The 128,726-nt window shown below is 33.3% G+C and overlaps 10 protein-coding genes and 1 pseudogene across 15 annotated transcripts; 5 read left to right on the top strand and 6 right to left on the bottom strand.

Annotated features, from left to right (window-relative positions):
• Window positions 1–20,255: 20,255 nt before the first annotated feature.
• Window positions 20,256–23,714, bottom strand: LOC129305882 (uncharacterized). Its single transcript, XM_054946054.1, has 7 exons — window positions 23,564–23,714; window positions 23,436–23,476; window positions 22,793–22,850; window positions 22,108–22,201; window positions 21,246–21,330; window positions 21,102–21,167; window positions 20,256–20,602 (listed from the first exon to the last, which is right to left on the bottom strand). Exons 1-7 carry the CDS (start codon window positions 23,655–23,657, stop codon window positions 20,489–20,491), a joined length of 552 nt encoding a protein of 183 aa, XP_054802029.1. The 5' UTR covers window positions 23,658–23,714; the 3' UTR covers window positions 20,256–20,488.
• A 1,960-nt stretch (window positions 23,715–25,674) lies between these two features.
• LOC129305880 (uncharacterized) lies at window positions 25,675–30,796 on the bottom strand. Its single transcript, XM_054946053.1, has 9 exons — window positions 30,450–30,796; window positions 29,968–30,083; window positions 29,248–29,301; window positions 29,134–29,158; window positions 28,838–28,960; window positions 27,024–27,190; window positions 26,775–26,844; window positions 26,185–26,283; window positions 25,675–25,943 (listed from the first exon to the last, which is right to left on the bottom strand). The coding sequence occupies exons 1-9, from the start codon at window positions 30,648–30,650 to the stop codon at window positions 25,863–25,865; spliced, it is 936 nt and encodes a 311-aa protein (XP_054802028.1). The 5' UTR covers window positions 30,651–30,796; the 3' UTR covers window positions 25,675–25,862.
• A 485-nt stretch (window positions 30,797–31,281) lies between these two features.
• Window positions 31,282–34,349, bottom strand: LOC129304860 (mitochondrial import receptor subunit TOM20-like). The gene is made up of 6 exons (XM_054944689.1): window positions 34,190–34,349; window positions 33,763–33,841; window positions 33,357–33,526; window positions 33,211–33,258; window positions 32,519–32,608; window positions 31,282–31,599 (listed from the first exon to the last, which is right to left on the bottom strand). Exons 1-6 carry the CDS (start codon window positions 34,286–34,288, stop codon window positions 31,468–31,470), a joined length of 618 nt encoding a protein of 205 aa, XP_054800664.1. The 5' UTR covers window positions 34,289–34,349; the 3' UTR covers window positions 31,282–31,467.
• A 7,541-nt stretch (window positions 34,350–41,890) lies between these two features.
• On the bottom strand, window positions 41,891–44,524 carry LOC129305558 (cation/H(+) antiporter 15-like). The gene is made up of 3 exons (XM_054945556.1): window positions 44,294–44,524; window positions 43,195–44,214; window positions 41,891–43,108 (listed from the first exon to the last, which is right to left on the bottom strand). The coding sequence occupies exons 1-3, from the start codon at window positions 44,522–44,524 to the stop codon at window positions 41,891–41,893; spliced, it is 2,469 nt and encodes an 822-aa protein (XP_054801531.1).
• Window positions 44,525–47,533: 3,009 nt separating this feature from the next.
• Window positions 47,534–49,571, top strand: LOC129307384 (B2 protein-like; the record flags this gene model as incomplete). Its single annotated transcript, XM_054948323.1, has 3 exons — window positions 47,534–48,011; window positions 48,808–48,891; window positions 48,971–49,571. Coding segments are annotated over 2 exons (501 nt in total), but the record flags the coding sequence as incomplete, so codon positions are not given.
• Window positions 49,572–50,436: 865 nt separating this feature from the next.
• Window positions 50,437–54,899, top strand: LOC129306695 (plastoglobule-localized metallopeptidase 48, chloroplastic). 3 transcript variants are annotated; one of them, XM_054947403.1, is made up of 9 exons: window positions 50,446–50,795; window positions 51,022–51,079; window positions 51,786–51,853; window positions 52,456–52,635; window positions 52,943–53,039; window positions 53,518–53,627; window positions 53,718–53,851; window positions 53,939–54,127; window positions 54,361–54,568. In XM_054947403.1, exons 1-8 carry the CDS (start codon window positions 50,574–50,576, stop codon window positions 54,072–54,074), a joined length of 1,005 nt encoding a protein of 334 aa, XP_054803378.1. In that variant the 5' UTR covers window positions 50,446–50,573; the 3' UTR covers window positions 54,075–54,127; window positions 54,361–54,568. The 3 variants fall into 3 exon arrangements, with proteins under 3 accessions (XP_054803379.1, XP_054803378.1, XP_054803376.1); XM_054947401.1 differs by lacking the exon at window positions 54,361–54,568 and adding an exon at window positions 54,636–54,899 and having other exon boundaries at window positions 50,453–50,795; XM_054947404.1 differs by lacking the exon at window positions 54,361–54,568 and having other exon boundaries at window positions 50,437–50,795; window positions 53,716–53,851; window positions 53,939–54,078.
• A 23,887-nt stretch (window positions 54,900–78,786) lies between these two features.
• Window positions 78,787–83,275, top strand: LOC129304796 (sulfite oxidase-like). 2 transcript variants are annotated; one of them, XM_054944593.1, is made up of 12 exons: window positions 78,787–78,945; window positions 79,477–79,592; window positions 79,689–79,751; window positions 79,913–79,949; window positions 80,129–80,210; window positions 80,513–80,631; window positions 80,779–80,874; window positions 81,480–81,590; window positions 81,676–81,777; window positions 81,959–82,006; window positions 82,324–82,539; window positions 82,934–83,275. In XM_054944593.1, exons 1-12 carry the CDS (start codon window positions 78,871–78,873, stop codon window positions 83,048–83,050), a joined length of 1,182 nt encoding a protein of 393 aa, XP_054800568.1. In that variant the 5' UTR covers window positions 78,787–78,870; the 3' UTR covers window positions 83,051–83,275. The 2 variants fall into 2 exon arrangements, with proteins under 2 accessions (XP_054800568.1, XP_054800569.1); XM_054944594.1 differs by lacking the exon at window positions 81,959–82,006.
• A 5,930-nt stretch (window positions 83,276–89,205) lies between these two features.
• On the top strand, window positions 89,206–90,906 carry LOC129306077 (cytochrome P450 94B3-like). Its single transcript, XM_054946417.1, has one exon. It carries the CDS (start codon window positions 89,290–89,292, stop codon window positions 90,823–90,825), a length of 1,536 nt encoding a protein of 511 aa, XP_054802392.1. The 5' UTR covers window positions 89,206–89,289; the 3' UTR covers window positions 90,826–90,906.
• A 401-nt stretch (window positions 90,907–91,307) lies between these two features.
• On the bottom strand, window positions 91,308–94,212 carry LOC129306076 (SWI/SNF complex component SNF12 homolog). The gene is made up of 3 exons (XM_054946416.1): window positions 93,930–94,212; window positions 92,159–93,843; window positions 91,308–91,777 (listed from the first exon to the last, which is right to left on the bottom strand). Exons 2-3 carry the CDS (start codon window positions 93,715–93,717, stop codon window positions 91,705–91,707), a joined length of 1,632 nt encoding a protein of 543 aa, XP_054802391.1. The 5' UTR covers window positions 93,718–93,843; window positions 93,930–94,212; the 3' UTR covers window positions 91,308–91,704.
• Window positions 94,213–95,707: 1,495 nt separating this feature from the next.
• LOC129305557 (60S ribosomal protein L17-2-like) lies at window positions 95,708–102,624 on the top strand (annotated as a pseudogene).
• An 840-nt stretch (window positions 102,625–103,464) lies between these two features.
• On the bottom strand, window positions 103,465–106,149 carry LOC129306101 (F-box/kelch-repeat protein At3g27150-like). Of its 3 annotated transcripts, none has more exons than XM_054946460.1 (2): window positions 106,024–106,149; window positions 103,465–105,033 (listed from the first exon to the last, which is right to left on the bottom strand). In XM_054946460.1, exon 2 carries the CDS (start codon window positions 104,903–104,905, stop codon window positions 103,787–103,789), a length of 1,119 nt encoding a protein of 372 aa, XP_054802435.1. In that variant the 5' UTR covers window positions 104,906–105,033; window positions 106,024–106,149; the 3' UTR covers window positions 103,465–103,786. The 3 variants fall into 3 exon arrangements, with proteins under 3 accessions (XP_054802435.1, XP_054802434.1, XP_054802436.1); XM_054946459.1 differs by lacking the exon at window positions 106,024–106,149 and adding an exon at window positions 105,307–105,855; XM_054946461.1 differs by lacking the exon at window positions 106,024–106,149 and adding an exon at window positions 105,679–105,855.
• Window positions 106,150–128,726: the final 22,577 nt, after the last annotated feature.

Raw genomic sequence — 128,726 nt, 5'->3', positions numbered from 1 at the left:
TTTTTCGTATTGTCCTATATGTAGCGAGGAGGTTAAGCTACCGTCAATAATATTAATTATGCACAAGTATTACATGACAAATGATAAAATCATACTTTGTGAAAACAAAAAAAATACAATGCAAAGTAGGCCAAGGAAAATCCATAAGTCTTTAGACCAAAACATCAAACACTTTCATATAAATAACATTTAAAGTTTTGTTAGTGAACTGACTACCTTCATCAAGAAGAATCAGTATTTTTAAATGCTCAATGAGAAACAGAACTGTACAATTGGTTGTATGAAAAAAGGGCGACACAAGTTTTTAACCAACATGGCATAGGTTCCAATTCTGCCTTTCGTTAATGGTCATGTAAAAGGCTAACACAATGGAAAACTATTAGATGCGTAAAATTACATAATCCCATAGATCGGTTTATCAATGTCATTTCACAGCTAAAACACCCACTTTGAATATTATTCACAATTCGAGAGGCGTGCCATTGAAATTGAATTTAGAAAATATAGAGAGAGAATGTTACCAAGTAAGTTCATATTTCCTTGCAAGGGAAACGGGACAATATGTATCTATTTTGAATATGAGTATTCTAGCAATATTTAATTAATATATTAATATTTTAAATGTTTTATTTTTTTGAGCAAAAATGTTTTATTTATTTAGGAAAAATTAATCATGATTAAAGTGTCCTTTTATCATCTAACTTCATATAAAATTTTAATTTGATCTCTTAATTTTATAAAGTATTTTTTTAATCATTTAACTCTAACGATATTAGTTTTATATATATTTTTATATCAATTATTATTATTTACAAATCCAAGTGGAATCGGTTCAGGAATCATGGGAAAGTTGGTTCCAAGATTTGGTAATCCTTCCATGGCCACCTAATTTTTTTTTTAAATTTTTATTAATAAAATATAAAAATTATATATTTTCAACCCCCAAATAGATTTGATATTAAAAAAGGGAAAATTATTGCTAGGACCTAGAGAAAATAATATTTATTATAAAATATTATAAAAATTGAAATTAGGCTGAAGGAATAAGATAAATGTAATTGACAATTATAATCTTAATATAAAGCCTGTTAATAATATCTTCAAATTATTACAATAAAAAAACTGAAAACTTGTTAATAATAGGTTACAAAAAAATTATTTTAAAAATAAAATTGTGGGGATTTCAATCTCACACAAATAAAAACAAAAATATAGTATTAAATTTAATTAAATCAATATATTTAAAAAAATTACTTTTTACATAATTAATTGAATATAATTTTAAAGTCATTAATTTTAGAAAAATTTAAATAAATATAATTTAAAATATATTTGTTTTTAAATAATTATTACAATCATTGTCAAATTCATTGTTGATCATATATAATAAACCAACCTGCAAATAGGAGATAACACATCGAAGGTTGCGGAACTTGTATATTCAAGCTTGAATTGATTCGGTAACCATGTGATGATGATATTTAACTCATCTTGTACTTTTTTTTTGGGCCAACAACTCACCTTGTATTCAGAATTGGAATCTTCAAAGAACAATAAATTTTTCACTTGTTTTGGTTTCTAATATTATTTGTTTATTTATCATTGCCTATATCGTAATTGTCAAATTTAATTTCAGATGTGATTAGAGAAAATATAAGACATTTGATTAAGGGAAATTTTTTATTTTAAAATTTATATTTTGGTATTTGGTCCTTCTCAATAATTACTATTTTTAAGATCCTTTCTAATAAATATTATTTTCTCTAGGTCCTTAGCAATAATTTTCTCTAAAATATTTAACTTTACCTAAACTTTAATTTAATAATAATTTATTTAAAAGTTAAGAAATTATGGTTGGAATGATTTTTTAGAAAAAAGTTGCTTCTTTTTTAAACAAATAAACTATTAAAATTCTTGATATGAATTGTTTTTTTTTACTTTAATATAATTTGATCTCGCTCACACAAAGGTTGTGTAACAATTAAGTGTCATTATCATGTTGATATATTTAATTTTTTATATACAGATTATTAATTGAAAGAATTAAATAATAGATTATGAAATCAAGCAACAACTCTTCTTAAATTGAGCACAACTTTAATTTTTAAGGATGCATTTAAATTATTATATTCAATGCTAAGAACATGTGAAATCTTGTTGATAAATTTTACTTTTCTGATTTTGCTAATAAAAAAAAGATTTGATCAGGATATAACTTATAATATTATGAGCTTGATGTGCTCAAAAAAATCTAATTTTCATAACTTGACTGTTAGGAGTGAATTATGTCAAAAGTTTATAGAAGTTGAAAAGTCTAATTTTTATCCCTTCATTGATAGATTGTTATGGCTTGTGCTAATTTCTTTCGGTGTTAATGGCAACCATTGAAGGGGGCGTTTTCGATTATAAAAATTATAAAAACAAGGTTTGGCAACAAGATAAAAGATAATTTTTTTCACTAATTAAATAATATTTAATATTAAAAATGAAATAACTGAAAAGTTTATCGCAGATAGATAGTTAATTATTTTTATTATGTCATGAATCAACGAGAAAAATATAAGAAAAATGAAAGTACAAGTTTACTTTGGTTATATATTTGTAATGTGGGAATATATGTATGTATGTGTAAAATCTTTTCTGCAATTATCTATATGTATACTTTGTAATCCGCTCCCTAAAAATCCTAGCCCCACTCTTGCTTTCAGGTTCAAAATCTTTCAATGCCCCACTCTTTGATGATTTGGATTCGAAATATGGGAATTGTTTTTATTTTTGGTTCCTCATATTTGGATTATAGAAATTTTTCTTGTGGCTCTTGCTTTTCCAAATGTGATTGTGCGTGCTGTTGGTTTTTGGAAACATTTGTCGGGTGAAGAAGAGGTTGGGAAATGAGGAAGAGGACATTTTTGCTATTTTACCATTAGAATTACAGGAACAAAATAAACAAATTCATATTTTTATTTTAACAACCATCCATTTTATGTTAGTTTTTTTTTATAAATAAATTTCTTGTCATATCCTTAAATGTAATTCTCTCCTTTTTAAAACACATTCAATTTTATTAGAAGTATTTGTATTATATGTGTGGGTTGTTTTGTTTTGGAAAAACAATAGCCTCTCCTCCTCTCTATATCAGGGGCAGAACAGCATTTTTTTTTGGGGGTTAAAAAAAAAACACTCCTTGCATTTAAAAATATAGGCATTTTTAGGAATGTGGTGTTTTAAAATATAAAATATTTTTAATATTTTAAGATATAGTTAATGTGTTTTTTTAAAAATACTTTTAATAAATACATTATTTTAATTTATTTTTAAATGAAACATTCTATTAAATAAAGGTAAATATAAAAATATGATATTAGATTGAACACATATAACTACTTTAATTGAAGTTGAAATTTGATTAAAAATAATTTATATTTTCAAATTGTGGGAGTATAATTTTTTAAGAAACTAACAATATCTATTATTTGATTTAGCACGTTAGTAGTAAATAAATAAAATATCAAGTAATATGCTAATAGCTTAATATTAAATTATGTGTGAAAAATGTAAGGGGAGCTATTGGAAAAATCACAATCTAACAATCAAAGGCCTCTAGAGACAATTAATTACACTGCAAGATTAAGGGATTTTGATATTATTTTATAAGATTAAAGTACCTACCTTTGTTGTGAAAAAGCAAAAATATCTGTCATTTATATATCATGTACTCTTTTAACAATAACTCCCCATTTTTTTTTAAAAGGCTTATTCACATTTTAATAACAACAATTTCCTTCTCACAACTTTAAAAAATTAATTTGGTGGTGGAGAGGAATAAGTATTATGATTTAGTTAACAAGTTCCCATTTGAGAAAAACAAGTCTCATTTTTATTATAATAATAGCCAATTCTATTATTAACAACTCCAAAAAATTAACTTGATTGTGGAGAACAACAAGTGTTGTGATTCAATGAACAAGTCTCCATTCGAGAAAAAAAAAATCTCATTTTCATTTTAACAACAAGCAATCTTTGACAAGAAAATCCTTTTAAAATATATAAATAATAATTTGATATCTTAAAATACCATAATTTCACTGAAGTCTCTAGAAAATTTTCTATCATTAATTAATTTATATGAATGATTAAATTACCTTCGTTAAAAATAAAAGATTCACAAATTTTGTTAAAATAATTATAACTTTTCTTCTTATATTCATAACAATACAATAATAAATTAAGAATTTAACATGTAAAGTTATAATTTGTTATTGTATTGTTGCGAATATAAGAAAGAAAGATGTGATTATATAAATAAAACTTGTGAATCATTTTATTTTTAACAAGGGCAATTTGATTATTCATATAAATTCATTAATGACAGAAAAAATTTTTAGGACTTCAGTAAAATTATAGCATTTTGAGAGAGTAAATTATTATTTTTATAATTCAAAGAAATTTTATTGTTATTTTTCAAATATTAATTTGGTAGAATCTGGTAAATAAGTTTTCATTTGAAAAAAAAATAAGTCTAATTTTTATTTTAATAATAATCAATTTCCTCGTCATAACAAAAATGCATCAGAGACAGTTTTACCTTTTTACAACAAATTTTAATTACATTTAAGTCCTTTAGTTCTACAAAGTAATATCATAATCTTTTAATCTTGTATTGTAATTAATTGTTTATAGGGGTCTTTGGTTGTGATTTTTCCAAAAAATAATATGGTGGCATGGGAGATTAAAACTTACTTTCTCTGTTAAAAAATATAAGTATTTTTTAAGAAGTTGAATATTTAAAAATATAAAAAAAATTGGTTCTTCAAGATATAATTATTATCTTTTTTTTTTCTAAAAGTGTCCCTTTTTGAATAAATCACTATATTTCTTAGGGTTAAACACTCTATTAAATAAAGATAAATATAAAAAGATATAGTTAATTTAAATATTAGTAATTACTTTATTGGGATGAGATTCAGTTAAAAATATCTTATATTTTTAAATGAAGGGAGTATTATATTTGTTCAAAAGTAAAAAAAAAAACTTCTCATAAATGGTAACATGGAGTACATATAAAAGGATTTAGGAATTGGCCCCGTCCACCATACGCCTAGGTCCGTCCCTACTCTTTATGTTTCTTTCTTTAGTCTACTCCCATTAAAATTAAAGAATTTTGAAACTCAATTTATCTAATTTTTTTTATGTAAAAAGAAAATCAAAGAATTCAAATAGGCTATAGTATCAATTCTTTTCTCTGCCAAGTGATGAGTATGTCCGTATAGTCACATAGCATATATTTTCATTAAATCACATGATCATATCTTTAGTCAAGGAATGCACAAGTGAATTCATGACTTAACAATCTGCAAAGATTAATTCTCATCATTCATGGTACAAGCTATAAACCAAACGATACCTTAAAAGGGCATATATTAATTTGAAATTGATGTCAGTTAAATATTTTTAGGACTTGGGCTCTGTTTGATAAAATCAAGAAGAAAAAAGTTATTATAATGATGTGATGTAAAATAAGAAAGAGAAGGGGGAAAGAGAGAGAAGAGAAGGAAAAAGAAAGGGAGGAGTTTAAAATAAAAAAAAAGCTACTCTTATTATTTAATACTCAAAACTGAATACAAATAAAAACACTTAACTTTATTTATAGAGTCTTAAAATAATAAAATAATTAATTTAAATTTAAATCTCAAATCTTAAAGATATTTATATAAACAATAATGATAAAATAAATAATAAATTTTGATTTTAATGAATAAAAAATATCCTTCTTTGAATATTATTAATGGATAACTTAATATCTTAAATTAAACACTAATTATATATTATTCTATATTACACCAATTCTCTTCTACTTAAAGAACTTGGCTCTTGATGAGTTAAAATTGAGGCGCAAATTCAATAAGAGAAGGGCAAGATAAATTTTAGCCAAATACTTGAATTTGGAAACCCTTTTCAGTGGGTGAGATATTGAAAAAATAAGCTCTGACAAGAGCAAGCAATTTAATGTGGGTGAGTACGTGGGAATCCCTTCTAAAAAGTTAGGTAGCCCAAAAAAAAATGCTCTAATAGGAATGAGCAATTTGACCATGTGGAACCTCAACAAAACCTTTCCAACATACAAGGCATAGTTGAATTTCAGGATTTGACCATTAAGTAGCGAAACGACCTTAGGAGATATAGCCTATAAACGAGGAATAGTTGTAGCATAATAAGGTTGATCCATGCTAGGAACAATTTGAGAAGAAGCCACTTGTATTAGTGTATAGTTTGTAACATCCTAATTTTTAAATTTTAATTAATTGTATATATTATGGTTTTATTGGGGAAAATAAGTAAGGATCTTAATTATTTTGAAGCCGATTAGAATGATAAAATGTTGGGTGATATTTGAGGATTACGTGAGGAATAAATTGTAATTGAGGTTATTTGAGGTCAATTTATGTTGGTCCAGAAAAGAACTTAGAAAGCAATGGAAGCAAGGCTGGACAAAATTGAACAATAGATTATATTCATAATCTCACCAATCAAGTTATTATGTTGTCTAATCAGATTCAAATGCTAATGAGGGTGCAAGAGGACGGCAATGAATTGCAGTGGGCCATTAAAGAATGCTCAATGAAGTTGCAACAGCAAGGGACTTTAGAAGACTACAATAGTGCCTTTAATTTCATTTCTTGCAAGTTGCAACTTACCCAAGAATATTTGATGGAAGCATATATTTGAGGCTTGCAGGAAGATTATGTTGGTCTAGTATGTCTCTTTAAACTAAGAACGATGTAAAAAACAAGGACTTAATTTGGCATGGATGCAGGAGATTACGTTGAAAAGGCAAGCTGAGAAGAGGGCATCTGTCAAGAATAGTGTGAATGTAGGTACTAGAGCCAGTACTCAGCCTTTACACTTTAAATTTGATGTGGGTCAAATGGCTTAAGAAGAAGAACTTTCTATCATAGATGGTGAGCCCAGGAATGAAAGGCAAGACAACGTACCAATGGATAGTGGGTTATATGTGGAGCAAGTTATACTGAAGGGGATAAAAAGTACCACTCGAACGAGTGAATCTCCCCGGGCATTAAAAGTAAGCATGAAGATGTAGGGGAAAATTATAGTTAGAAAAGGACAACCCTGTTTACATGCTTGCCACTGTTACCCTCTCTATTAGACTCATTGCAGGGTTCTTTCTTGTCATCACCCCCTATTTTTATTTCGGTGCATTGACCCTGTTTGCTTGCCAACATCACAATTCGTTGGTTCTTTATCATTGCCATTGTTGCATATGGTTTTTCCAACTCCTTCTATCTTAGCTTCTTCTTCATTACTTTTTCCTATCTCTTCTTCACCTCTAGGTTTTGTCTTTCAGCCATCGTTTATTTCTACTTCATCATCCTTGTTTCTATTTGATGTTATTTCTTAGGTTTGTGAGGTCTCATAAGTCGAGATGTGTAGCCATATTGCAGTGAAGAAGTGCGGATGGGTTATGTGGCAACATGAGACAATTTTCGAACAAAAATCTTTTTCTTTTGGCTTTAAATGGCTAGGTGTTCATGTTGAAAAGTCAAAATTAAAACTGCTATGCAGATGGCAAGCTACGGCATTTTTGGAACAAGAGTTTATTTCATGTGATTTCTTGTGGTAGGGTTGTACTATTTAAGCTAAAAAGTTAAGCAAACAATTGGTATAGAGGTTAAAAATTAAAAAGGACAAGGTAATAGCAACAGGTCACAATTTGATTTAGAAAAAGTTATGAACATAATCACATATATAGGCTTGGTTACTTTGGCTCCCTTCAGGAAACTAAATGGCATGGTGGTGGGCCCAAAAATGGCTGGTATTAGGTCAATAAATTGTTGGGCTAACATTACAAATTAATCTTGGTATAAAGCATGCCTATGGTGTGTTTTTTTTAGTGGGCTTTGTTCATTTAGTTACTCCCTGCCCATTTATTTGTTCTCCTATGGTATAGAGGAAGATTAATCAACATGCTTTTGGGCTGAAGTATGACTCTGGTTGTCTCCATTTATTCCAGCATCACCAATGAACAATAGCGTGAACAATGAATAGTGTCAACTAGCAGCAATTTCTAGAAGTGCAATGCCTACATATTTTCCTATCGTTGCTATTCATGACCATTGGGGGCAAGGGTCTCTTGGGAGGGGATTTTGTTATGTGATTGTAATTGTGACTTGGTTAATTATTAGGAACTAGTTGTTAGGTTAGTTATAAAAGAGAGAGCCATATTAAAGGCCTGTAAATACTTATGATCTCATTGTAAATCCCATACTGAAGTTATCAATACAATTTGCATATTATTCAATGAATCCTCATCTCTCTATTTCTCTTTCTCTCAATCTCTTTGAATCTCTCTATTCTTCTCTCCAATTTCTCCTATTATTTATCTATTTTCTCTTTCATACAGAATTACAATTCTGTATATAAATTGATCTGGTCACAATAGGGCTTTGTTTCCAATTTCAAATTCAGAGTAAAAGTATAAAAATAGTGTTCTCTTTTGACAAGAGAGCATATATTGTGTATATGAGATAAAGGATGCCTGGATTCGAACTAGTGGCTTGACTTGTGAAAACAAAACACTTTCACCACCTAGCTACAGGGCATGAGATCGGATATTAGATTCTACATACAATAGGTAATTTCATGTATCATTACTAAAAGGCCTAAACTTCAGGGGGCTTGTTGAAATTGGGCTTCTTGGATGATCCCACATCAATCTTGAACTGCAGAAGATGGTAAATGATTTTTTCTTTTCTCTGGTTAAAAGAAGAAGGAATGAAAAGCTGATGTCCCAAGATCATGAATGACAACTAAGATGATCATCTCACTCACTTTTCTCTCCTTGATTAACAAGCAAATGCAGCACATGATTTTCTCACAGAGGGAATAAACAAATTCTTCAATTTGGATGCATAACAAGGCAGACAGATCTTATAATGCTGCCAAATAACGTCATGGATTCACAATACAACCAACTTACCGACTCCCATCTCCAAAAATATCTCTGCTATATTGCAGTGGTCATAGCAACGGACCAAGATTAGCTGGAAAAAAAGGGCAAAAAAATAATTTATACAAATTTGCATGGCTGCTATTAATTTCAGCCCCATTGGTAAGTACCTGTGTGTGTGTGTGATGGTGATGGATTTGATGCTTCAACTAATCTGGTTTAATATCAATGCGTGGCCTTAATATATTCACATCTTCTAAACTCCTTTTTAACCATGTTTTGCCTGATCTTGAGTGTGGACAGGATACAATACAACGTTGAGATTTTAAGAGTAGATAGCAACTTCGTGTCCTTATTTCATTCTCTGAAGCTCTTGTAGTTTGGCTTATTTTTATTATTTCAGAATTTACGTGATGCCTTTCTTGTTTTGCAAGGACCCACTCATTGCCATATGATCTTTTAAACGTTGAAATCACATAGGTGCTGTGTTTTCTTTATAAGAGTTGATCTACCTTCAGTGCTCGCTTGTTATGGTTGAAATAAAATTAGTGGCACGATTGTGATCATATTAAAAGTTATGTATTCATGTATGTTATGAATGGAGAGCAATTGTCTGAAAATGGAGGGAGGAGAGATAGATAAAAATAATTAAAAAATGTCATATCTTAACTCAAAATTTTAAAGCTCAAGTTTATAGTCTCTATTGTAACTAGGGCCAGTCCCACTGACTGCCTGAGAATGGGAGAAGAGAAGAGATAAGCAAGAACAGTGAAAGAACACCACATTTTAATTTAAAACTTTAAGATTTAAAATCCTTCCTCTTTATTATATATTAATTATTAAACTTAATTTTATTAAACTTAATTTTATTCGATATAAAACTTCTCACACTTGAACAATCTAACAATATAAACATTATATTTTTTAAATTCAATTACAGTGTTACTGAATTAATCTGGCTCGTATACGGCACGCGCAAGCATATACATCCTTATCACCCATGCCTCAACAGAAAGCTCTCTTTGCTGGGTCCATAATTGTTAGTTGAAGGTCAACTTTCGTGACTTTGGATAACCCCACAGGGCATTTGATTTTAGAATGCACAAAAAGATGGCCTTTTTGGAGTAGTACCACTGTACTCAATCTTGGTCCCAATAAATAAACATTATCGTAAAACCTGGTTAGGAATGTAAAGCCACGTCGAGAATCGGCAAGTTTACTTTTGTCTTGTGTTTGGTTTACATTTGCGGCTGAAGCCTCTCACGTCTAAACGCTGACTGCAAGACATGACATTCCATTTCATCGCTATGGGTTTTCTGTGTAAATTATATTTTATAAATTATTTACAAGTCAAGCTAAAAGAGGCAAAGCAGTCCCTGTAAATGGAGTCTAGTTTAGCCCCATTTTAATTTAAAAAGCAGTCACAGATATTAAATCGTAGATGAATTGCTTATTTTTACAATATTTATATTTATAGAAGAATAAGCACGTGAATTTTTTTTTTAAAAAAGAACCTATACACTAGAAGTGCTTTGTTTCAAATCATGTGAATCTTTTCTATATCATTTATTAATAATTCTTATTAAATTCACTTGTTTTGATTTAATTGAATAAAAGCATATTAAATATATCATCCTAATTATCTAAATCTTCTTAAAAAAATCTAATATCATGTAGTAATAAAATGAAAATTTTAATATTTGGATATTTGGAAAAAGAATTAGTAGAAATAATTAAAGAAGATAGAAGTGAAAAAAAAAACCTCTAATGAAAAAAAAAAGAGAAAAAGCAAGGATTGTTTTGTTGGCTCAAAAAAGGATTTTTTTTTTTTTTAAAACGCAAGTCAAACTGAAATCAGCGGCAGTTCGTTCTTATGTTAATTTTATGGTCTTCATACATTATAATTTTTAAATTCAATAATAACTTTACTGAATTATTATAAAAAAATTAGGATAAATTGGCCAATTAGTTGAAAAAAATATCTTGTTTCAAAAAATATGAACCAAATTTTTAAAAATTTGAGAGTATGGCCAATTTATATTGATATATAAGAAGTTTATTATTAAAATTTAGAAATATATAAAATATTCATTATTGATATACAATGATATATTATTGATAAATATAATAAATCAGCCATAATATAAAATATAATAAATATTTGGTTTATTATTTAATTTGATCTTATAATATGAATTATTTTTGTAAAAATTACAAAAAAATTATAGCATTCCACTGGTCTCCTGAGCACTTGAGTTTTTATTTTATTTATAATTATAATTTTTTGGTACATTTATAATTATAATTTATTATAATATGCTCACATACCAGGGTGTGCCGTGCAAGCACTAACACATGACCCATGACCGGATGGGTAAAGAGGGCCTAGCATCGAGTGGGCTCAAAATATTAAGCCCACAATTAACACAGATCCCAGCTTGGAGATATCTTTTTGGAAAAGTTACAGAGGAGCTTCGGATAAAACAAATTAATTGCTAATATATCCTCAAAAAATCATGTTATTACCAATAGATCTCTAGGGATTTGGAAGTAATTTTAAAAAAGTGTAAAATTACTCAAATTCGGTTTGGCCACATTCAACGTCCTTCTTTAACTGGCTTGATCATGGACATTGGTCATCGGGCCACCACAAGACGGTCAACAAGTCATCATATATTGATCAAACCAGTTCCTGATGGCCATCTTTTATTAAATATTTCAGCAATATTTTGTTAAATATTAGTATTTTAAATGTTGTATTTATTTGTTGATCATCTTTAACAATATAGTTATCACAATGTAACATTTACTTCCTCCAACCCTGTTTAAAAGATAGAGAAAGAAAATTTTTTTAGAAAGAATGACATGTAGGTTCCAAAGAGATTTGTTAATTCAAATTAAGTCCTAAAGTACCAAACTCCCAAAATTTACAAGTTCGGTTATTAATTTTGCAATTCCGTTATAATGAATTTGTAATTTATTTTTAAATTTTTAATATGGTTGAAAAATTAGCAAATTTGTTTTTTTAGTTAAAATTTAAAACATAAGTTATGAATTCATTACAATTAAATTACAAAATTAAGAGTCAAACTTTCAAATTTCTATAATTTGGTGTCTTAGGACTTAATTTAAATTAATTGATCCTTGAAACCTATCTATTATTCTCCCAAAAATGTAATTCTATTTATATATAAATACTATACATAACGTGCTTTAAATTTAATGAGAAAATATATGGTAAGCAGTAAATATAATGAAAGTGTATGATAGGGTATTGAGTGAAGATATTTGAATGAAGCTATTTTCCCCTTTGTTTTTATTGAAAATTGAGAGACTTCAGGTCATGATTTATGCTAGCGTTTACAAATTACACCTATAATGGTCAATTGGTCATGAAATAGAGTACATGCACATGTTACTCATACAAGAGAGAGATTTGAAATTTGCGGGCATTAGATGCTCTATAATTCTCACACATCTTACACTCACTTAAACAAGCCATTAATTGATAATGTTTTAAGGCATATCAGATGGCACTAGAACCTTTTTCAAGCTAATAATTGCCTTGAAACTTGATAATTTTTGTTTTATATTCTTGTTACAGGTTCTTCAAGTAGGGTGGCAAGGATAGAAGGCCTGGTTTTAAGGAGATAGAACATGTGGATGCACTTTTTACAATACTCAAATACACACTTGCCTTTAGTGTTTTTGACTTTGTGCCGTGCTTGAGGGCGCTCGACTTGGATAGGCATCATAGACTATTGAAGAATGCTATGAGGATAGTAAATAAGTATCACAATCCTCGTTGAAGCAAGAATCAAGCAATGGAATGATAGCACTAAGACTAAAACTGAGGATTGGCTTGATGTTTATGATCTCTCTCGAGGATGATGACAATAACCGACTATTAACTCATTAGGAAATCAAAGCGCAAGTTATAGTTAATAATCTTACCTATATATACTTAGAACCCTCCAGATTCTTTTAAAGTGATGCATTGAAATGTTTTAATTATTAAATTTAACAATGGAAGGATGCATGCTGTCATAGTATATTGACATTAAATATTTGAATACAAATGAGATGGAAACATAACATCACAAATAATTTAATTATTAAATAAAATACAAGTGAAAAATAGTTAATAATAATTTTATTCTTATATATATTGTTGTAAATTACTCTCTAGCTTATTTTTGTACTGAACAGGTGTCACCACATGATTGTATACTTTTCTCTATATATAGTATTATATAGTGCTCTAGAAAAATTGTGTAGTAAGCCACATTTTGTTCCACACAGTGTTTCTTGGCATCAGAGCAATAACATGGCCAAACTTGTGACCTAATTGACATGGTTCACTGTTAGGAGTAGTTGATAAGCGTCCTTCATATCCATGTCATCCTTTACCTCTACCTCATCAACCACATCCTCTTTTGCCATGCCAAGCAAAACGGTTTTTCTGCACATTTTGTCTCATGGAGAGATTAGCAAAAGCAAATGGAAGGTTTTGATGAGAAGTGGAGTTAAGTTGTTCCAATCTAGCCTCATAAGTCAAGAGTTTAAACTGTAAATCTATCTAGGTCATGTCCTCTTTTTCAAACATATAAACCATAATGGGTGTATATTTAGAGTCAAGACCATCCAATATTTGGGTAATTAAATAATTGAGTGGAATAGGAACACCAACGAGGGTGAGGTTATCTGAGATGACCTTTATTTTGTTCAAATACTCTTTCATTTTTAAAGACATTTTACAAGTGTGCTACAATTCACTTTTCAAGAGAGTCACTTAGGAATGAGTGTTTACTCCAATTAAATCTTTTACTCCCTTCCATAGTGTTGCTACTAAACGAAACTGAGTCATTTGGGAGGCAACTTCTACAATCATCATACTGAAGAGCCATCCCAAAAGAATTTGGTCCGTTGCTCGCTACTCTTTGAAGGTTGGGTTAGGGAAAATATTTTCTGCAGCATCCAAAACATATTCTAAGGGTGGTGCATTGGTGCTTAAAAGATGTCCTTTTAAGCGATGTCCTCGGATGATCAGAAGAATCAATGACTACTATGTGAGGTAATTAGTTCTGTCCAACTTCATAAAACTTACCTGGTTTAAGGAGCTGAGAAGCAGAATGTGTTTAGTGGCCATAAGAGGGGTTGTGGTGGAGGAGCTATTGGGTCCAATGAAGGAAGAAGGAGAATCGGTGAAAAAAGGTTGAGAAGAGACTATGAGAGGTGCAAAATAGGAATAGAGAAAAGGAAAGGAGATGTGTGAAGGAGAAATTTAAGAAATAGGGGGCAACAAAATGAATGAATAAGCGATGGTGGAGGAAAGGAAAGTAGAAAGAGAGGAAAGAGTGAATGGGTTTAGAGATGATAAACTATAAAGACATAGGGTGGTAGGTGGGATATATGAAAAAGGAACATGTGAAGTTGAAGAAGAAGACAAAGGACTAGGAATATTAGAATCTTGGAATGTGTTGGAGGTAGGACCAAAGAGGAAGATAAGATAGTGGAAATGGGAGGATTAGTTTTAAGGACTGAAGCAGCAAAAATTAAGGTTAAGGTGTGTTGGTGCTTCACCGAAAGAGACCCCAGATGTTGTCATTACTGACGATAAGGCTTTGATGCCAAAATTACAAAACAAAAAGGAAAATACTATATTGACATTTTTTATCTAACTCAGATTTACTTCTAGCAAAAAAAAAAAGAGCAATGGCAAAGTCTTTTGGAGAAAGTTCATGTTGGGTAGGTGATACTTCATTGTTAATTCGGTAAAAGCCACCTTGTACTGGTATGCCTTGCAATAATATCCTATTCGATCCCTTATCCTTCACAAAACATTGTTGTGAGTGAATCTCCATAAAAACTTCAGCATTATCATTAGTGAGTTTATAAGCAATAATCAATTTCTTAGTAATTTTGGGCATAACCAAAACATTATTCAGTTTCAAAGATCTAGAAGAATCATCACAAGATAAAATTGAATGGCTAGATTTGACAATAGGTAGAGATTCTCCATCACCAACAGTAAGATGTTTAATACCTAAAGTGTTTCCACTAGTTTTAACATTTGCACAATCATCGGTTACATGATGGGTTACTCTACAGTCAAGATACCATACTGGATCACTAATAAAAGCAAGAGTTGTAGCATAAAGCAAAGGAAGAAGCAGATAGAGGACCCATGTAATTCTTGTTGTAGCGTTGGTAGCACAAATAGTTGCCCAAGCATCGACATATAGTTGAAATGGGTCTTACTCTTCTTGCCCAAGCATAAATGCCATTATGCTACTAATGGGAAGCTTTCTCTACAACCATCTATCTAATTAATTGGTTGCCTACCCCAGTTCTCAATAATCAATCTCCTTTTTAGAAATTATACAATAAGGTCCTTGCATATACAGCTCTCAAAATATTTAGATGTACTTGTTGTCCTTGCTTGAAACCATACAATCAGAATAAATTTCAATTTCACAATGTTAAATGTGATTTTCTAGGTTATAGTAGGTTCATAAGGGCTATAAATGCCTTAGTTCTATTAGGAAAGTTTATATTTCAAGGCATTTTGTTTTTAATGAAGCTGATTTTCCTTTTGTTAATGGATTTATGAATTTAAAGTAGCCCCAATAAGAGGAAGGTATTCAACCTTTTAAAAGTTTACCATTTCAAATGTGGGGTTCGAATGAAGATAACACTGTAAGTTTTGCTACTGTTGCTATTTTACCACAAATGACAACAGTATCTGATAATTCCATCTCTCCAACTAAAAATAGTACACGTGTAGCATTTGTTGGTAAATCCTCAACCTGTTCTTCAGAACAACTCTTCATCTGCTGGTGCATATGATTCTGAGCTTGATGAAAATGCTCCATCTCTTAATGTCTCATCTCCTACTGTCATCGATCCAAGTCTGCCTTTGTTTACTTCCAATCTAACTGCATTAGTTGACCATTTATAGATTGTTTTTACAGCCTCTTTAGATGTTGTTCAACCTCCCACTAATATCCATCCGATGCAAACTTGTAGCAAGAGAGGTATTTTTAAACCTAAAACCCCTAATGTGGGTTTAACTCATGGAAATTCTTCTCAAGTAGACTCTAGTGCAGAACCATATATTGTTACGAAGACATTAAAATTACCACAATAGAAGCAGGCTATATTGAAAAAGTTTCAAGCCCTTTAAATAAACTCCATATGAATACTAGTATTGAGGACTTCAAATCAGAATGTAGTTAGAAATAAATGGATTTTTAGGTCTAAATTTCATGCTGATGGTTCACTTGTAAAATGAAAATCCAGACTTGTAGTTAAGGGTTTTCAACAAATTGAAGGTATTGATTTTTGTGAAACTTTCAATCATGTCATTAAAGCTTTCACAATTAGAGTAATTCTTGCTTTGGCTATCTCTTTCAATTGGAACATTAAGCAACTGGATATAAATAATGTGTTCTTGAATAGTGTTTAACTGAACCTGTTTATATGGAGCAACCTGAGGGCTTTATTGATGTTTCAAAACCTGATTATGTTTGTAAACTCTCCAAGGCATTGTATGGTTTGAAATAGGCATCTCAAGCATGGTTTAAGGTACTTAAAAATACACTTCTTAATTGGGGTTTCATAAACTGCAAGAGTGATACCTCTTTGTTTATCTACTTAGATAAAACCCAAATTCTTCTAATTCTGATTTATATGGATGACATTTTAGTGATTGGAAGCAACTCCTACAGCCTTACTCTATTTGCACAAAGGCTTTATAAAATTTTCTCTTTTAAGGACTTAGGATCCATTCATTACTTTTTGGGTATACAAGCCTATAGGGACAAAACTGGCTTGTATTTAAGCCAAGCCAAGTATGCTGGAGATATTTTAAAATGTACATGACCTCTGCATCTCCTTGTAAAACACCAATGGCAACCCATAAGTCATTATCTGTACATGCAGGGGAGCCCTTGTTAGATCCATCTATATATCAAAGTGCTATGGGAGCCTTGCAATATTTGTGCAACACACGTCCAGATATCAGTTTTAGTGTTGGTAAATTGAGTCAATATCTTTCAACTCCAACATCTAAACATTGAAAGGTTGTAAAACGTGTCTTGAGGTACCTTAGAGGAACAATGCATTATGGAATTCATATTAAACCATCTTATATACTTGACTTAATTGCTTACTCAGATGCTGATTGAGCCTCATGCCCTGATGATAGACAATTTATTGAGGGTTATTGTGTTTTTTTGGGAGATTCTTTAGTTTCATGGTCATCTAAGAAACAAAAGGTTGTAGCCTGTTCTAGCACCGAGTCTAAGTACCATTCCCTGGCCAATATTGTTGCAGAACTGTGTTGGATTAGATCATTGTTATATGAATTAAGCTTTAAGATAAAAAAAATATTCCCATAATTGGTGTGATAATACAAGTGCCTGCTTTACTAGCTTCTAACCCTATGCATCATACAAGAACTAAGCACATGGAGATTGACACTTTATTCGTGACCAAGTTATTTCTAAGATGCCGTCTGTTCAATATGTGCCTTTAGAACTGCAAATAGCTAATTGTTTTACTAAGCCCTTGCATTATGCAAGATTCTGGTACTTAAGAGATAAATATGGTGTTACAGTCTCTTTAATAAGAAAATATGACTTGAATCAATTTCAAACTGCCTCTACTAAGAAGAAGAAGCAGGAGGTTCAAAGTAATAAAGGGAGTTAATGATAATTTTATTCTTATATATATTATTGTAAATTACTCTCTAGCTTATTTTTATACAGGATAGGTGTCACCATATAATTGTATACTTTTCTCTATATATGGTATTACATAGTGCTCTAGACAAATTATCTAGTGAGCCACATATTTTATTCTATACAGTGTTTCTAAAATTCGCCGATCAATTTTTAAAAAGTGATCATTAAAACCAAAATTTTATTTATTTTTTAGTAACTTATGTTTACAATAGAGGACAATCCATTAAATGCTAGAAAATGGGCACTTGCAGAAATGATAAAGCAGCTAGAGATTCTTGAAAAGGCCCCCCAAGAGCTGGACCAAGTAGTAGGCAAAGAGAGGCTTGTTTAAGAATATGATATCCCAAAACTCAACTACATCAAAGCTTGCTTAAGAAAAGCATTTTGCCTTTACCCTATTGTATATTTCAATGTCCCACATGCCTATGTGAGGATAGGTCTAATGTGTTCTTGACTAACATAAATTTAAGGCTCATAACCTTCACTACAAGAAAGCGCAAGTGTCCAAGAGTAGTGTTAGGGACTCAAGAACAAGGGGAGAGGAGAGGCGAGCAAGAGCAATGAAAGAACGCCATATCGTAACTCAAAATCTCAAGGCTCAAGTTTATAGGTAATTTTTTTTATTATATATTAGTCAGTGTTCTTAGAACTAGGAACCAGCCAGGTGGCCGGTCTAAAAATGTTAGGAAACTAGGGGAAGAGAGAACTGCCTTCAAACCATCTAAACCGAATATGAATCGGGAAAACTGGTGGTCCAGATGGTTCCCTTTTATTTTTTTTTCTTTTCCCTAATTTCATATAAAATGATGTCATTTTTTATTTTTTATTCATTCTATCAAAACAAAAACAAAAAACTCACCCAAATGGCATCAAAAACGTCAATTGCTCGACTCTTGTGATAGATCCCAAACCCTAAGCCCTCATCTTGTTCAAACATATCCCTCAATCTCATCACGCTCGTTCTCTGGCCTTTTCCTTAATCTCATCAACATCATCTCAGTTGTAGTCATGACTCTCTTCTGCTCCGAGTTTCTTCCACTCATCTTCCTCAATTTCCTTTAGTCGTCAACTCTTCATCCTAATCGTGCAATTGCTTGTCCTTAGTCACAGTGGCATTGTCTCAATCTGAAGAAGAAGGAGAAGGAGAAGGAGTTTAACCTTATGAATGAATGAATGAAATCGTGCATGAGTATGGCTGCCACGATTCATCTTCACTTCATAGTATTTGTTAGTATTTTGAATTTTGATTTCCATTTATTGTGCCCTAATTTTTGGCCTACCATTATAGATCTATTAAATCAATTTGCAAACCATAACGGATAATCCTTATAAATAAGAAAATATAATTAGTGGTACATTCCTTTTCTAATAATACTTTGTTATTTATTTATTTAATTATTTAATAAGATATATTAGTAATAAGTTTCCTTGAGTTTATCATTTTATCTATAATTTTGGTATATAATATCTTAAGTATATTAATTTAATTACAAAATGGTCCGACCCCAGTCTAACCCTGGTCCAACCTTTGAACCGTGAACTAGTATCTCAATCAATTTAATAGCCGGTCCAATTCTAATAACATTGATATTAGTTACTAAGTCTAATTTTATTCTCACATCGTCTTATGTCTACTCATACTCGGACAACTTAACAATCTTTCACTTGAGTGTGAATCACAAGCTCCCCATATCAAAGACACCCTAAACATCAAATCCCTATTTTTTAGAGCCAGCCTAGTTTTCGGGCTTCAAACGGTGTGGTGTATACAAGTCCCTATTAAAATCAGAGCCAGTCCCATTTTGGGCTTCAAAAGTGTGCACAATAATGGACTTACAAGTTCTAGGCAAAACTTGACTCTTTTACCATGCTTGCTAGGTTGATCCATGGCTTCACTTGGAGTACTCCTCCTGCTCAACCACTTTAACTAGTTGAATCTGAGAGCGATCCCTTTATCGTTCAGCCACTTGTGGTTGTTGCAAAGCCAAGGTTGCCAAATGCCCCTTGGACTGATGAAGTCAAGAACCTTCTTTGTCAATAAGGACCGTGTATGAGTAGAGTGTGGGTAATAAAGGTTTGGCTCGTTGGGTCTCCTTGTTTAGGTTTTTCTCCCTTTTTTGAGACTCTTCTTTAATCTTCTTTTTTTTGCAAAAAAAAAAAAAAGCCACCTTTGTAACTAGTCTCCCTCCCTCTTCATTCATTGTAAAATGTAAAATATATAATGTGAATTGTAATTGTGAATTCAGTGGAGAACTGGGGATAACGTTTTAAACTGTGATTTGTAAAGTTAATAATTTGACAATTTATTTATGTGAATTGTGAATCATGAAATTGGCATAGCTTTCATGGTATAAAACCACGGAAAACTCTCGAGAACCGGAGGTTAAGACTGTGGAAGGTGGGGGAGAGAACAATGCAAAGAACTATAAAAGGTACAAGAGAAGGGAATGGGTTGTCGTCTACATAGACATGATGAAGTTCCTTCGGTCTCAGCCAGGAAGATCTCACAATATGTGGCTGTTAAGAAGTATGGGCAAAGGACGTGGTAATTGCTTCTTAAGGTGAAGCAAACTGTTAATTTATACGCATAGTTCATGCTTGGTGAATTCAAGGAAATCGAATAAAGAAACATGAACAATCTAAAGGAGATACAAGGTAACAGTGAAGTAATTTGGTTAAGGGTGTGAACTCGACATTTGTCATTTGTTAGCCGCACCTTACATAAATCTCCCAAAAGAATTCGAGGAAGGAACAATAACAAGGCATGGTTTTACATCTATCTTGGCGTAAATAGAGATGACTTCCTCTGAACATTCATCTCTTGGATCTGCTCAGTCGACAAAATGGATGACTCACTTTCATAATTGGCATTTTCCATCTGCTGGTGTATCTGCAAATAATTCAACCATTCTAAGAAGAAATTTATATGGACATTTGGTCGGTGAGAAGCAAGATGCTGAACTATTGGTGCAAACAAAAGAAAAATGAAAAAGTAGACATAATTATAAGAATCTGACCAGTTATAAAGCAAAAACTGGATCGATCAACTAACAAGGAGATTTATGATTTAACGAAAAAAGTGAGCCTAGTAATAGCTGAGTACCTTATTTAAGAAACTTATAGCGATAACGTGTTAATATAAGATTTCTACTCAGCTACTTATTATGCCAATAATCGAATTTTAATCTAAAAAGAATTTATTCACCATTCTAAACAGTGCTTGTAAGCCACTTAGGATATAGGTAGAACCAACAACTGAGGTAATAATTAACTAATAAAATTAGTAAATTAATGAGTTTGAAGTATTGATTCATTACCACAGCTGACTTTTCTCATGGATGGTATGGTTGAAAAAAACCCTCAACTACTTCAGAAACTGTAGTGATTACCTTCTCAAGAATGGCTGACTGATCATCCAAGGGAAACTTGCGCATGTACTTCAGCATCTCCAGTTGCTACAAGTTCGTTATCTTAATGTCAATACTGTACCCAATTACTAAAACATTTTTCCGGAGATTAGCAATAATATGTACCTTTTCCTGTAACTTCTGCTGGCTGAGCATTCTTTCTGAAAATTCATCTGGCCTGAGCTCTGCTTCATCACAGGCTATCTCTTCTCTGCCATTTCAGTGTATAAAAACATCTTACCATGAAGAATTACCAATCTTTTTCACTTCAGCAATTAAAGACTTACAAACTGGAGTTCTATCAGAAACGTTATTTGTTGGGTAAGGGATGAAAAAAAAAATGGCCTAGGTTTGTTCTTTTTTTCCTTTTTATATTAAGAGGTTTTGAACTTTAAACCTTTACCCACATATTCCACCCAAATCACCTAAGCTATCCTAGGTGGCAGAAATCAGTAGAGCATGCCTACGGATTTTCTATGGCAAATATCACAGAAAGATAGCAGAGAGAAAGGAGGGAGAAGAAGGAAGAAGAGAGAGATAATGAGAGAATTAGAGAGGGATCAAGTTGGGAGAGAAAACTGATAATATAACCAACATGACTTTAACAGGTCCAGAAACAAACACACACCCAGGGAGAGGTATATCTAAGGACACCATAACCAAAAAAAAAAAAAGATAAAATAAAGAAGTTTAAAAATAAACTCCATAACATACAATTTCCTGGGTATCAATTCTCCTTGATTATGCCTAAAATTTTTTTTTTCAAAAGTTCATTTATCTTAATATTCTCCTCATATTCTCCATTATTAGGGCAGACCACTTATTCAACTCTTACAAAGGTCATTACAAATCAAACTAGACAAGGCATAGGCTCAGAACCGTCATTGTCAAGCTGTCTGAATGCCTAGTTCTAATATTAATTTGGGCGAGAGGTAGCAAGACATAAAACAAAGTGGATATTGCATATAGATAGAGAAGAAAAACTTACTTTGCAATGAACTTATAAAATTGAATCACCAAATCCAGGTCATTGTCATATAGAGTGCTCACTTTACCCAGGCATGAAATACCAAAATGCGGATCTGTTGTCAAAAAATGGCACAGCAAAACTTCAACTCAAGTTGCATCGTGCAGAATAAAGCCTCAGAGCTTGATGGAATTGTAAAAGATATATATATATATATATATACACAATCTCTTGCTATCCGGGGTCTAGTTTTAGAAGAAAAATAAATAAATAAATAGTCTTTGATTGATTTGGTCACAATATGGCTCTATTTCCAATTTCTAACTGAGAATAAAATTATAAAAACACTGTTCTCTTTAGATGAGATAATAGATTCTGCATACAATTAGCTAATTTCATGTATCACTAATAAAAGGCCTTAACTTCACATCAATCTTGAACTGCAGAAGAATGGTAAATGATTTGTCCCCCTTCTAATTAAAAGAAGAAGGAATGAAAAGCTGACATTCCAAGATAAAAAATGACAACTAAGATGATAATCTCACTCACTTTTCTCTCCTTCATTAACAAGCAAATTTCCCATCAAAATGCAGCATCACATGATTTCCTCACAGAGGGAATAAACAAATTCTTCAATTTGGGATGCATAACAAGGCATACAGATATTAAAATGCTGCCAAGTAACATCATAAATTCACAATACTACCAACTCCCATCTCCAAAAATATCTCTTCCTGTATTGCAGTGGTCACAGCAACGGCTTCCTGTCCATTCGGCATTGATTCCAGAAAATGAGTGAAAATGCAACATACATTATCTGGTCTGATAATGTTAATCGCATGAATTTGAAAAAGCAAAAGAGGCAGAATGTTAGACAGAAATTACACTCAGCCCAGAATTGTGTATATGTGAGTGAAGTCCCAACAAAAACAAAATGCTAACTAGAACTAACAGGATAAGCAACCATGTAGCACAATGGCCATATCAGACCCTTGCTCACAGCTTGTCATCAGTAAAAAAAATACAGAAGCCGAGTGGCAAAAGAAATGCATATGAACGTTCTAGATACCCCAGTTGAGTCACGAGTCTATCATCTAGGAGGAAACAAGTCCAGGCCCCCAAAATTCAAGGTAAGTAACAAAGCCATGAGTCGAAATAACTATCTAATTTCTTCTGGATAAACCCAATTTCAAGCACTATCATATAATATTTCTCTTTCGGGTTAATATGACGAATCACGAAACTCCCATTATTGGTAACTGAGATAGAAGATAAGCTGCTCAATTTAAAGCGAACAAATGGGCATAAGAACGAAAACGGGAAAAAGAATTATCCCATGAGAAATTCACCTGTTTATCCTGTACAGCGTCTGCTATCCTTTTCTTCACCTCTGCAAACACAACCATAACCAGAGAAGCATTACAAGGATGAAAATAGGAGGATAATTACAGAGAATGAGAAATCGGAGATGAGGTACCAGGTTGGGAAGTAAGGAAACAGAAGCGATCGAAAAGATGGAGAAGCTGTTCTTTTGATAGCATTCCAGTACCACGGACCTGAGGAGATGCCATGAATGAAAATGACAAATCCTTCTATCGAGATGCTCTTCTCAGTGGAAATTGGTCTCTCTGTATCAGTTGTCACTCATTTAAAAAAAAATAAAAAATCCTGGAATTCAATATTTAACCACTTTTTTAATTGTAGAGGCTTTCTTTATATAATTTTATCTAAATCATAATTCAATATTTAAATTTTAACTTAATATAATTTAATTCTTAAACTATATTTGATATAATAAAAGAGTTTTTAAAGACATTAAAATCAGAATTGAATTAAATTATAAAAGTGTATTTAATATGACAATATAATCTTGATATAATTTTAATAAATATTTGTATTAAAAATAAAAAAAGACCAAAGTAACAGTTTTCTCAAAAATTAAAATAGTGCTGGTGAGGGTGATAGTGAGGGAGAAAAAAATGGACTCCATGAACAATGACTTAATTCCATGGAGTTGATGATGAGATCAAATTCTAGGACTTTTGATAGAATCAAGATTTTAAAGAATTGTGATTATTTCATACCAAACACACTGAATTCCTTATATGATTCCATTTCCAACCTTAGGATTCCCAAATACCAAACACGGCCTTATAGCTTTTACTTTCATGTAATTCAATCTTAAATTTTAACTTATTATAATTTAATTCTTATAGTTTTAATTATTTAAAAAATCAATCTCTATATTTTAAAAAATAAAATAATAAAATTAGCATTATTTTAAAAGATACAGATTACTATTTTAAAGATAAAATTACAAATTTAATTACTAACTATTTTTTCAAATACTATTAAATGATTTATATTATAAAATAATATAAAATAAATTGGAAACTATTAAAAATGGAGCATGTAAGTCTCCCTAAATTTTGAATGAATGCACGTTAGTTTTCTATCAGGGCCCACTAAATTTTGACAAGTTGCACTCCCTCCACTCCAAACTCACCTTCGCTTGCGCATTCTCCTCTGCCACCTCAGCCATCTTCAACCTCATTATTGGCACTTGCACCCCTTGTTTGACTTCCTCCTTCGTACCTCTCCTTTGAACCCTTCTAAAATTTTAGCTTCCATCTTTTTGGTTTAGGAAACACTCAAGGCTTGCTCTAAGTAGTTGTTCTCTGATCCGATGTAGACAAATCCATCGTTAATGGAGCAAAGTGGAACCAATTCTGATTCAGCAACGTGGGAATTGGCTCGGCAATTGGATTTCACGGCCATCGGTGGAGATTTAATGAATGTGGAATTGCCAAGGGCGCCTGAATCTCAAACACACTTGGAACTACAGCAGACGCAGAGGCCATTGCCACAATCACAATCGTTGCAATCGCAGGCATACTTGCCAACACAGCTAAGGTTACCCTTATGGTTGCAAGGGTAGCAACCACTGTCATCTTTAGGCGCCCAACAAGAAGCACTACAATCTCAATTCTCAAGTCACTCAACAATCAGCAAAGGAATTTACACTATCAAGTGCACAAATTGTACTGAGGAAACCTTATCATGTTGAGCATAAATTTCAAAAGTCCGGCTATTTGCTAATACTGGCACACCCAGTTCATCTCAAGCTTTTATCTGAAACAAAAAGCAATTGCATTGTTCTTCACGATTTCAAGTACAGAAGAATCGAAGTAACAATAGTCACGTTTTTTTTTTTTTTTTAAAAAAAACTTTCTAGGGAAAAAAAGATCTGAATCCACGTGGAGTACGAGGTGGGGAAGGCGAATAAGTGTAATATCTAAACCTCTTCACCTTCACCCCAAACATAGCCTCAACTTGTCGTTTCAGACAGGTCCTTTATTTATTTATTTTTGGATTAAAAGGTCAAATAATAGAAGAGCGAGTACAAACCAAGGTACGTGCGCATTCGAACAATCATACAAAGACTCAGATAAGAACATCAGCGATTGGACCTTTATCGAAGGCAAACTCTCGTCATAAAATTGGAAGCTGGAATGATAAACTCACGTATAAACCTTGCAAGTAGAAGACACATTCTATCTTGAAAGAAAAAGCTTGGTTCGCGCAAAATGAGCTTCAACACTTGACTTTTATATGCATATACTATTGAACTACTTCAGATGATATGAAACTTGTTTTGTCCATGTCACATACATTTCCATCTCTTCCTGTTTTCTCGAAGGAATTTAAGATGTGAAGTTGAAATTTACAGGGAGGATTGGGGCAAAACTGAACAAGAGTTTTTCGACAGTGGAACTTCAAATGGCAGAAGGTATGAGGTCGTCTTCACCTTCACTTTTCTGATCATCTTGCAACTCCATCCAAGGTAAAACAGGGCCCTGAAAATAATAATATATTTCTCAAATATCAAAGTATTGAGTATGGCATACTTCCCAATGTCGTGTAAAATAACAAAGCAAATACTTCCTGTGTTTGATTATCAACTCTACCTTCAACTTATATGAGATTAATATATTAAGATTGGAATTAAAAACTATGAGCATCCAAGATATCCTAGAAGACTTCATCAAGTTTCCATGGCCTGATTCACTAATTAGCCGCCAAATGAATGTACATTACCTTTCCTTGTCGTATGACTGTTGGAGGAACTTTTGTCATGTCAACCACAGTGGATGGTTCAGCAACTCTCACACCACCATCAACAACAAAATCAAGACCCTAAACAACCAGAAACTGATGTGTTAAAGTGCAGTATTGTTTTACCTTTTCTACTTATTTGATTCTCTCTCTATTGAAAGAGTACAAGAATAAAGGGGGCATAGACGTAACAGTAGCAAAGAGCCAGTTTCTAATGGCCTTTTGTTCTGCTGTAATCTTTTTGTAAATATTTTGTGATTTTGTACAAGTTACGCATTCTCATTGAAAAACGGCCAGTTTCTTATGGCAGAATCAAGGAGACCAAAATAGTAGTTAATGAAATATATTTTTAAGAATGCCTGAACTGATAATTTTCATGCACGCACATCCGCTTCATCAGAAGTTAAATTAAAGCAAATGCAGTGTACTGTAAACATGACGTGGCCTATGTCTAACAAATATTTGAAAAAGCCTATAATAATATTCAAAATTGCTACGAAAAAAAAAAGAAAAACAAGAAACAAGAAACAAGAAAAGGAACACATCACATTAGAAACTAGAAACTGACATACCTCGGGTCCATATGTATCAGCTATCATAACAGGATCAACCATCCACTCGTCCTCATTTCGGAACTTGATGCTGAAAAAGGGATTAAAATCCAGAGTAAGAGTTAAAATGTGGAAGCATCAGCTGTCACAATCGGTTTGCTGATAAGAATTGGTTTAGACAACTACATGCCTGTTTTCCAGCAAACAATTTCTGTTTACCCGGGAAAAAGAGAGGGGAAGAGGTGATTTAGATAAATCAATTAAACAAACCTTGTACATATTAAGGGCGCATCCATCTTCTCCAGTATCGCTTGACAAATTGCATCATCAGGCATACGGACACCCACATTTTTTCTTGATGCATATTTGGCAGCAGTAGTACCATACCTTGTGCATTGTTTAGGTAATTCTTTACTTGCTATTAAGATGAAAGTGTACTGTGACTCAAAAATAACTGATGTTAACAAAGATAAGCTGAAAATACTAAATTGGTGGCATAACAAATAAAAAATGAAATGTTGCCACCCACAAAGAGATGAGGAGATGCTTAAAAAATGAAACATAAACGTGTGACAATAAATCGATGCCTTGATATATATGCTTCTGTTACAAACTGAAAATAAATTAACATCAATCAAGAAACATCCTTTTACCTAAAATCTACATTGTAATAGGATGTAACTGAAATGAAAGCTCATTTATCATCTTTGTGCTAGATATTGATGGAAGGAGAATAACATTACCTTTCATTTCAATTAGTGCTGCAAAACAATACTTGCCTGTTCCAATATGTTTTTCTTATATCAATATCCTTTAAAGCTTGCTGTTATAGAGCATAATGGTATAGTCCAATTCATATAGACTACCCCACCAAGTGGGAAAAAGCTTGTTGTTGCTGTTGCTGTATCCTTTAAAATGATTTCCCAAAATACACCCAATCCCACTTATTGAAGCTTAAAGCATACAACAACAACAATAAGTTTTATCTCATTAGGTGGGATCGGCTATATGGATTATACGACGCTATTGGTCTCTATCATTTACTAAACTTTTAGAAATATTATAAATTAAGAAGTCTTAATCAACAACTTCCAGAAGTGTCTCTTTGGCCTTCCTCTACCCCTATTAACAGGGTTCAAAGTTATCAGTTCCACTCTTCTCACAGGTACCTCCCGTAATTTTTTTTATACATGTCCAAATCCTCTCAAATGATTTTTTACTATTTTTTCTTTAATAGGTGCAACACTCACTTTTCCCCGTACGCGAACATTTTGAATTTTATCTTTACGTGTATGTCCACACATTCATCTCAACATTCTCATCTATGCTACTCCAACTTCATGTTTTTGGCGTCCCGTTAAAACCCAACATTCACTCCCATACAATATTGCTAGTCTTATAGCAATTCTATAAAACTTCTCTTTAGGTTTATTAGGTATTTTACAATCGCAAACAACTTCTTTAACCTTTCTTTAGTTAAACCACCCAACAGGTATTCTAAGTGCAATATTTCTATCAATTTTCCCATTATATTGAATAATCGCTTCCAAATATCTAAACTTTTTTACTTGAGATATAATCTGATCATCTAATTTCATTTCCATACATAATAGCTAAAATGAATATACATGATAGCTGTTGACAAGGTATTCAGCTTGTCTAAATCAACATGGAAATACATGCTTTCTACATCTCAACTCAAGTTTGGAGAACCAACTTGATTACAACAAGTAAAAAGGCATTTTATGCTCACTAACGGCATTACCAACACACTAAAAAAATAGCCGATTAAACCTTTCAATTTTCCTTCTCTCATCACTTCCATAAATTCATTACTTTTTTGTCCCTTTGTGTTTATCAGCGGGATTTAACCCTTGTGAAGCAAAATAGTTCAACGCAGAACTTTTGCATCAGAAACCAAACCAATTAATTGAAAAACTCAGACAAAAGGTGGTTCTAAAGAAATCCTTGCTTTCTAGATCATAAATATATCCATGTGGTCAACATGGGATACATGATACCAACAGCTAACAGCCTTTTTTGTCTAAATAGAAATCATAGAAATATCCGAAGAGCATACTCACTGGACCAGGTAAGTAAGGCTTAATAGCTTTGAATATATTTATATGACCTTGACCATCTCCACGTGGAAATCCAATAGTATACTTGTCTATGTCTCGAAGTGAGTGGCATAAGATGCTAAGAGGCTGCATTTATAAAAGCACCATAAATATTACAAATAAGAAGCTAAATCACAGCATACATGTGTAATAAGAAGCCTGGTGTAGGGCTAAGTTCTTGACATACACCATAATGTCAAAAGTTCAGCAATTTAAGCCCACTTAACAAGATTGAATACTAATAAAGTTACATTCCTCACCTTTGAAGCTTCTATCTTCTTGATTCTGCAATGAAAAACTAGATCCTTTGTAAATGAGATGAACAAAGAATTATTTTGGGGCAAAAAGTCCATGTATTAACAAAAATCACCTACCTACGGAGACGCTCAATGGCTGAATGGCTTCTCAAGTCACATACTATAGCATACCTACATAGAGAAAAGAATTTTAAGCAGTCATACCACTATCTTTTATTTTTCTTTGGAGAGAGGGGGGAACCTAAGGCTTCCAAAACAAATGAGATTGGGCCTACGGGCAAGCAAATTGTGTATTGATACTCACAAATTTGTTTACATTATATTTATACATGAAAAATGTGAAAAGTGAAAGCTGATAATTTAACATCCTTAAACATTTTCAATCTTGAGAACCGAAATCTGCTATGTAGATCACATATATAGATAATTGGCTTAACCAAGCAGTGTCTCGTACTTCCCAAGAGAAGTGTATGATCAAAAATTATAATAGAAACAATTCCTGGTACAAACCAGATGAAATAGAAAGAAGATATAGAAATAAGAAACACAAGCAGAAATCTTTTAATTGCATTCAGACTCTCTGCTCAGATTGCTCCAGTAGCTCAGAAGAGAATCTGAACGCTTTGAGCAGACATATCCAAAATCAATACTTTTCTTAGAGGGTAATTACAAGGCTTGTAGGATGAGGAACATTGGACACGAAATGCAAGACTGCATCAACACAATTATAAAAAGAGTTTGAGAAAGAGAACAAACCATACAAGCCTGGACGAGAATTGCTACATAAAATTTAGAAGGTCAAAAGCACAGGGGCCTGAATAAGATAAGAAACCTAACAGTGTATCCGTGGGAATGACTCCAACAGCTCCTTCTTTTAAGAGATTGACCACAGAATCTAACTTCCAGCTGTCAGAACCAGACATATCCGCCTCAACGTAAAGCAAACCATCCTCCTGGCATTACCAAAACGGTGCCAGATAAGGTCAACTGTATTGAAAAGTGGATGATATAATACAAAAGAGAAGAGTTGGTGCATGCCAGTAAACGGAGATTGCACCTACTCATAATAGCAATCACGCAGAAAAATACAGAAATATGAAAAGGGACGAATATTTGCATTCCCAGCAGAGAAATGTCATAACCCAAAACAATATTGTTCGCCTCCATCATAAACGGAAAACAGAAATTGCTCATGGCTTCATCCAATCAGGAAGAAATAAATAGGTACCAACCCGACAGCATAACATAAGAATAAAATGGAGGGAAGATGAAGGCAGGGTAGTAATAGACGAGTAACAAGTAAAAAGTGATGAAAAGACCTTGGTAAAGCGAGGAGCTGTATACTTGAGACGCTTAGGACTCCGCTTAACAGCCATAGATAGAACTGAGAATTTGCGGGTTTTGGGTAGGCGAACGGGGAAATGGGTCGGAAGCAATATATCGGTGGCCATTGTATAAGGGTGACAGAATGTGCGAAGAATCAGGGAGTCACAACCGCATAGCTTTTGTCCGGAAAGCATTTGCAAATTATTATTGTTCAGAAAACCTGTAAAATTGAGAAATTTCGAGACGCAGCGGGACTTTTGCTCCCATTATTAGCAGGGGCTGGAGACTACGAAGCAACCATAAACGGCTTTCGGAAACATCGGGTATGAGCTAAGAGCGATGAATTGTCCAATCATCTTTTAACGACATCGTTTCGCCAGGCTCGGCCGCTAATTACACTGGGCTTGATCGACCCGGATTATTTTTAAACGTTTTCCCATTTGTAACAGAAGATCTCATAATTTTTAATACCACATTAGACTGGGTCAATTCATGGGAGCTGGCTCCTTAAACAGCACATAGGAAACACTTCAAAATGGAGAAAAGCTCAAATTAAGCTCATTGAATCACCATCGTCGATCGCTATCAGAAATCACTAATCATCACTAATAGCGCTTAAAACACGAGCACGCAAAACCATAATATAGCAACGTCTGATACTTCGAATGAAGTAAGAACGCTTAAATTAGGACCTTATTTTCTTTCAAAATAAAATTCATTCTAACTTGATAGATGATGGCAGACGCGGTGCTTCTGGTATTTCTTATAGTTTTATTTCAATGACGACAGTGAAGGATGCCGCACTCTCAGCTTTGACATAATGAATTGTCAACCCAATCAACTTAAAGAAAAGATTTCTTATGTCAACAAATACAAGGTTACAGAGCGATATGCATCACTGCTGTCAAAATTTTAAGTAATACGTTGTGATTCTCAATAATCATCAAGACATCAGCTGCTGGCACTAAAGTTTAGTCGACGAAGAAGCAAGTAGCAAATCACCGGCCGCACTTATCGAGGAGGTGGAGGAGGAGGCGGTAGATGCGATTTTGAAAATCCCACCCATGCAACAATGCCAACAGCCAGAATTACCCAGCCAAGAATGTCATACTTCAGATCACTGCTCTTCTTTCTCTTTTGAGTCTGCAAGCAACGAAATAGATTAGGGAAGCAAAATACAACTCAACTTTCTAACTCCAATCACCCATCTTTCATTTGCTTTTATTTTTTAAAAGTAAAAAACACATGCCTCTAGAAATGAAACTTTATCAGAGGAGATGCCTAAATAAAACACGACTATTTCTCTTAAAAGAAAGAAATTTTATCCATTTAAAAAGGGAAAGTAGCTTTCCATAACTGGTTTTGAATCAACCCAGATGTCAACCCAATCTATTTCAAGGCCAAATATGAAGTAGCATAAAAGGAAAAGATTTTACGTATTCAGTCCTGGTTGAACCTACTACCGAAGTCCATAAATCAAGAAGTTAACTGAAAAAGGGGTGACGGGGTGAAGTGAACAAATAAAACCAAATTCTGTCCACTATTTGGTTGAAACACTTAATCTGAAAGCATATTTATTAGCCCACGTTTTAGAAGGGATGAAGAAAAGGGATTGATTTCCTTTCTTCATCAGCAATGTCTATTATGTCTCTAATAATTACTCAAAAGTATATATTCTTTTTATTTCATTTCATTCCATTCCATTCTGTATACTAAACAAATCGCACTTCATTCTTCACCAAAATAAAAAATGCAGTTATTCTACAAGGAAGAAAACATGTCCACTTACAAATCATTTCTCAAGAAAAGAGGAAATAAATTCCATTTAAAAAATATCCCTTATCTCCTCAGGAAAATCCAGTGATTGTGTGCAAGCAAGTAGAGAATATTATTCTATAAACAGCCGTTTCAACTCCAATTATATCTCAGTGCAAAACCAATTCACTAGCAGATGAACTCGTACAACTCAGAAGTCAAGAGAAAAAATAATCATACATCTGAAACATCAACTAAAAAACCCAATGCAAAACAATACCAGAAGACACGAAGTTTTAAGTCATACCTTTGTACTTGATGAAGTAGAAGGTCCAGCTGCCCCCGTTGCCTTCTGTGCAAATCCATGCTTATGTATTTCTGCATGCAGCTCAGGTGCCTTACACCAAAAAAAGTGTCAGTAATCAAAGCGGTCTAGTGAATAATTGAAGATGAACATGACAAATAATATTCCAACAGAATCCATCAATTACCATGTTTATATGTTGTCCATGAGTAGAAAATACATGTTGAAAACAGAGAATCTTAACAAGTTGATTAAATTGTTTGGAATTCATATGGAACAATCCATAGTCAGATTGAGCCTGGTTATTACAATCCATTTAGATCAAAACATGTTCTCTCATATCACCATAACTACTGCTGATGTAAGATCCACTTTACATAATTTCACAGCAACATGGTTTAATAAGAGTTAAAAAACACAATTGACAACTAATTATTTGGAAGACTCCATATTCAATGTTGTACATGCCACATATATGATATAATACTTATCATTTACCATTAACTAATATTTGAAAATCGTAATGATGGTTAAGCCACTCCACCTAGCTTTCAGTTTTCTTCTTAAAAAAATAGATAACCAAATAACAAACATCTATCCGTGTTATACTTGCCATAAATAGGAGGACAAAAGAAAAGATACAATTACATCTGGGGAAAGACAACAATACAGAAGATGTATGATACATAACATACCTTAGCAGCCACCTCTAAAGATTTCCGGTATAGTTCATTTTCTGGATCCTATAAAAATCAAGATTACTACTTTGTACATTACATCAATAAGCAATATAGTTTACATACACAGATAAGTATGAACACCATAAAGACTGAAAATGTACCTCTTCAACAGCTCGCTGAAAGTACACAGATGCCTTGTCAAAACAAATTTTTGCCGCCTCCTGATCTGGATTTACAAATGCATCGGATGTATAGGCATTTCCCAGGCACCAAAGAGTATCGTGCTTCTTGGGATTAACCACCAATGCCTCCTCGAGCTTTGAAATAGCATCTTCAAATCAAGTCCCAGGATGAGGATACAAAATCGGAGGTTTATCAGCAATTACTTGACATTTAAAAAGATATTCAAGAACTTAAAAACAATGGGCAACGAATGAGCCTCCTCAGTCTAACAGAGTTAAATTGTCAAAAGTCCAGGCTGAGAAAAATGCGTGTCACTTCTTGAAACAAATAAAAAAATTAAAAAACTTGTTCCGCAAATTAAAAACTTTGGCATATAGTTTGCACCTTGGATCATCTTCTTTGACTCAGGAATACTCTGAAACTGAGATAACTCTAATAAAGCGCCTCCCCATCTTGTCAAATTCTGCGTTGATCAGACAAAAAGTTATTTTTTTTTCCTAACCCAGAATTCCAAAACTGGTACTTAAACGAACAATAAAATTGCAGATGATTTTCAACATTACGCGGAACAACATACAATACAGACATTCTACTATGCGACGACCTAAACCACAAGCTGAACAGATCATTTGGTATCAAACAAAGCGGAAATATTTTATCATGAAACACAATTTACAAAAGATTACAAGACTTTTGAGCTTCCGTGAACATTTCACGTAGCAGAGGAGCTTCAGAAAATATGAATTAGTTCGATCCGGGAATGGAGAAAGGAAAATTTGCGATACTCTAATGAGAAAAAAGAAAGACCAACATCGGCATCGAGAGGGTCACCGGCGTATGTAGCTTCGGCGGTCTTACGGGCATGCTCAAAGAACAAAAGGCGGTCGAAATCGCTCTGCTGCAAGTCCATGCTCGCAGGCTCAATTAGTTTGCCCTAGGGTTTTGGGTTTTGATGATGTGAATGACCATGTCTATATATATGGGTGTAGTCTCCGACTCTCCTGCAATATTAACAGGGTTCATTTTATTTTATTGGTGTCCGGACTGCACAAAATTTTTTTAAGTTTTAAAATTACCTCCTCATCTTTAAAAATTTTAAATTAATTTTCTAAACTCTTTTATCCTATAAGTAAAAAATTTGATGTTATATTTAAAAAAAACATAACAATTTATATTAATCAAATCTTACAAAGTTATTGTTATTAATTTACACTGAAAATCAATTTCTTTTTTATTAACAAACAACTGTTATATGTTTTTTAATATGGTATTATAATTTATATTAGTCAAATAATTGGGAAATAACAATTGAGAGAGATTTTTTGTGACAAAAAAATTAAGGTTAATTTTAAAATAAAAATTTTATACAATTGTCTCAAACTTATATAAAATTTGTATATTTTAACATTTTATCATTAACCACAACCTTTTAAATGTTGGTGAACAATATTATATATGAAAAGTGTAATTCCAAAAGTGCTCTCCAATTTCATTTCATCATACTACCATGTAAAGAACTCATGAAATGAAAAATTGAATCGAACCAGATGGTTCAATCAGTGGACTGATAAGTAATCCAGTTCAATTTAAGTACTAACATACTATTAAATTAATCCAGTTACCTTAAGTTTAATCCACGTAACTCATTGGGTTGGTTAAGTTTTAAAAAAATTTGAAATGTCTTCACTATTTAGAGTTGAAATCGATCCCTAGCCTCTTAATTTTAGAAATCCAAATCCTCTTTGACTCTCGCTGCTTTGTCCCTTAAAAATATTGCTGTTAAATCTCTGTCCCTCATTGTTCACTTTGTTTAAAGAACACCACCTCACCGGCAATGCTAGTGTTGCTGTCCTCTAGTAACGCTACTGCTACTTCCCTTCACTTTAGTAGTTCAGAATCTTCATGCTTGCCTCCTTGTCTCACCCTTGGAGTTCTCAGTTATGCATTTGCATTGCCATTTCTTTCTCATTCAAGTGCTCATCACGGTCTATTGCTTCTAGTTTGAAGAAAGAAAGAAGATGAAGAAGATGCATTACCGTGCTTGATTTGCTTTGCTTTGGAGAAAGTTTCTCTAGACTCTAGTTGTAACATTCAGAAAATTTTAACCCTAATTTGTTAATTTAACTAGGGTAGTTAGTGAGTTAATGAGGTGTGTGGCCAGAGGGGCTCAACTTAGCATAACTGTTGTGATTTCAGTCCTAGAAGTGGGTCTGAATTGATGGCAGGCCACCCAGACAAGGAAAGGGGATGAAAAAGTGAAGAGTTGTGTTCTGTGCCACACGCCATAGCATGTGGTTAGTCCACCGCAATGCATGAACACAATTTGAATGTAATGGGCTCCTCTATGCCATGTGCCATGGCGGAAGGCAACATGCATCACGGCGCACGGCCAAAAATCTAATAAATCTAATTCATGAGCTGCGTAAAAACAGAAGAGGAAGAGAGGAGGAAAACAAAGAGCTTAGTTTTGGCTCTGCTAGGGCATGATATTTGGCTCCATTGTGGATAGATTGAAGCTTCCAAACACCCAATGTAAGATTATAGTGCTTCCTTCTTCCCTTCTCTCTCTCTCATTTATGATTATTTATGGTAGAGTTTGAGTTGGGAGATGAATTTTTGATCCATAAGAGTATGAGTCTGATTCCATTGGTTAAAATGAGACTAATGGGAGTGATTTAATGTATTGAAATATCACATTGATAATTTTAAAAGTGGTTGGTCCATAGAAGCATTTAATATCTAAAAATTAGTATTTATGAGGTAGTTAGGAGATGTTAATGTGCATTAATGATGGTTTGAGGGGTTACTAATGATAATATGCATTAATAAAATTTAATGAGCCCATTGGGTATGAATGGGTAGTGGTAAAAGTTGGTAAAATAGTGTATGAGGAGTTTTTATATTGATAAAGCTTGAAGAGTTAGATGATGATGATGATATCCTTATGATTTAATTGTAAAGAAGTTCGTCTTGGCACCTTTCAAGCTTGTTGAAGCTTTGGGAAGTTGCTATAGTGAGGGGTAAACCTTTGACCTCTCAAAGATTTGAGGTAACCGAAAAAAAACTTAATTTTTATAGTTAAATGTTAATTGTATTATAAAATATAATTTGTGAGTTAATTTGATGATGCATATTGGCAAATGCTTGAGTATGAAATGGTTTTGAGAAAGAAAACCTTGATTCTACCACCCTTGATGTTTTATAAAATTAATTATGATTTATTACTGCAGGTGGAGAATTTTGATAAATTATATGTTAAAATGTGAAGTATACATGTTATAAGAGTCATGTGTTGAGTAACGAATGTTGAAATGCATATTATATGTGAAATGTGCATGACATGATCATTTGTGAGAGTTCACCTAGGGAGAGGAGTAATTTGATTGAAAATTCACATGGTATTAGCAGTAACTGTTGGAATCGGGAACTAACCTTAGCACCGATTGTTGAAATCAGGAGGTAGCCCTTGTTTCATGATTGATTCGGGCTGTCCCACTTGTTTTATGAGGGACTCGAACCTAACTAGTCTTCACCAGTTCATAAGGAGGCTAGATTAGGGGTATGACACCCCATGGTTGTTAGTATAGGGGAAAACCAGATTACATAAGTGAATGAGTTAATCCTAGCCCGATAGCTCCTCACAAGTAGAAGGCTGGGTTAGTCCGTGAAGGACATGGATATGTGATAGCCAGCAGTTTTGTGTTGGAAGTAACAGGAAGATATAAGATTGGCACATGATCATGCATATAAGCGCGGCTACATGGTTGTTAGTATTATAATTCGGCACGTGTTAAGGGTGCATGGTTGTTATTTTTACAACATTGAGTTATGTTTTTGAAAATAATATGATCTAGTGTTTTGTGGCAAGCCCAGTCATATAGTTATTAATTTTGTGAACCGTGGCCCAATACTATGTGATATATGTGTTATGTGCCTTTTTGCATCTATTTACAATTAATATGTAACTGTAAGGGTTAAGTGAAACTTGGTTACTGAGTGATTGTACTCACCCCTCAATTCTCAATATTTTCAGGGATTAGCTCATTGGATCCAAGTTGGAGAAAACACACAGAGACTTAGGATTTGTGGAGTAAATCCTCTTTTGTCTCTCTTTAGTTGTTTACATGTGCAATTGTTAATGTATTTGCCAACTATGAACAATTGTCATGATTAGTTTACTACTTGCATGATTTTTTGTTTAACTAGTGTATTTTATGCCCTGTGTTAGTGAGTTTTTGTTATGAACTCGTAGATAAAGCCAAAATACTTGTGCAAGTAGGAACATATGTATTTTTTGAGAAATATGAATGAAATGGTTGGTTTTGTGCAATTTTTCCCCCCTCTCTATGTTTTATAAAAATTAGGGTTGAGTGGTGATTTTGTGAAACAAGTGTTTTTGGTTGTGTGTGGTGTGTTGCATGAGTCCACAAAAGTCCATTAAGTGTGGTTAGATGGTTAGTGTAGGCTATTGACACTTGTAGTTGAGTTGGGACACCTTATTAGGAAATTTTGTGAAAATGTGTTAAAATGAATTTTAGTGTCCAGCTTTTGATAGAAAATGAATTTGAGTGTAAAACTAGTATCATTATCTAGAGCTAGGAGAAAGCTTCATGTAGATATTAAAACCACCTTAATCGAGCGTCAAACAAAGATTTGGGACGCGTCAAAAGTTTGCTCCTTGTGTTGTCAAATGACAGCACTGATCTGTCAAATTTCATACAATGTGCCATGGCGCATGGCACAGAGAAGACACGTCGCGGCGCACGAACTGTAAGCCGTGGTGCACATGTTAAAATTAGTGTAAAAATCTGTTTTGAGTTTTAAAAATCCTTATTTAGGTCCCAATTGATTTCTAAGTTTTCACTTTGTTTTCAAAACCTTGATTTGGAGTCCTTAAAATATGTTTGAGATTTGAATGTTTAAAAATTGAGATTCCTTGAAATAGATTTTGAGAAATTCATTTAGAAACCCTACAATTTGGTAATTCTTGTGAGTTAAACTTTGGATTACCATAATTTAGAGCTAAGTGTAATTTAACCTCAGGGAGGTTACATTAGTCAACATGAGATGTCACACTTTTACTTCTAAAATGATAAATAAACTAAAAATATCCAAGAAAAAAATGAGATGGGCAACTTAAGAACTAAAAGATACATGTGAGAGTGGGTGGATAAACGAGGACAACTAATGGATATACATGAATCATTAGTTGGTGATGCATAGGTGAAACAGTCAGTAGCTCCAGCCTAAAATCCTAAAATCTAAAACAAATACTTATTATAAGCAAAAAAGTTAATATTATATATTATTAACATATCATATTTCAAAAACCCATTTGCACGGTTTCATTCATAAATGAATTATTTTTTATTTTTTATTGTTATAATATTTCTTATTTTGGAATAGATCTTATTATTTTAGGTAGCATAAACTATGAAGTTGATGAAAATTTTGGTGCTAATGATTATTAGTTTTTATAATGTTTAATGATTGAAGGATTGTAAGAATGAATATTTGGAATGTTATGTTTTATTATTGTTAGAATCAAGTCTTGTGTATTAGTTTTAAACTATGATTATTATTGTATATTGTATGAGATATTAAGCCTTGGTATAGATAAATGTATTGAGAATTAATGTGTTTTTATTTAAATTATTTTATTTTGTTATGATTGGTTTGACTTTGATTTGACTTCTTGTTGAACCATTAACTCTTAACCTAGTATCTTGACTTTTCAATACCTTGAAATGACCAAAAATGCCCTTCACTCATCCATGATTTTCTCTTCTTTTTCCCTGCTTCTTCTTTGCCTTTCTTCATTTTCTTCATCATCTACATTTCATGGGCACCACGAGTCCACTACAAGTTTCATCTTCCATCCCCAACACCCCTAAATTAAGGTAGTGTGTGGTCAGAAAGGGTTAATGAGTTTGTTAGGTTGTAGTTGCAATCCTAGGATCGAATTCAAAGAGAAGTTGCGTCATTCATATCTAAGAAAGGGAGAAAAACAAAGAAGTGTAGCTTCATGCTAGATGTTACAGCAATTGTTGGACAAAAACATGGGAAGAGCTCTTTGTATCACATGCTACACCGCAGTGCGTGGCTTGAAATTCTAATAAATGAGAATGAGAAAGTTCAAAATTAGAAAGAAAGAATTAGAGCAAGAAGGAGATGAAATGAACCAAGAGCTCTACTAGGGCATAACTCGAACTCCATTTATGAGTTATTCAAAACTTCTAATCCTTCCTATTAAGCTCCCAAGCTTTAATCTTCCTCTTTCTCTCTTAAGAGTTTTTGAGTTAGGGTTTACTGTTAGGAGTTGATTTTCTAGCTTATGGGCTATGAGTCTGAACCCACTGATTTAAATAAAGTTAATGGAAAATGTTTAAGTTATTTAAACTTATGATTTATGGTTGTATGCTTTTTTGGTGGTTGAGGAGCAATTATGTCCCAAAAATGACATTAATGAGGTGGTTGGGAAGGTTTGAATGCTATTAATGATCAGCTAAAGGGAGTTAATAATCTTAATGGGTAAGCTTAAATGTAAGAGATAAGGACTTTGAGTATTTAAAGTGCTGAAATAGAAAGCTAAATTAGTATAAATGGTGATATTAATGATTGTGAATATGATTAATTGTAGGTTAATTATCCCTACATCAACTTAACTTGAGATGAAGCTTTGGGAGTATTTATTTAAGAGGTAGACCTTTGACTACTTAAAAGTTTGAGGTAACTAAAGGAAATTTATTCTGTGCATTTGTGTGTTAATTAATTTGTAATTCTAAATAAATGTATTTTTAACATGAGAGTTAAGTGGTATGATGATTGTTATGTGACACATGGTTGGGAAGTGAGAAAATGTGGAAGAGTAATTATTTTAATTTGTGATTCAAATGATTGAATGAATATGATTTTGATATAGGGAAAGATAACATGAGTTACTAATTCTATGTGATTCCATGATGGTGGAAATCATATTTGAGATGTTAATGCTTGATAAAAATCCCATACATATTAGTGTTTCTTGAGATCAAGATATATGCAAGTGTGAGTACGATGAGATGATTTATGGATATACATGATGAGATGATAATTCAAATTAGGGAAAAATAATCTTTGATCCTTTAAATTTTATTAGATTTTGTTTTTAGTTCCTATATTTTTGTTACAAGTGCTTTTAATTCTTGTTTTAAAAAGATTGGGTGATTTTTATTTTTCAAGTCCTTATAATTTTCATTTTTTAGTTGTTTTAGTCTTTATAAGGATTGAAATCATTGGGGGGAAAACTACAGAGGCTAAAAGTAAAACTCGATAAAATAATAAGGACCAAATGTTATGTTTTCCCTTTAAATTATGAGGTGACATTTATATGCTCATGGCATGATATATGTTGGATTGTTAGCTGGGCATATTAATGTAAATTAGACATGCTTTATGTGTAAGCATGATTCATTGCATGATCATATTGGCAAGAGTTCGTTTAAGGAAAAGAGTAGGTAATCCATGTGGTACTACCTTTTGATATCTGAAGGCTAGCCCTTGTTTCATTATTTGTTGAAGGACTTAAAACCTAGCTATCTTTACCTGTTTGTCCAAGAGTGAGTGTGGTGTGAACTTTGGCCAAGTTTACTCCTTATATTTGGTGAACTCAGGTAGTTCATTCACACAGGTGAAGTCTTATTTGATTTAATAGCTCACGATTTCAATCAAAAGTATCAAGAGAATATAAGAGAAGTGTTTATAATGCATAGCATTATAATGTCACATGGTTGTTAAATTTGCGATGAGCTTGGATTGTTTAATATTGCTGTTGTTGTGTGGTTGATAATATAGTGACATTGAGCATGCTAATAAGATCAAGAGAGTTATGATTTCTTGCAACATTATGATAGGAGTTGTATATAGTTGAGTTGTGAATTGTGTCTTTTAATATCAATTAACATGCATTTCCATAATATATATGTACCTTGGTTATTAAATAATTATTTTCATCCCCTCTCTCTTAATATTTTATGAACTTTAGCTCCAGTATGAATGAAAGAAAAGCCATCAAGGCTTAGGAATTTTTATATTCATACTATAAAGCCTATATTCTTATTTTGATTTATGTGTAATTATGATGATGATTGCCAACTAAGGTCATATCTTGATTTACACTTACACTATGTGATTTGATGACTGAGTTGTTGTATTTTGGACCCTGAAATTATTGTATAAGCATGCTTTATTTTCTATACCTGGAGCCGTGGTGTGTCCCTCATTTTTCCTGTTTCAATTATTTTCAATTGTTTTAAGTTCTTTTAATGGTATCCTATGTTTCTACAATTGTTTCAAATTTTGATTTGAACCCATTTGAGTCATGATTGAGTTGATTTAGAAAGTTTAAACTTGGCAAATATTAAAACCTCAGGAGAGAGCAAGAATCTAGTTTGAAACTGTATAATAAACAACTCGTCACTAACGAATCACCAGCAAGCACAGTTCATGTTAAAAAGTGTTACAGAACAAGGGCCTAAGAGCCATCGCTATTTGTGGGCAATTGTCTGGGCCATCGAGTGCTCTCAATTGCTATAGACTCATATTGCTGTACAACAAGCAGTGAAGACTGGGAACCAAAATTGCTTGACGCCACTATGTCCCCTATTATTCCGAGTTCTGGGTTGTCGCACCATTCCAAGAAATTTGAAAAGACCACTGAATTCCTATTATTCCCTCGTCCAATGATGATCAGGTCATAGTCATCTTTGGCAAATTCATGCATGAGTGAAGTTAGTTCCTCGCCACTGCCCACTTCCTCCTCCGAGTATGCAATGAAATCATTATTATGAACCATCTTGAGTCTGAATGAATTTAAATACTCGTCATCTAACAACTTTTGTTTCTCCTCGTCCATTATATCAGAAGATAGCCACTGAGCTTCGTCTTTGAGTGATACATCTGTAGCCTCACCATACAGAACAATCCGCACCACCGAGAGCTGCATCCCTGGTTGCCCGGCCATTCTCCATGTAACAGCCAAGGCTTCACGATCGTCAGGGCCACCGACGAAGAGCGTTAGAATGCTCATGTTGACTCTGGATGATGACCCAATACCACGATCAAGGAAGGTTGCCACAGAACAAGGAGGATTTCGCAAAACATTCATGTTAATGTCTTTGTAAACAGCTTTTGTTGTCTCCAGACCGCCTTCTACATCTGCTTGCTTGTGAAAAGGGAGGAGAACTAAGGACGTAAGTTTTTGCTGGGCCAAGCTATATATATCCTCGTGAATAGTTTCATACACCGACATAGCATCGGTGGTATCAACTCTGACAGCGTGGTTCAACTCTGCTAGAACGTTGAAGGCACTGGCGATGCTCTCTGACTCGGTCAATGATGACATGGCCATGCTTGGTGATCCGACGTGGGAAGGTTGCTCTATATGGGTGGCAAAAAGGGTGGCGGCGCGGCCCTTAAATTCAACCAGACGAACTCCAAACACTTGCATAGGAGAAATTCTGGTGGCATTACAGTTTCTTAAGACGCTAACCATGCTCGCAGCTTGGCGAACATTATGGACACAAGCAAGGATTCGAAGTTCTGTCTCAGGCCTTAGCTTCTGGACAGTCCTTAACTTGTACATCTCAAAGCGCTTTCTTGGGTTGTACATGACGCTAATGAAAATTGGCGCCAAGATAGTCATTAGAAAGGCCGCAGACAGCATAATTGTGAAATATACCACGGATAAAATCTGCAAGATTCATGTGAGCTTATTAGTTAAAGTTGCCACACCCACTGTGTGAATAATATATCAAGCAAGAGTTTTAAAAAACACACCTTTCTATCCCAGGCTATGTTCAGAATTATCACTGCCAAGACGCCTTTGGTGTTGAGAAGTAGCCCAATACCCACACCATCTCGAGCGGATGCATTGAAGAAAAAGGTAGCTAACAAGGTGCTCAGGACTTTAGGGACGAATAGCAAGACGATAACCAGAGCCATCAACGGCCAATATTTTTGTGGTGCAACCATCAGCAAGTTAACTGTTAAGCCAATACGGAAGAAGAAAAGCGACGATATAATCCCAGAAGCACAATCATCTACTTTTGCCATCACCAGATCAGCAAACTTCCCATTAGGTAAAATAAGCCCATACACAAAAGCTCCAACGATGGCGTGTGTGCCAAATGCATCTGTAATATAGGAACAAACGATTACGCCCAACAACAGTACACCGGCTAGCTGAGAAGTCTCCCATGTATCCGTGTCGGTTTTGTAATTGATGTATCGGTTAATGATAGGACGTACGACAAAGATGCAGACAAGGATGAACAATAAAGTGCTTAGCACCGACAATACTGGTTTTCCACCGTTACTGGAAAATGGAATCAATATTACAAACAGAAACCAGCCACAGGTGTCGCTAATCATGGCTGTAGTTAAAGTGATTTTGCCTAGCTTGGTATTGAGGAGCTTGAGGTCAGTGAGCATTCGAGCAAGGACTGGAAAACCTGTGACGATCAGAGCCAAACTCCAGAATAAATAAGCTTCAATGACATACTTTTCATCCTCACGGAAATGCGATTCTACAGCAGATTTTTCATAAAATTGCCGTAACATAGCAAAAAGGCCCGCTCCAATCGCCGCTGGAACGATAATCCCAGCAATGGCGATGCTTATGGCCTTCTTTCGGATTCGTAGAAAGGTATCTAAGTTCATTTCCAAACCGCTAAGAAGGACATAGCACATGAGCCCAACATTTGCGTAGGTTTCGATATTGAGGACTCCGATTGGATTTAAAAGCGTCTTCCCTATTACGGTATGTCCCAAACAAAGAGGACTTAAAGTGAAACCAGCCTATATAAAGAAATGAATTATAAATGAGAAAACTACTCTTTCAATGCATGAAATTAATAATTAATGCACATGTACTTACGAGAATCTCTGCAACAATGCGAGGCAGACGAAGGGGTTTGAGGATGCAGTAGAAAAGATTAGAAGTGAAGACGGTGTAGGCGACTTGCAAACACAAGAGTTGGCCCTGATCTTCAAGGACGGCACCATTTTTCCATATTCTATTGGCATTACTTGTTGATACTTCATAGCACAGAGTCGCAGTTGGGGTCTTTGTGGATTTATGAAGATGATGAACTTTTGTAGTTGCCATAATTTAATTACTTGCCTTTTCTTTCTCTGTCTTCTTCTGAATGCGACACCAGAGTTTACAACCTTTGTGAAGAACAGACCAAATAAGTACATCTCTTTATAAGATTAGGTCAGCGAATTCAAAGGAGTAAAAAATCAGTCATGCGTGATTTACAACTAGGATATGTCTGGATTATTCTATTCTCGTATGGTGGTTGTTCATTCCTTACCTTGAAATATATTGCTGTGTTTGCTCCCCGTTTGGCTCAAAAATGGAAAGCAATCTCTTCCTAACAAAGTTTTCAACCTTAGTCAATAGCACAAAATATCTCAGCACAACCGATTCTGTTACTTTTTTCCCGGTCTCCAACTAGGGAACCTAAACATAATACATTGATATTAAGATAACATAATATAATTTATTTTTTTTAGACCAACTGAATAACCACTTTCTGTTTGTTTGACTTGATTCTCATATAGAAGTAAAGAAATTTACAGTTTTCCAAAAGTACAAATGATGTTTTTTTTAAGAAATTAATATTTTATAAATAAAATTAACAAATTAAATGCCATCTCACATTTTACTATTAAAATTACTTTATCTAAATTATTTTTTTGGGGAAAAAATTTACTCATTCACAAATTTGACCGTAGTAAACAGGCTTCTTTTGACCATATGTTTGCAAATTTTTGGGATGAAAAAGTGACGCATAACTCAAGAAGAGTTTATTACAAAATAAAAAATTCAATAACTTCTCATCATTCACCACTTTTTGATAAAAAACTAATTGTTGGTTAAAAATGTGGAAATCACCAAACCTATGAGATAAATTCATAGCCAAATAATGATCACAAAAATTGGTTTTCCTGTACATAAAATCTAAGGACATACACCAAGCCCTATATAACATTGATCTAATTTCATGAAGTCACTATGCCAATGAGGATCACTTCCACTTCTAAGGAGATTAATTGCTAGGAAAATGACAACAAGGTCTTCTAAATTATATAAATAATAATATGATATTTCAAAATTTTATTATTCTACTAAAATTCTTAAGGGCTTCTACGTCAATAAAATTTAAAATAAAAATATCATTTTACCTTTATTAAAAACAATAAGTACTAATCACAACTTTTGCTCTAAAAACAATAAATTTTATTTTGTGAATTTTAAAAGTTAAATGATAAATCATAACTTGTTAAATATAATTTTTATTATTAAAAACAAGTCCTAATTATAACTTTTGTTTAAAAAATAATAATTTTTATTCTGTAAATTGCAAGAACAGAACAAAAAATTATAATTTATCAACTATAATTTTTATTATTAAAAAATAAATTCTTAAAATAATAAACTCCAATTACCACTTTTATTTAAAAAAATATCAAATTTTATTTAGAAAATTATAAAAATTAAAGAAAAAATTATAATTTATCAATAAGAGTAAAATAATCTTTTTAATTTAAAATTTATTAATATAAAAATATTTAAAAATTTTAGTTCAATTATAATATTTTAAAAAATTAAGTTATCATTTATATAATTTAAAAAATTTGACTGTCATTTTTCCTCAATTACTCCCGCACAGCATACGTTTGCAAATAAAAGTAACAATTTCATTGTAACAAACGTTCAGTGCGGCACACAAGGGTCAACCCAGTGGTCCAAAATGAGGGGGAAAAACATCTAAACATGGGTGGTAATTGTGGTAATTCAGTCATGATTTTATGGGCATTTCTAGAATATAAAACTATAGGAACGATGGACTTGCAGCTACTCGAAACTGAACGCGCTGTCTTTCTCGTGTCCTTCGGGTTCAAAGCCAGGCAGGCAACGGCTAATCTCCAACCCTGTTCATCTTCTCTTATGAGTATTGAATCCCTAAATCTAGGGAGTTGTAGCATTGTTCTTGAAATTTCCCAAAATTGTTGGCCTTATTTTTGTGATCAACTCTATAATTGGATTTTTGCCCAGCCTATTTTCTGAGTCGAGTAAGTTAATTTCCCTTTACATTATCGTAGACTTTGTTCTATAGGGCGACTTCATACTTCCTGTTCATCTTGACGGAGTTCATGAATTAGGATTCTTTACATAATTGGTTTAATTGAGGTTTAGCATGGAAGAGACGATGCTCGTTTTAGAGTTGGATGCTGATATCTTTTGTTTTGCTCCATTATTTTTCTTAGTTTTAGTGTTCCGTGGTTTCTGGGAAAATGAAATAAAATCTGAGCTTCGAAAAATCGATTTTTTCCCCTTTATTGTGGTTTTGCATTCTGCGTGGATTATTGAACCTCACTTTTCAATCTTCCCAATCGAATACCAAAAATGCAAATGGGACCTATGGTCGGTTTACCATGGCCAATAGTTGCATTGTTTCATGACGTTAGATGCGGAACGAAAGCCATGTAATTGCCGGGAATGATTTTTACCTCAAGTCCGTATATGTGTAATGACGCAGTGACCGCAGCTTCTTGAAAATTGATAATAATTCTTGAAAATCAAAGTTTGCTAATCCTGTTTCAGTTCTTAATGTTATTTTCTTTTCACTTACTTTAAAGTTTTCTAAGTTTAAATACATGAATTGGATTGTAGTTGCTTGTCCTCAGTATTACAGTAATTTACCTCTAAAATTGGAATTGTTGCAAGTGTGCTGTATGAATATTAGTGAATTCATGCTTTATTGAACGATTGTAAGTGTGTCAACGCATCTCCCATCTCAAAATGTTCCATGCCACTTGTCCAGGCATTTAAACATCAAATGTTATTCCTGTCTGGTGTATTAGGTTGGTATTCTTTACTTGCTGATTTATTATGCCATAATATTTTTGCTGACTTCAACAATCCCTACCCATCCCCCTATTTAGAAAAAAAAACAGAAAGATGCCTTTGCTTTCAATTTTCCATAATAATTTTCTTTATACTGACACTTGCTATGTTTATGCTGATCTTATTTATTCAACAACTTCTGAACTGCTTTTAAATTTAAGTGGGTTTTCAAAAAATGGATAACCTTATTTATGCCAATGAGATGAGCTTTGTGGACACTCAAAGGCATCGGAGGATCACGAATGGCTGTTGGCTGCTTCTAAATTGGCTGAGCAGACAAGGTTAAAGGGAGAGCATCTGAATAACCTTGATCTTTCAAAGGGTCCAATTGAAACAAGGTCAAGGGATAAACTTGGATATCAGGAAGATAACAAATTTGACACTCTTAAAGTGAGCAAAAGCTCTCTCAGAAATGGAGGTATTTACAATATGAATGCAGTGCATCAGAGAAGCACTGCAAGCTTGGTGGGAAATATGAATAGTGACAAGTATAGTAGCAATGTTCTGAACAAAGAATCTAACAATAACACCAATGATAGTGTCAACTCAAATGCAACTGACAAAAGGTTTAAGACATTGCCTGCATCAGAAACACTGTCACGGAATGTGGTTCTTGGTGGATATATCTTTGTCTGTAACAATGACATGATGCAGGATGATTTGAAGAGTCAGCTATTTGGTAAGTGTATTTTACTCAATCACTACCGATAACTTGTAGTGATCAAGGTGATATAGTTTGTAGATTGACATGGCCTCTTGTTTATGAGAATGTTGTTTCTCTTTACCTTTGTTATTTTTGGTTACATAACGGATGTATTTACTGCTTTAAGAGGGTTGACACGTTAAGCCATTGATTATGGTCTCGTAGTACAAGGCATGGGTACTTTACCACAGTTCTTAGATCTCAATCTCTGCACCAAGGGGCAATGTATTTTCTGGAGATCAAGGAGGAAATAGTGTGCGGTGCACTAAAGAAAATTGATGAGAGCTTGGTTGGTGAAATTTTTTGTGTTTTAAGATTGTAATTATTTAACACAATCATTGTAAAACTTAATCTGGAATGGATAGCATATCATACTTTGTGCTGATTAAATGTGGCCTACTTTCTATTTTGAGGATTACAAAAAAGTATATCTTCAGGACTGACATGATTAGTCGATAGGTTTGCCTTTGAGGTATCGCGATTCTGTTCGAGCAATTACACCAGGGCTGCCTCTCTTTCTGTATAACTATACTGCTCATCAGTTGCACGGTCTTTTTGATGTGGTTATCTTTAATTGGAGTTATATTGAATTGTGTTATATTTAATGTTTGTGGTGGCTTGTATTATTAAATTATGCTTCATGCTTTGCAGAAATTATCATAGCCTCTCTATTCAGTGCCATAAATAAATATGAAATGGAAGGGGTAGAAAGGTGATGACAAACAAATAGATATTTAGTTTATTCACTTACTTTGAAAAGACTTCTTCGCAGGCAGCAAGTTTTGGAGGCTCTAACATTGATCCTACTGCATGGGAGGATAAAAAATACAAAGGCGAGTCAAGATTTCCTGCTCAGGTAGAATCTAGGCCGTTGGAATGGATTAGTTTAAGATGTTTAATAGATAGTTGACTTTGTTCTTTGTGTTGATATATAGGTAAGGATTCGTGTGAGGAAACTCTGCAAGGCGTTGGAAGAAGATTCATTCAGGCCTGTTTTACATCATTATGATGGTCCCAAGTTTCGTCTTGAGCTGTCAGTTCCAGAAGCATGGATTTTCCTTGTTCTCATCATAAGAAACTATTTTGCACAATTATTATCTTATTGTTGGTTTCTCTCTTCCTCACCCTATTTTGGTGGGTGGTATGGTGTGCGTGGTTTAATTTTGCAGACCCTGGATCTGTTGGACCTATGTGAACAAGCGGGCCCAGCAGCTTAGGCCCACGAGGGGTTATGAAATAATATAATTTAGAACATAGGTTTTGGACTTTTGGTGCGCTTGATGTGTGCTTTTGGCAGATTTTCCTTGAAGCGTAAGCTTGGAAATTAGTCAGAATATCGTATCATCTCAGGTGAGTTACGGTAGGGTGTTGAGAAACCCTTCTGGATATTATAGTGAGTGACCGGCCCTGAAGATGCTTTGTATTGTAGCTTTTGTGGGGCAATTATCCCGATAAAGCCTTTATCTTTTATGTATGTACAACCATCAAAAAAACGCAAGAAACAAAATAAACTTTTATTGACTTTTTGGTAGAAAATCGGTTGAGATGGTTTGGACATGTACAAAGAAGACTAAGGGAGGCACCAGTGAAAAGAGTGAAATATATAACTTTGAGTTCGATTAAAAGGGAAAGAGGAAGGCCTAAGAGAAAATTCTTAAAAGTTATTGAACGCGATTTTTTAATTAATAATATTTTTAAAAAGCTTGATAAATGATAGAGTATAATGGCGTCTTATAATCTGTGTAGTCGATCCTACTTAGTAGGATAAAGACTTGTTGTTGTTGTTGTTGTTGTTGACTTCCTGAACTATCTTATGCTCATCAAAACGATTGGTTATATCTTCTTTTTTTTTTCTGTTTGTTGCCAACAATACAAATGTTTAATACTGATTAATATAATCCTCGATGATTGATCTTGTCGTCTCTTGCTTGAAATAAGGTCCAACAAGATTTTCTCGAGCTCGAGATAAAAGTGGTAATGGAAATAAAAAATCAAACAAAAAAGTCTGATGTAATTGTAAATGAAAAGCAAATGTGAATTTTATTAAAAAAAACAGAGAGAACAACAAAAAATCCTTCTAAATCAATTAATTTAAATTAAATTTTAAATGTTAAATTTATTTATTTTTTAATTATATTAAAATTTAAAAAATAAATTATAAAGTGATTATAATAAAATTGTAAAATTGAAAATGAAATTTGTAAATTTATAATTTTTGACATTTGAGACTTTATTTAAATTAATTAATTTTTTCATTTGTGTTTCTCCCAAAAAAATAATATAAAATAAGTTGTGACGCGGCATGTTCTGGTTCCGAGCAACGTGCCCGGGCTTGTATTGTATAATTCCAAGCCGAAGTCAACAGGAAAAAGAAGTGGCGGGAGACGGGTACCACAGGTACGGGTTCTGGCCACAAAGCTCGTTGCGTTTACAGCAAACAAACTAACGACCCAAATATCTCGTGCTCTATTTAGCCTTTAGAGCAGAAAACACCATTCTGGCGCTAACCTGCACTCCTGCAGCTTTGCTTCTTCTTTAATGGCGTCCATGCCTTTTTCCAGTTTCTGCTTCTTTCGGAAGCCAAATTCTCTCACCTTCAGCTTCTTAGCTTCGGATCGATTCAAGTTCAATTCTTGTTCGACCCTTAGATTCGGAAAGACTCAGAGAAGCCGGAGAGTTGGAATTACTGTTTGCAGAGCAGCTTCTGTTACCTTCGGAAACCTGGATGCCGATGATTTTCGTCACCCTCTTGATCAACAGGTGTGGATGATTTCAATTTTCACCATCTTCCGTATTTACGGGGACCGTTCCCGGTTATTGGTTTTCTGGTCGTTGAAAGAGTGACCCCCCACCTTTTCAGAAAGTTGAATTTTGAAGTGCTTTTTTTTTTTTTTTAAATTTCAAAGCTGTTGTTTCTTCCGGAATTGTTTGTTCCAAGAGCTGAAACTGATACTTTGTGGTTTGATTTTTATTTGAAATTCTCCAGAACACGGTGATACTGAGAGCAATACCAGGATTGAACGAACTGGGAAAGGCTCTTCTTGGTAATACAAAGACGCCATATCTTAGTTCGCTACTTCGTTTCACCGCTAGACTGTTTTATATTGCTGCGTACTTGAAAGCTTGAGCTTGTCAAGATGCGTCCGAGAATTACAAGATGCTCTCTCGTTACTATAGTAGTAACAGATAGTCAAACGGATCTCAACATTTTTTTATTTTTTATTTTTTTAATTTTGAAGTTCTCTTATTCTGTGACAATCAAAAGTGGAAATTTTTCAGGTCTTTCCTTAAAATTATCCTCGGTTTCCTTAATAGAGCGTGGAATCAAATGATAACATCTGGAGGGAAATTTATTCTTGTTAGAAGAAACAACCACCTCTGCATCTTCGATCCTCTTATTGATAATATTTCTACTTCATCCAGAGCCATTATTAACGGATTACAAGGGCTTGGGTGAATTATTGGCCTGTGACCGCACACAAGGACTCTCGTCATGTGTGGAAAGTTTTCAACTATTAATAGTGGCTTTCATATCATTTGACATATTTAATGGTCTCCAACTGGTCATATAAGATACAAAATGATGCCCGTGGTGTGCTAATTATGAATTTATGCCACTTACATATTTTCATATACGAAGTTATTGTTTCAGTTGTTTTTTACGATTTTGTTCACGGCTACATATGGGTGACCTTTAACCGTAAACTGGTTAGATTACTCATGATATAGTTCCTCCAATACGAACTGCAGGAACAGTAGCAGAGCAGATCATGCTTCTTGAGAATATAGGGACATCTGTTCTTGTTTCTGAGAGCCAGGTATCCATGACACCTGTCAACAAAATTCTCATTGAGGACTACCTGGGAATATTTTATGTTGACAAGTATATTTGATTCATGCATATGCCTGTGACTCATTGTCCACGCCTGTCATTTAAATGCTAATTGTTATATTCCTCTTCTGGTAAATGCAAAGGACCAATAAGCATTCATAGTTCTAATGTGCAGGTATACATATTGAAATTTGCATATCTACATGTATATGCTTGTTATGAACCAAAAAAGAAAAAAAAAAAAAAAAACCTATGCATGCTCTTCTGTGTAATTGTTCTTTAAATTAGACATGTCTCTCTAAATAGAATCTTATCAATGCTTCTTCTTATTAAATATCTAAGACGAATATCGGCACATGAGATCTGCTGCTTCTGCTACTTCTGCTAAGTTTGATTTCATGGCGAAATTTAACTCAAATCCATACTCTCTTCAGTTGTTCCAGTATGAAATTCAACCAAATTTGTGAAGTTGAGTTCTCCCATCTGTAACTTGGATTGACATGTAGTTCCATTGTGATCACTGAGTTACTGTCATCTATTATCAACTTCAGAGAAGTAATTGGACTCCTTTTTTCCTTGCTGTATCAGCTTCCTGGTCTTCACCAGTTAATGGTGGAAGCTGCAGAAATATTAAATGTTGATGCTCCTGATCTGTATGTCCGGCAGAGTCCTGTGCCTAATGCATATACACTAGCTATAAGTGGTAAACGGCCATTTGTTGTTGTTCATACTAGCCTTGTGGAGCTGCTAACTAAAGAAGAGTTTCAGGTTCTTATTTATTTCTTTGTTGTTTTTCATTATCAGTTTTGTGAACCAACCTGCAAATAGTTTCACTCTTACGCCTCATATTTCTCATCTATTCTGCATGGTCTATAAGTGATAGCATTTAAGTGGTTGACTTTGAGGTGCATGGGTATTAGATACACACGTTGACTTCTATTCATGATATATATATATATTATTTCTTTCCAATACAACCTATCAATTTGATTTAAACGAGTCAACAATTTTGATGTCTTGCCCCTTTTTTTGGGGAATTTATCATTATTAATCTTTTATCAGTTTGCTTTAACAGGCTGTTTTGGCTCATGAGCTAGGCCACCTAAAATGTGATCATGGTGTGTGGCTAACATATGCGAACATTCTAACCCTTGGAGCCTATACCGTACCTGGTAGGCATGGAGCTTTATTTTTTTTCTTTTTCCTTTTTCGTGTTTGTGCGCATATATACTATGATTTGTCTTGTGTATCTTTTGGTTCATGGTATGTAACACCAGTATAAGTGAAATGCATAAATGATTTTGGATTGTAGAACTAACACTCGAGAGTTGCTCCGCCCAAGATAAATTTTATTTGAGCAGTTAGTTATGTTAGATAATCATGGTTGGAGAAACATTGTCTATCTGGCTCTCTATTGACTAACATGAGGATCGAACCCATGTTAATATTACAATCGATGGATTATGATAAGCCAGGAGCATTGTCTGTGATTATGATACCATATTTACCTCCTTTGTAGTTCTTCAAGAATATATTTATATCTAGCATTGATAACTCTCAGTTTGACTGGTGAGAGCAAACTGTCTTTGGTTGCTGGATCTATTCAATTCTGCTACAATATTCTCTCACAACTGGTTTAATTTATTGTAGGCATAGGTGGCTTAATAGCTCGGACTCTGGAAGAGCAGTTATTCCGCTGGCTTCGAGCAGCTGAGTTGACCTGTGATCGTGCAGCTCTTCTTGTTGCTCAAGACCCTAAGGTATACAGATGTTGAGATTCAAAGTAAATGCAATTGGACAATTTCTGTATTCTATATTGATAAAGTTTCCATTTCCCAACCCTACAAGAGATTGTCATCTCTGTTCTGATGAAATTAGCTGGAGGATGCCCGTCTATGGCTGATCAACTAAATGTGGATGCGTTCTTGGAGCAAGCACGCTCTTATGATAAAGCTTCTTCCAGCCCCGTTGGGTGGTATCTAAGGTTCGTCACAACTTTCTTAGTGGTCGGGCTGTCAACTTTTTCATTTGGAAGCTTATGTGTGAACTCTCTTTTCCTCTCATTTATCAGGAATGCTCAAACAAGGCAGCTTTCTCATCCTGTGCCTGTACTACGTGCTCGGGAAATTGATGAATGGTCAAGAAGTCCAGCTTACAAGTCTCTTCTGAAACGCGGAATACCGATCACATCTCTACAAAATGTTTAACGCTGCTCACATTGATACTATTCAAAATGCACAACAGCTCAAAAGTTCAAATGGTTAGTATCTTAAAACAATGTGGCTTTCTGACTGTTCTGACTTTTAAGTAGTTCATCTTAATTGTAATATTTCCACTAATAGTTACTAAGCTAATCTATGTCAGTTAAGCTGTGTTCTGCACAATCGTTGATATTGGATGTCTGGATTGCATTATATAATTAATAATGAAAGGGAAAAACTGCTTTTACAATCAATGGAAGTGGTATTACGTTTTCCTTCTTACCTGGTTCAGGGAGATGCTGGTCTTATCCAATGATCAGCCACAACCCGGCCTTCTTTTTTAGAGCCAATGCCACAAACCAAGATTCAATCCTTGCACTGCGCACACACTTTTTTCCCCCGGTGCAAATGGGAATATTTATTCAATCAAATAGAAAAACTGTACAAGCAGACAAAGTCACAAGGGAAATACAAGAGAAAAGCACACGCATTTTATTTGATGTGGTTTATGAATACCTCTAATTTCATTTCCAAAGTATTATATTTTATTCTTAATTTATGATACAGTTAGATGCTGCTTGGTGGCGAATGGTCCGAGTCCAAGGTGTCAGGATGCAATAGGATTTAATGTGGACCTACAGCTGCTATAAATGCTGATATACTACTACTGTAAATCTAGATACATATATTCTCTCTGCTCGCTGCATTACTCAACCTGTAAGTAGAATTTTGCTAAAGGGAAACATTAGCTCATATCAATATTGGTCTAGGAGAAAAGTAAAGAACTATTTGTATACGTTTATGTTTGTAATTAGAAATTCTGTTGTTATATATATATATATATATATGTAAAGAAAGTCTATTGTTTGAATTTCTGATATTAGGAAGATTTTAATCATCAAGAGCTTTAATCTAGGGTTAAGGTGCATTTTTATCACATAACTATTCTTTGAAGAGTATCTAATGTCCTAAATTATTGGTTGTAGCACTTTTGTTCCTAAAGTAATTAAAACATAGCATATTTGTTCCAAACCTTAAATATCCTAACGTTAATTGTTAAAAATGTTGATTGAGACTTTAGCTTGATTGAAAATGTCACCTATCATAGCAAGTAAATCCAAATTAAGATGCATTTTTGCTACATTTTAATTATTTTGGAGGTGAAATTGCTATGACACAAATAGTTTAGGATATTGAGTGCTCCTCGAAAAATAATTTAGGAGTAAAAATGCATCTTAAATTAGATTTACATAGTATAATAAGTAGTACTTTCTGATCAAACTTAAGTTCTAATTAGCGTTTTTAACAATCGATTTTGAAGTATTTAAAATTAAATGACAAATATGTTATCTTTTAATTATTTTAGGGATGAAATTATTATGAGAAATAGTTTATAACACTAGTTTTTTGTAGAATAGTTTAAGGACAAAAACGTACCTTAATCGTTTAATCTATAAGCTTTTTGGTTACTCAGCTTCTTGCTTTGCTTGGAAATTGATGGTTAAATGCTGGAATGGCTCCCAATTTATTACTGGATGAAATTAGTAGGATACCGTTGCCGCCAACCGAAGAGCAATGCGTACAAATAAAAAAAATAAGGAAGCATAAACTAAAAAAGAATTAGAAAGAGAAAGTGCGTATTTTGTCAATGGCAGTGGCTTGTTGGCATGTCTAAAAATCAGTTTGTAAGTTTGTCGTGTGTTAAAATTACATTAGAGTGTAGCCTTGAAGACTCAAATGATTTTGTTGTTTCTACTTGATGATCAAGATGAGTGGGCTCCTTAGTTAGACATACTCAGCACTTGCTTCATGCTTCCTGTGAAGGAGAGGAGAAGGATGACTCAAAACCAAAGAGGTCGAGCTTTCTAATTGTAATGACATCCTCCAAAGCATATCTTTGGAAGTCACTTAACTTCAAACGCAAGTTATTCAGTTTTTTTGGGGCTACTTTTTTCATGCTTTTCTTTTTTGGTTGGGGAAATGAAGCTATTTTTTGGATTTAATTTGAATTTAAAATATAAATTTAATTTATCTCAATTTGGATATTTTTACCAAACAGACAAATATAATAGTATCTTCACTCTTTGCATTGAGAATTTCAAGGTTAAAATAAAAGTAAAGTAGTTATTAGGATTTTTTTGGCCAAAAAAGGAAATTGTGGAGATGACAAGTCATGCTTCTTGCTGTATAATCCCAACCACATAATAATAATAATAATAATAACTGTTGTTGTTGTCTACCAAAAAAAAGTAGCAATAGCTGTAATGAATTAGTAATTTCAAAAGAAAAAGTAATATATGGTGCTCCTTGGAGTACCTGTATGGGGTTCAACGATATGGCTTTTTTCTTTCTTTGTATTTTTTTTTTTAAATCCACAAGGAAAAATTAAATTAAACGCGAGTGTTAATGTCCTGCATCAAAGCAACAATTAACTCAAGGGACGATATAGTTATGGGAAACAAAGATTTGCATCAATAATTAGTAGCATCATTATCATAAATTATTACTCTCTTATCATTAATCAATAATTAGTAATAGTAGTTATTTTTATAAATTACTTTTTTTGGTAAAATATTTTTATAAATTACTTTGTATAAAACCGTGGATGATTAATTATTTTATTCCTATTTTATTCTTTTACAAGTTTTGAAGGATGGAGAATAAAAAGTTATATAAGAGAAGGAGATTTTTTAAAAAGGGTAAAGATGCAAATTGATTATAAACTATTTTCTGAGGAACATCTCGTATCTTATATTATACGGTTATGTAAAATAAATCATGAACTATTAAAAAAAGAACATCCAATATCTTCCATTAAATTTAAAAGAATAGATATTTATTTCTCATGTGAGACTGACTAAATTTTGACAGATAGTACTCCCTTCATTTATCCGTTAGATAGGTGAGTGTGAGTAAATTCTTCATCCTTAACGATGATATAACTCCCCACCTACTACTCTCATGTTAGAGAAGGAGCACAAGAACCAGTTGGAAGAACTCGTTCATGTAGAGTGTGAGTCTTATGGCTAAATCAGGTTCATCTTCTATCGCAACTAGTGGATAGAAAGTTTTGCTGCTAAGGAAACGTAGTGGGGAGGTCAAATGTGAAGGTCCAAAGAGAGTATGCCATTACAGATTAGTTGATCTTCAATGGACGACGTGGAGTGAAGGCAACTCAAGAACAAGATTTCATGGGTGTCAAAAGTATTACCAAGTTTAGTATAATTTCACATTCACCCATGTCATTTTTTGTTTTTGTATGAGTTGTCAAAGAAATTGACAGAAAAGGGGTTGTGGGTATTTCATATGACATGATGATGATTAGAGAAAGAGGTTGAAGGTTGTGATCAAGAAGCTTGTGGATCATATAAATAATACGAGTCAAATTGCAAGTTGAGAAGCAAAGACCTCAGTGAAGGCTTAGGTGCAAAGCTTGGTTCAATTTATTTTGATTCAATGAAGATGAAGAGAAGAATAGCGAAGAAGGAAAGTGAAGTTGTCAATGAAAAGAGGCAGGCAAAAGTTGCAATGGCATTTTTTGGCTTTATTATGGTTTTTGTTTATGCTTTGTCAAGTTATGGCTTTGTAATTTATGTAATTGAAATCAAAGAGGTATGAAAGTAATGACTTTATCAATTTTTGGCTCTGTCTATTTACTTACCCTAAGTATCTCTCTTTAACTCTTTATGTCACTATGAAAATTTGCCTATATGTCATGCCTGATCCTAAATTTTCCTTGAAGGAAAATTGAATAAAAATATTTGGGAGTCGCCACCAAAATTTTAAAGGATAATTTTGAAAACTTTTTTAACATGTGATTTACGTAAAAAAAGGATACGAAAATCGATTGTGTGTGAGGAAAGTATTAGGTACCCCATAATACCTATTCATATGAATAGTTACTTTGAGTTAATTATATAAATTTAAATGGGCTTAAAAATATCTTAACTATCCTTAATAAAAATAAGATAAAAAGGTAATAAAACAAAAGGGAATTTATTTATTTTTTAGTTGAACTTGACCTAGGATGAAATCCTAGAGCCTAAGTACCTTTTAGAAGGATCAAAATCCAGTCATTCAAGGTAAAAATGTGTGTCTCTTGATTAAGATTTATTTTAAAGAAAATATTAATTATTAATTTTTTATAAAATAATTTTAATGTTGGTTTGTAGTTTTTATTTATGAAAATATGTTATTTCTTTGTTTGTAACAAAATTCTAAGAAACAATTTGGGAAAATATTTTGATAAGATTTATGAAAATTCCATGTATCCTAAAATCCATCTTCCAAATATGATTTATTTTATTTTATTTATTTTTAGAAAAACCTTTTATTTTTAGGATAATTTAATTAACTTATAAACCTGCAGGGACTCTGACAGTCTCATGTAGAGAATAATTTTAAAACTATATACCTGTAATAATTTATTGCTATATGGGATAATAAATTAATTAACTTGTAAAATTGTAAGGACTTTGAAAGTCTTAAGCATTAAATGGATATAAATTTGCAAGAACGTTAAAATTTTAAAGCATCAGACAATTTCAGTGATATTAAAGGCCCTCACAATAAAAGATCAATAAACACTGACCTGAGGTCTATATCTTGAAATTTCTTTTCATGGAATTTTTCATGAATATTCTCACATGATACTCTCTCCATTTTTATATATAAAAGAAAAAATTATATCACACAGTTTAAGAAAGTTGGTTAATCATAATAATTATATTTGAAAATAAAAAAATTAAACTAAAATATCCTATGTTAATCAACATAATCATGTATTAATTATTTGTCATTAATATAAATTATGAGGAGTGACTTTAGGAAATGTGTAATGAATGCTTATTGAAATATGTGATTTTGCTTATATAAAAAAATAAGAAGTAATAGTTTCTCTTATAAATAAAATGAATGGAGTATATCTCTAAATTCAAATATGATACAAAGATTCTCAGTCTTCATGTGCTTTCATAACGAGTTAATATCGTGAGGCTATTAAACTATTAATCAATAATTGTTGATGTGATAAGATTGAATGCATGTAAATGCCCATGCCTTATTTTCCAGGAGAGTGAATAGCTATCTCTAGTTATGGAATCATGCACATGAAGACAGAGGAATCAATAGTAGGGAGGATTCAAGATGAGATCACATCGAGATAAAAAATCTACCAGAGATCATAATAAGATGAACATCATATGCCATCATAACGAGACAAGAGAATTGTAATCCATAGGGTAGTTAGTGGAGGATTCAAATCAAGCTCACAAGCAAAAAGGCTTGTACTCTTAAAGTGCTAAGGTCCCTTATTCGGCAATGAGATAATTTAAGGCTCAAGCTTTAAGACTTGACTTTTTGAAACCTTTTACAATATACAAGCATCTCTAAAGTTTAAGAGAAGGTGAACTTATCTTTATGAATTTCAGTCAACTTGGATCTCTACCATTTCTTACTTTTTCCTTGGGTCTCTCTAGCTGTCCCTTCTGCTCTAACTTTACTTCTTTTATATAAACCCATATACATAAGGTTTCTTTAGAATCATAATTATATTGTGAACTTTTTAATCTATATCAACATTTTTATATATTCTCTGCTATTATTATTTAGATATTAGATATTATTTGTTATCTTCTCTATTGTTATATTCTAATTATTATATTGTTTTCAATATTAGATTATATTATATTATCTTGAAATCTTCAAATTATAATATTAGATTATGTTATATTCTTATTATTGTACTATTTTGAGATATTCAAATATTTATAACTCATTAGATCATGATCTAGCTTGATTATATTTATGTTATTTTTTTATTTTCATATCCAAGACCTTTTAACTTTTTATTTATTTATTTTATTGTTATAAAATATCTTCCTATTTTCATTCCTATTATTTTCTAAAGATTACTTTTATAAAATGTTTTTTTATTTTCCATTTTCCACTATCTCTTTTTATTGATTTTTTATTATTTTATTTTAGATGTTATGTTATTTATTTATAAGGGCGCAAACAAAATACAATATCCACACTATATGTGTAGATTTTTCTTAGATTGTTAGATTTTGCCCAAAATGAGGGGCTAAAGTGTGATTGTGTCCTAGAAACTAAGATGTATATAAACAAGAAATAAAAAAAAAAATCATTTCAATGAACAAAACAAAAATTTTCATTCCATTAAATATTAACCAAGTTAATAGAAGCATGAAGGCATTCCAATACCTATACATCATAACATTCTTGCCATCTACAAAATAGAGGCTCAAAGGTATTCCAAGTTTTCAACACTATCACAAAATAGAAGCTCGAAGGCTTCATTATGATCTCAAAATCCTAATGTCGCAAAATAAAAGCCTAAAGGCTACCAGATTCATCCAATAATATAACTACAAGTTTAGAAAACAACAACGACTACATAATGACTAAGTTACAAGTCTGAAATTAAAGCTTGAAGGCCACAAAAAAGAAACCTCAATAACAACTACTGTGACATATACTTTATAGTCCCAACATGTGATTATACCTACAGTTGTGAAGTTGTGATGGTTGGCTATCCATTCCACATAAGTCCTCATGCAAAGTATGGAAGATTATAAGGTTGTGACATTTTTGATCCCTCACCAAAAAATAATATCTTCCTATAAGTAGTAGTTGCGTTAGAATTTGTGGAGTGTTCTTAGTAGTTTTTTTGATTTACCTCTCATTAGGGATAGCAAATCTAGTTTATAGATTAGCATGATGCTCCATATATTTAGTAGATGTTCCTTCATCAAGCACAACTTCAAAGTTCATTCTAGGCTGAAAAAGACCACTCTTAGTTAGTCTTCATCATAGTGGTATACTTGATAAAAAAATAACACTTTGGTATACAAGATTCTTATAGTATAAACTATTTTACCAATGTTTGAGCACACACATGATACATCTCATTTTAATTCTCTTTTTTCTCAACTTATTCATGAAGCAAGTCCTATTTGAGATGTTCTTTCAGTCACATGTACTTGAATGTGTTGCAATGTGACCTCTTTCATTCTTCTCCTTATTGATTCTCCAGTCTTCAATCTCTTCTTTTTCAGTTTCCTAGGCAAGATTGACATTGGAGGAGGTTCCATAGGCTGAAAGTTTTGTGTTCTAGAATTTTTTTCCCTCTAATAGGTTGGAATTTAGTCTTATAGCTAGCTTTAAAAGTATCCTTACGATAGTAAGTATACATTTGGGAAGTAAGATCTAGCTTGGCGTGATACTTCACACAAATTGCATCCTGGTATGGAATTCCTATTAGATCTCACGCCCTAAAAGTGTATACCTTTCTATTTAAGAAAACAGTGTGCCTATTACTGCCCTCATTAAACTCGTAACCCTTATCACCATTAGAATACACACTACAAATAGCTGCTAAGAATCTATTTGCCTTAAACAATTTAAAACACTTTGAGTTATAATCCATATGCCACCCTTCAGTAATCTTATTACTCTTAGCCCACTTACACATCATCTTCAACTTAATTCCCTTAAACATACGAATCACAGATAGAAATCTATATTAGTCAATCTAGGCATTTAAATTCTTACTCAAATTATTGTTCGCTACCCAAGTCTTATATCCACTATTAGAATAAGCTCTTACCGATTCTAAGGAGGGTATAAAACTAAAGCTTCAGCTACTTGCCTACATAATGAACCCATAGTCTTCAATTTACCCTTAAACTCTTCCTTGAAGGTGTTCCATGTGCATGAAAAGAACTTGTTCTTCAACTCTTCTCCTTTCTACATTTTACTCTAGTTGGCATACATATGCCTTGCACACAATCTATGCTTATATTGGGGGAGAACGTCATTCACATCTTGCATTAAACCTTGCAAGTTAAAGATAAAGTAAATCATAAAGTCACATTATAGCCATAATGTAATATAAATCAAAACTTAAATAATTACCTTCTGCATATTAGACATTATAGTAGCCTTTTCTACATTGTCAAGTTTTAGTTATCTTTATAACCATTGCAAGAACTACTTCCAGTTCACTATGTTTTTCTTTTGTGTCAATCCAAAGGCTATGGAGTATAATGAATCATCCACATCTATTTAAACCATAGTTAGGAGAATTCCTTTAGCATTTGAAACATTTTGATAGCAAGTTATACTATTGTGATGGCAAGTTGAAATATCTCCTCTACTAAATGTTATTAATACTCTAAATCTATAATAATCAAGAGTTTAACTTATAAAGAGATTACTAAGTTTATGTTTTGAAATAAAGGAATCCCAAGTTTTCATAGTTTTAAATTAGTCTGAACTAAGCATTTGATCTTTAATTAGAGTAAAAACAAGTTATAGAAGTATGAGGTACCTTAAAGAAATGAAGGAAATTAAAAACAATTGAAAAATGTCAAGTTTACTAAAAAAATAAAGCAATGCACTGTGACTTGTGCACTCTGTACAACGGCTTGTTGCCCTATATGCCAAGCGCTGTAAAGTGTTGCATATTTTACGATAACAGATTTTACTATCAAATGACAGTAGATTGGACAACTTTCAATGCACTCCAAATCTTCATCCGATGTTTGATTGATATGATCTAGGTGTCTATGACAATATCTTTTCATAAACTAGCTAATAGCACGGGTTCACTTTCAAAACAAGTCACATCACAAAGTTGGATACCCAAACATATTTTTACTACATTTACAACTTTCACAATTAAAAGGGGTGTCTAATGTAACATTCTAAATTTTGATCCCTTGATTTACCAAGCTTAATTAGGATAATTAAGTAAATTATAGTGGTATGTGGTTAGGGAGGTTTAATAATCATATTCGATTGTGTTTTAGCCCTAATTGTGGATTTGGTATCAAGTCCGGCTACCCAAGCATCAAAAGGGTTAGTGTTGTTATACCATACGCCGCAACATGGAGTGCATTCATTATGGTGCACAGATACTACAAATGCGAGAATGAGACCTCTTTGTGCCATGTGACGTGGTGTGTTTAGTGTTTGCTGCAATGCGCTGCCCCTTTTCTGCAAAAATAAGTTGTGAGATTAAGACAAAAAATAGAGAGAATGAGAACCAGCAACCGAGCTCTACCAAGGTTCATATTGGGAGAGTATTTGGGACATTCTAGAAGCTATAAACACCTAAAGTAAGCATCATGCCTCTTAATCTTCCATTTTCTTCCATATTATAAGTTTATAGTCAGGGTTTGATAGTGAAAGATGATTTTTCAATCCGTATAGGTTATGAGTTCAAATCTATTGACTCAAATAGAGTTAATAGAAGTATATTAGAGTATCTAAATTTAGGTAAAATGAATTTTAGTGTCATGGGTTGTTGGGCTTTCATAAATATCCAAAAATTGCATTAATGTGCTTATTGGAAGGGTGTGATGCCATTAATGAAAATTTAATGGATAATTAATGTCAATAGGGACTAAAGATAGTTAATAAACCTAATGGATAGACTCAAATTTATATAATATGGGTATTGGGTAATTTAGAAAGAAAATATTAGAGTAGAAATGTGTGAGTTTGACAATGTTAATGAGAGTTAACGCGGTAAATTATAGATTGAGCTCTTAGATACCTATTTGGCTTAGGAATTCAAGCTTGAAAGCTATTATATTAAGGGGTAAACATTTGACCTCTCAAAGTTTGAGGTAATCAAGACCTACTTTAGGTAGTTATATGTTAATTGTGATGTGAATTGTGTCTTTATCATGTGAATTATGATTTGTGAAATTGGGTTACATGCATTGAAAATTGGTGTCCATGTCAATTGTGTGATGTGTATTAAACATGCAAAAGTGATTGCAAAATGAGTTTTGAATTAGTAAATATGGTGTTCAAAAAGAATTTCTCTTTATCATGTGTTGTGAATGAGTAATTGATGATGACTATAATAAAGATGAGTATAAGAGATTAAAAATGATGTGTTCATTTGATATGGTGAAAATGAGAAACTTTATGCTCACTTGGGTAGTGTATGGTTGTGAGCCCAACGTGATTATTGTGATAATCAATAAATGAGAATGTGAATGAAAATGTGAACATCATACATAGCATGATCAGTGGGCAAGAGTTTGCCTAGGGATTAAGAGTCGAGAAAATCTATATGGTATTTAGGCTTCCTTCTAGTGCACTGGAGTATAGTCTTGTCCCATAGTTTATCAAGGGATTGTCCTATAGTTTGTTAAAGGACTAAAACCTAGCTATCTCTACTAGTTCAATGAAGAGAATAGCTTAGGGTATACGACAGCCCAGAGATTCGAGAGTAGAGAAAACTATGGTTTGAGAGTGAGTCATGTGATTTTTGGCCGGGTCACACCTCATGATTGGTAAGTTTAGATAGTCTAATCACACAAACGGAGTCCTATTCAGTGTTATAGCCCACAGTTTCAATATGAGAAAAAAATGAGAGTATAAGGTTGGTTGATCATTGCCTATATAAGTGTATGATGTGTCACACATTTTAAATTATGGCAAGTTACATGTTGTGGTAGGTCATGATCACATGTCTGAGCATCTTGTGATTATATACCGAGCATGTGTGATGAAAAAGTGTTAAATGGATTAATAAGTTATGATATGTGTTGGAAGTTGTACCCTAAGGCCAATCATTGTACTATGCACATATTATTTAATGAATTTTTCTTTTGTTATCATAACAATTGCATGCTCAATATGATAACTATATCCCTAAACAAGCTAAAGTGATTGTCCTAAATGTCTCTAGTCGGTCATTTTTTAAGGATTATAGATGAAACAAGACTAGTATAACTTTGATTAATTATATAGATACAAATTAAAGTCATAGACATTTGAAAGAGTACAAGGTGCTGGACCGACCCGTTATGAGAAAACTGCACGATACAAGTCATAAGCTTATCTCATATATAACTATATCACTAAGCCCTTTGACTTGAAATCATCATAGATTCCTACATGATGACCATTGAACTTTAACCTAGTCAAAAGTCACCTTTGACTGGGTAATCATATAGAGAAATATGAGTAGTCAAGATAGAATTTATCTCTCACATTAAGTGAGAGATATTACTGGGCCCCCAATGAGTAAGACTGAGAAAATGTATAGCCATACTACAATGGAAAGAGTTTTTCCATTGCTACTGTCAGTCGACTTAGAGATCAAGAAAGTAACAGTCAAGTAAAGGAGAATAACAATTTCATGTCTCATGCTTGATCAAAATATTGCATGACAAAAGGGATGTGATATGGTTATATGATAGCTTATGTCGGATCATCGATCCCCATATAAATTGGGTAGTTGCAATGTCTTGTTAGAGGCCACTTGTGACTTGTAAGCTAATAGCATAATTAGCATATTGCCAATTTCATATGGGCCTACAAGGTTGCACACAAGAACCACCCAACTCGAGCTATAATGTCCAAGTTCATTAAATTTAGAATATGTCTAGATTCAATGAATGTAATATAGGGTGAATGAATTATATATATATATTTGAATATTTATTTGATAAATATATATATATATATATTCAAAATATATATATCCATATATGTGTACATATATATCAGATATATATAATATATGTATATGATATATAAAATTAAATATAGATAATATATATATATATATATTTTTTGAAATATATATGTATATATATAATATGTATATGTGATATATATTATATTATATTATATTAGTTTTAAATTTAATTTTATATTATAGATTAAATTTAATAACTAACATGATATGAGAGAATATCATGTCAGTTTTATAATTTTTATAAGATAAATTCAAATTAGATATGATATTATGGATTAAATTTATGAGATAAATTTAATTAATTTTTTGTGAGCTTTTAAGTAGAAGACAAAAAACCTTATCTATATACTATATATAGATAGGGACGTCCTTTATGAATGAGGAGAGAGTTGAAAAAGTTCTGACGGTAAAAACACTCTGAGAGCCATAAAACACCCTGTAGAAAGAAAAATTAACATTCAAAGAAGAACGGATGCTGAGAGCGCTAACACGTTGTTTAAGTTAGAAAGCTATTCATGTGAATACCAGTAGAGGGAGCAGATCTATGTTATCAGCTCCTCAGATCTAAACTCTTAAAGAGAACGTATGCCAACTTCAAAGAATTAAAAGGTAACTCTTCTATCCACCTTGACTTAAATGACTTCATTCGGTCCATATCAGGATAAGGACTTCAAAATTTTAATCTTTTGTTACGTCTCCTTATCCAACAATGTGTGCTCAAGCATGTTTTAATAACTTATTTTCATGTGCATGTGTTTGATTTATAATTGATATATAACTACATAGGGTAAATTTTGCTTTAGTTATTGAGTGGCTAGACTCACCCCTTTCATTTAACATTTTATAGGCTCTAGCTCTGGTGCAAAGAGGGACAAGGTTCAAGAGGCTAGGAGTTAGTTTATTCCTTCTGTATGCCTTTAGTTTATATTTATTTTGTGTAATAGAATATTGTTGCCAATTCTAGGTTGCATACTGATGTACTTGCACTATTTTGTTGTTACAATTATTTGAAATATATTTTAAGCCCTAAGTAATTGTATATGATGAGATAAAAATGTTGATAGGGCTAAAATACTTATGCAAGTATAGAAATGATGTTTTAAACATGTCGTTATTGATTTATGAGTAAATGTAAAGAGATTCCCTCCCCTTTTTGGTTTTTGGTGAAAATGGGATTGAAGAGTAATTTTGTGGTATACTAGTATTTAAATGTATGTGACGTGTTCTATTGATAGTCCTAAGTCTAATGAGTATGGTCTAGGTGTTAGGAATGGCTCTTGGCACTTTTGTGGGTTTTGGACACCCTTTTTAGTGTGAAAGTTGTAAAAAGTGATAAAAATGTGTTTGAGTGTCTAACTTCTTAGTATAACTTGTTTTGAAAGTGAAACCCATGCTATTGGCTAGTTAATGGTAAGAGCTTTTTGTAGACACCTAGATCATATCATTTGAATGTCGGACGGAGAATCAGGAGGCATTAAAAGTTCCTCAATTTTATTGTCAATCTATTGCCATTTGTGTGCAACATGCCACGATGCGTGGCGCCTGAATAGTGACATGTGGCACAGAGAGCAACACGTTGTGGGGCAGCATGCACAAGCCATGGCACATTGCCCTGTCTCATAGCAAACATGTTTTTTAACTAATTTTAATTTTGTTTCACTCCTACGAGATATCCCATACTTTCATAACTTATTTTTAGTTTGATATACGAGTTTATGATTAATTTAAACCCACTTTGATTAAGAAAACTTGGGATTCTTTGATTTTGAATTAAAACTTGATAATTGCCTTTATGGGTTAATCCTTTGATTATCATGAGTTTGATTTCTTAGTTGTGTTTAGTAGAGTAAGATTATACATTCAAAATTATATGCACCGCAGTGGGTGTATTGCACGCCATGGCGTATGGGATATAAACATTTCATCCTTGTTTTCTTTTCCTTTTGATGCCCAAGTAGCCCAACTTCACACCAAACTCATATTTAGGGCTGAAACACATCCAAAATCAGTCATTAGACCTCCTTAGCCACACACCACATTAATTTACTTAATTATTATAATTAAGCTTAGTTAATCTGGGGATTAAAATTCAAGATGCTATAGTATTTCCTTTGAGAAAAGTACCATCTAGACCTATGAATGGCCTACATCTTAACTTCTAACCTACTTGTATGAACACATGCACTTGTCATTTAAAAATATCATATTCAAGGAAAATCAAGTTAAAATATTACTTTACAAGCATTGAAGCAAACAAACATCCTACTAAATGCTCTCTTCCCATTCTCCAAGGCATCCCTACTCAGATCGATGCTCGTATTAAATCCAGGGTTTAATAATCTAAGTTTGTTATAAAGGCTTCCAAATTTGCAAACTTGTCTTTATAGCTTCCTACATCTCTTCTATTTCTTCTTACACTTAAAGATACTAATACATAACTTCAGATCTTGCTTTAGATCCTTCCTCATGTCTAAAACTTTATACTAATTTTTTTCTTTTACTTTATTATTGAAGTATCATGCTATCCGATTTATAGAAGCTCTAGGGTTTTTGAATACCCTAACACACTTATGTTTAGCACAATATGTCTTAGCTTTTAAACCCAAATTATTCCCATCTTGTGAGACATACAACAAAAAAGGATAGCCTTTAGTGTATACGGCCTGTATCCTATGTGGCTGTGTAATATCTCCTGATTTAATGATGTACTTAACTACTCTAATAAAATTTTACCATGTTAGATAAGGAAAGACTATGTAAATCTACCAAGGGAATCAACTTTATGTTCAAAATGGGATCTTAAGTATTACAATTAAATTATAAAAGATTTTTGTCAAAACAACCTAAAATTGAGTTTTAAAAAAAATGTATGGAAGCATGAAAACAATCTAAACTTGAAAACATTTGCATAAAGAGATAAAAATTTCATTTTCTAGCATTGCGAGCCATCCGCCAAAGCTGGAGCTCTCTGTACCATGCACCGCATGACATTACACAAATCTTGATAGCATAGAGCTATCATTTGACAAAGTCTAGGGGCCAACTTCAGGTAAGCTCTAAATCTTTGTTTGATATCCGATTGAGGTAATCTAAGTGTCTATAGAAAGCTTATTTAAAGAATTAACTAATGACGTTAGTTTCATTTCAAAATTCTTTCATGCAAAAAAGTTGGAAATCCAAATATATTCTAATCACTTTTACACTTCTCACAACAAAAGAGGCGTCCAAATCCTAACTAAAGTGCTACAAGCTCACTCAACCACCTAAACCAAACTCAAAGGACTTAGGATGACTTGTGCAACACACCATGACACACAAATATACTCTAAATCTCATTTCAATCCTCAACCCCTATATTCATCAAAGAGGCAAGGGGGAGGTAAAAATCTTCATCCAATTATCTAAATAATCATTTGATCATTTCAAATAATCTAAAATACACTTGCACCAGTATTTTGGCTCTGATTATGCGTTAATAACTCATACAACTTGATTTAGAGCACTGATAGAACACTTTTATTATACATTTTCCTATGTCAATTAGGACTATTATTAAGGATTTATTATCTCAAAGGGCACACACATTGCATTAAAATTGAAAATTGCCTAAGTGTTTAGATTTTATACACTATGGGTATTTTGATCCAAAAATAAACTTTTAAGAAAATGTATAAGAAAAATGGACAAAATGTTTTTTTAGTGTAGAAGAAGAGTAGCCAAGTTAGATTTTACAAATTTATTTTAGTTTGAAAGTAATTAAATAAAAAGTCAATACTTTCTCAAATCTGCTAGTTTAACCTATTTTTTGGTTTGTATTTATGTGAAAATTTTTATATGAATTTATGCACCCAACAACTTAATTATTTTAATAAATTCTCCATTCTAAATATGAATTTAATTATGTACTTTAATTAGATTTTATAATATCACATGTCATTTAATTAAATTATGTGATTTTTGTGAGATAGGTGACATGTGACTTGTACATCAATTGGACAAATGAAGTCAAAACATTACGGGGTCAAAGCTAAAGCATTTAGACATGACTTCCTTTTATTTAGGTGGATTAGATCAGCTTAAAATGTGGATGATACATGGGATTAATTTGACATACATTAGAATCATCTACAAACTAATAGGAGAGTACTACCTATCAAGTGTAACATAGTCCCTAAATTCCATTTTATTTTATTTTCTTTTATTTTACTTGAGTAATCAGCTGGAAGGGAACACTTTTGCACATCCCACACTCCATATTTTCAGATTCACCAACTCATTTCATTATCTATTCCATTCTCTCTTTATATTTCATCTTTGTTATTCATTTTCTCTCCATTATTTTTCATTTTCCAGTACCCTAATCTTTATTTCCAACCACCAAACCTCCACAAAACCTACACCATTCTTCATATCTCTCCAAGCTTATCTCATCTCTTCCATTCTCATAAGAATTTAAGCTTATTTTCCTCATCTAAGGCTCCATAGGATTTGGCCATATTGTTCTTCTCCTAGAGTTCTTGAAGATGAAGATGGTTGGCTAAGCTTTTTAGTGGAATCCTAGAGAGATAAAGATGGAGGATGAATCTAAAGTTTCATTTGGCTAAGTATTTTTTGTTTTCTATTCTCTTCTCTTTTTACTAGATGATTAGATGTCTTAATTTAGATTGATTACCTTGGCTTATAAATTTTAATGTGAATTTGATCTTGATGTAAAGAGAAGAAGATCATGTTGTTTAATTCTTCCTTTTGCTACCTTAGTAATTTCAACCACTTAGTGATTAGCACATAGTTTTATGTTTTCATTTAGTGAAATAATTTTGTTGATGTTGTAAAATCTTGTGATATTAATGCCTTTGTTATTGAGTGGCTTGACATAATCTTATGGTTGCTTACTCTTTATTTAGGTTGTGGCATTTGAGGGGAAAATTTGAGTAATTCACTTGGCTAATGTTTTCACCAATTGGTTAATTAAACTAGGGACTTTAATCTAAGACCTAAAGAATTTAGTTAATTAGGTTAATTAGTTTAGGATAGCCTTCTTAAGTCAAGATAGCTTTAGTTAAGAGGAAAGGGAAGCAAAGTTTAACCCAATCATATGAGAATAATGATTTCAAAATCAACTAATCTCTAGGGTTCCACATTTTTAAAAAAGGAAGTCCACACCATTCACTTTAATTAGCATTTTAATTACTTGTCAATTTGATAATTAAATTAGGTAATTAGGTAACCAAACTTTTACTCATTGGATCATTTATTCGATTAGATAACCTCTTTAGTTGAATTAAAACCATTCCTTAGGAGATGACTTAGGTTGGCCCTATATTACATTAGGGTTAATTTAGTTTTATTTTGAGGGTGAAAAGCCCTAAGTCATATCACGCTTCTCAAAAGTTCTAGAATATAATGGAATACATCCTAGGTCATTCTTATCCCAAAAGAGCAAGTGAAGCAAACAATTTTAGTTCATAAACCATTGACAACTTAAAATCAATATTGGCTTGACAAAAATCAAGAAGAAAGGTATTTTTAGTTTTTTCCTGACTTTTAAGTGACAAAAAGTGGAGATAAAACTAACTCAAATAAACAAATGGGTAAATTATTTAAGTTTTAAATCCATTCCACCATTATAGACTTCTTAATTTAATGAACTTGATCCCTATGTGACTCAATTGGCAAAATAAAAACCTAATGACTACTAGGACTAGGTAAATGTGGCTTAGACCAAGACACAAAACCTCTAAACAGTTGCCAAACTTTAATAAAATAAATAACATTGAATTTTTACCTTGCTACAACCTTGCTCTAATACTTAGAACAATTGAATCTAGAACTCCTCATTAAGACCTAATGAAAGCTGAATGAATCAGATAAATCAAGCAAGAATCAAGAAGAATTTGAATTCAGCAAGTAATAACCATTAAAACATAAACTCAAACACTTAAAGTGCACAAATTCAATGAAAAAAGTAAACCAAAGAAATTTGATCATCACAAGAAAAAATAAAATCAAATTAATTCAATCAATTTGACCAGAATCACTAAATTAAATTCAAAATCAAAGCAAGAATATAGAATCAGATTCAAGCTACAATAGAACTGAAATCATAAAATTTGAAGCTCAAGGGAAATTTCATCATCTTAGAGAATCCTTGAAGATTTTGCCTCTCATCTTAATCTCCATAACTACTGACTGAATGAGAGATCTACGAGAAGCTACCATTGAATGATTGCTTGAAGAATTGAATATGAAAATGGCATAAATGAACTAAAACTAAGAGGGAGATGATGCTCTGCATTCAATTTAACTGTGATTGAGAGAGATGAGCAATGGTTTTTGCAAACGAAGTGAGGTGGCTGGTGATCAGTGTGCGATCATCTCTGAACCCAGAGAGCTGTGCATGCGAAGTTGTGAACTAGAAGAGTTAACTGATAATGAAGAAAGGATTTATGTGTGGTCAATGTGTGTGAAGTGGTCGAAGTGTGTGATGACTTTGGGGCCCTAAAACTAAGAGGGATGATAGGCGTTTGTGTGAAGTAGTTGAAGATGTGTGTGCGAGCTTGAAGTTGAAAGAGATGAAAGATCGCATGAACAGCTGAGTCTCAGCGTCTTCTTCTATTTTTCATTCCAATTCTACATTCCCCCTTTTTGAAAAGTCAAAAATATGATTTAAAATAAAATTGAACAGGTTACCAAATTGGCCCTCAATGCTTAAAAATGCAAAATAAATAAAATTAACTTAATCTAATGAAATTGAACTAAATAAAATCCTAAAAATGAGAATAAAATTTTTTCAAGTAATAAAATGTGTCAAGGACTTAAAAATTCATATTAAAAATAATTATTCCAATCAAATATGAAAAATGACCAAAATACCCTTAATGCTAAAACTCAATGTAAATGAGGCTATGATCAAATTCAATATTAACATCACACATAAAAAGGTCTAAACTAATAAAATATGGTCACAAATATAAAAGAAAGGTATGCAAAATATGTGATTCATCAGAGGGTGAAGTGATAAGATCCAATCAGGCACTGAATACCAATAATCAACCATAAATGCAAGCAATGGTGCGAGTATTTAAAATAATCATCTTAGTTGGCATTATCAACATTAATTACACATGATATAAAGTAAAATAAGACATAATGTAGGAATAAAAAATTTCTAAGCCTCATTTTCCCTATCTTGACCCGAGCTAGTGCCTAAAATTGTTAAGTAAAGGAATGAGTATAACCACTCAGTAATTAAGGGAGTCTATAATATGCTCATGGAAATCAAATGATAATAGGCATACAAAGTAGGAAACTATGATAACTTTTTGGTTTAAATACAAAGATTCAATGTGATGCATGATTAATCACTCTAACAAACCTCTATCACTGCTGACTAAATCCATGGGCTATATAATAAATAGGAGCTAGACATATGTGATCATGTTAGTCCAGGATCTCCAATCATGAGGGGTGGCTAGGTCTGGGCTTCACACTCAATCTCAAATTATAGATCCCTCTATCTCAAACATTGAGGTGTCACAAGACCCTATGATCAATTTCACTAATTGGGATTAAAGGTAAGCCCTATTACTACCTTTGTAAGGTAGGATTTAAGGGTAAGGTAATATATCAAACAGTGAGGCCTTACAGTGTTGGTGTGATTCACATGGACACAATTACTACTCTACTAAGGTGAACTTTTGCCATTAATATGATTATTCCAAATTATCACAACAATCATCACCATCATGCTCGTATTCAACAACAATTATCAAATTTAAGAGTAAAAATCATTTTCAAACTTCATAATTTCATTAATGTACAAAATTCCACTTGCATATATTTAAACCTAAAATAACAAACGTACAGTTTGATATGTATAAAAATATATTTTCTAAGTCCACAAACACCTATAATTAATTAACAAGCAATAACATGAAATAATAACTAATACCCATCACTAATAATAATAATCAGAATCAACACTTTCAACTTCTAAATTTCCCACATTAATGTTCAACTTCTTAATCACAAGTTCAATCTCTCATCCAATAAGTTCATTAACTCCTATTAACTTCATTTAGTTCTCATTAACTTCAATAACCATAAATATAACATCTAATAATTCAAAATCACCTTAAAGTGTCTAGGGTTCATTTAAGACCCTAAACCTAAATTCAAAACCTTATAAAAGCCCTTAAACTAGGTGTAAAATACTTAAACAACTCTCACAAGTCTTATTTAGATTAATAGGTTTGGACCCATAGCCTTTAGTTTGAAAATAACCACCCAATAACTTTAAATCTTACTCTAAATTTGTATGAAGAGAAAAGGGACGAGTAGGGAAGACATATTTAAGTGAAAACAAGCTCAAATCACCTTTAAGATTCTCCCAAATTAAGGCTCTAGTAGAGGATTGTCTCCCCCTATTACCCTCTTTATTTCTCTTTTTCTGTCATCTTATTTTATAGCTTGAATACAAGCTGTAAATTTAAAAATTTAGCCATCACCACAACGTAAGTCTCATTCATCATCAAGGATGGCACAGACAACCAAGCCTAAAATTATGCTTTCTCTTTTGGGCACAGTCAACCTAATACACCTCCAGACTTAATCTAAGGGCTGAAACCAAACTCAATAAGCCCACTAAATATCATTAACCATCCTCAAAATAATAAACACCTAAATTTACTGAATTAACCTCAATAAATTTAATTAATTTGGAAATTAAAATTTAAGATGTTACAGCTAACTCCTGCAAATCCTTATCTTCACACCATAGACAATAACATATCTATATATGGCCCTCTTTACCTCACTAGGGTTTAAGAAGGTCATACCAATCATAAAAAAAAGGCTTACTTTTTATGGCCCTCCTATCTTCCTCCACATGCCCATCATCATCTAGGTCGAAGTCAGACCCACTTGTCTCCTCTTTACTTTCTTCTAAGTGGTCCTATAGTCACTACCTTTAGAGCTTCCTTCATCACTTCTTTTGTTCCTTACTACCAGTACTCTTACTCTCGTCTGAAACATCCTTTTCATCATTATGGCCATCATTCTTATCATTCCAATCATGCTCACCATTATAATGTCCAACTCTAGTATATGACTCATTTAGCCAACTTGCTACATCTATACTAGTATTATCATTTTGCTCTTGAATTCTAGTATTATCATCTATACCAGTGTATGACTCTTGAATCCATTTCTCTACATCTATTATATCATCCTTAATGGCCTTATTCTCACTCTAGTATACTTCTCTAACATTATACTCTATTTGCTTGGCTCTACAACATTCAATGCCCTCAGTTACTTGACTCAAGTAATCAAATGCATTATTACGCTCACCCACATGACCTAAATCATTAGATGCATCAACAAGACCTAATGTAATCTTATTTTTTTTCAATTACCTTCTTAGATCTTTTGTATTATGACAACACTAAAAAGAGGAGGCCTAGTCCCTTAAGCACAAAGTTTGAGTTGTCACTTGCTTCTTCATTACTAGCCTCATGTTCTGACATCTTAATTTTTTATCAGCAATTTCACTCTACAAATACAATAATCAATAATTAGATAGAGGGCATAAGTAGGATTTCACAGTATAAAGAAGTTATTACTTTTGAGATTTCTTCAGACTTCACTTTAAGAAGTCTTTTTTTTTCTTCAAATCAATGGAGCTTTGCTCTATCCTTTATACCTTCTTGTAATAGAGGAATCTTCAAGCATATGTGACCCTCTTTGAAAGAGGCTTGCAATTTTTGTAATGACCTCCATTATTAAACCTTAAATAACTCTACTAACTAACACTTTAAGCAAAAGGATCAACCATGACTTTAATATTGGAAACATTTATTAAGTGACAACTCAAAATTAGGATCCCAAAGAATAGTTAAAGATTAACTAGAACACTTTTCTAAAGTCAGAGTATTTAAAAATATGTGGAAACATGAAAATATCAAACATAGCATTAAGAAAGGGACAAAAAGGGAAAAATTTTCATCTCAAAAGATAGGACTAGCTTGTCACAGCTAAGAGTACCTTCTTCATAGCCAACTACATATGGAACCACTTGCCATGACGTAAGACCCCTTTGTTGCGAACCTAGTTGCATTTACTTACTTGTTGTAGCTGAAAGCACGTTTGCCACGGCGTATGGCACAAAAGCCAACTCATTGTAACCTACAGCTTTACTCACTATAGCCAACACAAAATATGCACTCACCATAGAAAACCCTATGTTAACAACACAGTTATCACAACATGCAGAGAGAAACATTTAAACCCCATAATTAATCACTTGGACTTCCAACTAAGGTGATCTAAACTCTCACATAAAAATAATTAAATAATCAAGCAACTGGTACTTACTACAACTCAACTTAATACCAATTGAGGATCTTGAAATACTAAGTGATGACTTGGAGCCTTTAGACTCTTTGCACTAATCACAAGTGTCTCCCTTCATATATTAAACTAAGCCTTACAAATGCAAACATGCATTAACACTCAAATCAAGCCTAAGTATCCCAATCACAATGATATTGCATAACAATTAAGATTGTCAAATTAATCATAGTAATTAGACAATTACATGGTTGACCTCTCAACCCATACATGAGGCCAATAACTCACAAAATTGCCTAAATTCTCAATTGGGCTTATATGCAAATAAAACATATATCCTCCAACAAATAAGTGTATGCAATACATCTTAGAGTTGGCAAAATATCATTTCATTGCACAAAAGTTAGCTAAAAACATTACAAATATATTTCTAATTCTTTGGCATCAATGCCTCTGCCTTTCCCTTTGCCTTATCGTCTCCTGGAAAAACATTAAATAAAGGGAATGAGATTAAAAAATCTCAGTAACCAAGAAACTTAAAGAAAGCATATTAAAGTGTGGCAGTTGCATAATAAGGCAATCAATAACATAACAACCAAGTCATCACATAAACTCATTTTCATATATATATATATATATATATATAAATTCTTATGAGAAGTGAATCACCTTATATCCCTCCTTATATCATCTGATTGAACCCATAAGCTATTAATCATATAAGAATAGTCTATACAATTGAAGCTAACTTTGCTCTCTAGGTTATTTAGCCAAAGGCTCCCATACTCACTCTCAGATCATGGGTTCCACTTACTCCATTTTGAAGGTGTTATACATTATCTAACCCACATTATCCAGTCCAGGATAAGTGATATTGAGCATCATATTTGACCCATACCACACCCGTAGGTTATTAATAATACTAAGCACATTAGTAATCAAGGATGTCAACCACTATATGCAAAATCAGTAGAGGTTACACCATATGGATTTATACTAAGCTAGCCTTAAGCTAATCTAGGGTGAACTCCCACCCATCATGCTCATGCTAGCTCAATTAACCATATGCAATTTATTCATGCATAACATAACAACAGGCATGTAATAAACAACATAACTCGCATACTATCATAGCTCGTGTTACCATAAACTTTGCATCACTTTATACTTGCTTCCTTAATATAATACATATACATATGCTAACTCAAGCATGTATTTAAGGATATAAGCAACAATAATGATTTATAACTAGTTCAAGCTATTTCTCATAGTTCATATAGCCATACCAACCATACATTTTTAGCACTTAAATCACGTCACTGATTTATATCCAGTCAAGACTCCTTGTTCATACTTCACACTACACAACATCTTAATCAGAATAATCATATATTCATAAGCATTCAATGGCATAAATTCATAAAACAATTTTAATGCAATTGCAGACATAATTATATGCAATTATAAGATTTCTGGTTATCTTCACTTTTGAGTTACCACCCTAAGAGTTAAATTTGGATTTCCCAAGGGAGCTATTCCAGTCATACACTCCTAGCATAATCAATCTACAACCATATATGCAAAACAACATTAATGACTAATCATCATTAATTAACCCTTAATTGTAATTAAGGCTTAGTCCTTCACTAAGCATGATTAATCATCTCTAGCCCTAAAACTAACCATTATTAGTTTATTTAACCCCCTTTAAGCCCAATAACTATCATTAACTCTCATTAGCTTAAATTTAATTACTTAGCATTGGGGTTAACTCTAAACCTCTCATTAGTGACATTTAATGCTACCAACTACTCAACTTTAATGTTAGAAGCATTTATTAACATCCATAGACCTTGTCAAAGTCATAGGAATTGATGTAACTCAAACCTAGGTTTAGATATTGCCATCACAGGCCCTAAAAAAATGTAAAAAGAGCAAGAAGAAGAGAGATTAAGGGATTATGAAGCTTACCTAAAGCCTTATATGCTTCAAAACACCTCTAGGATCTACCAAGACAAAACTCTAGTAGAACTACTTAGTCTCTTGCAACTAAAACTCTCAAAACTTAACCCTTAATGAAGTTTGATTTTGTTCTACAATTTTTAAAATTCTAACGTGCTTATCATGATAAGTTACACTTGTTCGCTGCAACGAACATCTTAAAATATGCAACTCTATTTAAACCCAATTTCTGAACCCAATTCAACCTAAAAACCTCTTGAGCGTTGTTTTTAACCGTTTAGAGGGTCTAATAGGCTTAAATGGCTATCATAACCCAATTATTAACTCACAATTAACCCAATTAATGAATTAAATCAACCAATTAATTAATTTAAATCCTTAAATTAATTTCATCATATTACAATTTTACCCTTTTTCTTTTTCTTGCTAATGCTTATGATTATGGTTTGGTTAGGGCAAGGCTTTTGCACTTAAGAACGCTCACGATGAATGGACAAGTGAACTCAAAGTCGATGAATGGTTAGGTTAGGATTTTTGCATGCACTCTTTGCCCTTTGGTCTTCTACCTCCACCACATAGACACTAGGTGGATTAAATTTCATCTCACATACAGCCACATAGATAGAATTTCAGGCAAAATAGCACAATAAACTAGTCAACTAACGTCTGTCTATTTAAATTTAAGAAGAGGTGTTGGGAGTTCCGTTTTTAATAGTTCATAATTTGTTTTGCACTATCATTTAGTATAAGATATCATATACTTCTAAAAAAAAATAGTTTATGATTAAATTTATAAGTAATATATATTATATGTAAAAAAAAAAATGCGCCCTTACTTTAGGGATGAAATGACAATTAGAGCGCTCCACGTCAACTGATTCCTCCCATTATCCACAGATGCAATGGTAAAGATGTCCTGTGGGCTTTTCTGAAGGACAAGTTAGCTGAGCGCCAAGCCTGAGAATGCCGGGGCTGAGAGCACCCTCGGATTATTCCGGAGAACCAGCTCGACACCCATGCCTTCGTGTTAACTCCAAGGCAAACTTCCTCCTTCTTGTCATTTATTTAAGTGATTATTCTTCCTTTTTTTACCCCCTCTTGTCTTTCTCCTCATACCAGTACCAATTCAGATATGTGTAACTCCTAACAAAATTTGAAGTGGATGCGATATATATAACTTCTTTGGGGAAATGGAATTGATATTATGAAGTATAGGCTCTGTGCTATCGATACAGATGAAGGGACTGTTCTTTGGAGAACTAGTGACCTTGATTTGCGGCGACAAGTCCTTTTCTGGCTTGGTGCCTTCGGCGACTGTTTTATTTTGATTTCTGGAGTATTTAACTTAATGTGGCATATTTGGTTTGGGTGTATATTGTGCGTCTTTAAGCAAATGGCTTGTTTCCTGCTTTAAGTTGATGTCATGCCTTCGTAATTTTTTTTTTTAATGGCTTCTTACTTGATGATACGTGGTCATCATCCTATAAATGTTAGAAAGTTTCATGCTTTTTTCCACTTTTTTCTAATTTTCTGCATCGGCACTCAAGTTCAACCTGCTGTGTTCTTCAGGAACCATTCAATGCTGAGCCACCGCGTTCTTTGTTGATTTCCTCATATTTAACTCCTGCAGATTTCTTTTACAAGAGAAATCATGGCCCTGTACCAATTGTTGATGACATCGAAAGGTTACGTGTTGATCTTGCCTAATTCTTCCGCTTTGCTCATCAAGGCTGTTCGGTAAAGGAATTTTGACGTATTTCATGTCACGTTTGGCAGAGCAGATACTGCATCTCAATTTCTGGTTTACTAGAAAAGCCCAAACAGCTTCGGATGAAGGATATCAGGTTAGTGATGGTCAGGATACCTTCAAGAATTTTCAGCTTTGCTTAATATCACTTTGTTCAGACCTTTGCATGCTGCGTCTATTATTTATTTGCTATATGTATCTCCTGAAAATTTTATCTCGAGCAAGCAACTGACTTGTGATTCACTAATTTTCTCATAGGATGCTTCCAAAGTATAATGTCACTGCCACACTGCAGGTTGGTTAGTTGAAAATTCATACTGCATTTTGTCAGATAACATTTGTTTGATAAACTTGCAATTAAAGATCACATTAGGCTTTAACCAATAAAAGAAGAAGAAAAGACCATATTAGGCTTGAGTTTCCCACCACCTTTATCCGGCAAATGCATTCATCTTCTTTCAATGGGTTTTACAGTGTGCAGGTAATAGAAGGACTGCTATGAGCAAGACCAAAGCGGTCAAAGGAGTTGGTTGGGATGTTTCTGCCATTGGAAATGGTTAGTAGTATCATTGGTTGACTGGAACTTTCTCAACTTCTTTTAACAAATTGTGAATCAAGTAAGATTTCTTTTGTCATAAGTGGGAGGACACAGACCCTGGTGTAATCTGAAATTTTCTTATGGGATAAAATTTATACCCTGAAACTGTATTCCACATGCATAACTGTTTATTAATATCTGGGTTGAAGTATGTCTTTCCCAATGCATGTGGTGATGAAACATACCCCTGTTGTCTAGTGTCTGAGTTTATATGATATGTCTCAACTTCTAAGAATTCTTTGAATGTATATTTTTCTCAGCTGTTTGGGGTGGTGCTAAATTGGCTGATGTGCTTGGACTTGTTGGAATACCGAAGTTGACAAGTATCACTCAATTTGGTGGAAAACATGTAGAATTTGTTAGCATTGACAAGTGTAAGGTAAGAACTCCTAGTTTGTAAGTTTTTTCCCTTTTCTGGTTAATATAATAAGGTTTGTAAATTCACTCCAATGATCCTTGATAGTTTCTGGTCATTTATAGATGAGAGTAATCCGTTGTTTCTTTAAATCTTATAAAAAAAATGTAGGAGGCAAATGGAGGCCCTTACAAGGTATCAATTCCACTAGATCAGGCCACAAATCCTGATGCAGATGTTCTTCTCGCTTATGAGATGAATGGAGAAGTAAGTGAAACTAACTTCGTTTTTTTTTTTTTTTTGGGTGAGTGAAATTAGCTTCTTGAAGTCTTATTTCCATTCAAGATGAACTGCAGATACCATTTCTAAAGTCATTAAAAGCTCTAGAGAAATATGGTGCATGTTTGTTGGAAACAGAGTTATAACCGAGTCTGACTCTTCTGTTGCTTTCACTTTCTCAGTGTAAGGTCAGCTCTTGTATAGTCTACGTGTTTGACCCATGACTGGAATCTATTTATTCAAAACATGTCTTCATGCGTTAATGATAAAAAAACATGTTATCACTGCTTTATGATTGATCTGTGAAATAGACATGCTAGATAATATGTGGGGTACCTTCTTACATGCGGTGCTACCTTTAAGTTAGCATAGCTAAAACTGTTTTACTAAGCTTGCTCTTCCAGGATTTCAAAGATGTTTTCCTTATTATCGTAATTCTTTCTTTATCTTGACAAACCACTGCTCTTTTTTCCCTCCATGTGTTTTGTGTATTTTTCTTTTCTGCTTTTAGGGTCGAGGTAGTTGAGCACACTATAATATCTTTTCATGCTGTTCTTCTTACCGCCGTTTAATATTCTTTTGCCTTGCTTTAGCCTCTCAGTAGGGATCATGGGTATCCATTACGTGTGGTTGTTCCCGGTGTTATTGGAGCTCGCTCTGTTAAGTGGCTTGATTCCATCAATATCATTGCAGAAGAAAGTCAGGTCTGATATATGCTGTAATATGATTCTGGTATTACTAACATTTCCTTCTTATAGAGTTCTATGACATCACATTGTCACGTGGCAGGGTTTCTTCATGCAAAAGGACTACAAAATGTTCCCTCCCTCAGTGAACTGGGAAAACATTAACTGGTCAACCAGGAGACCCCAAATGGATTTTCCTGTCCAGGTAATTATTTTCTTTCAACGTTACCTGACATTTTTTTTTATGAATTAAAAAACCAGTCATTTAATTATCTTTCAATCACTTCTAGTGTTTATATGTTCTGGTTAATGGAGCAGACACAAAAATTTCCTTAGATTTGGAAGCTGAAAATTTGTAACTAGTACTCACTAATTTACTATGACAGTGTGTTATATGTTCTCTGGAAGATGTGAGCACAGTAAAGCCTGGGAAGGTTAGTTTATGCAACCGCTGGTTTGATGAGCTATTCTATGCAGGAATGTGTATCTGTTACTTATTATTTCAGCTTTTCATGCGCCCTATTGATCCTATTTTACCTGGCATGTTCATTCAGATCTCCGACCACATTTTCCTATAAATTTGGTACAATGGTTTTGGTTTTCAACTAAGAAAATTCAGAAAATAAGTTTAGGTTGATTTTGAATCCCCTTTGTGTCGTTGTTCACCAAGCGAAGTAAGCAAGACTGACTATCTTGCATGTTAAATGTATTGGTAATTGACTAAATTCTAATTCTCATATACCACGTGTAGGTAAAAATTAGCGGATATGCAGTATCTGGGGGTGGCAGAGGCATAGAGAGAGTAGATATATCTGTTGATGGAGGCAGAACTTGGCTGGAAGCTTCAAGATTTCAGAGAAGTGGCATTCCCTACGTAGCAGATGATGCTAACAATGACAAATGGGCATGGGTGCTGTTTGAGGTCACAGCTGATATTCTTCGTAGCACTGAAATTATTGCAAAAGCGGTACGGCTCATTTTTTTGCCTGCTAACAAATATTAACCATGACTCTAGTTTTTCACTTAATACTTTATATTATAAAAGCAATTTAACCCAAGTGGCCTGATTTGCATAATGGTTCGCAAGGATCAATGACAATACTGTTGAATAACATCAAAATTAAACTAGGTTTAATTATTTGGTAGTGTAGCTCAACCAAAATCGTTTTTTTCTCAACCAATTAAATTAGGAAATTTAATTGAAAATTGTTAAAATCAAATGATGCCTAATTAAACTCAATTTGCCTTCAATAGTATTAAAAAAGTCTAAATTAAGGGGATAAAAATGTGATTTATCAATCAACAATCAACAATATGATGGAGTTAGTATCTGCCGTTGTCACGTTTGGCTCATTTTGCAGGTAGATTCAGCTTCAAATGTGCAACCTCAAAAAGTAGAAGACATTTGGAACTTGAGAGGGATATTAAACACTTCATGGCATCGGATTCAAGTCCAAGCAGGTCACTCAAACTTGTAAAAGTTTCGCGGCTTTTGTGTGTGTTGCCATGAACCAGCACTCCATATTCAACTGTTTATGTTTCTCATCCCGTATGACATGTGTAGCAAAGAGAGTTCTTGGTCAAGGAACTTCTGAGGCTCTGAATAAGATTAAACATTAACTTGGATAATGTATAATTCATTTGTTATGGCCCAGAATCTTCTTATCCAATAGACATAAATTAGCTGTCAGTATGATGACTAATGGGCCTCCCTTCGAGCTTTTTCCTCTTCTAGAAAGACAATATTTCTGGCATGAGAAGAATAAAAACTCACAGATCAGGGGACTTGATAGATATGTAACTTAGACCAAACAACGGAAATGACTTCATTCTGTTTTTTGAATGAAAATGAAGAATGTGCAGGGGAGTAAATTCCTTCCAGGGTCTTCTTCTTTTTAGTTCTAACCGGTGACATGGTTTAATATCAACGTTGAAAATCGAGTATGATGTATACTGTTCTAAATGTAGGAAATATATAATTAATTCACATAGATTAAGAAAATTAGTTATTCATAAAATATATATATTAGTTTTTCTAAAATACTTTACTTTTTATTTATTTACATTAAAAACTATTTCTTCTGTTTAAAAATATAAGATATTTTTTAAGAAGTTGTATGTTTAAAAATGTAAGATTTTTAATCTTTAAAGATATAATTATTGTTTTTTTTTTAAGTGTTTTTATTGATAATAATTTTATATTTATTGTAAGGTATTTAATAAAGATAAGTATAAAAATATAAAATTAATTTAAAAATAAATAATTATTTTATTAAAGAATGAGATTTGATTAAAAATATTTTATATTTTTAAAACAGATGAAGTATCATGTTGATTGCAACTATGGATGGTTTGCGGAAAAAATACATAATAAATGTGAGAGCCGAACCACATTGAGATTTTACGTGCAGGATCAAAACATATTCATTACCTAACTCCTACATTTTGGCCCGGAGGGATGGCGTGTATGTTTCTGTGTTTACACGTGTTGTCAGAGAGTGTAAGAGACAAGGAGAAGAAGTGCTGCATGATGAGACAAGCTTCACCAACTTGGAGTGAAAAATCCTAGAGAGAGAATGGAGCAAGGTGAATGATTGGTACAGGGTGTCTAAACTATGAAAGCGAACCTGCCTGGTAGTTTCACTGTGATAAGAAAATTAAGAGTGGAGAAAAGCAAGACAGTGACAAATGCAAGAGGGCCCCACTCATTTACTCCATAATGAGAAACCTTTGCTTCCCATGCCATTTCAAGAAACTTCCCATGATAGCTCTGAACCATGTGATCAACGTTCGTGTTGTTCTCTTAGCCGTGAATTCTGTAAAGGTAAGGTTTTGTCACTGTCTTTGTCATTGATTTGTCATTGTTGGACTGGTGTCCTGCATATTCTGGCATGCCCTAATTACAAGCAAATGACTCAGTAACTGTTGGTCCTACTCGGCAAAGGCTATCCATGTCTTTATCTAGAAGCTAACCTTCAAAACTGCCATTGTTGATCTTGCCATATCCACCTTACTGCTTTTACTCATTATGCCAGTTTTAGAGCCTTAATTACATGATAAATGGACTTTAAGTGCTGTTGAATAATAATTAAGAAAGATTAGAGCTTCTGTTCCTGTCATTTCAAATCATCATCCACATGGACGAGCGGTGATTGTCTTCTTTCTTCTTTCTATTATGAAAAGACCCAAAGAAAACCACTATTGCATAAAATATAAGACTTTATAATTGATTGTACTGCTTTTCAGCGCAGGCATGAAAACTACATGTAACATAAAAAAGAATCAACGTGGATATTGGGTTGAAGCATGTAATCTCGAAATTAAAGCTCATAGAAAGCTATTCAATTATTGAGACATGTTGGCAGGTACTCTTGAAGCGTCTCCATTCTTTTTCCAACCGCTGAAAAATTGGCCAAGAAAACGCAATGCTCAATAGCTAAACTGAAAACCGAGTCAGATCACAACTGAAGTCATTTTTGCTCTTTTTTTTCCCCTACTAGTTAACATCACAATATTTTCTTATTTAGATTTGTGTCCTTGATAATAGACACTTAGATTATTACTATTTCTATCCCAAGTTATAAAATATTTTTAGATAAAATTTTACATATTAATAAATCTCATTAAATATATTTAATTATCTTATTTTTTTAAAATAAAAATACAAACTTTTATCTCATAATTTAATATACTAAAAAAGAAGGAACGAAAATTAATTATAGAGAGAGAAATGATAACATTAAAATTAGTTTATTCAATAAAACCTTAATCTACTCAAAATATATTATATTTTGAGGCAGAAAAACTCTTTTAAAAATACCCTATAATTTGAAACAAAGAGAATACAAAATTACAATGAACCTGGACACCTACTATTTTGAGTTTAGTTTTGTTAGCCCCCATTGATATCTGTTCACTAATAGCCCCTCTGATCCTGTTTATTGGATAAAGAAGGAAGATTTTTTTAGTCCTGTTTACAAGTTAACGCATTAAATTTTTATCATAAATTTTTTCATTTGCCCTCTAATCAATGTTGGAGAGAAAAAATATATTATTAAAGTATATATACTTAAGGGCAAAGTAAAGAAATTATTAAATTTTTAGATATAATTAATGAGTTTTAAAGTTTTTTTATTTTAGTAAAATATATTAGAAGTGATTTATAACCAAGATGAAAAGAGTTTGAGAAACCTCGGCCAAGAATAATAAATAACTATCAGAATCAATGAATAAATTCTTCAAGACAAAGCCATTAATTTACAATATATTTGATTTAATGATAGTCACCCACTGTCTTAATAAAGCCCCTAATTACATAATAAAGCCACTCTTCAATAAGCTGGCAACTCGCAGCTTTTATATATGCTTGCCAAATCAGTGAGTTGATTGGGATTTGTTAATTTTTTAACCGGATTTATTAATGATTTTTTATTTTAAAAAACTGACTCATTGCTTGAGTTCTTTGAATTGGGCAAGTGATTGATTGTTTTTTGTTTTTCGATTGGGTTGGTTGATGCTATCAAATTGATATCAAAATAATTAACCTGTGAAGCTAAGTAGTAGTCTGCGAGAAACCTCTATTATATTGTTTCATTTCAAGCCATCAATAAAGTCGTAGTTCATGAGAATCTAATGTTACTATTTGCATATTTATCAAGTTGATCCAATTTTTCTTGCTTTCTCTTTTTATTTCACATTTTAACACTGGTTCATAACATTGAAGAAGACCAATCCTGACAAAGTTTGAAAAGTTCTGTCAAACAAATAAATATTAACATTTTAATTTATGTAAATAAATAATTCAATATATTTTAATTAAAATAAATTTAATAAAATAACAAACATCAATTTTATAATAACTAATAAATATGGTAATATATAAATTGATATCTAATTGAAATCAAATGCAGGAAAAATATCCGCATTTATTCAAAAGTTGGGGCAAGCACTCTATTAAAATTCATAGGACCAAATTTTTTAAGAAAAAAAGAATTGAATGATCTTAAATTTTAATTAAATAATTTTTCTTGCTTATTGATATTTTATTTATTTTCATTTAATTGTTGGAAAAGTACCAAAAATGCCTAATCTTTTAAGTTATAACATAAAAATTTGGAATCCTTTGTTGTAAATTTTTCTTATGTCATTTCTTGTAGTTTTCCCAATTTTTTCTTTTCTTTTCTTTTTGTTTTTTTTTAGAAACTTCATCTTCCTCGCGTGAAACAAAGCATCGACCTTGTCTAATTTTCTTCCTTCTCTTCATCAACATGATCTCCTCTAATTCCTCACTGCCGACCCATTTCTTTGGACTTCATCGCCAGCAAGTTTGTGGCTGTTTAATAGCAGCACGAGCACTCCATTCTCCTCCATGGTATCTTGGCAGTCCTTCATTCTTTTGCTCTGCATCGTGCGTCTGAAGACTTGAAAGATGAGCACACACTAAAGAGAGCACGCCAGAGAGAGTACACAGAAGATTGTTGCCGCCGGCTATTGTCGGAGACGGCTTGGCAGTGGGAGGACAATGGCAGATCTAAGAATGCATAGACACGAGATAGTGAGACAGGGGAGATGAAAATGAGAATGTGAGATTGGTCCAAAAAAGAAAATGAGAATATGAAAGTGTGATATGGGTAGGTAATATTTTATACATAATAACAGTAAAAGTCAATTTCAAAAAGCTCTGTGAAGCAACTTCATCAAAAAATTAATTTTTAGCTAGACAATCGATTAATAACAAATCCTGATATTTGGATAACTTTTTGGTAAACCATGGTTTGTCCCCAAATAATTGATTATTTGGGCAAACCAAACAGGCACTTATTATAAAAGACCAAATTAACTTTGGTTTATATTATTGTTCAAAAGTGTTAACTTCATTTCAGTTGATAAGGAGATCTCTCCCTAACAATTGAGATTTAATTTACTCTCTCCATTTTTATATATGAGAACTTTTTTAAAATTTTTTTATTCCTAAATATAAAGGGTTGTTAACATATTTTTTTAATGAATGAACCATTATACCCTTATTAAATTGAAAAGAAAAAATATAAGTATTCTCATTAATTTACTTTGAAAAAAGAGATTCATTTTTTATTTAAAATAATTAGGGACAAAATTAAAATGTTGATGTGCTGTTAATTAGATAACTAATTTTTATTATTTTGTATGATTCGATTAAAAATATTTTATATATAAGGATAGAGAGAATACGTACTAAATCATTAAATTTCATAAAAGTGTGCCCTTATTTCCTTCCATTTAGTATTATAAGATATTTCTTTCATCCATATATATAAGGTATTTTTAATTAGATTTTACATACCAATGAATGTTTGTTATTTAGTTAAACTCACATAAAAACACAATAATTTTTTAATTTTACTCATAATAATATCATAATTAATATCATGATGGTGATAAAGAAAACATACAGTTAATAATTTATTCTATTTTTCAAGATAAGGATAAAATTGTCTTATTATTTAAAAATATCATTATCATATTTAGAGATAAAATAAACTTCTAAAAAATACCTTATATATAGAGACAAAACTCATAGAAGGAGTTCTTTTTAACTACTCTATACTTTTAATAAGTTAATTAATGTCATTTGAAATTGCACATTTTTTTCATATTTATTTTTATTTAATAGGTTGTCTCTATTAAAAAATTTAATTATAACCCTAATCAAAATAATTTTAAAAAAATCACATAAAAATACAATAATTTTTTAATTTTATCCTTAATAATATCATAATTAATATCATGATAATGATAAAGAAAACATACAGTTAATGATTTATTCTATTTTTAAGACAAAAATAAAATTATTTAACTACTTAAAAATATCATTACCACTCCTTATATTTAAAAATAAAATAAGTTTTTAAAAATATTTTATATATAAAGACGAAGGGAGTATTTTTTAACTGCTCTATATTTTCAATAAGTTAGTTAATGTCATTTGAAATTACACATTATTTTCATATTTATTTATTTAATAGGTTGTCTTTATTAAAAAAATTTTAATTATAACCCTAATCAAAATAATTTTCAACAAATATTATTAATTATATTTTAAAAGACTCAAAGTAACATATATTTTTTAACATGATATCAAAAAGTGTGCTTTATATATCAATAGCGAGGAGTATTTTTTTTTTTTTTTTGGCCTTGGGCTGGGAAAATGTACGAAAAGTTTGTCAGTTTATTTAAATGACAGCATGCTTATGAACTTAATTTGTCTTAAATTTCTTGGCAGAGTAATTTATTAAGGAGCATCTATATCTCTGGGAGGGGAAAAGAATAAAAGAAGCACTTAATTTCCTTCCAGATGGTGTGGGGCAGGCTTCATAGAGTCAAGTCAATTATTTATTTATTTGTTGGCTTATAGAGGAAAAGCTCGGTTCATCTTCATGATATTAAATTTGTACTGCAAAGCATATCTTTGGACAGTGAATGTGAATATATAGCAATTATAAAAAATTTAATATTAAATTTAAATTACATTGAAAATAAGAAAAATTAAAATTATTTGATAATTTTTATAAAATTTTATTTTAATAAAATTAAAATAAAATAATATTTTAAATCTCAACTATTGAAATCATCATCAGTGTCATGAGCACAAAAGTCAGGTCGGAAAAGTTCATTATCTTCATGCCATCGAGGGACTAACACAGTATTCATGGTCAGAATAGAATAATCATTCATAGCCATGCTCCTCCGTTCCCTCCATCCTCTCTCGCTCATTCTCTCCTTATTCCTCTTCATTCTTTTCTCAATAACACTACTTCAGCTCAGGCGACTCCGACTCCGACGAAACAACTCAACCCACCACGGCCCTCCGACCTACCCTCTCATCGGTTGCCTCATCTCCTTCTACGCCAACCGTAAGAGCCTCCTCCATTGGTACACTCACCTCCTCTCTCACTCTCCCACCAACACCATCCTTGTACACCGCTTAGGTGCACCCAGGACCATTATCACTGCTAACCCGCAAAATGTTGAGTACATCCTCAAAACCAACTTCCTTAACTTCCCCAAAGGCAAGCCCTTCACCGACATCCTCGGTGACTTCCTCGGACACGGAATATTCAACGTCGACGGCGAGCTCTGGCGGACCCAACGTAAACTGGCCGCCCACGAGTTCACTGGAAGGTCACTGAGGGAATTTGTGATCCACACACTGGAGGAGGAGGTGGGTCAGAGGCTTCTTCCGGTGATGGAGGCTCTGTGTATAAAACAACAAATGGTGGACTTGCAGGAGCTACTAGCTAGATTCTCGTTGAATGTGATCTGTAAAATCACGTTAGGTGTTGATATTTGTTGCCTGGATCCTTCTGTGCCTGCCTCGCCTCTTGCCAGAGCTTTCGATGAGGCCTCGGAGATATCTGCGCGACGCGGAACGGCGCCTTTGTTCGTGATATGGAAGGTGAAGAGATGGGTCGGGGCTGGATCTGAACGAAGGCTTAAAGAAGCTGTGGGGGAGGTTAGGAGACGTGTGATGGGAATGATTCGAGAGAGGAAGAATATGAGGATGAGAAAAATAATGAACCATGGGCGTGAAGATCTCTTGTCACGCCTTATATGTCAAGGTTACGAGGAGAACATGATTAGAGATATGCTGATAAGTTTCATGATGGCGGGAAGAGACACCACCTCGGCAGCTCTGACATGGTTCTTCTGGTTGCTTTCTCAGCATCCAGAAGTGGAGGAGCAGGTTGTGAGAGAGACCCAAGTTAGAGTAGAAGGGGAATTAGAGTATGAATCATTGAAGAAATTGAAGTTCTTAAAGGCATGTCTGTGTGAGTCAATGAGGCTATACCCACCTGTGCCCTGGGATTCTAAGCATGCCATAGTTGATGATTTGCTTCCAGATGGTACAGTGGTGAAGGCAGGAGATAGGGTGACGTATTTTCCTTATGGGATGGGGAGGATGGAGGCATTGTGGGGGAAGGACAGGTTGGAGTTTAGACCGGACCGGTGGTTCGTTGAAAGAGACAGCGTCCAAAGAACAATGACAAAGGTGTCTCCTTTCAAGTTTCCTATATTTCAGGCTGGTCCCAGAGTGTGTCTTGGGAAGGACATGGCTTTTATACAGATGAAGTATGTGGCGTTTTCAATTCTCCGGAGATTCAGAATCCGGCATATTAGCCCAGACCAGCCTTTATTCGTGCCACTTCTCACGGCACACATGGCCGGTGGCTTTAATGTCTTGATTTGCAAGAGGAAGAAGGAAACTGATAGATGATGACTTTACATGGGCTCAATTCTATTCCTTATTTTGAATAAATTTCCGGATATTAAGTAAAGTCAATGGTTCTTGGTCAAACTAAGTGAAGCTTTCAATGCTTCAAAAAAATTATCCTTGCCAGTTAAAAGTGTAAAAACCTTAAACGAGGCATCTTGCACGCGTTTTTACCCGCTTACTTCTAGTTATTCAACATGCTTCACTGAGCAAATGGCACTTGATCTTCTATAAACTATGGTCAAATTATTGTTTCCACGCCTAGTATTTCACGTACAATGATCTTCGCAAGGCGCAATTTGAGTATATTCAAATAGTGATCGTCCTAACCGTCCGCCGTCAAGACTTCATTATCCTCTGCCTTTGGGGTGTAAGACTACACTACCTGTTTTTGAGTTTTTCTATCAGCAATCTAGCGCATTCGATACCTTGGTAATCTGACTCTGACAGGTCCATGGTTGAGCCGTTGAGACTTGAGACAAAGGAAAAATAAATTTCGTCACATCATCGCGTGCAGTGTATTTTTTCCCTCCGCTAAACAAAGCAGTGAATTACAAAATTCAAGACACTGTACACCCATCCATCATCCGGCCCCTTATAAATTGTCGTTGAATCCAGCGTGAACTTAGCCACAAATGAACACCATCGTGAGCCACAAAGGAGAGACATGTGAGACTGTTGTACTACTTGTCGCCTACTAAACAATTATCAGCACAAGTCTGTCGACTATACAAGTGCTTAAATCAATTACAAAACATGTTTTGCATTATAGTGGAGCAGCATTCTTCGTAAACATGGATACAGAAAGGTACACAGGCTACCCCACAAAAGGGAGAATTGATACAGACAACGAGGCTCATGGACCACTTACTACACCTGGAGTCATGTGCTACCAGGAGCTTCACTTCCTGCAGCTGGTTTGCGATTCAAATAGCGAATAACAGCATCTTCAACCCTGTTCAAGTTGCCAAACAAAGACACCATTCAACCACTAAGCGGCAATGCATTATGAATTCAAACAGAATTGAAGTTCACCATTTTATGATACTGAGGCAGTGAAGCTCAATTTAACCTAGCCCAAGAACTAAAATATATCATCATGCATACCGAGTCATGAGTTGGAAAAAACCCAAAAGAGAAAAAAAAAAAACCATGGTGTTGGATGTTTATACAATACATCCACAACTAAAATGCAGCCCCAGTCATACAGAAGATCACCCCAACACAAGGCAATCAATGGAAGAGCATGCAGAGTAGTGTAATCAAAGGTTAGAAACATAATAAAATTAAAAATCATAAAGGACAAAGTTACATAGGAGATAGCTGCTAAGCTTACCATGGTTGGTTGAAGAAATCTGAACGACGCTCTTTTTCTGCATTGCGACTGGGTTCCCCGGCCACAAGTTTTAGATCCCTGCTTTGAGATTCAATCAAGGCATTTATGAATTCCACAGGAGATTGGCTAAACCCCAAAAAGAATGCCCGTCTCTTACGGTGCTCATGGATTTTTCTTATGATTGCACATATTGATTCATCACAGGCTTCAATCTCTTTGTTCTTCTCCACATTGGCCAATAATGCAGACAACTCCCTTTGAATGGGGAAAGGAACATCAACCATCACATCATAACAAGCACTTCCCGCAGGACAATTTCCAGAGAGCTTGATCCTGTGCTCTAAAAGTATAGGCTGTGGAGAGAATAAATGCTGTGATATCCTCTGTGAAACCATGGTAAACTTCATCTTTTCTTCCCCAAATACTTTCTGAAGAGCTGGGTCACAGAAAAAGAAAGAAGGGTCATTTGGGTTCTGTAATTTCCTGGCCTTCACATAATGCCAGATTGCAGCAACAATTCTCGGGCGGGTATCAACCTCAATACCAAGAACTTCTACCAATGCTGGAGAAAGCTTAAATTTTTCAGGTACATAATTCATTTCCAACCGTATATTCACCGTAAATTCCTTGTTCCCTTTTCTCTTCACTTCAAAACCCTCATGAGGAGCAGGAGACCTAGCATTCTCCCACATAATTATGTGACTATCAGGATAGAGCCTCTGATCCAAAGAAATGGTTACTCTTTTAAAGAAAGATGAGAATTTGGGATAATTGGGGTTAGACCTCTGAACTACTCCTGGCTGATCAGGATCTACACCATCCTCCAGTATTCTCCCTACAATCTTAAGAGTCCACGTAGGAGGCTCAGCATTTGGCTTCTTGGGAATTGGACCTGCTTGATTAGCAAAAGTGTTAAATACATAGATGCGAAGAGTTTTCTGAATACAGGGTGGGGTTTTGAGGGCTTCTTGGATGTCAACCTTCTTCCTAGAAAGTGCAGCATCAACCCGAGATTCAAACTCAAGAAGCTGGGTGTAAAGAGCAGACTCCGGCAAGATAGCGGCCACTTTATCTTGAAGCTGCTTCTCAGGCAGCTTCTGCTTCTTTCTTCGAGCAGCAGGTGTAAGTTCCATGGGTCTTAAAGGCGAGGCAGTGTTAGTCGGGGAAAATCCAATTGGGCGAATTGGGGGTTTTAGAGGGAGACGCTTTGCACTTGAATTTCCAGGTGTTGAAAAGGTGGGGGGTGACACCCCTAAATTCCCAAATGCACCTGACTGGCTCGGATTAAGAGACAAACCTTGAGCTTGCAAGTGAGCCTGGAGCTGAGCATGCGCTGCTTGAGCATGAGCTTGAGACTTAGACTGAGCTTGGGCAATAGCATTAGCATGAGCTTGGGACAGCTGAAACTGGCCTTGAAAACCAGGCGCGAGCTGAGCTTGGGCCTGCGATTGCGAAAACCCAGGGGTTCCAGGAATAGAAGAGGATCCTATTCCCGCATTGCCAAATGATGATGAGGAGGCCCCAAGGCTCTTAGGAGGGTTATTACTGTTCACAGACATCGCTATCTTACTCTAATCAACAAGACAACCAGGTGCCAAAAAGCTCCAGGACCCCTTAAAAAGATTGTAACTTTACCTATAGATATTAACTGGTAAAGCAATGGCATGCGCAACAGATTCAAGCACCTGGATCATAACCTCCACAATCACGAAATTGGCATTTGCCTGCCAAAAATCCAAAATGACTAAATCTGAATCAATTAGGATTTTACCTTTACAGAAAGTCGTGGACAAAGGTCCCGGCGATCTGGCCCCAGAAGATCCAAGAACGACCACTACGGTTAGTCTATTTGCGCCAGCCAACCCTTGGGGGCACTAGCCAGGAAGAGGAAAACCCAATACTTCGGTTGCTCTATACACTTGTGGGTTCCAGATTCGATAGAATGAGCAGAAGGCTCCAATGTATGAGAACTAACAAAAGAAAGGGCGAGGCAGTGGCCGTGTGTCGAAGCTCCGAAACTGAGTCGGCCTTCCGGGAGGTCGATGGTGGCGGTGCCTAGGGTTATGGAATGGCCGAATTGTAGATTAAAGTCGGCCAGTGTTCAATTCAGAGGCTTCTCTCAACGGTGTCGTTTTAATGTACGAATTTTTTTTCAGTGTTTTTCTTTTCTTTATTAGGGAAATGACATTAAAAGCTCTAAAAAGCAAAACTTTTATAAATAAGGCCTAATAGATTTTAAAATTATTTTGAGAGCATTATAGGCCTTAAAAAGCAAGAATTTTATAAATAAGGTCTAATAAATTTTGAAATTATTTTGAAAGCCTAAAAGCCTCATTTGCAATTATGTTTTTTGGTGAAATGATTAATTTGTCCCTTCCATAACCAGCTTCTTCTTCCTTTGTTCGTCATTCTCTCTCTTCCTCTATTCTTCCTCTCTCATCCTTCTCTCTCTTCTTCCTTTAATACTGATACAATAATCAAATTCATTTTCCTCCCCATCATGTTTCTCTATTTCCTTTCTTCTTCTTCCTCCTTCTTCTTTCTCTCTCTCATTTGAAGCTTTTTCATTCAACAGGTATGAGTGGGTGATTCACTTTTATCCAGATGGATATGGAGAAGATGATCAGGTGTTCGTCCGATTACATTCCTCTCACGCCAACCAACTTCTTGAAACAATTCACCATAGTGTAGAAAGAATGGATCAACTACTGCATCTGCCATATCAATTTTATCTAATCATAATGTACGCATTTACATTCGTTTAATGAAAATAAGTTGTTATTTATAGACTTTTTATTATTTCTGATACATATTTTCTTACAATTGATATAAATGTTCTGGTGTAGATGTTGTTTATGAAATTTATGTTGTTATTTATGGAATTTACGTTGTGCAAACTTTACAATTAACTTGTGCAGATATTTATGTGTATCATATCAACAAACCCTGTATTATAAATATATGGACATTGTGTTGTTAACAAATGGATACTTTTATGTTATATACAGACCTTTTGTTTTTCATTAACTTGAGAAACTTTTTATTAAGCCTAGCCAACTGATAAACTAGACATATATAGACTTTCAGTTAAGAATATATGAACCTTCAATTGTGCATCGAGGATATTATGTTGTACATTATTTGCTTACATCTGTATTTTGTCAAGTCTAGCCTACTGATAAAGTAGTAGAATCTTATGAACTTTTAGTTAAGAATAAATGAACCTTATATTGTGCATAGTAAATATTGTTATGCATTGTTTGCCTATTTGTGCATTTTGTTAAGTTAAGCCTACTGATAGAGTAGAATCATATAGACTTTTAGTTGAAAATATATGAACCTTATGTTATGCATAGTGAATATTGTGTTGTGTATTGTTTACTTACTTGTGCATTTTGCCAAGACCAGCTTATTGATAGAGTAAAATCTTATGGATTTTTAGTTGAAAATAAATAAACATTATATTATGCATAATGAACATTGTATCATGCATTATTTGCGTAACTTCAGTATTTTGTTAAGCTTAACATAATGATAAATTGAAATCATATGGACTTTCAGGTGAAAATATATCACAACTTTTTTTTCTTGCAACTGTCTTTAACTAGTCGTCCTCCCGGGCGGCTACGAACAAGAAAGATAGAGTCTTCTAAGATAGGAAGATTTATCATTGTTTAAGATGTGAGAAGGCTGGACACAGTCGTAAAACATGCAAGAATCCTAACTCAGCATGAGAAGTGGTTACATTATACTTCTTTGGTGTACACAAGCAACTATAATTATGTATATGAAAGTATTTTTAAATAATATTTTTTAAGTAAATGGGAATCACAAATATTTTTTGTTTGTATATGTAAAAACAACTATTAGATATTTTAAATATAGGGCTAACTTTTTGTATATATCAGACTTGAAATATTGTATCAAATTTTATATGGGTATTTGTTTTGGTACCTAGGCTATTACCAACATGAAATTATTCATATATGATGTAATTGTCCTTTTTAATATTGAAAATGCATAGACTTTCTGTTGAGCATGCGTGGATATCATCTTGTACATAGTAGATATTGTGTCATGCATGGTCTACCTAACGTCATTTTGTTATAGTCTAAGCTAGTGAAATATTGAAAATGTATGAATTTTTTGTTCACCACACGTGGACATCATATTATACATAGTAAATATTGTGTCGTGCATGGTCTGCCTAGTCATTTTTGCTAAAGCTAAGGCTAGTGAAATACTTGAAATGCATGGACTTTCTATTGAAATGTGTGGACATTGTCTCGTGCATAGTAAATGTTATATCGTGCATGGTCTATTTCATTGTTTTGAAAGTTCACGCAGGTTCTGAATTCAAATCAAACAAAAGGAAAAATCGTACTTTTAGTCTCAAAAAAATTAGCAGTAAGCGCCTTAAGGCCTGCAGAAAAATATCAGATTCATTTAGGCCAAAATTACAATAAAGTTTGTTTTTAAGGCCCTTAATGCCATTTCCCCTTCTTTATTTGTCTTTTTTTTTCAATTTTGTATTTTCTTTTAAGCCATGGGCAAAAAAAGGCTTGGATGTTGAAGTTACCTTTCTGTCAATGCTGACTTCGGTCGTTGGAGTCAGATCATCCTTATTGTCTTCGTCTCGTAGACAGTATACTGATAAAAAATTAACAATTTAAATTGAAAAAATGATAATAAATTTTTTTTAAATTATATAAATAATAATTTAATCTTTCAAAATATTGTAATACCAATAACATTCCTAAAAGCCTCTTTGTCAATAGCTTTTTTAGAAAAAAAAATTATCTTATCTTTATTGATAAATTGTAATTTCTTATTCAATTCTTACAAATTTTTTAAAAAAAAGTTATAATTCTTTAAATAAAAATTTTGAATAAAACTTGTTATTTTGAAAACTTATTTTTCAATAATAAAAATTATATTTGATAAATTATAATTTTTGTTAATTATTACTATTTACAGAACAAAAGTTATTATTCCTTAAATAAAAGTTATAGTTGGATATTGTTTTTCACTAACGAAAATTGTACTTGACAAGTTGTAATTTCTTATTTAATTTTTATGATTTACAAAGTAAAAATTATAATTTTTTAAATAAAAGTTGTAATTGAATCTTGTTATTTTCAATAAGAGTAAAATATTTTTTTTTCAAAAAATGTTATTGACAAAGAGATCCCTAGGGACTTCATTGATAGTAAATTGATATTCAAAAACTGTCATTTTCTCATTTAAATCCTCTAAAAGTAATATAAATAATTTTTGCAAAATTTTTCTTTAAACAAAATTTTATATTTTACAACAAATAATTAACAATAAAAATATTAAAAGTTGAAAATTTTATAGAAATTCATATATTTTAATTTTAAAGAATTTTAATTTAAAAATAAAAGCATAATACCATACTTGACTACATTCAAAACCTTTAATTTTTTTGAAATTTCACTGCAATTTAAGGGTGCTAATTTGATATTAAATTTTTGAAAAAAATAAAAAAATTATCCTTCATTTAAATTAATATCAGGACTGCTCTACTTCACTTCTTAATTGTCCTATTTCACCTAATCATTTACTTCTCAAATCTTATTAATTGCCCTATTTCACTTGTGTATTTTTCTGGAATGAAAATCAAATGAAAGTCTGACAATGAACAAATAAAGTAGGGCAATTAACAATGATTCATAAGTAAATAAATAACATATAGTATAAAAATTAATAAATTATCTTAAGATAATTTAAACACCTAAAATAAAAACAAGCTATGTGATAACATTTTAAAAGTAAATGAATAAGTGAAATAAGACAATTAACAAATGAATTAGAGCAATTTATAGTAGTTCGTAAGTAAATAAACAACATACGTTATAAGAATCAATAAATTATTTTAAAATAATTGAAACACCTAAAATAAAAATAAATTAAGTAGAGTAATTAACACCATTATATGAGTAAATGAAAAGGAAACTAGGGCAATTAACAAATGAAGTAGGAAATTTTTTATATTAATTTAAAAGAGGGGCAATTTTATCGTGTCTCTTAGAAATTTAATATCAAATAAGTACCCCTAAACTACAATAAAATTTTAAAAATTTAAGAGCTTTAAATGTAAATAAATTCAATCAAGGGTCCTTTATTAAAATTCTCTCTAATTTCTTTTTCTAAAAGTTTCTGAATTAGAGATATGTAAGGGGTCAAATAAATCAAGTGATTATACATGCCTTTGATTTTAATTTATAGATTATAGATATCAATATGAACATAAGGTAATATAAATGTATAATACATACTCCATCAGTTAAAAAATATAATGTATTTTTAACTAATATCACCCCTAATAAAATATTACTTGTTTTTAAACTAATGTAATCTTTTTATATTTATATAAGGTGTTTCATTCTAAAATAAATATAAAGTACTTTATTCATTAGGGACTTTTAAAAAAAATATACAAACACCTTAAAATATTAAAATATTTAACATTTTATATTTTATAATATTTATCCCCTGAAAAAATAAATTATATTTTTAAATGAAGGAAACACATGAAATGAAGAAAAAAATTATAAGTAGTTGGTGTCAAATGTTACAATACATTATCATAACGGCTAAGAAAAACACATGGTTTCATTTATTGTGTGAAAAATCATGATCATTCATTTAATCAAACGCTGTCAAGTTTATAACTGAAAAGAAAAAGGTTTCTAATACAATTTTTCAAAAATAAATTATAAACATTAACTTAAATAATGGTAAATTCAAAAATTTTAGTCATGGATGATATATATATATATATATATATATTTCAAATATAATGCTCAATTTATAATTGAGTATTTGTTGTCGTTATTTAAATTAATAATCACAACTTAATTTTTTTAAAAAATTATCAAATCCTAATTATCAATAAATAAATATTTTAAAACTTAAATGTGATTCCATATTATATTAATTGCATTGTGAAGATAGTGAGAAAAAGCTTGTATTACTATTAATTTATTATTTTTTAATGGCCTATAAATATTTTTATATTAGAAGTAATTTTATTCCAGATACAATTATTGTACATAGCGGGTAATCTTATTTAGGGATTCTTACTATTAGACTAATAGAATATAGAATAAATTTTGAATGTTGAAAAATAGAACGTACAAATAAATAAATAAAAAGCCACAGTTTTTGACAAGTGGAAAAAGAAAGGGTAACTGAAACCACATTAAAAAAGTAGCAGCAGAAGAACAAGCACCATTCATGGCTTTGGGCCCATTTCTTTTACTCAAAAACAATTTAAAAACCAAAGCAAGCCAGAGACCAGTTGTTCACAAAACTCGTAACATGCTTGTTTAACAGATAGATATAGATACAGATAGATTTTATTGAAAAAAAAAGAAAAGACATAGATAAATTTTAAAATTTTCAAATATAATAAACTAATATTAATATAAAATTTAAATATTAAATAATTTAAGCTATAAAACAATGTTAATTTGGGCCAGGGCTTGGAAATTACGTAGGGCGGGAAATGAGAAAAGCCCAGTCTAGTTAGCCTCCGCCAAGCCACACTTAAACCCTAGCCGGGCAGCCCATGGTTGACCGCGCGGCGCGTTCTTGTTAAACCCCTATTGCCTCCGGAGTACTGATCGTGTTCAAAACGGCAAACTCTCCGCCCCGCCGTGAACATGGTACCTTCATCTGGCACCCTTATCCCTCTTTCCTTGCATCTTCTCCTTTTGGATTTGTCTGCAGATGTCATTCGCTTGATTCAATTGTGTGTTCCAGGTGAAATAATCGAGAGAGCCAGACAACCCCACCAAGTGTGAGTGTTTTACATTTTTTCTATGCTAACTTTTTTGGTCATTGTTGCTTGATTTTCTTTGGCTATTATCGTGTGCTTATTATAAGGATAACGAAAAGGGCGCACTTTGAGGTTTATGTTGCACACCCGGATTTGATGATCCGGGACTGCACTTGAATTAAACATAATTTGTGGCAATTGTTGATTCTGATCGCATTGTGCCATTGTCCCAGCATGCAAAGCCCGGGGTTCAGATCTCAGAGTTCATTTTAAGGTATGTTTCGATTCAAACGAGATAATGTCATGTATGGACATACTGGACATACAAAATCAATGCATCTAACAACTTAATTCTTCATCTTTTCTATCGTTAATTAAAATTAATAACGTTCAATCCGTGCTAGCTTCATATGCCCGTCTTATTGGCTTACGATGCCACATTCTTCATGATCTTCCCCCATCTGATTTATTTTCAATTTTGAAAGATGATAAACATGGCAACGCTTGCTGAGGCTTTGTTACATCTGATGCAAATTGGTTTCCTTAATTCATTTTGCTACAAAAAAAAATGTCTGATCAATTTTATTTCTTCACGTTTTCATCTTTACATTGGACGATAGCAAGCAAAAAAAAAAAAAAAAGTCTGATGTAGGCTTTAGTTGTGATCCAAGTAGGTCTCTTTAGAATGCATCGATGCACCATAAACCTCTCCTTTAAGTAGGGAAGATAAAATGACAGTAAATTATGAAATCTTTTTATTGCTCATGGAAAACAGAAAATGTTGATTCATGATGCCAAGTCATGTTATATGATAGACATATTTCTGGCATTGTCAAGTCCCCTGCTATGTTGTTAGCAAACCGTAGGCAGAATAAAGCTAAAAATGTAAAATTTCTGGCGTTTGCAACTAAAGTGAAAAATGTGTGCTGAATTCTGGGATGCATCCATACATTTGTGGCTGTGAGTTTTCACTTTATCATCTAGGTGTCATTAAAGCCTTTCTGTTCTGTACGGAAGTAAGCATTCCCTTTATTTCAAGGGAATCATGGATGCTATGACTGAGTATGCGCTTTTGATCTGGGCAAGCCTTGTAATGCTCTGACCCGAAATATCATGTGTAGAATACAAGGGAAACAGCCTTCGCAATCAGGAAGTTACCCTTGGGAAAGGCTAAAAGGTATCTGGAAGATGTTATTGCTCACAAACAAGCAATTCCCTTTCGACGGTATTGTGGTGGAGTAGGCCGCACTGCTCAAGCCAAAAACCGTCATTCCAATGGTCAAGGACGCTGGCCTGTCAAATCCGCCAAGTTCATCCTTGATCTGTTGAAAAATGCTGAAAGTAATGCGGAAGTAAGTTACATTCCTTGGTGGATTTTGGCATACAGATCGCATATTGAAATATTTTCTCTTTATAACTGTTACTGAGTACCTGATCCAACGTGCAGGTGAAAGGTCTCGATGTAGATGCACTGCACATTTCTCACATTCAAGTAAATCAAGCGCAGAAGCAGAGACGCCGTACCTACCGTGCTCATGGGAGAATTAACCGTGAGTTTTCTACTTTTCTTGCTTTTATTTATCTTTTTAAGGGGAAAAGAAAGTAGACGACGAGTGTGTAGGGGCTAGCGCATTAGTTTAACTGTTTGATATGTTTTCTTCCGTTCCTTGTGCAGCATACATGTCATCACCCTGCCACATTGAGCTGATTTTGTCTGAAAAGGAGGAGCCAGTCAAAAAGGAGGTATTCATTTATTTCCTTCGAAGTTGTATTTTGAATTAGAATTAGATTAGATAGATAGATGTTATAAAGTAAAGGTCACGATTAATTTAACGTGACCCCAAGAGGTTAATTTCGGCGCATAGATGATGTGAAGGCCATTTAATTTTTAAATGCTTGAAACTGAGTTTCTGAATGGACACTTGGCCATCGGAACGGAAACACTTACAGAGGTGCTCGTGGTTTAGCTTCTTCTGTCTGTTTTTGGCCATATGCCAATGACACACGACACACTTCACTTAGTAGCAATCTTGCTGATTGCGTGGCGTGTACTCGTATGGGTAGAGCTGAGCTGAATCATCTCATTGACTCGGTGCTTGAATTTTTAATGTGGCCTCCTTGTTTTTAAGTGTTAATTTGCTGATGAAATTGTTGTAAATCTCTGATTATTGCTTTGTATGAAATTTGGTAGTCTATATTTGCTATATTCATATTTTGTTGATAGTAAGTAGTGGCTTTCCGTGGTCTGAGCTTTTGGTTGTTTACTTCCATTTGGCTGTTGAGTTGTGTTTATGTATATCGAGTCGAGTTATATGCTATGGCTGATGTTTATTTATTTTATTTTATTTTTTGGTGTTTTTGGGAATTGAAATAGCTGAACTTGATATGTTTGACTGATGGATTTATCCATGACGCAGCCTGAGACACAGCTGGCTCCCAGGACCAAGAGCTCGTAGGCTTGTGCACTCTGGCGTTCGTTGTTGAGATTGTTGGGATCCGTAGCTTCAGAATTATTGCGTTTTTTGCTTCCTTTAGTTTTTATCTGCTCATTGGGGCTTGTACTCCAACACCTGGCATCCACAATTTCAAATTGGCAACTCTCTATGATCCAATTTTGTTACGTTGTTAACTTTCATAGAATATATATATATATATATATCAATTCGGAGGACCTGGTTTCTGGACAGATACTGCTTCCTGTCTGTCTGGTGCTGAGCGCTTTTAGCAAATCGAGTCACTGTTGAAAGTTGAAACCCTTATAAGTCACGACAAAGGGCTATTCCTCTGGTCTTTTTTATTAATAATCACTTAATTATTAATAGTTTTTTTTTGTAAATTAAGGAAATTGATTAAAATTAGTTATTTCTTGTGGAATTTTAAAATAATCTTTGAAGTTTTTAGTTAAATGAGTGTGTTCAATTAGTTATAAAGTTTTATAATTTGGTATGGATATTAGATAGAAAAAACTGATGTTTAAGACAGTATCTTGTACTAAACAAGCACACAAGTGGTCCTTATAAGTAGAGGTGGGAGTAACATCCTTGTCCAAAAGTGCTAGTCTCTGTATATATCAAGTCAACTACTAGTTATCTTAATGACAGCATTACTTCCTTTGTTTGAATCTAGTGTTAATATACTTGTGGCCATGTATGGGTATGTATTTTCCTTTATTTTGAGGAAAGATTATATCAGAGTAATATATATATATATATATATATATGGGGTTAACAGCAGCCAAGTTCAAATTCGCGCACAGTCAGGGTTCTTTCATCAAAATGCCTTGGACGAGTCATCATATGGAGTCCTTTAACTTGCTCTAATGGTGAACTGGCCCAAAAAGATGCTACCTCAACATCTTTCAATCTGTCTTTGAGTAATCTAGTATTTCAAGCATAAATTTGTTCAAACCAGATATTCGCGTACGGCATTGCTCGTGATTTGAACATTTTAAGCATTGTCTTCAAGTCCAGGGAGGGAACCACCCTAACAAAAGATATGAAGATAGCAATTTTAAGACCATTGACAGGTTTTTTTCCTCCAAATTCCACCAATGGATACTATGTCAGTTTCACTGTTTTGCAGAGTCGACGATAAAAGGAAGCATCCTTAACATTTCAAGTTTTCAACCAAAACAAAAAACAAAAACAAAACAAAACAAAAGAAAATAAAAGATCCTTAACACGGAGTCTTTCTTGTCCAGGTAGTTTCAGAAAGCGACACCTCCCTAGAGAGATGCAAGGAGCAGAAGGCTCTGATGTAAAGACGACGCGGGATGAACCTGTGAAAGAGAGACTGACTCTGCTTATTACATAACAAATCAAACTTCAAGCTACCATGACAGCACAATTACGAATAAAGGGGTTAAGCTTGGTGCCGCCGCCATACTTGATCTTCCTCCACTCAAGTTCCTCCATAGCTGGATCAGGGCAGCAAGTGTATATAGTCAGGGCTCGCTCGGAAGAAGACACAGAGGTTGCACCAATCACAAGCAGCTCGTTACCCAGAGACTTGAACGCCACGCCCCATCCTTTCTGTGCATCAGCTCTCACCGGAACTGGTCCCAGCTTCTTCCACGAGTTGCATTCCTTCTCGTACACCTTGAGCACATTGGAACAAGCATCCAGCGAGTAAAGCTCGTTATTGGCAACAGCAATAAGAGGTGGAGACTGTGAAATCGACAGAGGAATATCTTTCAGCATGTTCGGAATCAGCGTCCATTTTCTTGTCTCCTGATCAAAGAACTCTCCACACTTGAGCTCCTTGTGTTTCTCATCCAGTCCTCCAATCACATAGAACCTGTTGTCCATGCAACAACCAGAGCAGAGTTTCCTCCTTCGGATCATATTAGGGAGGCGTTCCCAGGACTTGGTCTCTGCATTGTATTTCTCTGCAGAATTCAGGACTGTCTTACAGGTCTCTGTTTCAAGACCGCCTGCTATGAAAGCAAAGTTGCCACAGGTGGCCGAGGCAAAAAGACACCTTGGGGTGATCATGAAAGGACCCTTGAACCACTGGTTTGCTGCTAACTCGTATCGCCAGACAACAGCTCCGTCGATTTCCTTCCCAGAAACGAAAAGATGGGTCCCTGCAGAAAATGACTCTTTGTCTCCGTACTCGAAATTGTAATCTGATGGAATGACAGGGAGCTTCCTGCGGGACTCGAAATTCTTGTCAAAGGTCCACCAGTTGGTGTCTCCACTCGCCAGCATGAACACCGATGGCTCTTTGAATCCTATCCGTTTCCTCATCTTGAAGATTTCACCACCTTTAATCAGACTCAAGAACCTCTTGCTTAGACAGCACAATTTCCAGTACTCTGCTCTTGGAAATCTGGCAAAGACCACGTTTTCTAGCTCGTCGCTAAGGCTCGGAACGTTGTCATAATCTGCATCCTGAGGCAATTCATCACTGGAACCCTTGCCATTGTTCTCAGGAACCTTCATTTTCTTTGATGGGAGACTGTGGGAACTCACCAAAACGCTGCTATCAGTAATTCAGTACTTCGGACAGGTACTGCTATTGTATTGCACTATTTCCACTTAACAAACCTTTTCACCTTCTAGCTTTGTGCCTGTAAATAGGGGAAGGGGAAAAAAAAAAGAAGTCAAGGGATAAGCATCAATCATACTAGCTTGCACTTAGAGAATACAACTGACTGATGTGGTAGACTGGAACATGAAAATAAAAACGAAAACCAAACCCATCAGAGTTTGAGCAGTGCTATTCCACACAATTAGAAGTTGAGGAGGACGGAAATTGAGTTTCCCCATGATATTAGACATTAAATGTTGTATAATCAAATTCAAAAAATAAAAATAAAAAAGAAAAAGTTGTGAATATTAACCTCGAGAACAAATACAAACAGTAGAATTTAGAACGTTATCTTCTACTGGACCTAGTTTCGGCTATCGAGATGGCTGGAACTGAATCTCAACTATCATAATTCCAAACAGATGGTTCCCCAGAAGAACATGCACCGGAAAAAGCAACAAACTTTACATGCTGGGCGGATTACCCTTCAGTGATTAATAACACAATCGGGCACACTCACGGAAGAAACAGAAGAGTCTAGAGACTATAAATTTGATTCAAAGGGGAAGAGAAGATGGTGAAGCTTTGATACATGCTCTCTCAGAATCTCAGAGCCAGAAGAATCAATCAACAATCAGTGGAGAGAAATAAAAGAGCACGTTACAGAATCATCATCAACTCTTACAAAAAGGAGCCGTTTGGCGAGGGTGCTCCTCTCTCCCTCTGCTCCTCGCAGCAGAGACATGCGAACCTTAGGCTACAAGGAGAGAGAGAGAGTAAAGGAGAAGAACAAGAGGAGCCAGGGGAAAAAAAAAAAAAATGCTATGAGGCCATTGAAGCACAGAAAAGAGAGAGAGAGAGAGGGTACATGAATACACCCACTATTTGCTGGAAAATGGTGCTTTGTTTAGTATGTGGATGGTTTTGTCCTTCGGAATTAAAATAGAGAGAGAGAGAGAGAGAGTGAGGAATTATTTAAGTGAGGATCATGATCAACCACACCACCACAAGCATTATTTTCTTTAATTACCCCTTTCAGAAAAAGGCAGCAAGAGGTTTGCAGTTTAGAGAACCGTGTTTTGCAGTGGCTGAGCTTCCCATGTTGCTTCAGAAGTCCGATGTGCGAAAAGAAAGAAAGAAATGGGGGCAATCGAACTCCCTGTTCCTTTGCTTTCTCTTTCTTCATTTATTTATACTAATTGCTCACTTACTCCCTCGTTTCAACAGTCAAATTCAATTTTAATTTGACATGCCACATCATGTAAATTCAGTGCCCCGTTTACCAATTAAGGAGCTAGTGTTATGCTTATCACTCCACCGTCTCACCATTTTTTGCCCTTCATTTTCCTTCCGTTTGCCATTTGATCAACTAATTAAGGAACCCATCAGCCAGTAGTCTAAACAAGAAAATTGAATTGAATTACATTTAATACTGTCCTACGGCAGAAAAATCAGAAACTGAATCCAAAACTAAAGTTACAATAGTAGGATTTTTAAAAGACTCTTTAACACAGCTGTCCGATAACTTATCATGTTTACCATTCCTTTTCTTAAATTCACTTGAAACACACTGCTAATATTGTGTCAAGAATTTTGAATACTAACCAAAAACATGAAAAAGTAAACAGAGAATGGCAGAGCAGAACTATGATAGATCAAGGCATTAACAAGTGAAGTCCCTTAAGCCAAGACTTAAACAGACCATTCACAATGTATTTCAGAAAATAAGAAAAGACTCAATAAAGTATATTGATTTATATATTATCTATCATCAAATCATGTAAATTGTCTAGGTTTCAGAACAATATCATTTTATTTAATGACTTAGTTAAGTTCAACAATAGACTGTGAATTAAAATGAATAACTAAAATCTTATTGGCACAATTAAAATAAAAGTAGATAGACCTGATGAAAGGATTACTCTTTTGTTCTTATTTATAAGTCAACTTTTAATTTTAATAGGTTTCACCAAAATTAAGAAAAACCTTAAAACTCATTAACCTTGTTTAAAAATTTAATAAATTCTCAACTTTATCCTTATTAAATATATATACTTTAACAATATATTTTTTCTATCCAACATTTGATGAAAGTTAAAAAAAAAATTTATAATAAAAATTTATTGATATGACTTATAAGTAAGATTAAAAAAACTTTTTTTTTTATCTTATAAATAAAATCGAGTAAGTTGTTGAGGTGACACAAGGAACCTAAAAGGTAAAGGATTCTTCAATCACATTCTCAAGATTATGCACTTGAATGGGGAAGGGCCACAATAGCCGTGCTTGCTGACGAAGTTTTTGGAATCTCAAAAAACCTTGTCATGGACCACTAGTCTCGTTTTATAGTGGCATCTTCCCCATATATATATATATATATATGTATGTATATATTTATTTGTATGTATATTTAAAACAAAAAACAAAAAAATTGTGCTCCTATTCATTTCATTGTTAAATTAACACTTAAACTTTTAGCAGAAGGAATTTAATCTTCAAGGGGAAAAATATGCCATATCACAATTAGTGGACCCAGATAGTGTATTCTTTGTTCTTTTCTTTTGGAAATGGAGTCACCAGATAGATACCCTTGCTCATTACAATCACTGGTTTATTATAATATCAGTATAGTGTAATTGCTTTTTCACAGTGTAGCAGCAGAAACACAGCCATCAAACGGCAAACAAACAATTCATTAATTAATGCAGACGAATATGAATTTGGATCGTGGTGAAATGTTAACACACAAGGGTATAATACCCTCCTTTCTAAAGGAATAACCTATATATCTTATTTTTTGTTCTGGAGGCTTTTAATGTTTATGCTTCGGTGTCTTGACGAAGATCTGTCGTGGAATGCACAAGCTTTCTTTTATTAAAGCTGCTTCATTGTAATTCTAACCCCTCTTTCTCTTAACTCTAAAAACACTACATATATTTTCACTTTGTGCCCCAATGGCATACTTACACACTGAACATTTAAATAAATATACATGTAAAGCAGAAAGGGATGTAAGCGGCTTTACCTTTTTCAGATGCAGTTGCCATATTTATTCCAATCCCTTTTGTTTATGCAAATAAATGCATTAATTAATATATATTCAGAAAGACGTTGAAAAAGATTTAAACATCACTCCCTCTTCGCGTATAAATTCACGAATGATGTAATTTTCCAGTTACAAGTCCAAAACAATTCTTGAGAAAAGAAAACATAAGGGAGAACAAGTAATTTAATCAATTAACTGGCTCAGTCCTATATTTATGTTATATTATGTCATATATATATATATATATATTCAGTCCTTTCTAATCAAGATTAATAATTCATTATAGGTTTAATTAATTTAATGACCACGAATTGGAAAGAAAGATGCCATGTCTTAACCCTACTAAGTGGGAGTCGATTGTCATGATTAAAAAGGTAATCTTTTTATAATATTCTTCAGTTTACCCTAAGCAATTTCTTTAAATCTCTAGGTTTACATGTCGTGATCCCACAGAAACAGTTTGGTGGATTTTACTTTTCATTTTAATCAATAACCACATAGGGTTGGCACTTGTTCTACCTTGGAAAGCACTTTGATCCTCGAAGGAGTTGGGTGCACTATATATAAAGGTTAACCAGTTTATAGCCCACAGAAATTCAAAAGGAATAAGCTACGTATGTGTTGCACTGTATAATATATATATATATATATCAACTTTCCTTACCCATTCTTTTTCAAGCATACTATTGCTTTTGAGGATGATTCATTAGACTATATCTTTTGGAGATCACTGATCTAAATCGTCACCTTTTGGTCTGCAATATATGCACACCTTCGTGTGTTTCAGAAGATTAATTTTTTATATATTCGCTTCACGAATGGGGCTGGTACAGAGTCGTGATAAGACTTGTACAAGTTAATAGCACGTTTCTTCTTGCAGTGAATCCCATATGATATCTTTAATTCGTGAAGATAAAGGAGAGATGAGAATAGGTTAGATTCAACTGTGCTTCCTAGGATATATCGTCACTTACACATTTTTGTTTTCCCTGTGATTGTTGAGGAATAATATAACCCCAGGTCGTATGTACTGTGTGCAGGTGGAAACTTTTGATGGGGTTCATGTGTCGGTGGAATTAGTGTAGGTATAGAGTGTGATGGGGATGGAGAATAATATGTATATTCTGATGAGTTGTTATTTTATATATCTGTGTTCTTTTCCTTTCTTATAATGCTTTCTGATAAAAACAAGTGCTATGTTTTGGTACCGTTTAACATTGATTATTATTAATAATTATATAAGCATAGTAAAATCAACTTAGTCTAGAGTCCCATTTGATAGTATGTGTAAAGGGTAGTGTTTAAAGTTTTATTTGGCTTGGTTGTGGGTATAAATAAAATTGGACCAAACCAATCAATTCAACAAAACCAATCTACTATTGGGATTTTAACACCCTAAAGCATATGAGCAAACCGTTTATAAGTGTGATCCGAAATTGTTTGAATTCTCTTCAACAACATGTTTGGTCTTGTAAGAGAGGGGGAAAAGAGGTAATCAATTCCCTCGTGTCTCTATTTTGTCCTATAAGATCATATAGCTCGTAGGGAATAATTGGGGTTCATTCAAGGCCTCCATAAGCCATCCATAATCTTTTATGGATAGAATTTTTCTTAAAGATATCTCCAAAACATAATTTTTAAAATTGAACGAAATCAAATGGTTTGATTAAAAGAAATGAATGTGTGCTTAACTAATCCAACATATGTGAGAAAATTGAAGGAGTAAAGAAGTGATGAGATATACAGAGAATAAGTACAATCTTGATGTTGGTGATATAACGAGTCCTACTAATCTAGTTAATGCATGAAAGAAGCAAGAAATTGATGAAAAAATCCTTGAGATTTAGGAATTGAAGGGCATTCAAGTCCCCATGCAATTATACTTATAATCATCTTTGGAGGACACTTTTTTCTATGAATATCTTCGAAAAATAATTTTTAAAATCAAACCAAATCAATCAATTTTATTAAAAAAAAAAGAGGAATTGTTGCTTGGTCTAGTAACAAAGAGATGGATCAAAATCAAAAGAATAAAGAATTGATAAGATCTATTAATAATCTATTAAAATAAGTGATGATTTGATGGATTATGTCGATCTACTTAATGCATGAAAGAAATGGAAAATGGATGGAACGAACTTCAAAATTTAGGAATTGAAGCACATTCAAGCCCCTTGAGCCATCCATAATTGTTTATGAAGGACACAATTCCAAAGATTTCTCTAAGAACATAATTTTTAAGATCAGACCAAATCAATTGGTTTGATTAGAAAATGATGAATCAGTGTTTGATCTAGTAAGGAAGAGATGGATCGAAAACAAAAGAGTAAATATTTGATCAGATCTATTAATAATTAGTTAAAACAAGCAGTGTTTTAATGGATTGTGCCGATCTACTTAATGCATGAAAGTAATGGAAAATGGATGGAATGAACTTAAAAATTTAGGAATTGGAACACATTCAAGCCCCTTAAGCCATCCATAATCATTTATAAAGGACAAGATTCCCAAGGATTTCTCTAAAAACATAATTTTCAAGATCAGACCAGACCAATTGGTTTGACTAAAAAATGATGAATCGGTACTTGATCTAGTAAGGAAGAGATGGATCAAAAACAAAAGAGTAAAGATTTGATTAGATCTATTAATAATTGGTTAAAAGAAATAGTGATCTGATGGATTATGCCGATCTACTTAATGCATGAAAGAAATAGAAAATGGATGGAACAAACTTCAGCATTTAGGAGTTGGAGTGCATTCAAGCCCCCTTAAGCCTTCCATGATCATTTGTGGAGGGCACAATTTCTAGGAATTTTTTCAAAAACATAACTTTTAAGATCAGACTAAAAATATTTGTTGGATTAAAAAATAATGAATTGATGCTTGATCTAGTAATGAAAAGATAGATTGAAATTAAAGGAATAAAGAATTGATTAGATCTATCGAAAAATCAATAAAATCTAAAAATAAGTGATTCGATGGGTTTAGCTTAATTACTCAATACATGAAAGAAAAAGAAAATGGATGAAACGAACCTTTAGATTTAGGAAAAGGGTGATTTGTTTCCTACGATCGAATGCTTGTCTTTCCTTCGCCTACCGCCACCAAGAAGACGAGCAAGAGAGAAATTAGAAGTCTATCAAGAGAGTGGCTTTGTGATATGGAGGGTAGAATGGAGAGATGGTTTTATAAGGAGAGGGGAGTAGAAAGGATATTAATGCCATTGATACTGCTAATTAATTCATTTAATTTATAATGCTAATAAATGTATCAGACAATGCATTAATAAAGAGAGGATTTAATATATTTTAGGGTTAAGGGGCAAAAATGTGCCGAAAGTTTTCTAAAAGGAGCAACAAGTACCCTTGCCTTTTAATTTGAGCAATGGCATTCTAGAACTTTTAAAAAGGATGCAATGTTGTCCTATTTTTAAATATAGAAATGTTGACTGTTAAAAATGAAGTTTGACTAAGGTATTTTTTTTGACTTTCCTTCCTTCTTCTTCTTCTTGACTACTAGACAGAAAGAGCAAGAACCCTAAGATAGAGATGGTGAGTTCGTGATGTAGAGCGTTGAAACCAAGGTGCTTAAAGGAAAGTTATGAACTCACCATCTCTATCTTAGGGTTCTCACTATCTGTCTGGTAGTCAAGAAGAAGAAGAAGGGAGGAAAGTCAAAAATACCCTTAGTCAAATTTCATTTTTAACAGTCAGCATTTTCATATCCAGTTGCAGGCCAACATTGCACTCTTTTTTAAAGTTCTAAGGCGACATTGATTTAACTAAAAGGTAAGGATACTCAGTGCTCTTTTAAAAAAGCTTTCGGGGTATTTTTTCCCCTTAACCCTATATTTCAGTAGTCGATTGATTCTAGTTATATTTCATAAGAAATTAACTTCCTCAAAGTTCACTTTCTAGTTTATTTTCAAGAAGATAAAACTATACTTTAAAATAGCCATATACTAGTATAAATTTATCTTTTTATAGGTGACTTTTTTATATTGATTAGTAAGTAAACAATGTAGAAAGTTAATATAGTAACAATTTTGTAATATTCAGTGTGTCCATTAGATTTTTCTATATCAATTCCTTAGGCCACTGATGTAGAAAATGATTCAAATTTTTTTTTAAAAAAATCTATTTTCTTCATTGGTCTTAGTGACACCTGTTGTAAAAAGTACTTCTACATCGAATGCTCAAGGACCTATTGTAGAAAGTAGTTCAAATCACTATCATTGTCACAAATTGAACAAGCAAGAATGAGTATAAGGATTCTAGCATTTTATGGTTTATGCTTGTCTCCCTCATATGATTTCACCATCAACCTAAACTCACACTTTTATCACACTTTTAACTCTTCCCTTTTTGCATCTTCTCACACCCTTGTCCTAAGAAAAGGTAAGTCACTCCAGTGTTAAGGATGTTGAGATTTAATTGTGTGCTCTGTAACAGTACAGAGCCACCCCTTGGGCCTCGACTCGGTACTAGACTCTGGCCCATCATTGGACCAAAGTCGACTTTCCCACAGGTGGTACTGTGGCTATTCCTCACCACTGCCTTTCCAGGGTCTTTTGGAATCTCCCCAGACTCGAACCTCCAACTTCTACCACCTTAACGAAAAGGTAAGTCACTCCAGTATTAAGGATGTTGAGATTTAATTGTGTGCTCTGTAACAGTACAGAGCCACCCCTTGGGCCTCGACTCAGTACTAGACTCTGGCCCATCACTAGACCAAAGCCGACTTTCCCACAGGTGGTACTGTGGCTATTCCTCACCACTGCCTCTCCAGGGTCTTTTGGAATCTCCCCAGACTCGAACCTCCAACTTCTACCACCTTAACGAAGTTGAGGTGAAGTCTGGTACCATTGAGTCAAGTGAAAGATAAAACAACACTGGTTCAAGTCCAACAAGGACAGGTGGTGCCAGAGTTACTAAACCCGACTAAGCAAGTTCAAGTCTTGACTCAAGCAAGACCTTCTACACAAGCTCCAGTTCAAGCTATTCCTACGACTGGTAATAACAACGATGTAGCCCTCCTTACTTCAATATTGATGGACATCCAGAAGAGGATGGATGTTTATGACCAAGTTATATTAGGGAAGGCTGCTGAGGGAAATAGCAAAGTCATTGTGAATGCTACTGGTAATCCTGAGGAGAAGCAAGGGGAAGTGAATTTGGAAGTCAACAATCAACAAGAAGAAGAGTCCTTTAAGGATTTTGAACAAAGTGATCAAAGTAACTCTGTGAGGCAGAGGAAAAGGAAAAATAAAGGCAAAGAGAAAATGGAAGAGGTTACCATTGACCATGCATTTAAGAGGTTTGCAAGATTGAGCCCGCCATCATTTGAGGGTTCTATGGTAGACCGAGCTGGCGAGAAATAGATTGATGAATTAGAGTCCATTTTCTCTGTGATGACTTGCACTATTAAACAACAGGTCCGATTGGCTACTTTCAAGCTTAAAGATGCGGTAAAGCAATGGTGGGAAAGTGTTAAGCCTATTGATAGATCTGAATTGACTTGGGAGCAATTTAAGAAGAGGTTCTTTGTCCACTACTTCTAGCCAACTGTAAGGGCAGCAAAAGAAGCTGAGTTCCATAACTTAAGACAAGGCAATATGGATGTTGAAGAGTTCATAGCCAAATTCAATGAGCTCTCTAAATATTCCTTGTACTTGAGGAGTAATGCTGATGAAGAATGGAAGTGTGAGCAGTTCCTAGACAAGATAAGACCTGAGTATAGCAGGCAATTGGCAGCTCATGATATTGATTCATTTGAAGTCATGTGTAACAAGTTTAGGGCTGTTGCTAGAAGAAGCCAGATGAATGACGGTAATCGGCGAGATGGCCAAGGCCAATATTCCTCTTTTATAGGCCCCACTGGGGGTATGAGCAAGAAGTCAACTTATAGCTCGGGATTCTCTAAGGGTTACAGTGGAGGTGGAGGAAGCAATAAGAAGAATTTCTCTAAGGGACCACAATCTAGAGGATCCCAAACCAAGAGCTTACATTTCAAGAGCTTTGGAGGCCAGAGCCAAGCTTTAAGGCAAGACTCAACTCCATCTATTATAGGACTGCTAATAGTACGACCATATTGTGATAAATATAGAAGATTCCACGTCGGAGACTGTTGGGCATGCTATAAATGTAACAAGATGGGTCATATCGCCCGTAATTGCCCAGAGGCTGTGACTGATGGGAGATCTGTTATTCCTACTCGTGTCTTCGTGATGTTTAAAGAGGAAGCAGAAGCTTCTCCAAAATTGATCAAAGGTATGATTGTCCTTAATGACAAATAAGTAGAAGCATTATTTGATTCAGGTGTTACGCATTCTTTCATTGCACTAGATTGTATGACTAGACTTAAAATGTTTGCATGTGAAATAGATGTTGTTATGAATGTTTCTACGCCGACTGGGGCCTCTGCTAAGACCAGTCGTGTGTGCTCTAATGTCAAGTTGAAGTTTAGTGATAGGGTTACAATTATTGACTTAATTTGTTTGCCTTTGTTGGGCATTGATGTGATTGTGGGAATGGACTGGCTGTCGGCTAATGGAGTGACTTTAGACTGTAACAAGAAGACAGTCCTATTGCCAATAGATACTACCATTTCTACAATCCCTGAAATAACTGTGCGTACTATTATGGTAGACATAGAAATGCCTAAGTTCTTGTTTGCTATGGAAGTCAAGAAGTCAAATCAAGAAGGATGCCAAATGTTCATGGTGTTCTGTTCGGTGCAAGGAGACAAAGAACAAAAGATTGATTAGATAAAAGTAGTAAAAGAATTTCCTGATGTTTTTGCAGAAGATGTGAATGGTTTGCCACCAGAGAGAGAAGTTGAATTCTCAATTGATTTAGCTCCAGGTACCGAGCCAATTTTAAAGGCTTCGTATCGAATGGCCCCTGCAGAATTAGAAGAGTTAAAGAAGCAACTAGAAGACTTGTTAGCTAAGGGCTTCATAAGACCGAGTGTATCACTATAGGGATCACCAGTTCTCTTTATGAAAAAGAAAGATGGGAGTATGCGATTGTGTATCGACTATCGCCAACTTAACAAGGTGACAATCAAAAACAAATATCCGTTGCCATGAATTGATGATCTCTTAGATCAGTTGGCTGGAGCAGTGGTATTCTCAAAGATTGACTTGAGGTCTGAGTATCATCAGTTGAGGGTAAAGGTAGAGGATGTACCTAAGATGGCTTTTAGAACAAAGTATGGGCACTATGAATTCCTAGTTATGCCATTTAGGCTAACAAATGCACCAGCGATATTCATGGACTATATGAATAAAATCTTCAGGCCGTACCTAGATAAGTTTGTTATTGTCTTTATTGATGATATTCTGATATACTCGAAGAGTGAAATAGAGCATGAAGAGTATTTGAGATTAGTGCTACAGATTCTGAAAGGGAGACAACTTTATGCCAAGTTGAGTAAATGTTAGTTTTGGCTTAATGAAGTAAAGTTTCTAAGGCATGTTGTTTCTGAGGAAGGTATTGCAGTTGATCCTCACAAGGTTGATGCAGTGTTGAAATGGGAACGACCAACCTCAGTATCAGAAATCAGAAGTTTCTTGGGGTTGGCCGCCTATTATAGAAGGTTTATTGAAGGGTTTTCTCAAATAGCATCGGCATTGACTAAATTGACCAGGAAAGACAAACCTTTTTGGTGGACCAAAGAGTGTGAAGAGGCTTTTATCACCTTGAGAAAGAAATTGACAACTGCACCAATCTTAACTATCCCTAATCTTGAGCAATTATTTGATGTTTATACAGATGCATCGCTTAAGGGTCTTGGATATGTTCTCGTGCAAGATGGAAAAGTTGTAGCCTATGCATCGAGACAATTGAGGCCTCACGAAATGAACTACCCCACTCACGATCTAGAGCTAGCAGCTATTGTCTTCGCTCTTAAGATCTGGAGATATTACCTCTATGGTGCACGATTTGAAATGTTTAGTGATCATAAAAGTCTTAAATATTTGGTAGACCAGAAGGACCTGAATATGAGGCAAAGAAGATGGATGGAATTCTTAAAAGACTATAAGTTTGAACTGAAGTACTATCCAAGAAAGGCCAATGTAGTGGCCGATGCCTTGAGCAGAAAGACCGTGCATGTAGCTTGTATGATGATTCATGAACAGAAGTTATTAGAAGATTTCTCTAGTTTTCCACAAAATATCCCAGATTATACTATGTTCAATTTGAATACTACGGTGCTTACAATCAAATTTTAGGATAAGTTGTGAGTAGCTCAGTTTGAAGACCCATACTTGCTAGAAGTTTGAAAGAACTTAGATGAGAAGATGACTGGCACAGATTTCACTTTTAATGATAATGGTCTTGTAGTCTATAATGGGAGGGTTTGTGTTCCTAATGTGAAAGTGTTGAAGGACACAATTCTTGCTGAAGCTCATAGAAGCAAATTCACCATCCATCCCGGAGCAACCAAGATGTATCAAGACATGAAGCAGTACTGGTGGTGGCATGGTCTGAAGCGTGATGTGACAGAGTATGTGAACAAGTGTCTAACTTGTCAGAGGGTGAAAATAGAGCATTAGAGGCTTGGTGGTTTATTGCAGCCGTTAGAAATTCCAACCTGGAAGTGGGAAAGTATTTCCATGGACTTTATTATGGGTTTGCCTAAAACACAGGCAGGATACGATGCAATATGGGTCATTGTTGATAGATTGACGAAGTCAGCCCATTTTTTACCTATCAGAGAAGGTTATACCGTGGATAAATTCACGGAACTGTATATCTAAGAGATTATGCGATTACATGGAGTGCCTAAGGATATGGTTTTAGATCGTGATCCAAGGTTCACCTCGAACTTTTGGAAGGCAATGAATGATGATATGGGTACTCAATTGAAGTTCACTATGGCATATCATCCACAGACTAAGAGGTCAAATTGAAAGAACAAATCAAACACTTAAAGATATGTTACGCGCATATGCACTTGAGTGGACAGGTAGTTGGGACAAGCATCTACCGTTAGCGAAATTTGCCTACAACAACAGTTATCATTCAAGTATTCATATGGCTCTATATGAGGCGTTGTATGGTAGAAAGTGTAGTTCTCCACTTTGTTAGACTGAGTTGAGTGAAAGAAGCATTATAGGTCCAGACATTGTTGACCAAACCACTCAAAAAATTGAGATGATCCGACAAAAATTATTGACTGCTCAGAGTCGGCAGAAGAGCTATGCAGATAGGTGACGAAGACCTTTGACTTTTGAGGTAGGCGACCATGTGTTTTTGAAAGTATCACCAATGACAAGCATTGGGACATCAATAAAAGCTAAGAAATTGACTCCTAGATTCATAGGTCCTTTTCAAATCCTATAAAAAATTAGGACTTTGGCCTATCGAATTGCCTTGCCACCTCATTTGTCAGGAGTTCATGATGTATTTCATGTCTCTCAATTAAAGAAATATCAACCTGATCCGTCTCATATAATAGAACTTGAAGAGGTTGAGCTAAGGAAGAACATGACCGATCGAGTGGAACCAGAAAGAATTGTGGATGTAAGGGAAAAGCAATTGAGAAATAAGACCATTCGCCTTGTGAATGTATTCTGGAAAGGAATGGCCCCTGGTAATGCAACCTGGGAAACCGAGGAGAAGATGAAACATTCATATCCTCATTTGTTTGAGTAAGGTATGTTCCCTATGATTATTCAAATTTTGGGGACAAAATTCCTATTAGGAGGGGAGAATTGTAACATCCCAATTTAAATTTTAATAGTTAATTTGGGTTAATAAAAATTTTGAAAAATATTTAGAGGTAAGCAAATTAGTAAGAGATGATTGTTAAATCTAATTAGGATATAATTCTAAATTAAAATTTAAAAAATAATTAATTAATTAATTAAAAAAATATTAAATTATTATTATTATTATTAAAAAAAAGAAAAAAAGAAAAGAAAATGTATAAAAGAAGAAGAAGAAGAAGAAGAAGAAGAAGAAATGGCTGCTTTCAGCGCGCTCCCACGGCAATCATGACATATATATATTATAATAAAAAAAAGAAAAAAAGAATAGAGAGGAAAGAGGAAATAATAAAAAAAAACATGTGAGACCCGCAGTATTTTTTTATAAAACCACCATCTTTCCTTCATTTTTTCATTTCATTCCTGTACGCGAACTGAGGCAGAGAGCGAGCGATACTGACAGAGAGGCTGACTGATTTAGAAGGTGAAGCTCTATAATAGGATACTTCATATGAGATTTTAAGTATTCTAAGATTAGGTAAGTATTCTAAACATTTTTCTTAGTCATCTTTTCTCTTTAGTTTCTGATTTTATGGTGGTAAAAAATTTAGGATTTGAAAGAGGGATGAATTTATGTTGAATAAATATGGTTTTTGAGGTTGTTAGTAGTGTAATAAATATTTTAGAGTATTATTTTGTTGATAGAATTAGAATTTGAGGCATTTGAGTTTATCCCTAGATTTCTATGGGTAGATTTTTAGTTAAATCTGAAAATATAAATTGATTTGTTGATATTTAGATGATTATTTGAGATGAGAAATAAATTATTATGGCTATAGAATAATGATTCTAGGCTTGAAATCAAGTTTACAATTTTTGGATATTTTTATGTGCAAATTTTTGAAATAAAAAGAGAAATTTTGATATTAGAAAAATATTTGAATGAAATTATTGTGAACGAGACTATTGAACCAAGTAGATAGGTTTAAATAAATGAAATTAAATTTTAGAATTCAAGAGACTAAGACTAATTTCTTAAAAAAATAAATAAATAAATAAATAAATAATAAAATAAAATAAATACTTAGGTGTTAGAGTATGAGTGAAAATTGTGTTGATAATATTATTGACACATTGGGACATGATCAATTGTAGATTAATTTTCTTTTGACACCATTCAAGCTTTGAAAAGTTTTGGAAGTGTTGTAACTTGAGGGGTAACCTTTGACCTCTCAAAGGTTGAGGTAACCGGGAAAAATCTATTTTATGCATTTGTATGTTACTTAATTAATTATGTTGGTGAAATAAAAGAATATATATATATATATATATATCTAAATTTGAAATAGTTGTTTGTAATGCATGTGACTTTGTTGAGACTTTATGACTTGTGAGTAATGAGATTGATGGTTGATGATTATATGTACACTCTTGGTTATAAGTTGTGGATTATACACAGTGATGAAAGTTGATGAGCATGTGGGATAATTTTTGAAATATATATATGAGTTTTTGAAATGCATTTTCTCATGAGCATGATCATATGGCGGGAGTTTGCCTTAGTGAAGGAGTTAGCGATTACACAAAATTTATATGGTACTTGACTATTAACCAATAATCTTAAGGGTTATAGCCGCTACTTACCTTGTAAGGTACTGTAGCATTGTTCCTATTAAGGGACTTGACCTTACTGGCCTACCTGGAGTTTTGGGTAGAGCTAGTTTTGGGTATGACACCTCACAGTATGTGATTTAGGGGAAACCGTGTTCATAAGTGAGTAAAGTAACCCTGGCCTGATAGCCCCTCATGATATGATTAAGGCCTTGGGGTAGTCTCACCACATGGATGATTCCTTTTGGTTGTTGGCCCACGGATTTCATGTTAGAGGAAATAAAGGGGGATATAAGGAAGAGATCGATCATGCATATTATTATTATCATGCCATTTGAGTGATTGATGGCTATGTTGAGAATATGATTGTAATTGTAGAAATGAAAACATGTAGTAATTATGCGAATAATGTATATGTGGTTATTTGTGCAAATTTTATACTTGACTTTATTCTTAAAATTATTCACATGAGTTACATGTTAATGTGATTAACATGTTATTAATGTGATTGTTTGAATGGTCACTTTAATTAATTTATCAGCCACTTGCAATCATGATTAAGTATCATGCATTTGTATAACTTAGATGTACCTTGATTATTGAGTAGTTATACTCATCCCTCTCTTTTAACATATTACAGGAGTTAGCTCATCTGAGAAGAACAGAGAAAAGGAGCATTAGGCCAAGTGATAATAATCACTTCTGTAGGCCTCTCTCCTTTTATGTTGATATGTGTATTTAGTTTATGATATTGCCAATTAGGATAATATATTCTTAATCTACTTACACTATGGGTTTTGTGTTGGAAAGAAAGACATTTTGGGCCCTTGAGAATGTGTTTTGATGTTTGTATTATAGTAATGGGCCAAAATATTTGTGCAAGTAAAAATAGTTATTATCATGCTTCTGCATATGTTTAATTAAATGATATGAGTTTTTAAAATATTTTAAAGACTTGGGATCCCTTTGTATTAAATAGTTTGTAAAAAATATATGTTAAGAATTCATTTAGGTTAATCTCGTAATGAATAATCCATTTGGGTTAGTTCTTGATTAATCATGATTAGTGTGATGACTAAGTCCTAATTTAGGTTAATTAACCATGATTAGTGTGATGATTAAGTCCTAATTTAGGACGCCCTTTACAAATTGGTATCAGAGCCAATTCTAGGATGCATACTACCCATACTTGCACTATTTTAGTGCAGGAATGTTAAAATTATATTTTGGGTCCTTAGTCTTTGTGTATTTCTTGTCACACACATATATATATATGTATGTATTTATAGGGCTAAAATACTAGTGCAAGTGTGGAAGTGAAGTTTGAGCATGTTTTTGAATGATTTGAGTTTAATACAATGCTAATTTACCTCCCCCTTTATTTTTGTTAAATTGAGGTTGAGGAGTAAATTTTTGTTATAATGACATTTTAATGCTTGTGATATATTTTACTGGTAGTCCTAGGTCCATTGGACATGATCCAGGTGTTAGGAAAAGCTTTTGGCACTTGTTGAGGATTTTGGACACTAACTCTGTGTAAAAGTGTTAAAAAGTGGTTAAATTTTGTTTGGGTGTCTAACTTCCTTGTGTGATGTGTTTTGAAAGTAAAGCCTATGCCATTAGTTAGTACAGGAAAAGAGCTTTTCATAGACACCTAAATCATGTCATTCAAACTTCGGACGGAGAATCGGGCTGAGTCAGAAGTTCCCTAATTCTGCTGTCATTTTGATAGCAGAACTAGTGCAAAATTTGTGCAACACGTCGGGGTGCATGGTGCCTGAGCTGTGGCGCGTGGCATAGAGAGCACCATGTCGCGGCACAAAATGCGCCCACCGTGGTGCATTGCTCTATTTTTCAACAATTGATTTATTCTTCATTGTTTTGACTTCTTTCACTCTTCTGAGGTATCCCATACTTTCAAAACTTATCTTTACTCTAATGTGAAAGATTTTTATCAATGTTAATTTGTTTCTATTTAAAAAAACTTTGGATCCCTTATTTTTGAATTAAAAACTTAGTAATCACTCTTCGGAGTTAATCCCTCGATTACCATGAGCTTGATTTATTAAATGTGTTTAGTGAAGTGAGATATTACAATATGCACAAATATCACCATGCATTTTCATCGCATAATGCATAATTACATTACTCAAGCATGCAAAGATATTATAAAAAACCTATCACAAGCATGCATATGGAACTTGTTCATCACAAATTAAAATCTTTCCACTGTATAAAACTCTTTTTACAATATAAGGTTTACTTCAAGGTAATATCAAGAAGCCACGCTTGCATAACTTTTTCTAAAACAAGCAATGAGTTTATATTTGAGTGAAAATCACTTGATTATGTTCACAAACAACCTAAATCAATCTAACAAGGAATAACATCAATTAAAGATTCCCTTGGTTACCTTTGTAACATCCCTAAATTTTTACCCTTCAATTTAATTAGGTTAGTAATATTTTAAGAGAGTTTAAGGATATTTGAATACATTGAAAAATGACTCACAATAAATGAGGGCTTGGAAGAAGACAAGAAATGAGTTTTTTTTTATAATCAAAGATTTTTAAAGAGAAAATTATAATATTTTTAACTAATTATTTTTGAATTAAAAAGTAGACATCTCAAGCTTTCTATAGAATCCTAATTCATAATTGTTGGAGATCTGTAAAATTAATCATAATTTTTTAAAGTTAGGCTAGCAAAGCTGTACCATTAGCCATAGCGAATGGCCTAAAATAAGACTTAAATATTTTTTTGTAAACTAGAACATCAATATTGAGTTTTTGAGAGGTTGTGGGCCTTTTTTTAAAGAGCTATGTCAGGATTTTAGAATCCCTAACATTAAGGCATGGATTTTAGCTCATAATCACTCAAGATAACATTTTTAATCTTTGTCCTACCCTCTAATCATTTTTATGGGTACCCAGTCATTTAGTCTAAATTGTAAAGTAATTTGAGGTTAAATAAGTTTAATTTAGGTAGTTTTGATGATGATTATGGTAACAGGATGCTTAAATATGAAAATTCAAGACTTAAAGAGAAGTTTTTATGGTGATTTGAGGAGGGAGAGACTAGATAAGTGTTATATAAGTGAAATGATGCTTATGGTAGTCAATTTTAAGTTAATGAAAGTTAAAAATGAGATTGTTTATTGTTAATATAACTAATTAAAATCTTAGGTCTTAATTATAATTAAGAGCTAATTCATGACGGTTAGTTGTTAATGATGTTTGATGATAGTAAGTTGTATATTGACTACCTTTAGAAGTATTTTGGCTTGTTGAGGCTCTCTTGAAATCTAAGTTATACTCTTAGGGTGCTAACTCAAAAGTCGAGGTAATTGGGAATTTAATTATAGTATATCATTATATCTGCAATTGTGGATTATGAATTATTATTTATATTATGTATTGAACTAATTAAGTTTGTTGTGGAACTCTTTAGCTTTAAATTAATGCATAGGTGAAGAAGCTTGCCTCTTTGTGATAAATATCTAGTGATTATATTTATGTGGATATTCTAATATTGATATATGAAATGTTAAGCTTGGATTACCTATGAAATGAATGTGTTAACATGTTGAGTGATTATAATTGATGATGTTGAAAGGGTTGTGAAAGTATGCATATTTGTGATGAAATGTTTGATGACAATGTTCATATAGATACTATGTAGTATTTGAAATATGATATGTGGGCCTGAATTAGCTATGAGATGTTAATGTCAATGTGACGTACTATTGTGACTATGTTGTTGTTTGTGAGTTGTAATAAGTATCCAAGTTCTAGTGATTAGGAATATTGATAAGGGCATATTTCATAGATAAATAGGTATATATATAGATTATATTTGATCATATTTATTAATATTTTATACCTATTTAACTAATATATATATATATATATATATTCATCTTATTACTTAATTATAAGATAAAGAAGAATTTTAAATAAAAAAATCTACTCATATCTTCTTGTTTTTATATTGTGCAAGAAAAAATGAGTAAACCACTTAAATAAAAGAAGAAAAAGAAGACAATTAGGATGATCAAATATCATATGTTAGAGAATTAGATAAGATTTAAGTGTGATCTAGATGAATTTTGAGTCCAAAGAGGATGAATTAGTTATAAATAAACTATCCAAAAGCCTCTTAATACATCTAATCTCACATCCAAAGGCTATGAGGCATTCTACAAAGTTCAGAGGAGTCTTCCAAACTAGGAACTTTGTCTCTTTTCTTCTTCTTTATATTCTTTTTATGTCTTCTATTTATGATTATATTTTTAACTCTATGAGTTCTTGCTAAACTCTCAATTAAGGTAGGAAATAGCTTGATTGGGATGGAATTTATTCTTTATTTGGTTTTGATGATTTCTTTTTCTCATTCAATGTTGAATTTTGTTTATGAAATTTATATTTGCTTTTATATTTATCTCTCTCATTTTAATTACTTTTTATATAGACTGCTGCAAGATTATTTATGAGTAGTTTGATGAACTGAAAGATGAAAAACTTACCTGGACCTAGGGAGATAGACACATATAACTAACTTAGGAATAATTTAGGAGTTTATGGTGGCTTATATTGTATCTTTATGATTTAGTTAGAGAGTAGAATTTATTAAGAGCTAAATTTAACTTTAATTAAATATATCTTAATATACTAAAAGGCAATTAGGACACCTTAAAAATGATTGTCATGATAAAAGAAAGAAAGATAATCAACTGATTTTTTTTAAAACTCTTATTCTTTTTCTTAAATAATAAAGATCATTCTCTTCCTCTAGGTTCAACTCCTAGAATGCTATAAGATTTATTACTACATCGATCTCGTGCACTTGCGAGGCTGATGAAATATGTTGAATTATTTAGATATGCATAAGTATGAATTTGCATATACTGAGTCGAACTAGCATAAGCATGATGGGTAGAAGTTCACCCTAGATTGGTAGAAGACCACGTTAGTAAAATTCACATGGTGTAGCCTCCATTGAGTTAGTGCATAGCGATTATCATATTTTATTACTAATGTGATTAGTATTGCTAATAACCTATGAGTGTGACATGGGTCAAACATAATACTTAGCATTACTGATCCTAGATTAGACAGTGTGCGTTAAGCACTTATGACACCCTTAAAAATTGAGTAAGGGAAACTCATGGTTTGAGAGTGAGTATGGGAGCTTTTGATTGAGTAACCCCTCATAATTAGAGAGTGGGGCTAATCTCATCATACATGTTAGTTCTATATGAGTTATTAGCCCATAAGTTTTGTTAGATGATATAAGAAGGGATATAAAATAGTTGTATTGATTATAAAGCATCGATATATAAATACATATAATGGGTTGAGTTATATGTTAAGAACTTCTTATATATATGCAACTGTGACACACTAATATGCCTCAATTAGATTTATTAGTTATTGAGAATATATAATCTCACTTTTATTTATTAACATTTTTTTAAGAAACACTAAGAGTAAGGCTAATAGGGGAAACAATGAAGACTAGAGATACTTAAGCCCACAAGTTAAGTCCTTAGTTATTGAGTTGTGTAATTGAATACTTAATATTGCTAACATTAGGGATTTGTACATATTTTGATCATGTTTCAATTGCATGACAACTATTATCACTATTAACCCACTTAAAAGTCACTTATAACCCTTAATCTCATACGTCAACAACATCAACTTCTTAACCACTTGTTCAAATTCATAATCGAGGAGTTTATTAACTCTGATTAGCTTCTATTGACTTAAATGTCAACTAAAAAAACCTTGAATAACTCAAATTTCTTCTTAAAGTAGCTAGAGTTCATCCAAAACCCTTGTCCTAACTTTAAAACTTTATAAAATTCATATAAATAGGTTTAGACAAGTAAAATAACTTATATTAGTCCTATTAGGACTAATAGGTATGGATCCAAAGCCATTAGGTATGAAATCTTCACCTCCTAACTATCAAATCCATTTTTAAAACATGAAGATAAAAGAGGACAAGGAGTAGAAGATTTAGCTAGTTAAAACCAAGTGGAAACTACCACCAAAATGCCCTAAAGATGTAGCCTTAATAGATCTACCCCTCCCTCTTTGTGCTCTCTCTCTATTTCTCACTTTCTTTCTTTCTTTCTTCCGCAGCATCTTATGATAGATTTAACTCAATCTTTGACCATGTGCCGAGGCACATATTGCTTGTGCCATAACACATGGTACAGAGAGTTATCCTTGCAGCTACTTGGTCATATATCATGTAACATTCTTAAATTTTAATTTGGTTATTTAAACATGATTAGATTGATTAAGTTTATTAGAATGGTGTGTGACCAGGGAGGTTTAATGGGCATGTTTGGTTATATTTTCAGCCTTAAAATGCAAATTTGAAGAAAGTTGGGTTACCTAGGAGTGAAAAGAGGAAGAAAATCTAAAGGGAAAGGTTCTGTGCCACACGTCGAGGTGCATGTTTGTTGAATACACTTAGGGAGATATTTTTTGTGCTATGTGTCGCGGTATATTATGCATTCATTATAGCACATAACCACTTTTCTATTAAAATACAATCATGAATTAACATAGAATAGAAGAAAACCAAGAGAGAAAATGAAAGAAACATGAGAGACTCTACTAGGGCTTGAGGAATTTGAACATTGAGGGTGCATTAGAGTTAGAAAACATTTGAGATAAGGTTTCTAAGCTTAAATCTTCCTACCTTTTTTCATTTTCTTGATGTTGGGAGTTAGGGTTTAGTTAAGAATGATAATTTTTGATCCATATAAGCTATGAGTCCAAACCTATTAACTTAAATAGAGTTAATAAGAGTAGAATAAGTTAATAAAACCTAGTATTTATTGTTTTATAATGATTAGTGGTTTGGGAGCATTTAATATGCAAAATTCCATTATAAATATGATAGTTAGAACAATGAGGTTCCTTAGTAGCCACTAAAGAGTTAAATGATGTTAATAAGGGCTAGAGGAAGCTAAGAAACCTTATGAGTATTTTCATATGAGTAAAGAATGAATCTTGAGAGTGAAGCAATGTTAGGTTAGTAGTGGAAATTATTAAAAAATGGTTATTGATAAATTATATTGTATATGTTTGTAGAGTAATCTTATTGGCACTATTCAAGCCTCTTGGAAGTTTCAAGAGTGAGTATTTGAAGGGTGAAACCTTTGATCTCTCAAAGATTTAAGGTAACTAGAAAAATTCTATCTTGTACTTTTATGTGTTAATTAATTTGTTAATTAATATTTGAAAATTTGAATGTGTGAATTTGAATAAAATACAAGTATGGCATAGATTGCTTGAAAATCCATTATGCTAATTTTTACGAAGTTAAAGACATGATATATGCAAATTGTTATGAAATAATGTTGGTGGAGTTCTATGATGAGTTTTTCCTTGGAGTTCAATTATTAATTATCATGGGAGTTCAATGATTACATGTTTTAGGGAAGTACAATGAATATGTGTTAATGAAGTATTATGAGTATATATGATTATTGGAAGTTTAATGATTTATAAAAATATGGAGTTCAATGAGATTGGTAAAGTGAAGTTCAAAGATTTGATTGTGTGTATTATGTGATTATCATGTATATGATTAGGTACAATGATGAGGTAATGCATGCTTGAATATTAAGTAAATGCATGCTTTGAATTGTGTATATATATACATTGCATGATCTTGATAAGTGAGAGTTCGCCTAACTAGATGAGTAGAGATTTAAATCCATATGGTAAGGCTCCTATATGAGTTGATGGCTTTCCTAGATTGTTATTTTTATATCATCACACTTGTTTTCCAAAGGATTGTCCCATTAGTTCAACAAGAGACTTGAACCTAGTTAGCCATCTACTGGTTTAATGAGGAAGCTATTCTACGGAGAATGACAACCTAAAGTGTGAGAAATAGGAAAACCGTGACTCATAAGTGAGATGGGAAACCTTGGCCGAGTAACCACTCAAAAGTGTTTTGGCTAAGGTAGTCTTAGTATATAGACGAACCCAATATGAGATAGCCTATGGTTTCATGTCAAAGGAATGAGGAGGATATAAGGGAGGTGTGATCATGCATATAGTGAGAAAGGGTACATGGTTGTTATATTGTGACCCTAGTGAAATAACAAGTATGAAAGCCTTAATCTTATGAAATAACATTAATCTGATTCATATCTCATGAGTATGTCTATTGTGAATGAGAATGTAGATATATGTTTTTGAAACATGTTTTATAAATCAATATTGATCATGATCTCATGTGTATGTCTTAATAAGAATGAAAAGATTCAGTTATGCCCTTGAATATGTCCATGTTTGAAATTGCTTTTTAATTTGACACTTGCATTTAAATTAATTGACATGTATTAGTATGAGTTAGTTGGACCTTAGTTATTGAGTGGCTGTACTCACTTCATTATCTTTAATATTATAGGAAATAGTTCAAGAGGATAAGATAAAGGAAAATAACTAGAGACATAGGATTGTCATCCTATTCGTAGGCCTCTTTTATCTTTTGAGTATTCATGTGTATATGACGATTAATATTCTAACTCGGACTAATCCATCTTGGATCTTACTTGCATTATATGATTGTGAATTATATAGTGTATTTTAGGTCCCAAGGTGTATGTATGCAAATTATGATGTCTATAGTAAGGCTAAAATACTAGTACAAGTAAGAGTTGTGTTAGAAATGTGTTTCATATAGATAAACTATTGATTTATGAGATTTAGAGCTCCTTATCTATTTTTGATATTAAGGAGTTGAGCAATGAATATGTATGTTGTGGTGTGTTGTGTAACATCTTAAATTTTCAATTAGGAATTTTCAGTGTTTCTAAGGGTATTTTGGTTAATTTAAATAAATTATTGATTAATGAGATTTATGGAAAACTAATATAGTTTTTGGATCTTTGAACAGCCTTAGAAGAAAGACAGGTTGAGGTTTGAGCTGGCCATAGCACGGATGGGGGTTTAAATTTTAGTAGGACTCTTTGTGCCATTCGCCGCGACGCACATGCAAAATTAGCACTTATCAGTTTGCAAAAATAGACCTAAAATCAAAAGTGGGATAAAGAAAATTGTGAGGAGGTGATGGGAAACGATTGAGTTCTGCAAGGGCATGATCTCTAGACCATTTTAGATGCATTTAGAGTTTGAATCATCCTTTGGTAAGTTTCACATTCCCTCTCCTCCCTCTCTTATGTGAAAATTATGACTTTTGGGGTAATGGGAGCTTTGATCTTGGTTTTCATGGGCTTAGACTGAACCCATTCACTTATTTAAGGTCTTGGGGAGTTAAATCAAGCTTCTGACCCTAAGTTTATGAGTTTTATGGTGATTTAAAATTT

The sequence above is a fragment of the Prosopis cineraria genome, unplaced genomic scaffold (assembly GCF_029017545.1).
Source record: "Prosopis cineraria cultivar Desert tree isolate PC_DT_omini unplaced genomic scaffold, ASM2901754v1 PC3, whole genome shotgun sequence".
Lineage (NCBI taxonomy): Eukaryota > Viridiplantae > Streptophyta > Magnoliopsida > Fabales > Fabaceae > Prosopis > Prosopis cineraria.
The sequence above is the reverse complement of the archived record's forward strand: the minus strand, read 5'-3'. Positions and strand labels throughout refer to the sequence as shown.

Coding starts and splice junctions, on each gene's coding strand:
- LOC129305882 (XM_054946054.1), bottom strand. CDS start 23,657: ATGGCATCTCCTCAGGTCCGTGGTACTGGAATGCTATCAAAAGAACAG. Junction 23,477..23,563: donor TTTCCTTACTTCCCAACCTG/GTACCTCATCTC, acceptor TTGTGTTTGCAG/AGGTGAAGAAAAGGATAGCA. Junction 22,851..23,435: donor ACGCTGTACAGGATAAACAG/GTGAATTTCTCA, acceptor CCGAATGGACAG/GAAGCCGTTGCTGTGACCAC.
- LOC129305880 (XM_054946053.1), bottom strand. CDS start 30,650: ATGCTTTCCGGACAAAAGCTATGCGGTTGTGACTCCCTGATTCTTCGC. Junction 29,302..29,967: donor GTCATTCCCACGGATACACT/GTTAGGTTTCTT, acceptor TTCTCTATGTAG/GTATGCTATAGTATGTGACT. Junction 26,284..26,774: donor CTGATACATATGGACCCGAG/GTATGTCAGTTT, acceptor CTGGTTGTTTAG/GGTCTTGATTTTGTTGTTGA.
- LOC129304860 (XM_054944689.1), bottom strand. CDS start 34,288: ATGGACTTGCAGCAGAGCGATTTCGACCGCCTTTTGTTCTTTGAGCAT. Junction 33,842..34,189: donor GTGACCCTCTCGATGCCGAT/GTTGGTCTTTCT, acceptor TGATCAACGCAG/AATTTGACAAGATGGGGAGG. Junction 33,259..33,356: donor TTCAGCGAGCTGTTGAAGAG/GTACATTTTCAG, acceptor TGATTTTTATAG/GATCCAGAAAATGAACTATA.
- LOC129305558 (XM_054945556.1), bottom strand. CDS start 44,524: ATGGCAACTACAAAAGTTCATCATCTTCATAAATCCACAAAGACCCCA. Junction 44,215..44,293: donor GCATTGTTGCAGAGATTCTC/GTAAGTACATGT, acceptor TTCTTTATATAG/GCTGGTTTCACTTTAAGTCC. Junction 43,109..43,194: donor ACATAGCCTGGGATAGAAAG/GTGTGTTTTTTA, acceptor TGAATCTTGCAG/ATTTTATCCGTGGTATATTT.
- LOC129306695 (XM_054947401.1), top strand. CDS start 50,574: ATGGCGTCCATGCCTTTTTCCAGTTTCTGCTTCTTTCGGAAGCCAAAT. Junction 51,080..51,785: donor ACTGGGAAAGGCTCTTCTTG/GTAATACAAAGA, acceptor TACGAACTGCAG/GAACAGTAGCAGAGCAGATC. Junction 52,636..52,942: donor TAACTAAAGAAGAGTTTCAG/GTTCTTATTTAT, acceptor TTGCTTTAACAG/GCTGTTTTGGCTCATGAGCT.
- LOC129304796 (XM_054944593.1), top strand. CDS start 78,871: ATGCCGGGGCTGAGAGCACCCTCGGATTATTCCGGAGAACCAGCTCGA. Junction 79,593..79,688: donor ATTGTTGATGACATCGAAAG/GTTACGTGTTGA, acceptor TTGGCAGAGCAG/ATACTGCATCTCAATTTCTG. Junction 80,875..81,479: donor CTTATGAGATGAATGGAGAA/GTAAGTGAAACT, acceptor GCCTTGCTTTAG/CCTCTCAGTAGGGATCATGG.
- LOC129306077 (XM_054946417.1), top strand. CDS start 89,290: ATGCTCCTCCGTTCCCTCCATCCTCTCTCGCTCATTCTCTCCTTATTC.
- LOC129306076 (XM_054946416.1), bottom strand. CDS start 93,717: ATGTCTGTGAACAGTAATAACCCTCCTAAGAGCCTTGGGGCCTCCTCA. Junction 91,778..92,158: donor GATTTCTTCAACCAACCATG/GTAAGCTTAGCA, acceptor CAACTTGAACAG/GGTTGAAGATGCTGTTATTC.
- LOC129306101 (XM_054946460.1), bottom strand. CDS start 104,905: ATGAAGGTTCCTGAGAACAATGGCAAGGGTTCCAGTGATGAATTGCCT.